At 39.8% G+C, this 113,627-nt stretch overlaps 1 protein-coding gene across 3 annotated transcripts; it reads right to left on the bottom strand.

The window, feature by feature from the left end:
• Positions 1-6,265: 6,265 nt before the first annotated feature.
• LOC127424156 (calsenilin-like) lies at positions 6,266-93,964 on the bottom strand. Of its 3 annotated transcripts, XM_051669104.1 has the most exons (9): positions 93,827-93,964; positions 61,570-61,744; positions 11,741-11,865; positions 10,701-10,770; positions 10,502-10,572; positions 9,459-9,566; positions 9,248-9,352; positions 9,106-9,168; positions 6,266-7,663 (listed from the first exon to the last, which is right to left on the bottom strand). In XM_051669104.1, the coding sequence occupies exons 1-9, from the start codon at positions 93,830-93,832 to the stop codon at positions 7,616-7,618; spliced, it is 771 nt and encodes a 256-aa protein (XP_051525064.1). In that variant the 5' UTR covers positions 93,833-93,964; the 3' UTR covers positions 6,266-7,615. The 3 variants fall into 3 exon arrangements, with proteins under 3 accessions (XP_051525064.1, XP_051525065.1, XP_051525067.1); XM_051669105.1 differs by lacking the exons at positions 61,570-61,744; positions 93,827-93,964 and adding an exon at positions 24,665-26,336; XM_051669107.1 differs by lacking the exons at positions 61,570-61,744; positions 93,827-93,964 and adding an exon at positions 17,627-18,138.
• Positions 93,965-113,627: the final 19,663 nt, after the last annotated feature.

Below are 113,627 nucleotides of genomic sequence, written 5' to 3'. Positions count from 1 at the left end.
AGGTGCATATGAATGGAGGTTTACATGGAGACAAGAAAGACTGCATCATCACAATCTTGGTAAAGAAAGAAGCAGATTTTATTACCGTCTCTTCAAAACAACAACACGCAGCAACAAGTGAATGATTTACTTACTCTTTTACTATAAATGCTGATGGTAGAAAATTATCAGACACTGGCACATAATTCTGGTTGTGTGATCACTAACTCTGGTATTACAACCTTCTAGTTATTTACTCTGCGGTCAATGCCAGCCGAACCTTCTCACATTCGCCCGAAATGCAGCCGCTGCTTACTTCCGGGTTGCAAAATAAGGTGAATAGGGGTGCTGAGTTTTAATGGTAAAAATGGCACGCCAAGTTTCTGCTCATCTGCCCCTAGCGGCCATCAGACTGTACTGCGTCCTTACTTAATTGACCTGCATTCACAAAGTCACTAATACCTTATGAAACAGGATCAATGATCAGAGCTGCCTTTCCATATGAAGAAATGCTGAAATTTTAAGTTTTACAATAAGGCATTACAACCAAATTACAATAATAATCATTGGTCCCAAAAAAAGCACACATACAATAAATAATAATTGACAATTATTATTATTATTTTTTTTTTAATAATTATATATATTATGCGGCGGTCACTACACGACTGTTATCTTAGCTTAACAGAGGGATATTGAAGAGACAAGACAAGTGATGTAATCTGTTATGTGTACTTCATTATACAGTCGTGTTCAACTGAGGTTTGCTGAGCTCTCAAAGCAGGGTTTAAGAGTGCAGACAGTGATTACATTTAAGATAAAGCTCAATGAATCCGCAAATATATACATGTGTTAATAGAGTTGAATAAATACACTAACTTGTGTTTAGTAGCTGCAGTTTAAAGAAAAGAAAAGAAAAGCCTCAGAGACTTATACTTTCTGAATGTTGTGGACAACGTGACAAAGCACTTCTTACAGAGTCCTCTCATGACGTTATCACTTCTTTATCACTCTATACTGCCCTCTGGTGGTGTTTATGGACAATGGTTGTTAAATGTGTCATAACAGTTTTTGCAGTAGTTAAAGGGATAGTCCACCCAAAAATTTAAATTCTCTCATTATTTACTCACCCCCAGGCCATCCCAGATGTGTATGACTTTCTTTCTTCTGCTGAACACAAACAAAGATTTTTAGAAGAATATTTCAGCTCTGTGGTCCATGCAATGCAAGTGAATGGTGGCCAGAACTTTGGAGCCCCAAAAAGCATGTAAAGGAGGCATACAAGTAATCCATATGACCCCAGTGCTTAAATTTATGTCTTCAGAAGCGATATTATAGGTGTAGGTGAGAACAGATCAATATTTAAGTCATTTTTCACTATAAATCTGCTCTTTCACTTCCACATTCTTCTTTTGTTTTTTGGTGATTTGCATTATTTGTACATAACGGCATCTAGTGGTCGGGGCTGGTCAAAGTGATTTATTCGATTTTTTTTTAGAAAGAAAGGATGGCATGAGGGTGAGTAAATGATGAGAGAATTTTCATTTTGGGGTGAACTATTCCTTTAAATTAGATCTATAATATGTGCTTGTTTGTGAGAGATATTCATATTGCTATCTATGTTTTACATATAGTTATGTTTTTGTCAGCGCAAGTTGGCTATTTGTTATTTAACAGACCTATATTTATGTGTATTTTCAGACACTTGAATACCAGTAACATGTAATTCTATGATCCCTGAATTCTTGGACACAGAGCTGTCTGACTCATCTGAGGTAAGTTGGAGGATGATGTAATTGTCTGATGATGTCACTTTCACATGATTCTCCGTCAGGTTTAGTAACAAAAGTGTGGAAAGGATGAAATGTTGGAAATATAAACATAATTGGATTGGGAGTAATGCAATAATGCTGTCAAAGCTGCTGTCTATAGTGGTACAATGATAATGCATAACTACTAATGCATAACTAGAATTTTGCTTATAAGTAAGGTGCCAAAAAGCTTTGTTGATGGCAATGCTCGTTGCAGGACATACAAGAATGTCATCTATAGTTTCTGTCATTAAGAGAGGACAGTATGGGCCTTTCACCTGCAAACCACCACTGACATTGTCTGAGTGATTTAAAATGAATTCAGTCCCATCAACATAATTATTTACCATATAGTACCTAAGTGTCATAAAATATCTTCATTAATCAGGTATATGTGTTAAACATCAATCATAATGCCCATGTGTTGGCAAGACAACACAACAGATGTGACACTGCTTGCGTCCTCTGCAACATCTGCACTCAGGCTATATTAGGCATTAATCAATGAATGTATTTCTGCTCAGAATATATGTACACAGGATATGACGTCACTTCTGGAAATAGCAGCAAGTGAGAAAGCAGACCTTAGGCTGAACAGATGGGGGAAATGATCCCAGTTAGCAATAGTGCTTTTATGATACATGAACTAGACTCAAAAGATTTGTTCACTGTGTCTTCTTATCTGTTTAAGAGCTCAATGGCCTTAATTAATAGATCACTGGGCAGTAATCTATGATGCTAATTGGTTGCATGTAGATTAGTGGGCTTGTGGGCTTTTGGTTCTAGATTTATGTCTTAAATGGACTGAAATGCATTTGAGAATTCCTTGTTCTTTTATGTAATTTACATTCATTCACAGGAAATGGAAAAAGATGCATCAGACTTACATAAGCACATTGTCAAGCCTGGCACTCATAGTGGTGCTTAAAACAGTGATATGAGTTGCCTCAAAGTTAAATAGAGATTAGCTTAAAGGACAAAACATTCTATGCTAAAATCTACAAATATTTAGGTCCTTTAAAAGAAGCCTGTTTTCTAATTCAGGGAATGCTGAATGTCTGATTAAATAGAAATTCCCCAATTTTCCTAGTAAAGCAGACCGAAGAGAGCTCATCATTAAAAACACCAACATTGTAACCACATACATGAATATAATAAAAAATGGTGCATGGAAAAGCAATTGTCGGCAGTCTGAGTGAGTTTGATTCGTACATTGATAGTTTGTTCGTCTTATTAATGTTATGATGCAGTGAGCACTGCTGCAGTTCATATAACAACACTCTCCCCTACAGAATGTGCATTTTTAGGGACAAGAAAACTGATTCCTTGTTAAATTAGAATGAAATCGTAGTTTTACTAACAAAATGCCTCATCTGTGATCATATTTTCAAAAGACATGGCCAGACATGCAGTCCACCAATAACGTTAGAGCGACAGCAGTAGGAAAGGCCATTAGCGACATCAAGCAATAAAGTCGCTGCACGTGTGTAAGGGGCTTAAAGCCCCGTTCACATTGCCAGTGGCATTGTGCGACAAAACAACACGATCCCATTCATTTTCAATGAGAGCAGAGCGACTCCCGGTGACACGAGCTGCAGTGGCCGTTGGTAACAGAGATCGCCGTGGCGAGAGGCAAGACAAAGTAGAGAAAATTTCAACTTTATGCAAATGATGAGTGACATTCGCAAGCGACTACCAATGAGTGAAGACAGAGGAGCTCACGTCACCCGTCTCTAGTGAGTGTGTGAGATATTTGAGTCGAGTGCAGGCAAGATGGAGAAGTTAAAAGTTTCTGTGAGCAATTTTACTGTTCTATCATTTGTCTGTAACCATATACATGGATATAGCCTCATAAAAATGATGCGTGGAAACTGTGTTGGCATTCCGAGTGAGTTTGATCCATATGTTGATAGATTGTTCATCTTGCTCATATGGTCATTGTCTCCTGTGCAAAATGTTCATTTTTAGAACTGAATCCTTGTCAAATTAGAATGATTTCTAAGTTATACCTGCAGTATAATCTGTAAACAGAATTTCCAAAGCTACTATGGCCAGACATGCAGTCCACCAATAACATTAATGCGACAGCAGTAGGAACGGCCACCAGCAACACAGATAGCAGAGTCTAGCAACATCAAGCGATAATGTCGTTTGCAGTGTGAATGGGCTTAAGAGTCATGCAACTGATTAAGCCAACGTTCATTGATTTCAACGACATTAAAACCCATTAAAACTGTAATATTTGATCCCAGTGCCATTAAAGCATAAAATCATGAATTCTATGATATTATGCTCTCATTCCAGAGCCCTGGCTTCAAAAATTATTATTATTATTTTTTTATATATTTTCCACCAGATGGCGCCATTTTCCCTCATGTTTAGCCCATGGAGCAAATACATGCTTTTCCCCTATTTTCTGTTTTCTGTATTATAGGGCACTGCAGGCCAGTTGAATAAATGATGCAGCTAAAATTGTGTGGGTGTGTTGGTATGGATGTCAGAGTGTGTTTTGCATGTGTGTATTGAGAAATGTGTGTGTGTGTGTGTGTGTGTGTGTGTGTGTGTGTGTGAGTGTGTGTGTGCACAAAAAAATTATAATCCATCAAAATCAGTGTTGTTGCTATTCACTGACATATCCCAGACTCCCCCTGAAAAAATCCCCTTAGCATTTAGCATATTCTTTTTTTTTTATTTTTATTTTTTTATAAAAAAACAACAGTGGCATTATACACTATATTGCCAAAAGTATTCGCTCACCCATCCAAATAATTGAATTCAGGTGTTCCAATCACTTCCATGGCCACAGGTGTATAAAATGAAGCACCTAGGCATGCAGACTGCTTCTACAAACATTTGTGAAAGAATGGGCCGCTCTCAGGAGCTCAGTGAATTCCAGCGTGGTACTGTGATAGGATGCCACCTGTGCAACAAGTCCAGTCGTGAAATTTCCTCACTACTAAATATTCCACAGTCAGCTGTCAGTGGTATTATAACAAAGTGGAAGCGATTGGGAATGACAGCAACTCAGCCACGAAGTGGTAGGCCACGTAAAATGACAGAGCGGGGTCAGCGGATGCTGAGGCTCATAGTGCGCAGAGGTCGCCAACTTTCTGCAGAGTCAATCGCTACAGACCTCCAAAAAGCTTCATGTGGCCTTCAGATTAGCTCAAGAACAGTGCGTAGAGAGCTTCATGGAATGGGTTTCCATGGCCAAGCAGCTGCATCCAAGCCATACATCACCAAGTGCAATGCAAAGCGTCGGATGCAGTGGTGTAAAGCATGCCGCCACTGGACTCTAGAGCAGTGGAGACGCGTTCTCTGGAGTGACGAATCACGCTTCTCCATCTGGCAATCTGATGGACGAGTCTGGGTTTGGTGGTTGCCAGGAGAATGGTACTTGTCTGCATTGTGCCAACTGTGAAGTTTGGTGGAGGGGGGATTATGGTGTGGGGTTGTTTTTCAGGAGCTGGGCTTGGCCCCTTAGTTCCAGTGAAAGGAACTCTGAATGCTTCAGCATACCAAGAGATTTTGGACAATTCCATGCTCCCAACTTTGTGGGAACAGTTTGGGGATGGCCCCTTCCTGTTCCAACATGACTGCACACCAGTGCACAAAGCAAGGTCCATAAAGACATGGATGAGCAAGTTTGGTGTGGAAGAACTTGACTGGCCTGCACAGAGTCCTGACCTCAACCCGACAGAGCACCTTTGGGATGAATTAGAGCGAAGACTGCGAGCCAGGCCGTCTCGTCCAACATCAGTGTCTGACCTCACAAATGCGCTTCTGGAAGAATGGTCAAAAATTCCCATAAACACACTCCTAAACCTTGTGGAAAGCCTTCCCAGTAGAGTTGAAGCTGTTATAGCTGCAAAGGGTGGGCCGACATCATATTAAAACCTATGGATTAAGAATGGGATGTCACTTAAATTCATATGCGTCTAAAGGCAGATGAGCGAATACTTTTGGCAATATAGTGTATAAACAAACTGGCATTTAAAGGGTTAAAATCCTGAAAATGAATGAATATTTGGTAGTTATGATCAGGACTGATGTTTGTTAAAAACTTAACTCATTGAAAGTGGAAAATAGTATTAATATATAATATTATTATGGCAGTTTTTTGACGTGGACATTTTTGTCCTCAAAGGACCTCTGATTAACTTTGTTTTATTAACGTACAAGGGTTAAACATTAACAATTCAATTTGATAACATTCTGTTATGCAATTGAAATGCATACATGTTAAAAATAGGCTAAATGTATATATATGTAAATGTGTGTGTGTGTGTGTGTGTATATATATATATATATATATATATATATATATATATATATATATATATATATATATATATATATATATATATATATATATATATATATATATATATATATATATATATATGTGTGTGTGTGTGTGTGTGTGTGTGTGTGTGTATGTGTGTGTGTGTGTGTGTGTGTGTGTGTAAGGATGAGGAAGTGAATTACCCATTTTGTATGCTTTATTACTGTGCTCCATGGAAGCATAAAGACCAGGGTTCCCACATATTATTACCAATAAATTTCCATGATTATCAGTCATTTGTTATTGATTGATAAAGATTGCACTCACAAAGAGCAATTTCTAGACAATGACATATTTCAGAGCTGAGCATAATGAGAAACATATATATTTCACTATTGGAATGTGTAATTTTTCATGACTTTTCCAAAATCCCAAGATGTAATTTTCCACCACAATTTCAAAATTCCTTGATATTTCCAGGATTACCATGACTGTGGGAACCCACAATGAAACATTACACTCTCACATATTTAAATCAGTCTGTTTCAAATATAACCTATATAACAAAATCTAAATCATTTTAATGAAATTTGTAAACCACATTATTAATAAACTGGGTATTTCAGTTTGTGCCCGAACCCTGCATTCCACTTGACACTGCTTGACAAATGCATTCCTTAAAATAAATCACACATACTTCAGTCAAATGTTAAAGCAGACCTCCTAAAATGCCTATATTTTAAATATAATTTCTGTGCAAGAATCAAATGTGACCAAACAAATCATCCTGGTCCAACTGATTTGTGCAATCCAGGACTGAGCAGAACTTATAAACACGGGTACACTGTTACTTCACGCATACAGTTTCTTTAGGTTGCTGACAGTCTTCAGTGAGACCTACAGGCTTACAAGGAAGAAAGTGTACAACGTTGTCAGTCTCCATGCAAGAAAATCACTAATATCTCACATGCTTCATGTCCACCCCTCCCTCCCCAACCCCAATCACATTTATTTTGTTGTTTTGGTGAATATAATATTTTTCACTGCTTGTGTAGTCTCTGATGTGCTTTAAATTGTCTTTAGTGTTAAAGATTACTTTGGGTCCCTTGAAATCCATAATTACTGTACAGTGGTATCTGGAATGTTGAGATCTAGTGTTGTCATTTCCCTCATTCAAAAGGCAGAAGAAAGCAGTCCAGGGTGGAATCCATTGGAATCCATAAAGCAGTGATACAATTGTTCATTCTGATCCAAAAGCTCCACCGCATGATTGCCACTGTTTAGCCACAAGAGGGATCCCAGCTGTTCTGTCTTGTATTTTTAAAGAAGTCCCACTGTGAAGTACAAACTGTGAGAACATACAGTAGCCTACTGTATGTGTTAGTCTATAAGATTCTACAGAGTGCAGCAGGCATGGGAGTAGTGCTACAGGACAGGGCAGAGAGTGACTGCTTTGCTATTTTGGTATATAGACATGGTTTAGAGTGCTGTTTGGGGACATTAAGGGTTTCTTTTAGTTTGAGATTGTTCCACTCACATTCTATATCACATTTTCAAAGAGCTGCATGGAGTTCATGATGTTCTCATCCTGCAGTGGAGAGAAAAGAAACAAGCAGTGTTTATGGAGTAGTTAACTAAAAGTAGCGACATTACTATATTAAATACATTTTCTGTAGTGTGACAGTAAATCAGCCATTCACAACAATGTAGCTTTTCCAGTAACCAGCTACATTTTCCAACGACTAGCGGTGTAGCATCACAAAACAGTACATTTGTCACATTGTGTTGTGAACACAGCAATGGAGCTCAAGGAGTAATCAAATATGCTCTCCTAAACCATCCTCTCTCTTTATGTAGCACCGAGCAGTCCAAATCATTTAAGTGATTTGTTCTTAATTGTTTTCAAAATTAATTTTCATATATCTTGCATTTTCTTTATCATTTTGATGTAAAACATGCCACTGAGTATGAAATGTGCTATGTACTGTAAATAAACTTGCTTTGCCTTGCCTTAGTGAATCGGTTCTTTCCAGGGCTGGATTGGTAATCTGGCATACCGGGCATTTTCCTATTGGGCCGACACACTTTGGGGCCAATCAGGGGCAGACTGGCCCTCAGGAGAACCGGGACTAAGCTAAAATGAGCCGCCGCGTTATGCAGAACGGGCCACAAAATGGCGCCGCGATATGTCGAAGGGGGCAGTGATATGCAGAAAAGGACAGTGACAAACTGTCATACATAGGCATTTATGTATTCATACATAGATGCCTCATTCGGCTGGTTTGGATACGTCAACTGCGGCGCCATCTTGGAACGGTCAACAAGGAGAGCTGTTTGAATCTGTTTGAATGCAAGTGAATGGAGGAGATGCCTTAGACCGAGCTCCTTGCTCAGACCGCTGCATAAACTGCTTTTGTGTGGAAACAGTATTGCAGTCCATAGGACTGCTAATAATGCACGTTAATGCACGTTAATGCACACACCCAGCGTTTCGTTTCAGAAGACATTAATTAATCCACTGGAGTCGTATGGATTACTTTTATGATGGCTATATGTGGTTTTTGGAGCTTCAAAAAGTCGACACCCATTCACTTGAATTTTATGGACCTACAGTACAGAGCTGAATTATTATTTCAAAAATCTTCGTTTGTGTTCTGCTAAAGAAAGTCATACACATCTGGGATGGCATTTTTGGGTGAACTATTCCTTTAAAATGAATCGGATTTGAGAGCTATGGTGGAAGGGAAGGTTTTCAATGAATAATAGCATACATTTCGGTCTGTTCCTCACATAAACCTAATTTGTAGCTTCGGAAGACTTGAAATATAATACACAAGTTGTATGAACTCCTTTTATGGTGCTCAAGTTCCAAAAAAAAAAAAAGAGAAAAGAAGAAAGAAAATCAAACCAGATTGGAATGACACAAGGGTGAGCAAATGATGAAAGAATTTTCTTTTTTGGGTGCACCATTGTTTTAATGCATTGGAATGATCTATGTCAGTAAATGGTAACAACTTAACAGTAACTTACTTTCTGACAGGTCTCAATAAACTCCTCAATAGTGACCACACCATCTCGATTCCTGTCCATTTTCTATAAGAGAGTTAGAGAATGTAAAATTGTGTAGACTGAGCATCTGTGTCCACATAAGAAATGCACATTCTGTTGATACCTGGAAGAACTTCTCCACATGTTCAGATGGAGTGTCATCTCTCACACTGGGGTAGGTATACCTGCCCATCATATCGTAGATTGACTTCATGATTAGCAGCATCTCCTACATGCACACAAATGCACGCCAATTATTACTATTTGAGTACACTTAAAAAAAGCACCAGTGTATGAATCTCTGGATCATTTGAGCACAAAGTTTCAGCGAGCACCTCTTTAGTGATGTATCCATCCTTGTTGATGTCGTAAAGGTTGAAAGCCCAGCTGAGCTTTTCAGTGACCGTTCCTCTCAGCAGCACTGACAGACCAATCACAAAGTCCTGTCACAGGGAGCAACAGGGTCAGAGTGGAGAGTGGATGGTGCAGATAGTGAAAAATTCCAAGTGCTCCTCGCTGCAGACTGTAGCGCAATGACGTAGTGGATCTAATCCCATGCGTGTTGGATTTTAGTGACGTAATGGATGTTTCAATGTGCATGCGTATTCACAATTTAATTGTTTGTTTTATGACTGTAGCGTACTTAACAGTCATTAATACAGTATATATTCATATAACACACACACATTTATATATATAAGGGCTGCACAATTGATACAAATAAAATTGTGCGATTATTTAACCGTGAAGGGCTACAACGATTTAATTAAATTAAAATATAAATCAAGCTGTTTGCTTAAAGTCTATGCATGCTGCTCTGTCCTGTCTGTATTGTGTATAAGCATTATTACAGTGTATTCAGAGTGGTTCTGTGCTCCAGATTCACTTTTATTTCACTTTTGCATACTTCCAAGTATGTTTGACCACTATATGTTAATGTACAAATACAAATACTTCACCCCATGGCATTTATGTACAGTGGAGGAGATTTTAACATGTGGAGCACATTATAGTGAGGAGTATATTGCTTAATTTAAATATTTGTTTTCTGTGGGTGAAGAGGAAAAACAAGGAAAAATAATTTGCGAAATCCATGGTTATGACCATTTTTAAAAGCTAAGCTATATTAAACAAATCCATGTAATATCTGTCTCTGTGTAATACTTTAATACAAAGAAATAATGTACTCAGTGTAACATATAAAAACCAAAACATCTACTATGTCACCAAAATCCACTACGCAGAGGATTAGATCCACTATGTCATCACGCTACAGTTTGCAGCGAGGACCCTCTCAGAAACTGAGGCAAAAAACAAACAAAAAAAAAAAAATAAAAAAATAAAATAAAAACTAATTTGAGTGGAAGAAACTTCTCACCTCAAAACGAATTGAGCCATTTCTGTCCAGGTCAAATGCATTAAACAGAAAATGGGCATATGTGGTGGCATCTGAAGAAATTATAAAAAACTAATCAGAAATGTAGAATGAGTATGGCTCCTTAATATTAGTTCCTAATCAGAGTTAATGGATAACACTGACAGTTTATGTGATAATCGTATTGCAGAGTCTAATTTACCCCCTTGGGGAAAGAACTGAGAGTAGATGGTCTTGAAAGTTTCCTCATCAACCAAACCACTTGGGCACTCCTGAAATGGAAAGAGAAGGATATCTCATTAAACATCTAATTAAGCAGATAATGGACTAATTCTCACTGTGCCACATAGGCAGCTCATGAATGCTTTAAATAAGTGCATTGTGCTAATTTGCTTTAAAGAGAAAATTCTGCCCTATAACACAATAGTATGTACCTGCTACTGATACAAAGTTTTAACTTGATCACTGAACCCCAACACTTTTCTTGAAAAGAGTACTTCACCCATTCTGGCATAAATTACTCAACCTTGTGTCGTTCCAAACCCGTGTGATGTTTTTTCTTATGCGGAACACAAAAGGAGCTTTAATGGATGTTATGGTACATCTTTTCAATAGAATGGCAGTTGATAGTGACTCACTTAAAGGTTAAAAAAAGCACCCAAAAGTATCATAGAATTAGTCCATTGTAGTCCAGGTTTTGTGAGAAACAACCCAAAATTTAAATACTCATGAATGTGCAATGAACATCAAGAACAACAACTTTGTTATTGTTTGTGGGTATCCATCTTAGTCATTTCAAGTTAAGTCTCTTTGTTCTAGTTTACTCACTTTGTAAAAAAATACTGCACTTGGGTTCTCACATCTCATTTTAATGTGCAGCAGAGAAAAATATAAATAATTTTAGGAGCCAAGGTTGATTTCCCAGAAGCATGTAAACACTGTGGCTCTGTGGTGCTTTCAAAACATTGCTCTGTTTGTTGGAGTGGCACAACATCAACTTCTGACTCAGCCAATGGCAGAATATCTTAGAGACAGAATATCTTAGAGACTTATCATAAAGACTTGGCTTCAGATACAGTACCAAACACACATTCAAAATATTAAGTACAGTTACATTAAGTAAAGCATATGGAGCCTGTGTATATTGGCCCACCAACAAAAATGTAAATACTTGACCAAATAAATACTGAAGTACCTCAACCCCAAACCCTAATCTCTCCTAGCCTTTTAACAGATGCTTACATTTTTGAAGCCCCTGTAGAGGGACTGCAGCTCCTTCTTGGTGAATTTGGTCTGAGCCTGCAGCTGTTCCAGACCCTCGGGCTGATGTCTCACCGTCGACAGCTCGAGGTCACTGTCACTACTCTCTATGGAGAAAGAGCAAAACAAGAGAGAAAGAAAGGGGGAAGCAGAGAGAGAGGGAGGGAGAGGAGGAAAGGGTGTGAGTGTATGGGATGGGGTGAGAGAGCATTATAAAGGGGGAGACAGTGGTTGCGAGGGGAGAGAGAAAAGAGGAAGAGGAGTGAAATCAAGAGAGAAACAGTGGAAGACGAGCAGGAAGAGGAAAAGAGAGAAAGTGTTACGATTCACTGTTGTCCGCCCTGTGTTTTGCCTCTGTCATCTGTTCCCTCCGGACTACACTTCCCATAATCCCTTGCTCTGATCACTTCCAGCTGTTCCCAATTGTTCTCACCTGTGTTCCATTCCCTCATTAGTCAGTGTGTATTTAATGCCCTGTTGTTTTCTTAGTCCTTGTGAGTTGTTATGTGTGTTTATCCAGTTCGTGCTCCGAGTTCTAGCCTGTTTGTACGTTTTGTTCTTGTTTCCTGGTTCCTAATTTTGCCCTGTTCTGTGTTTATCCAGTCTTGTATTTTGTTTTATTTATTCATCATTAAAGTTGCTGCACTTACATCCTGCTCCTGTGACCTCCCTCATTGTAACAGAACAACTCACCACCGAAATGGATCTAGCGGCTCCTTTCATTCAGCTGACCAGAGCAAACTACCCATCCAGGAATATCCCCATCTGTTTAGTATCCTTGCCAGATACACATAGTTTTCTGATTCCACCCTAAAATCCATGTATCAAATCGGACTCATTGCACACCAGTGGAGGGAGTTGCCGGCGACTGGAGATTACACGTGGGAGGAATATGTTGAGCTGGTATTAGAGACATTCACTTCAGCGGATCCTCCTCAATCTATCCTGGTTCTGGTTTACGAGTCCACTCCACACCACGTCACATCCACGTCACAGTGGGCTCCATGCCATGTCACAGCCATGCCTGAGTCTGCTCCATGCCTTGTCACAGCCATGCCTGAGTCTGCTCCATGCCATGTCACAGCCACGCCTGAGTCTGCACCATGCCATGTCACAGCCATGCCTGAGTCTGCTCCATGCCATGTCACAGCCACGCCTGAGTCTGCTCTACACCATCTCACAGCCACATCTGAGCCTGCTTAACGCCATGTCACAGCCACATCTGAGTCTGCTCCACGCCAAGTCACAGTCAAGTCTGAGTCTGCTTCACACCATGTCCCAGACAAGTCTGAGTTGTTCCATGCCATGTCATAGCCTTGCCTTCTGTGACTCCCTGCTCAAAACCTTTCTCGGCCCTTGTCTCCAAGTTGAACTCTCCACCACTGATGTCGGTGTGTAGGGTCATTAAGACCCTTCCTCACAGCTTGTCAGCACTCCTGCCTGCCACGGCCAATGAGCCAATGCCCACACCTGCCATGGACATCGAGCCAATGCCCACACCTGCCATGGCCAATGAGCCAACGCCCATGCCTGCCATGGCTAACAAGCCAACACCCACACCTGCCATGGCCAATGAGCTGGAAGCTTCGTCTGTCCCAGAGCCAGAGTTGCCAGCCTCGCCCATCCCAGAGCCTGTGTTGCCAGCCTCACCCGTTCCTGAGCCTGAATTGCCAGCCTCGCCCATCCCAGAGCCTGCGTTTCCAGCCTCATCCGTCCCAGAGTCTGCATTGCCAGCCTCATCCATCCCAGAGCCTGCCTACTTTTGCCACCCGGAGGAGGAGGAGGAGAAGAAAGGCTTCTGTCCCCGAGTCTCTGCCCATTCACACAACCACAGAGGTTGTTTCCAAGTCTCTGCCCATCTTCACAACCACAGAGGTCATCTCCGAGTCTCTGCCTATGCCCATGACCACAGAGGTTGTTTCCAAGTCTCTGCCAATGTTCACAACCACAGAGGTCACCTCCAAGTCCCTGCCCATGTTCACAACCACAGAGGTCATCTCTGAGTCTCTGCTCATGTACACGACCACGGAGGTAATTTCCAAATCTCTGCCCATGTACACGACCATGGAGGTTGTTTCCAAGTCTCTGCCCATGTTCACGACCATAGAGGTCGTCTCCGAGTCTCTGTCTACGTCCATGACCACAGAAGTCATCTCCGAGTCTCTGCCCATGTACACAACCACGGAGGTCATTTCCAAGTCTCTGCCTATGTTCACGACCACAGAGGTCGTCTCCAAGTCTCTGCCCATGTTCACGACCACAGAGGTTGTCTCCGAGTCTCTGTCTCCACCCACGACCACAGAGGTCGTCTCTGAGTCTCTGCCCATGTTCATGACCACAGAGGTTGTCTCTGAGTCTCTGCCTATGCCCAAGGCCACAGATGTCGTTCCCGAGTATCAGTCCATGCCCACGATCATGGAGGTCGTTCCCGAGTCTCTGTCCATGCTCACGACCGCAGAGGTCATTCCTGAGTCTCTGTCCATGCCCACAACCACAGAAGTCGTTCCAGAATCTCTGTCCATGCCCATGACCACAGAGGTCGCTCCCGAGACTCTGCTCATGTTCACGACCACTGAGGTCATTTCCCATTCATCCTGAACTCTTAGTCTCGAGCCTACCATGGCTCTGCCTTCTACAGCTCTGCTCCTCAAGCCTGCCATGGCTCTGCCTTCCATGGCTCCGCCCCTCAAGCCTGCCATGGCTCCGCTTTCCACAGCTTCGCCCCTTGAGTCTCCTATGGCTCCGCCTTCCACGGCTCCAGTCCCTAGACTGTGGTCATCTCCCAGGCCTCCTGATCCTGTTTCAGCCCTGTGGTCGCCAACCAGGCCTCCTGACCGTCCGCCTAGTTTGCTCTGGTCTTCTGGGTCTCCTGGCCATCCGTCTGATCTGCTCTGGTCTTCTGGGTCTCCTGGCCATCTGCCTGTTCTGATCTGGTCTTCTGGGTCTCATGGCCATCCACCTAATCTGCTCTGGTCTTCTGGGTCTCCTGGCCATCCGCCTGATCTGCTGTGGTCTCCGGGGTCTCCTGGCCATTCAGGCGAACGGTACACCCCCCCTTAGTCTCTCTGGTCTCCTGGCCATCTGCCTGTTCTGCTCTGGTCTTCTGGGTCTCATGGCTGTCTGCCTAATCTGCTCTGGTCTTCTGGGTTTCCTGGCCGTCCGCCTGATCTGCTCTGGTCTCCTGGGTCTTCTGGCCATCCGCCTGATCTGCTCTGGTCTCCTAACTGTCCGCCTGATCTGCTCTGGCTCCCTTGGTCTCCTGGCTGTCTGCCTGATCTGCTCTGGTTTTCTTGGTTCCCTGGTTGTCCGCCTGATCTGCCTTGGTTCCCTTAGTCCCTTGGTCGTCCGCCTGATCTGCCCTGGTTTCCTTTGTCCTCTGGTCATCCGCCTGATCTGCCCTTGTTCCCTTGGTCCCCTGGTCATCCGCCTGATCTGCCCTGGTTTCCTTGGTCCCCTGGTCATCTGCCTGATCTGCCCTGATTTCCTTGGTCCCCTGGTCGTCCGCCTGATCTACTCTGGTTTCCTTGGCCCCATGGTCGACCACCTGATCTGCCCTGGCTTCCTTGGTCCCCTGGTCGTCTGCCTGGTCTGCCCTGGTTTCCTTGGTCCCTTGGTCGTCTGCCTGATCTGATCTGGTCTCCTGGGTCCTTTTACCACCAGCTTGTTCTGCTCTGGACTCTTTGTTATCCGGCTCCATCTTGGCCCTGCCTCCCCTTCCTGCCCCCCTTGGGTGTTATGAGCCACTAAGGGGGGGGAGGGGGGTGTTATGTTACAATTCACTGTTGTCTGCCCTGTGTTTTGCCTCTGTCATCTGTTCCCCCCAGACTACACTTCCCATAATCCCCTGCTCTGATCACTTCCAGCTGTTCCAATTGTTCTCACTTGTGTTCCATTCCCTCATTAGTCAGTGTGTATTTAATGCCTTGTTGTTTGCGTAGTCCTTGTGAGTTGTTATGTGTGTTTATCCAGTACGTGCTCCAAGTTCTAGCCTGTTTTTTATGTTTTGTTCTTGTTTCCTGGTTCCTAGTTTTGCCCTGTTCTGCGTTTATCCAGTCTTGTATTTTGTTTTATTTATTCATCATTAAATTTGCTGCACTTAGATCCTGCTCCTGTGACCTCCCTCATTGTAACAGAAAGAGAGAACTTGAGGTTTGATAGACAGGCAGTGTTTGAACTGAAGGGGGCTGGGGGGTCCTGGACCCCTCATAAGAAAAACAAAATAACATGCTTTGCTGTTTATTATTTTTTTTTCCATCAGTGGTCTAAATTTGATTTTCCTTGGAAAGTTCTAAACCACAAACAGCTTAGAGCAGAGTTTACGGAATGGGATTTAGCTAATTTTGCCAGTAGTATTTAATGCATAATAAGGTATAAGTAAAGCTGTCTTTGAAAATGCCAAGTTTATCACTGCTTTGAAGTCAAATTAATCAAATATAAAATGAAACAAAATGAGACTTTGTTCCTGTTATACACCAATTGTCATATGGCAATTGCATGGTTTATTTATAAAAGGACAAAGTAGAATATGCCAGCCTGGGATTCGAACCCAGGACATTCAGGATCAGGAGTGGGAGCCCCCCAAGAGCCCTGATCCAATTCAAACACTGTAGAAAGTGTAACTTTTCCAATGTGATTGATTGCTGATGAAGTGTTTCCAGGTTTTCCATTTTCAAAGGAATGCCATTAGTTTAATAGGAACATTATTCTTACACAAATGCAATGATAAGTTGTGGATTTAATGATTTTTAGCTTTAAATTTGTTTCACTCTTAGCTCTGCCACTTTGGATATCAACTCGCATCAATCACAAAATTCAAGAAAGTACCCCATATAAAGAATAGAAGACAGAATAGAACAGAGGAAGAAATTAAACTAGACTAGTGTTTATACTCACCGTCTTTACACAAACAGAAAAAAAAGTGAGATAGGGAGGCAGGAGGAGGACAGAGATGGTCAGAGAGAGTGAGAGGAGAAAAAAGAGAAAAATAGTCAAAAAATGCAGAATCGCAAAATAGATTGATGGTCAGTGAAACGGTGATGTAGCAAGAGAAACAATGCCAAATCTCTGATGTTTTAAGGAACAAAAGAAATATAGCATTTAAAAACAAACACTTATCAAAAACTCTGTTGCTGCTTTTGTAGAAACAAAAAATAAATAAATGTGTTGACAGTTTGCACTTTATGGAAGTCTATGGGGAAAATGTACAATTGTCCCAGAGAGGTTCATTGTAAATGCATTTCGGTTAACACGTTGGACCCGCTTTATATTAGGTGGACTTAACTACTATGTACTTAACCATTTGATACAATGTACTTATTATGTACATACATGTTGTTGCATTGTAACTACATTTAAAGTACTTGCATTTAATTACATTTACTTTACCCCTAACCCAACCCTTACCCCAAAACCTAACTCTGACCCCTAATACTAACCCTAACCCTACACTTACTCCTATACCTACCCATACCTCAACCTCAGTAGCAGCAAATGTGGGCATTTTACAGAACAACATATAGTTACACAGTAAATACATAGTCTTGTACATAGTACATAGTAGTTAAGGCCACCTAATATAAAGTGTGACCAACACGTTTGTTTTTACAAACTTAGGCAGGAGTATCTTAGCAATCAATGCAACAGATGCTGTCAATAGAACTTAACTAACTTGTAATTAACCTGGAATATTCCTTTACGACATGCAAACATGAGATATACAAAATTAGCAATAAAATATAAAAATCAGGGATAAAGCTCATCCACGTCAAGTTTTCCTGAAATTACATATGCTAACTTTTGTTAATTCTCTCTCTCGCTCTCTTTCTTTCTTTCTTTCTTTCTTTCTTTCTTTCTTTCTTTCTTTCTCACCTGTTTCAGTTATGTCTATGAGTCCGAGTAGATGCATAAGTTTGAGAAACATAATGACTAGGCAGACGATGCCCACGGTCTGTAACCCCTCTGTGTCCCATCTCACACTCATTTTTACACTCTATCCCTCAACACTTTTTCAATACAAGTCTGAACACACTTGTTCCTCCAGATTTGTCCTCTTTTAATTAGCAGAATATACTGAAAATTCCACAAGGTTCATCAATTCTCCTGTTAATTAAGTATCTTGTAAAGCCAATTTGAAATGAAAGATCCTGTAAATCCTTTTAAGAAAAAAAAGAAAGAGAGAGAAAAAAAAAAGGGCAGATGTCCACTTTCGACAAGCATCTGTTAATTATTTCCCCCAAAGAGTCCATAAAATCTGGAAAAAGCAACTGAAAACTTTGCCTTAATGAAAAAGTACAATCTTGATGCCATCCTGTTTTAAGGATTGTGTCCAAAATCACTCTTGAATCCAAATAAGTGCTGGTAACCACTCTTCCCTCTCTCTGTTCTCATCATTTCTTTGCCTCAATTCTTCTCACATCTATTTAATATTTCACTCTGTCACAATTTTCAGAGGGAATTTAGAAAAAACTCCCACCTTGACTCACACTATAATTATATGAAACACACTCAGGAGACAAGTTTGATCCAATTAGATTCAAACAAAACCAGAACGTGAGTCTTGAACTTTGGCTTAAACACAACAACAGCTATGACATAAAGTATTTTCACACCTTGTTTCTATTTAAATGGGAGAGAACACAGAAGAGCATTACATTTTGTGAAACTGTGTATAGTACATTAATCTTTGTGCTCAGGACTATAGTTTGAATGAAAGCTACCAGACAAAAGCTGAACGATTTTATTGAGTTTGATTAGTCTATAATGGGCAGTCACAGTTTGAGGTTGTTGAAAAACAGTAGTTGTAGCTTATATACCACCTAGCTCACATGTGCACCAAAAGAAAAAAAAAAAAAAAAAAAAAGGTTAACCTAAAACATTTTGCTTTATATGTTTGCATCTAATAATTGGTTTGATTCAAGTCACTGAATCAACCTGACTATATTAGGTTACACTAGCAAAACTAATTTTAAGGGTTAAATCAGGCTGAAATAGTTCCTTAGGATAACAAATAATGCAGGTTACCACTTTTTACAGTGTATGTATATATATATATATATATATATATATATATATATATATATATATATATACACACACACACACACACACACACACACACATGCGCCCATGAGGTACCCTAAATTCTGCATCCCTTTACCATATGAATCAATGTCTGACAATGCCTTTGTAAAATGGCAATAATCTACAGAGACTACTCTTAATTTTTCCAAATACTAGCAGCATCGTTATTCAGTGCTCTAATGGGAAGTGTGACTTTTTTTTTTATTTTGTCATACATGACTTATGACAACCAAAACCTATAGCTTTAAAAGTAAAGAAGATGTTAAGAATTTAAGGAATTATCTGTTTTTCTCGTTAACAGGGCAAATGTGTTTTAGAGGTCAAAGGCAAATTAATCTTTAGTATTAGAGTTCACATACAGTCCAAATCGGTCTTCTTGATCACCCCACATATGGCCATCAATTTGGGAGACAAATATGGGGTTTTCTAAAGCCCTTATACAGCCATAACAGGAGCCAAATTACATTTTTACTAATTACTAATTTACTAATTCTCTTCACTGGCTAGAAGCTTAAACATGAAAACTATTCTAACCTTAAACAATTGAACAAATAGCAATAAAACATTTTAAAACAATAAAATTATAAATGATTTCTTGTATCATTAATTGATTTCAGGTTATATTGTAAAATACTGCAACTTTGTGATCCCTGCTCCCTAATCCCACCAAAGTTGCCACATTAAAGGGTTTACCCCTTTTTCAAATAATAGAGGGTAAAGACACAACTTCAACATCGACCACACCCTCTGTCTCCACATTTACAACTCAGATAACCATTTCCTATGCCTGAGTTTGATATCTTCTAAATCAACATCAACCTCTAGTGGTTAAGCTTCTGAAATGCACAGCAGTAGACTTGCAATGAACAATTAAAGACAAGGAAGCTGAATAAATATGGGCTGACAGATGACATTCCTATTATGTAACACTGTCACTGATTACATATTAGATTCACTACACCAGAAACCGTATCAGAAATACAGCTCCTCTCCTAAAAAACAGAGCTCAGGAACAGTCAGAGCTTTTAATATCATTAAGCTAATAATAGTATGCTGGTGACGTGATCTGTTGAGTGGTCTGGCTCTTGCGCCAGTACTGGATTAAGATTTGTGTAGATCATGTGTAGATTACATGGGGTACTCAGACTCTTCAGAATGATGAAGTGTTTTTTTGCATAACTGACTGTTATTAGAAAATGTGGTGTATAGTATTGTGGTGTGTACACTGCCCACCTGTAGTCTATGTGTGTTATGTTTATGTAATTAACATTTGGCCTGAGTTGCTGAGACGCTCAAAGTGACCAAAACAATTATTGCAATGTAAATGATAAAAATCTTCTCAATATTCGGAAGACTTAATCTAATCAATAACCATGAAATCAACATTGACACCATTTACTTTTTCTTTTATTGTAAACGATTCAACTGTGCAAGTAATTCTAAACAAAAAAGTTTGACTTTGTAACTTTTATCAAAATGTTATAAATACCTCTTCCTCTGGAAGAATTTTCTATCTTGGATGATGTCACCAATCCCTCTTACTTTTCAACTCCTCCCCACAATGGGCCATTTATATAGGGAACACTTTCATGGATCAATTATAGATGGATACAATCAATTCATGCCCTGTTTTACTCTTTTTTTTTTCTCGCTGAATATCGTGCTTCCATAACTTGTCACATTTAGGAAGTAAAATGGCTTGCGAACAACATTTCATGTTGTCTTTTAGTGGTTATGATCTCTTATTGGTCACTATAACTAATGAGTGACATCTTAAACATCATGACATTGAGTAAGAAATGAGTGCAGTCAGCATTTTGAGTGTCACAAGGCAGCTACAGTATGTGAAGAGTCACCAATTAACCTACAGTACAGTATGGTGTTAAAGGGATAGTTCACCCAAATATGAAAATTCTCTCATTATTTACTCACCCTCATGATATCCCAGGTGTTTGACTTTCTTTCTTCACCAGAACACATTTGAAGAAAAATAGAAAAATATCGGAGCTCAGTAGGTCCTTAAAATGCAAGTGAATGAAGATTTCTCTTTTGAAGCTCCAAAAATCACAGACAGTCAGCATAAACGTCATCGATATGACTCCAGCAGCTAAATAAATGTCTTCTAAAGTGATACGATCACTTTTGGTGCGAAAAAGATAAATATTTAAATACTTTTTAACTATAATCAAATGCTTCCGGTAAGCTTCACGAAACCCCCCCCCCCCCCCCAACCACACACACACACACACACACATTTTCACAGCACTCTTCACGCCTTGATAGCTTGAAGTAATTCTAGACAACAAAGGTAAGACATGACACGTCCATCAGACCACAGATCAACAGAACTGTGAAAAAATTCTCAAATCTCAAGCTTTCTCCCCTACAGGGTTAGTACACCTATGTGAAGGTGCTGAGTTTGAGCTTTATGTTCAGAAATGATTGGGCAGATATGACCAGAGACTTGTGATGGAGGGTGTCATTCTTAAATGGGTGGTGTGAAGGGAGTGGACAGTGCCCTTCAGGACTCAGTACAGAGACCAGCGGACCGTTTTTAGGTAGCCGTAAAGAAAACCTTCAATACAGCATTCATAATAAATGAAGGGTAATGTTAGACTGGGTTTTGATTCAAAGAGTACAAGAGAGAAAGAGTGAGAGAGCCAGAAAGAGAGAGAATGCAATATTTTCTCCCGGGTTTTTTCAGTTCAATTGCTACTCTCTATCTAGTTTCAGGAGCTTCATCGACTATGTCCCTCCACCAGCATACATCTCGTCCCCTGCCCACAACTTTCGAACCTTCTACCGGACTAAGCCCCTCACTCCTTCCCTTTTAGATTACGCTAAAACTCATGCAGAAAGGACTCGCCCAGTCCACGCACACTCCACCCTTTTTTCTCAAACACTCCAAAACAGACCACGCGGGGTGCGGTTGTAGCATAACGATATCTATAATTTTCAGCTCCTCCTGCCTCTACACCTCCACTGCATATATCTGCAAACTAGTTCACAATTCACATCTGACCCCTCAAATACGGCGATCCCCTCCCCTAGTCTCGGGGCACTCATTCAGAATTGGTGTGGCCACAACGGCTGCTCATCAAGGACTATCAGAACCCACAATCAAGATGCTCGGCCACTGATCTTCCTTATCCTACCAGAAATATATTCGACCCAACCCTCAAGTCATCACACATGCTCAACTCTCCATCAGCCATAATCTGGTGGCGGTCGGGGGCTCTCACTGCTCATCTACATCTTTTCCCACACTGTTATCAAATTCAAGCACGTCTATTGTCATGTAAGTATATCGCATAACCATATCCACCCTCCTCACCAGGGCTTCCACAATCCCAAGCATTGTTTTCCTTTGCATAGGTACTGCACAAGCCTAGCTCGCCCTCGTTGGAGGGCTCATAATCAACATGGGATATATTTCGACAAAGGGTATTGCATGACAACATCACCATTATCATAATGCTTTATGCATGTTGTTCACCTTTTGGCAAAGATAACCATCAAACAATGCCCGCCCTCATCAGAGGGCTCATAATCAACTTGGGATATCTTTCAACGAAGGGTATTGCAGGCAACGTCTCCCCATTATCATATGGCTTTACGCTACGTTGTTCATCTTTTGGCAAAGATAACCATCAAACAACATCCGCCCTCGTCAGAGGGTTAATAATCAAATGTTGTTTTCTTTCAACAAAGGGTATTGGACGCAACGTCACCACTTTCGTATGGCTTTATGGTACGTTGTTCATCTTTTGGCAAAGATATTCCAAACAACATCTGCCCTCATCGGAAGGGTTCATAATCCAGTGTTGTTTTCTTTCAACGAAGGGTATTGTACGCAACGTCGGCATTATTGTATGGCTTTACGCTACGTTGTTCATCTTTCGGCAAAGATATTCCAATCAATGCTGCCCTCATCGGAGGGTTCATAATCAAATGTTGTTTATCTTTCAACAAAAGATACTGCGCAACAATGTCGGCCTTACCATAGGGCCTCATATCATGTTGTTCATCTTTTGGCAAAGATTCTGCACAACCACAGGCTCATCGATAGAGGGCCCAAAATCAAACTTAACAAGGACAAAATCAAAAATCTAACTCAACAAGGACAGTCCTCCAGCAAGGACAAAAAAAAGCCCCCTATCATAAAAGCCATCAATAAACGCAAGCACGGCTTATCTTATTGCAAAGGTATTGCACAACCATGCCAGGGATAATGTGTTTTTCATGTAAAGTGTCAATTCTAGGTTTTCACATCTCCTTTTCTCTTCTCCAGATTGAACACCAAACACAAGAACTGGTTCGTAACCTGACCGGATCTTCTATTTTGGGGATAGTATTTTATTTCTCTCTTTTGGGCTAGGCTCCTTGCCCCGCCTTCTATCTCCGGCAGGATCTGACGGTTCCGAGTACAACTTCTTCGAACAGCCAGATGGGTCTAACGCCAAAGAGAGACATTACATTCCTGTTTCATATTCATCAAATAAATGTCATCTTAAACTTTACTCAAGTCTGCGAGTCTTCCTGATAGAAATGTAAGCACAGCATAGTTCTAGTGGGAAGACTCTCAGCTGTACATCATCGCACCATTAGCTAGGTAACTCCTAGCCAATCACGCATCAACCATTGCTTTATAAGTCTGCTTACAATCTATCACATTGCTGTTTCAGTGTGCCAACACGGCAACGGCAACTTCCACCACCCCACCGCCACAAGTTGAGTTCCGTCCTGCATGGGGGTAGGCTCCTTGCCCCCGCCTCCTATCTCTGGCAGGATCTGATGGTTCCGATGTCTCTTACGCCAAAGAGAGACATTATATTCCTGTTTCAAATTCATCAAATACATGTCATCTTAAACTTTACTCAAGTTTGCGAGTCTTCCTGATAGAACGACTGTTCAAATTAATTTGATGACTCACCTTAAAAACCTGACACAGCAAGGGAAATTATGAGTTTGTTAAAACTAAAGTGGAGGCTGCTTCAGCTAAAAAGGCACAATACTTTGACTAAAGATCATTCAAAAAATTGTATGTGAGCATTCAAAATATTTATGTGAGCCTGACAGGAAGGATATTCAGATTTAGCTAATGTAAGTTATGAATGTTAATGTGAGTTAATAAGGCACACTGTGTTTCAGTGTTTTTATAACTAGTGGCTCTGAAACAAGGAAAACATGAAGAGATAAAGAGAAAAAAGTTATTATTTAATTTCTTTCAAAGTTGTGTAATTAATAATCAATTATTTGAAACAAGGTAACATATAATAAGCAGAACCACCAAACTATATGCATCCGTATTGGCAGTTATTGTTCCAAATAACCGGATATGGGTATCGGTACACACATTCTGTACCGTGCATCCTTAATACATACAATCCCGGAGCTAGTTAAACTTTTTCACATGTTTCACAACAGGTAATTATATCTATGCAGAGCAGAAAAACAAACAGTACTTTAGTAGGCTATATTATTCAACTAATCATCCCCAAATCAAAGAATATCCTTCAAGGAAGATGACATTCAATACCCCTAAGTACAATTTTAGTTGAGAAAACTACAGTAAACTGGTGTCATACAGTAGGAACAATTACTGCATTGAGTATTGGTAAATATTGTAACTGTTAGTTGATTTCGTCACTCTTCATTTGCTTTAATACATCACAACATGTGAGAGGAACATGGTCAAACACCATCAGATTGGTTGACTCCATCATGGGGATGCACCTGACGCAACTCCAGTCCTGAGGGCCTCATTGGTCAAGCACATCACCATGACAACAAAGGGGAGGACCTCAGTTCTAGAATGTTCCTTACCTTCCAACGACATGGGTTCCAGAATGCCGAACTGCTTTAGAACAGCCACAAAAAGTACGATGACCACTCCAATTGCAAAAAGTTCCATTCCCTGAATACTCATGACTGCAATGATTTAAGGCTCTTGGCACAAGAACTTCAAGAATTAATGGAAGTGATCGTATTAATCTGTAAGTGAGGAGGGGCTCGCTAGTGCATACTAAGAAGGAACAAAGTCAAATCAGCCAATATAACATGGTAGCAGAAGTAGGGGCACTCGAAAGGAAAGTGGCAATTAATTTAATCAGTTCCTAAGATGAATATTAAAAGGGAAAATCAGGGGATATTTATGGCAGAACGTCAACCTAGCAGACCTCTGGGTGTATGGGAAAGGCAGTTCTGTCTAGTTACATTTATTTTAGTTATGCGAGTAGAAGTCAGTCTTTCCATGTTAGGTCATTCTTCTTGAGAGCCCCATCGCATAAATAAAGAGCTGGATTGCAGTTCTCTTACACAGACCAGATGTGTAAAAGCCATTCTTGGCCACAAATGTTATTTGCAAGAGTCAACAACAGACAAGAGCATTTTAAACTCTGCCGTGAAGAGCTACTGCAGCAATGCTGCAGCTTTCGCAGTATTCCAGGCTGTTGATCCACTGGTGTAAGTTGCGGTGTAACATAAGAGGCACAAGAGACAAGCCTAGAGAAATTCTTTCATTAGATCCATAGAAAAACAATTTGGAATTGCGACTTTGATGGACAAGAACATTGGACACACACACACACTTTCGAAATGATCATATTTCACAAGTCCTAAGTGGCTCTTAAATCTTGATCTTCTTGGTTTTGATTTGACACGGAAATTTGACACAAATGTACACCCTAGTGCCTCAAACTCAAATCATAGTCCATGAACCAGTCATTAGAGTAATATTCAGTTTAGTTATATGCTGGATCAGCATCTGGCACTTCCTTTGTAACTGCGACACTGAAGACTGGGAGAAGAGGGATCTGTCAAGGACAAGCTGGCATCTCGAATTCTGGGCAACCTGCTGAATATGACATTGACATCCAAAGCATTCAGAGGCCTCCTGTCTATTAAACCAGGTGAAAATCAGCAGTAATGCTACAAAGTACTTCTTGTGGCAGTGGAAAAAAACAGGAAAATCCTTCATAGCATGCATGGATGTAGAGGAGCAGTCATATCCACCTTTAACCAGGACGGGGCGTAAATCCACAGCAGGGAATCCTAAATATGTTCCTTTTTAGTTTTTGGCCTCCTTCAGAATCTTGTTAAATGGTCCATCAAGTTTGAAGTTACGTCTTGGGAGTGGTCCTGTGGATTTCTGAAAGGAGGGAGTAATGCAGATTGTCTTCTCCTCTGTCTTAGGGCTTCTGAAGCATCCTCATCTTTTCATTCGCTTTCCACAGAGTCAGCATCAAGTGCTTCTATCTCTTCCAACTTGTACTGTACAGTTCAGGTCTTTCTCCCTCCCTCTCTCACTCGCTTCTCTTGCCCTCTCTTGTCCCGTAATAATCTGCAGTGGGCAGTTTATCTTCACCTCTCTGTCCATCCCACCCCTCCTTCTGTCTTTTTTCCTCTCTGCTCATCTATGACCACTCCATCCTTTCTTTTATCCATTGCTTACTTTTTTAGTCTCACTACCACGGACTACAAAGTCAGACCCTGGAGAGAACTGGTCCTCTGTTGGTTCACTGACCACAATCTCTTTCTCTTTATCTCTCTCTCTTCCTGTCTTTCTGCCTGGGGACCTGGGGGAAAAGTCACATTTCCAAACAGGGCAGAAAGCAGGAGAGAGGGAGCGATACAAGGGGGATCACATTTCAGGTACGCCCTCCCCTACCGATTTCCCAGCCTCCATCCACCCACATATCTGTTCCATCTGAAACATTCTTTCCCTCTCTCCTCTGTCTCAAGTGAAAGGCCTCTGCAATGGGACAGCCAGAGGATAAGACATTAGTACAAAGAATACACTATTAGAAGAGTTGTGTTGAGTTGAGTTGAGTTGAGTTGAGTTGAGCGGAGTGGAGTGGAGTGGAGAGGAGAGGTGAGGAGAGGAGAGCTATAATAACTAAGTTAGATAAGGGGATCAATAAAGTCTTAATGGTAGCTTTATGTCAACAACACAAGCTGAGATCAAACGCTGTTTGTACTTCCAGTATCCATCTTGTTATCTCTGACCTCCCCTCCACTCTTTCACCAAATCATTAAGTTTTTCTTGTTAAAATAAGGCAAATAAACATGATAACAAATGCCAGAGCTGAAATTAGGGGCATAGAAAAAATTTTAAAGTGCGTGTGTGCATACTTAACTATACTTTAGGGACAGATTTGTCCCCATAAGTTAGCTAAATGTGATTTTTCTTTGAGTACATTTGGCATGTCCTCATTTGTAAAATCGACATATAATTAAGTAAATAATGTTTTTTGAAAATGTAATGAAAGGGGTGTGGGTTAGTTTATAGTAATTACAATCCACTGTATATAAAAACAATAGAGTCTCTATTTAGATAGCTAAGTAAACACAGAGTAGGCTGTAATACTAGTTTATTCAAAAGTCCTATAAATGTAATAAAAATTAATTAATATTGTTTTATAAAAAAATTTTTTTTTATAAAAAAATAGGATATTTGACAAGGCAAGGGGTTATCTTCACCTCTCTGTCCATCCCACCCCTCCTTCTGTCTTTTTTCCTCTCTGCTCATCTATGACCACTCCATCCTTTCTTTTATCCATTGCTTACTTTTTTAGTCTCACTACCACGGACTACAAAGTCAGACCCTGGAGAGAACTGGTCCTCTGTTGGTTCACTGACCACAATCTCTTTCTCTTTATCTCTCTCTCTTCCTGTCTTTCTGCCTGGGGACCTGGGGGAAAAGTCACATTTCCAAACAGGGCAGAAAGCAGGAGAGAGGGAGCGATACAAGGGGGATCACATTTCAGGTACGCCCTCCCCTACCGATTTCCCAGCCTCCATCCACCCACATATCTGTTCCATCTGAAACATTCTTTCCCTCTCTCCTCTGTCTCAAGTGAAAGGCCTCTGCAATGGGACAGCCAGAGGATAAGACATTAGTACAAAGAATACACTATTAGAAGAGTTGTGTTGAGTTGAGTTGAGTTGAGTTGAGTTGAGCGGAGTGGAGTGGAGTGGAGAGGAGAGGTGAGGAGAGGAGAGCTATAATAACTAAGTTAGATAAGGGGATCAATAAAGTCTTAATGGTAGCTTTATGTCAACAACACAAGCTGAGATCAAACGCTGTTTGTACTTCCAGTATCCATCTTGTTATCTCTGACCTCCCCTCCACTCTTTCACCAAATCATTAAGTTTTTCTTGTTAAAATAAGGCAAATAAACATGATAACAAATGCCAGAGCTGAAATTAGGGGCATAGGAAAAATTTTAAAGTGCGTGTGTGCATACTTAACTACACTTTAGGGACAGATTTGTCCCCATAAGTTAGCTAAATGTGATTTTTCTTTGAGTACATTTGGCATGTCCTCATTTGTAAAATCGACATATAATTAAGTAAATAATGTTTTTTGAAAATGTAATGAAAGGGGTGTGGGTTAGTTTATAGTAATTACAATCCACTGTATATAAAAACAATAGAGTCTCTATTTAGATAGCTAAGTAAACACAGAGTAGGCTGTAATACTAGTTTATTCAAAAGTCCTATAAATGTAATAAAAATTAATTAATATTGTTTTATAAAAAAAATTTTTTTTATAAAAAAATAGGATATTTGACAAGGCAAGGGGTTAGCAGTCAAAAAATAAATCTATACAAATATACTACACACGTTAATAACATTGCAATTTTCATCATAACCATGTCTCCAATGCCGCATTTTCAGTATTATAATGCGTGCTCTCTGTAAGCTACTCTATTTATGACTGGTGTCAGTAAAAGGGCTAGTTGTGTATAGGAATTAATGTTGAGCTTTTAGGAGGACGGGGCAGGTTCCAGTAATGCCATTAGAAGATGAGCACATCTTAATAGGGGCTAAAGCATGAAGCTTTTGCTGACAAGACATTATGGACTAACAGAACTCATTGAACATTAACAAAAGAATTAGAAATACAATGTTACCATCTGAGAGGATGGGGCAAATAGTCTGGAAACCCTTCTGATAAGAAAGAAAATATCAGTCAATAGCACAAATACATATTTTAAAGTAAATTCCTATTTAAATACAATTTTAAAGGGACAGTTCTTTCAAAAATAAAAATGTTATGTTTTTCCAAACCTGCATGACTTTCTTTCTTCTGTGGAACACAAAATGAGATGTTAGGGGGGGCCTGGGTAGCTCAGTGGTAAAAGACTCTGGCTACCACCCCTGGATTTCACTGGTTTGCTAGTTCAAATCCCAGGATATGCTCAAGCCAGGGCTCCTAAGCAACCAAATTGGCCCAGTTCCTAGGGAAGGTAGAGTCACATGGGGTAACCTCCTCATGGTCACTATAATGATTATCATCATGATGGCACCACAGATGGCTGCCTCAGTGTGGAGCTCCTCAGTTCTTTGGTTGTTTTTGTTTGTTTGTCCTGTGTTTAGTAATCTTTTTCCAGTCAGTTTTAACAGAGATGAACTGCTGAACATTCGACAGCATGTACCAGACAATCTTTTCCTGGTTTTCGAATATTCAGACGTTTTGCTTTGTTCAAGAGACACAGGTGAGGGAGACGAGCCGGTGCGCTGGTCAAACTCCGTCGGCACAGATTTCGAACAGCGCTGCCGAGTATTCACTTAGCGAATCTCCACTCTCTTTCTAACAAAATGGACGAATTACATCTCCTCACCCGCACAAAAATGTACTTTTCAACCTCTGCTGCTTTGTGCTTCACAGAAACCTGGCTGAGTGAAGCCATTCCGGACAACACGTTACATCTGCCGGGCTTTCAGCTGTTCAGAGCGGATCGCATCGCGGAGTTAACGGGGAAAACAAGAGGTGGTGGAACATGCATTTATATCAGTGAAAGTTGGTGTACAGATGTAACAACGTTAAAGAGGATGTGCTGTCCTAATTTGGAAGCACTCTTTATTAACTGTAAGCCTTTCTACTTGTTTATTCTGGTGAGTGTGTATATTGCACCAAACGCGTGTTTGAAAACAGCGCTGCAACAGCTGGCTGATCAAATCACAGACATGGAACAACAATACCCGGACTCAGTTATTATTATCCTTGGGGATTTTAACAAAACAAATCTCACACGTGAACTGCCCAAATACAAACAGCACATCACATGCCCCACCAGAGACAGGAACATACTGGATCACTGCTACACAACAATAAAGGATGCATATCACTCTGTTCCTAAAGCAGCTTTGGGACTCTCTGATCACTGTCTGGTTCATCTTCTTCCAAACTACAGGCAGAAATTAAAATCAACCAGGCCAGTAGTAAGGACTATAAAGAGATGGACCAATGAAACAGAGCGGGAACTACAAGCCTGCTTCGATTGCACGGATTGGAGTGTTTTTTAGGCTGCAGCCACAGACCTGGATGAGCTCACAGATACTGTTACATCATATATCAGTTTCTGTGAGGATATGTGCATTCCTACTAGGACTTATTTAAAGTTCAACAGTGACAAACTGTGGTTTACAGCAGAGCTCAGGCAGCTTCATCAGGCCAAAGAGGATGCTTACAGAGGTGGGGATAAAGTCTTGTACAATCAGGCCAGGAACACACTGAACAGGGAAATAAGAGTGGATAAAAAAGATACTCTGAGAAGCTGAAAAACAAGTTTTCAGCTAACGACCCTGTATCGGTGTGGAGTGGCATGAAACAACTCACAAATTACAGGACTCCTACCCCCAACCCTGTAGGGAACCAACAACTGGCTGACGACCTGAATGTGTTCTACTGCAGATTTGAAAGGCCCAATCTCACACCCCACACCCACTCTGACCTTCACTTCATACAAACACCAACACCTCCTGCAACCCCCCTCCTACTACTCAACCTGCACTTAAGATCTGTGAAGATGATGTGAGCTACGTCTTTTGGAAACAAAAGACGAGGAAGGCTTCAGGCCCAGATGGCGTCTCACCAGCGTGTCTTCGATCCTGTGCTAACCTGCTGGCCCCCATCTTCACACAGATCTTCAATAGATCACTGGAGCAGTGTGAAGTCCCATGCTGCTTCAAATGCTCAATCATTATTCCTGTCCCAAAGAAACCAAAAATCACAGGACCTAATGACTACAGACCTGTCGCCCTGAAGTCTGTGGTCATGAAATCATTTGAGAGACTGGTGTTGGCCCACCTGAAGAACATCACTGGACCCTTTCTAGATCCCCTTCAATTTGCTTATCGAGCAAAAAGGTCTGTGGATGATGCAGTCAACATAGGATTGCATCATATCCTTCAACATCTAGACAGACCAGGGACATATGCAAGGATCCTTTTTGTGGACTTCAGTTCAGCTTTCAACACCATCATCCCAGCTATACTCCAGAATAAATTACACCAACTCTCTGTTCCCATGTCTATCTGTCAGTGGATTACCAGCTTTCTGACGGACAGGCAGCAGCTTGTGAGACAGGGGAAATTCACTTCTAGCACCTGCACAATCAGCACTGGTGCCCCCCATGACTGCATCTCCAAGGACCCCTCTGTCAAGCTCCTGAAGTTTGCAGACGACACCACTGTCATTGGCCTCATCCGAGATGATGATGAGTCTGCATACAGAAGGGAGGTTGAACAGCTGGCTGTCTGGTGCAGTCAAAACAACCTTGAGTTGAACATGCTCTAAACGGTGGAGATCATTGTGGACTTTAGGAGAAACGTCCCAACACTGACCCCCCCCACCATTCTAAACAGCATTGTGGCAGCAGTGGAGTCATTCAGGTTCCTGGGCACTAAAATCTCACAGGACCTGAAGTGGGAGACCCACATTGACTCCATTGTGAAAAAGGCACGGCAGAGGTTGTACTTCCTTCGCCAGCTGAGGAAATTCAACCTGCCACAGGCGCTGCTGATACAGTTTTACTCAGCAGTCATTGAGTCTGTCCTCTGCACTTCAATAACTGTCTGGTTTGGTTCAGCTACGAAATCAGATATCAGAAGACTACAAAGGACAGTTCGGACTGCGGAGAGGATTATTGGTTGCCCCCTGCAGCCCCCCCCCCCCCTTCAAGAACTATACACTTCCAGAGTGAGGAAAAAGGCTTGAAATTCTGGACCCCATTCTGGACCCTACTCACCCTGCCCACTACCTTTTTGAACTGTTGCCTTCTGGCCGATGCTTCAGAGCTTTGAGCACCAGAACCGTCAGGCACAGGAACAGTTTTTTCCCTTAGGCTATCCATCTCATGAACAGTTAAACTGCCCCATTGAGCAATAATTATGTGCAATACACAGTTTAGTCTTTCTTATATTTATCCAACACATCCAACCTCTTCTGCCATTTCATTCCTCTGAAAAAAAAAATAAAAAAAAATATTTGCACTGTACATAACAGATTTGTATTTGCACTGTACATAACAGATTGTAGTAGATTTGCACTAACCATGTGTATGTGTGAATGTACAGTATGTATGTGTGTGTCTGTTCGTATGTGTATAATTCGTTTTTTTTTTAATTATTATTATTATCTATGTCTTGCTGCTGTTTTTGTATTGTTGTACACTGGAAGCTCCTGTCACCAAGACAAATTCCTTATATGTGTAAGCATACTTGGCAATAAAGCTGATTCTGAGTCTGATAATGTGGTTTGTCCTCGGTGGGGTGCGTGGTGAGTTGAGCGTGGATGCCGCGGTGGATGGCATGAAGTCTCCACACGCGCTATGTCTCCGTGGCAACGCACTCAACAAGCCACGTGATAAGATGCGCGGGTTGACAGTCTCAGATGCGGAGGCAAGTGAGCTTTTTTCGTCCTCCGCAACCCGGATTGAGGCGAATCACTACGCAACCATTAGGACTTAAAAGCACATTGGGAATTGGGCATTCCAAATTGGGAGAAAAAAAAAAAGAGATGTTAGGCAGAATGTTAGGGATTGACAGCCTCAGTCACCATTTGCTTTAAGTGTATGGAAAAAGGATGCAATGAAAGTGAGTCGTGTCTACTTTTGTGTTCCACAGAAAAAGTCAAAGGGGTTTTGGAACAGCATATGGATGAGTAAATGATGACAGAATTTAGATTTTTGGATGAACTATCCCTTTAACAATTCCTACTCCCCTTACATTTCATGTGTTCAAAGGCAGGTGTTCTTCCTGCGTATTGATCTGGTCCACTCCGATTACAAATGACACCATGTAGACTTATCCATCATTGCTGCAGTATCCATTCACAGTAAAAGACAACACAACATGCAGCATAATGACCATTACTATGAAGGTATAGTCTGGCAGAGCAATCCCTCTTTGTATACAAACACTGCAATCCCCCCTCTACATGTTCAGTAACTCGACACGCACAGAAATGAAAACTGATATAAGGCAGCTGGTCCTCTGTCTAATACATAAGCACTCTGAGGCCAGACATTGCCCTACTCTTGAACTCATCAGACTGAAGAGCTCTCTCTCTCTCTCTCTCTCTCTCTCTCTCTCTTTTAAATGAGGTTTGATGTATCAGGTTTTTATTGACAAAGGTCCTGCAACAAACTGACAACATAACATTTAGAACAACAACAAAAAATGAAAAAAGTTTATGAACCTGGGATAGACTCAAATTGATGGAAAAGACTGCAGAGAGGAAATTACTCTTGATAATTACTCTACTCAAATGATGCTTGATAAGCCGGGGTTCCATCCATTTTGCAGAGACAATTACAGATAACATAGAGTTAGCTTACATATCAAATACCAATCACCATCAGTGGTCTTGGTTTGTCTGGACACAATATTCAGAAAGGTGGTCGATCCATATGAGTTTTTCAATGACCGATTCTTAAAGGGGTAGTGCATCTAAAAATGAAAATACTGTCATCATTAACACACCCTCAGGTTGTTCCAAACCTGTATGACTTTCAGGTCTTTCTTTCACAGAACACAAAGAGAGATGTTAGGCAGTGTCCATACAATGAAAAGTCTATAAGTGTTTTTTCTTGCCAAAGAAACTGACGAGGGGTAAATCACAACCACTCATGACATGTAGCCAAAATATAAGATAAGAAAAATAAGACAGAGTCATTTTCATAAAAAGGACTGATTACTCAATCTGAAAATATCATAACATATCATATGTGCAAAACTGAACAACTTTAACGCCCTGATTTCCTGTACACAAAAGCCAAATGTAATTAATCTGACATTGTAGGTCAAATAGAGCCCTCTGTTGGACAATAAACATTAATGATAAAATCTTAAATGCTTTTGGGACATAACAACAAAAGAATTACATTATTGGTTTGATTAAATTACTGTCTATCTATCTATCTATCTATCTGTCTATCTATCTATCTATCGATCTCTTTCTGTCTGTCGGTCTACTCTACAAAGAGTGTTTGTCTTTACAGGTTTCAGGTTATTGTCTAAATTCATTGTAAAGTATACTGTATTTATAGGTACGGAAATGAGAAGAGAAAGTAAGAATAGCTCTGTGGTGTCTTTGGGGTGGTGTATTTTGTTTTACCCAAAGATGAAAAGACAATTGGAAGCCATTGATAGTAGCAAGGAGCATCTTCAACATTACTCACATTTCCAGCTCCAAGTGAGTAGATATTGATTCAGCATAAAAAAATGTAGCATTTAAAAGAAAAGAAAAAAGTTCTGGTCATGAAATATTTAATGCTGCAAGTATGTGTGTCTTTGTGCTTGCTTTGAAAAGCTTTATAGACTTGCTTCCTTATCATAGCATGGTATGTTGTAATCCAAAGTAACCAGGGCACTTAATCCAAAGCAGTTTTCTCAGAAATTGAAGATTTCTTCAATATCATGCAGTTACTGTACAGAAAAAAAAAAAAAAAAAAAAAATTCTAAACTATTACAGTTTTTCTAAATCGCTTCGGCTAAATTCTCAAATGAGATTTTTTTTTTTTTTTCAAAACAATAAGTTTAAATCTCTGAACAATTAGTTTCTTGTTCACACCAGATTTGAATTTCTTATTAATTTAAGTACATTGCACGTGTTTTGGCATGTGTGCAAAAGAGTAAGTACAATTTTCTACAATTTGCACAATAACTAAATGCACATGGCTTGCTCATCAAAACTGAAATTGTCATACTCTTCACAACTTCTAAACATTCTTTCATCATGTGAGCCATCACATGCAATATTATCCATTCAGTTATCAAAATCTGTCAGACATACATATATATTCCATAAATATCTATGACATGGAATGTTTGTGATGTCTGCTAAATTTCTGGCCAGACCAACAAGAGCGATAGGATGTCCACCAAGAAGATGGGAACAGTGCTTTACCTCCAGAACCAACCACCTGGGTTGAATCACACTTTGCTCTCAGCGATACGTATGTTCACATTCACTTACATTCTAGAAATCATTTTCAGCTCCAATTACAGTACTTCACATCTCCTCAGAACAGTCATTCTGCAGTTAGTGTTTTAGTGTTAGTGTTTCAAGTATTTTCAAATTCACAGTGTTTTGAAATAGCACTTCAGTGTGGTTAAGATGTTAAGCCTAATAAAGGCATGAGTTTGCAAGCATGTGCAGAAATTCTGATTAATTTAGTATTTATTCTTTTCTTTCAGAGTGGATCAATTATGTGCAATATTGCATCTGTGCTGTTTTTCTGATCGTGTTTTTGTATCATTGTCTTTATGGCTACTGCAAGAGATGCAGACAAACCTATCAAATAGGTAAAAGAAAATATCTAAAATTTTGCCCACACACACATGTAAATTCAATTATTAACTTCCATTTTACATAATGCAAATAATAGTAATTGCTCTTTTGCAACATCTCGAATCCAGATAGTGGCACGGAAAACACAATGGTAAGATAGAATAACAATCTTTAATGAAATTCATACAGTTAAATCTAGAAACTTTTTGGAATTGAGGGATTCATTGTGTGTTACAGTCAAGTGATAATCAGTTCTTGTTTTTAGGTTGAGTGCAACTCATCTTCAGCAGCACCCTTCCAAGAAAATGACAGTATTAGGATGAGCTCTGTCTACCAGAGTCTAAACCCCTCCACCACTGACAGACAGTCAATCTATGAGAGTCTCCAGCAAGGGAAGACTTAGTTTTCATCCATTTTGGATATCACCCAATCAAATATCTATGAGTTATGACTCATAAATCGGTATTTCCAAGATAAACCAAGATATTTTCTATTTGGGTGATTCTTTAAATTAGGGGAATTTTTTCTGTACCTTATAATACATAAAAAATTATTTAAAAAAGAATTCTACTTTTAAAGCATATAGTTTTTATTAGCTTCAAAATTGTATTGTGTTTTATTGTCTTTTCCCTAATTTGAGTGTTGAAAGTTTAACATTTCAATGTTTTACATTTATTTAGTATTTATGTGTACATTTTAGACAGGCCTGGTTCTACGGTGGTGCTTGAGGGTGCTAAGCACCCTCAAACGAATGTTGGAGCACCCTCAATTGAATGTGTGAGACAAATAATACTGTACATTTTCTTTAATCCCAGCAAATACATACTAAAAATCCCTGCATGAGTAATAATAAACGTGTAGTATTTTTCAAATCAGTGTCCTAATTTGCAGCACAGCATTCTGCTTTCACCGTACAAATAAGCCTTTAATTTGGTTACGACCTCCACTCGTGCTTACAGAATTCATAGCGGAATTATTGCACTCAATCCATCACCTGTTGCTTTCGATTTCTGCTCTGGGATAAAGCGGCCCATAACTGCTGGTCTAGGATCAGTTTCCCAAAGCCAAATCCAAACATTAACTATTGGTGAAACGTGAAAACTGACTCTAGATCAGTGGTTTGGATAACATCTTTCTTCTGACATCACTTGCTGCATTCATGTGCAGTGAAAACGTACTGTAGCTATTAATGCTTGGACGTGAAAAAAAAAAAAAACTTTTCTTGAACGAATGCAATGCATTTTGTGTTTGATTGCATTATACGAAAAAGCTGTTTTGGTAGCATTTAACATGATTTCATTTCAAATAATAAATAATTAAAAAAATATATTATTACGTCTCCACTTTATACAGAGCACCCCCACTATTTTCAGAAGCACCCTCAGCAATTTTGATCTGGGACTGGGCATGATTTTAGAGAACAATTGAGTTCACAGAAATGAAAAGTGACAGCAGAGCACATATTTAACAGTACAAGAGAAAGACCATTTTAAGATTACATTTTTTTTATAACTGTAAGAGCTGTAATAATGTAAAAATGCAATCATTTCAAGATTCAAGCAGAGTAGCTTTATTAGGTGATTATCAAACTGGAAATTGAAAATTTTGAAATTCATAAACAACCTATTTCTTTTTGTTTTTTGTGTTCAGAATGAATTGCTAGCTTAATGTCTAACTAACTTTTTGTGTTAGGAAGTTCAAGACGTTTTCCCCAAAAACAGAAAAATGTCAATACCACCACAATCAAATCCAAACCATCACACACTACTGTATATCAATATTCACTTAAAGGCTGATAAAGGTTATGATGAAACCCTCTCAGCACAATCCGAAACAACACTGGAGATATTTATGTCAAATGTAGTGCTGCACAACAGAACATAACAAATGTAAGATATTGCTTTGATGTAGCTCCTCACCTGCAGATAAGCATTGCGCTACATGAACCAGTGTGATTATTAAACCCCAAAAAGCTATGATTTAGTTAACTAAATATATAGTCTGTATGTGCTGCATGCTCCAGAGCGCGCTACTCTCTGTCATCTACACACACAGAGATCATGATGTTTTCAATGTGAACTACAGGCTACACACATTCCTTTAGAAGCGCACAGCACATGCAGATTATATATTTATTCAATTAAATTGCAGCTATTTGTGGTTAAAAATTCAGACTAGGATATATTGTGATTTAAATTTGATTATTGTTCATTTAAATATTCATTTTCATCCAAAATATGTCAAATTCTGTGACATTCCACACTCTATAGATAATGCCATATTTATGATGTTTTTTTTTTTTTTTTTTTTTTTTTTTTTTTTTTTTGCTTTGTGGAAATCATAGGGCCCTACATGTGGTAATCACGGTATAAGCGGACTCTGATGACTGAATTATGGAAAATTAATTAACATTCCAAGGTGTAAAGTCTGCATAACCTAACATCTTGGGGTTACAATACAAATTTGTGTATTTGAAACCTGTCCCGAGTCCCAGTCGTTATCATGTTTTTGTACATGTAACAAAATCATTATTTGTGACACAGTCAAACAGTTTAATATACTAAAACAAATCTAGGACAAATAATAAATTTCCAGGCCATTTAGTTTAAAGATTTTAAGTAGTCAAAAGTGCCCCTCATAGAAGAATCATCCATTGCACTTGCATTTCAGTCACATTTCTTGTATAATACAATTAATTTAAAGTTGTAAACCAACAATAAACACCTTCTTAAAACTGCCCAATGTAATTGCTGTCTTTTAGCTTGTTGCTTCACACCAAATTCAAGATGCAGGCTCTATATTTAAGTACAGCAGTTTTAAACGAGTAATGTGGCAAAGAGCAGATGGCAGACTCAGCTCGAAGACAGAGTGTGTTTTTGATGAGCACTGCATTACCTGAGTGATGATAGTGAGCGATGCTGTGCCGAAAATCAGACAGGAAGCTGGGTCGAGAGAAACGCCGACGTGCCTCTAAAGAAAGTGTAGCCATCATGCTTCCCATTATAGACTGCTACAAAAACCACACCAGCAACTCAATCACATTTAACTGAGATAATGCATTAATTCACATTAAAAAACAGGAACTACAGCTTTTCTACGTAACAGTTAGGAATATCTCTGAGAAGTGTCAAAGACCACATTGAGCAGTCTGTTTGGTGACTGTGGGTCAGTCTCTCAAAGATATACATGTGACACTTCAAAGACTTGATGACCTTTCACTTAAAACACAACACGCACCCTCTCTCCTCTGGCATCTGTTTGGAATATTTTTTTGTTTTCTCCCTCACCGAGATCACTCCACAGAGAAGGAAATATTAATACGTGTATGAATAAAACAGATGTGCAAGAGACCCCTGGGCTGAGCAAAGAACAAAGTGTCTTAAAAGAAAGTACATAGGCTTTATTGTTAGTGCCAGTTACAAAAGTAGGTTCAATTTAGGATACATGGATACATGCCAAGAACTTAAATTGAATCAACAGTGCCAAAATGACAATAAAAAGTGCAGTCAAATACAGCTGTAGTTGTTCAGTCAAGCAGATCTTAAAGGAACTCCTTTGAAATTGAATGGGTGAGTTTGCTGTTCTGATCGTGATCATGAGCTTGCTCCACCACTGACAGGCAGAAAAAAAAAAATTCTCAACTTGAAACACAAGACTGTATTTTGGACAGGGCCATGTTTGCGTTAAGATGATTTAGAGATGTTAGCAACTTTGCTCTTAAAAGAATAGTTCAACCAAAAATGAAAATTCTCTCATCATTTACTCACCCTCAAGCCATCCCAGATGTGTATGACTTTCTTTCTTCTGTAAAACACAAATGAAAATCTATAGAAGAATATCTCAGCTCTGTAGGTCAGTACAATGCTTAAATCTCCACCTTTGACCAGCCCTGACCAGTAAGTGGCGATATGCACAAAGAATGCGAATTGCCAAAAAACGAAAGAAGAATGTGAAAGTGAAAGAGGAGATTTATAGTAAAAAAAGAACTTAAATATTGATCTGTTTCTCACCTATTATATTGCTTCTGAAAACATTATTTTAAACATTGGAGTCTTATGGATTACTTTTATGCTGCCTTTATAAGGTTTTGGAGCTTGAAAGTTCTGTTCACCATTCAGTTGCATTGAAATAACAGAGCTGAAATATTCTTCCAAAAATCTGTGTTCTGCAGAAGAAAATCATACACATTTGGGATGACATGAGGGTGAGTAAATGATGAGTGAATTTTAATTTTTGGTTGATATTTCAAGATTAAAATCTCAGCTTCAATTTAAGGCAGCATGCTGAGGTAAGTTGTGGCTCTAATGATAACATGGGCTTTTCTGTGTAATGTGATGGTCATTTTCAGGGTGATTCTGTAACTGGGCTCATATGACATCAGTTTTATGTGTACATTTTTAAATCAGTGCAGCAATATATCAGTGCACTTTGTCCCGCGTCCCGCATGTCATGAGCAGTATTCACGCATTAACTGGAAACTATTGCAGCTACCTCGGGCTGATTAACTGTAAAAATCCATGTAAACATCCAAGTTAAGTGTAAATGCCTTTTGCTCTGCTATTTGTGTGATTGACAACTGGAGCGCGAGCAAACAGCATTGCGAGGTGCGCGAGGCGCGTGCATGAGAGATGTGCGGGCGCGAAGCGATCGTATGGCAAAGAGTGGCTTTGTCTGAAATCGTTCATTCGTTCACTCATTTACTCATTCACTATTTCCTATATAGTGAATGGCAGTGAGTGCACTATATCTCAGCAGTGAGTGAACGAAATGAGTGAATGAATTCGGATGCTGACGTATTCACCGAGTGTCAGAGCTCTGGGGCTGTCGCAGAAACAACATCATATGCACTTTTGAAATACTTGGGCCTTACTTGTTATTCTTATTAAATAATATATTAATACAATAAATCTTCATTTTGTTTGTCATTTTTAATATATATGTTAATATAAAGAGTAAACACATTTTAACAAATGTACATTATTGTATTTATTTGTTATACTTTAGTATCTTTAAACTCCAATACAAGCTGGGTAGCGTTTGTTAAAATTATCATAACCTACATGTTATAACCGAATATTTAAATCATCCACAGAATTATAATTTCCACTGTGTGCAGTATCCTGAGTTAAAATAATATCACATCAGTGAATTACTTAGTAAATAAAGAATTATTCAGCTTAATGGCAAAATTTATAAATATAAATAAAGAGTACATTTTTAAATGTATCTGTATGTTTTGCCTCTTTATGTTTTATTATGTTATTTTAATCAAGTAATTATTTGTCAAAAAGTAATATAATACATTCAGCATGAAGTAAAACATTGCAGGAGTGAAGGATGCAGTAAACTCCCAGCTCGTATGTCTTCCCCATGGTGCATTATGGGCAATTAACCATTGTCGAGTGTACATCAAATGTACACTTGAAATTAGAGTGCATTGTGAGTAATAATGAGTGAACAAAAGTAAGGAACGAGTGGCTCGCTCAGAATTCAGACACTCCTACAAAATGGCGGACACTCTAAATAGTGCACTATATAGTGGAAAGGGGGCAGTTTCAGACACAGCGTATGTTCTGCGACCGGGGTTGGTGCCCTGTGCTGGCTGCGTACTCTGTGTTTAGGGAGTGGTGGTACAGCTGTACAGAACTAATGATCTTAATTCTTTTGACAATGAAAACTGTAACTTCACTGAAAAAATAATCCATGCAGGTCTATAAAAGCTATGAAATAGTGAAAGTATGCATTAATAAAGCATGATTTTGCTTTGGTTTATATTTCAGCATTTTATATAATGTCCCTGTGGGTCATTTTCACGTTTTCACCGTAATATTTACTAGAAAGGTTTCCAAACCTCTTTTCTTATTGACAAATCCATCCAGATCTGACAAGAAAGGGATAGTTCACCCAAAAATTAAAATTATTTGAATAGCCTATCATTATTTACTCATCCTCATGTTATCCCAGATGTTTATGACTTTCTTTCATCTGCTGAACACAAATGAAGATTTTTAGAAGAATTTCTCAGCTCTTTTTGTCCATACAATGCAAGTGAATAGGTGCCAACATTTTAAAGCTAAAAAAAGCATCACATAATTCAGCATAAAAGTAATCCATAAGACTCCAGTTGTTACATCAATATCTTTAGAAGCGATATGATTTGAGAATGCGTGGATGAGAAACTGAGAAACAGATCACTTTCACATTCATCATCTTGTGTTTTTGGTGATTCACATTCTTCTCTGCATATCGCCCCCTGCTAGGCAGGGAGAACAATGTCCAGTAACAAATGGCAAATATTGATCTGTTTCTGACCCACACCTATCATATCATTTCTGAATATATGGATTTAACTAATGGAGTCTTATGGATTACTTTTATGGTGCCTGCATTTGCTTTTTGGAGCATATACTGTATATTCTGGCACCCATTCACTTGCATTGTGTGAACCTACAGAGCTGAAATATTCTTCTAAAAATCTTAATTTGTGTTCTGCAGAAGAAAGGAAGAAATACACATCTGGGATGGCATGAGAGTGAGTAAATTATGAGATAATTTTAATTTTTAGGTGAACTAACCCTTTAAAGAGATAGCTCAGCTGTAATTTAATATTCTGTCATCATTTCCCTACTCTCATGTTGTTCCAAACCCATGTGACCTTCTGCATTTTGTGGAACACAAAAGATGTTAGACAGAATGTTAGAGACTGACAGTCTCGGTCACCATTCACTTTCAAAATATGGAGAAAAAAAACAAACACATTCACTGAAAGTAAATGGTGACTCAGGCAAATATTCTGTCTAATATCTCCTTATTGTGTTGCATGGAAGAGAGAAAGTCATACAGGTTTGGAACAACATGGTGGTGAATGATGACAGAATTTCCATTAATAATAATAATAATTCTGTAATACAGTTGTGCTCAAAAGTTTGCATACCCTTGGAGAATTGGTAATATATGTATGTATCATTTTTAAAGAAAATATGAGTGAGCAGGCAAAACACATTTGTTTTATTTATTATGGGATTCATATTCAACTGTAGGTTATAACAGAATGACACAATCATAAAACAAAACATGGCAAAAATGAAAAAAATAAAATGACCCCTGTTCAAAAGTCTGCATATCCTTAGTTCTTAATACTGTGTATTGCCCCCTTTAGCATCAATGACAGCGTGCAGTCTTTTGTAATAGTTGTCTATGAGGCTTCAAATTCTTGCAGGTGGTATAGCTGCCCATTCGTCTTGGCAAAATGCCTCCAGGTCATGCAAAGTCTTTGATCGTCTTGCATAAACCGCACGTTTGAGATCTCCCCAGAGTGGCTCGATGATATTAAGGTCAGGAGACTGTGATGGCCACTCCAGATCCTTCACCTTTTTCTGCTGTAACGACTGGAGAGTCAACTTGGCCTTGTGCTTAGGGTCATTGTCGTACTGGAAAGTCCAAGAGCGTCCCATGCGCAGCTTTCGTGCAGAAGAATGCAAATTGTCTGCCAGTATTTTCTGATAACATGCTGCATTCATCTTGCCATCAATTTTCACAAGATTCCCCGTGCCTTTAGAGCTCACTCACCCCCAAAACATCAGTGACCCACCACCATGCTTCACAGTGGGGATGGTAATCTTTTCACTATAGGCATAGCTCTTATGGTTTTGACCATAAAGCTCTATTTTGGTCTCATCACTCCAAATTACAGTGTGCCAGAAGCTGTGAGGCATGTTAAGGTGTTGTCGGGCATATTGTAACCGGGAGTTTTTGTGGCATTGGCGCAGTAAAGGCTTCTTTCTGGCAACTCGACCATGCAGCTAATTTTTGTTCAAGTATCGTCACATTGTGCTCCTTGAAACAACCACACTGTCTTTTTCCAGAGCAGCCTGTATTTCTCCTGAGGTTACCTGTGGGTTTTTCTTTGTATCCCGAACAATTCTTCTGGCAGTTGTGGCTGAAATCTTCCTTGGTCTACCTGACTTTGAATTTTCCACTTCTTAATAAGTGTTTGAACAGTACTGACTGGCATTTTGAAGGCTTTGGATATCTTTGTATATCCTTTTCCATCTTTATAAAGTTCCATTACCTTGTTACGCAGGTCTTTTGACAGTTCTTTTCTGCTCCCCATGGCTCAGTATCTAGCCTGCTCAGTGCATCCACGCGACAGCTAACAAACTCAATGACTATTTATACACAGACACTAATTGCAATTTAAATAGCCACAGGTGTGGGAAATTAACCTTTAATTGCCATTTAAACCTGTGCGTGTCACCTTGTGTGTCTGTAACAAGGCCAAACATTCAAGGGTATGTAAACTTTTGATAAGGGCCATCTGGGTGATTTCTGTTATCATTATGATTTAAAAAGGAGTCAAATAATTATGTGATGATAAATGGCTTCATATGATCACTATCCTTAAATAAAAGACAGTTTTTTTGCATGATCAGTCATATTTTCAAAATCAATGCCAAAATGTCACAATTTCTGCCAGGGTATGCAAACTTTTGAGCACAACTGTACATGTTAAATGTGTATTATGTAATGGAATATAGGGGAGTTAACATCCATTATGTAATTTGTAAAAAAAGTAACAAGTTACTCACTACTTGAGTACTCTTTTAATTGGATACTTTCTTACTCTTACTTAAGTAATTATTTATGTTAGTACTTTTACTTCTACTAGAGTAATTTTTTTTTTTTTTAAGTAATTGTACTTTTACTTGAGTACAGTTTTTGGCTACTCTATACCCACCTCTGGTCCTGAAGCGAAACCAGATGAGAACCAATGGTTTAAGGTTACCAGGCTGCTAGAATGAGCACTTTTGAGAAAGAACTAGTCACAAAATTTTTATTTTGCCAAAGTTTAAGATATTAAGGAGTATTGTTAAGCAGATTATTAAGGTGATTATTTGAGTGAACAACCAATTTGTTGCATGCCATACCACAGAAAAAAAAAATAAATAAAATAAAAAAAAATAATAAAACAATTTCGACCACACTCTTCTATGTGCTAACAAATGTAAATTGTAGACCACTTGCACTAGTGCTAGCACCTGAAACAACCATCCATGTAATGGATGATCCTGTCCACTGTGAGGCGCTAGTGTATCAATGACTCAATATGAGGCTTTAACGACATTCACAAGTCTCTCTCTCTCCTCATTGTCCTCACTGGCTGACCTGGATGAAGGCCACTGAAATGTGAGAAGACAGATCGAGTCGATCTGACTATTTAAGGGACATATAAATGCTTACGTAGCAGACTTATGATCATATTCTGCTGCTTAACCTGCACCGTCCCTTCTGACACTGCAATTTCCTGTCCTATCCTCTCGACTTGGAAGCTGTCAAGAGAAAACAGTAGTTTAAGTAGAACAGTTTTCATAAATATTTTTCACCAGTATGTTCAAAACTCAGGACGATAGGTAGGAATGTCAAGAAGTGGCATCTCTCAGCAGTGCACAAAAAAGAGGACAAACTGAACATGACTGATTTAATTATTCATATGGAAGTGGAAGTCTTCGACTTGAGCACGCATCTGTCCTTTGACCGTCTGTGAGACAGAGCAACGTTTTGGTACTTAATTAAAGTTAAAGGGCTCTTGTTCACACACACACACACACACACACACACACACATGCACACACACATACACACACTTATAGTCACAGTGACAACATTACAGCATTACCGGCAGAGCTAGATTTACACTGAATTATTGCCCTATGGAAGAACAGACAGACAAATCACTTTATCAGCAGATGTTTGGAGAGAGCCAATTATAATGTGTTTTTGTCTCCAAAAAAACCTTAAATCTTTACTTTTGCAGTAAAGTCATACATTTAATGTTAAAGAAATAGAAAATAATAATAATAAAAAAAATAAAAAAAAAGTGAATGGAGAGACTGTGTAAAGCTGGATAGCAATTGCAGTACCTTGTTCAAAAGAGCCGGTAACCAAACCGAAGAAGCAGCTCAGCATGCTGGCCAACTCCCTCTGACACTCATCCTTACAGTCGTTCACTGCATCCATGACTTCTGTCTTCAGTAATGTCTCTTGAACAAACCGTCTCACTTTATTGTTGCCGACCCAACAGCCACTGTTGAACTAACTCACCTTGCTCTCTTTAGACTATCACCTGAACACTTAACACTTCAGAAAACGTCTTCTCTGAAAAACACTGACAGCTACTCTGAGAGCCTATCAAATTTCTTCCTCAAATTTTCTGTTAGCTCCCAAATTACAAAAGGTTTTAGCTTGAATTCATGCATGAATATTCATGATATCAGCAATACACTTCAGAACTGAGTTTCCTTTGGGTTGCTGGCAGCAGAGGCGGTTCTAGAGTGGTGGCCAGGGGGGGGCAGTAGTGATTGCAGGACCAACCTCCCACCCCCGGCAGTGATTTATCTAATTATCACACTTTATCCTTTTGCTTGTCAAAGAACAAACAAAACTATACAATCCTGGCTTCCAGAGCTGGAGTGTTTTCTGCACAGGGCACAAAAGACTCAATGTTACTGAATGTAGAACACACCTCTGATTTGTTATCTGGACAATACGACACCTCCTGATCCAGACGTGGATAGTAATCCAAACCGAACAGTGAGTGAGGTCCTCAGCTTAAATAAAACTGGTTAAAAAAAAAGCAAAGGATTATGACAGAGTTCTGTGTATAAGATATCCTGAAACGTGCCCAGAAACTATAGTCTGCTATGAGCAGTAGGAAGCAATGATCTCAGACTTGGTGTGTTAGAGAGCGAGAGAGGCAAAGAAAGAGGGAGAGAGAGAAGGATAAAGGGAATGTTAAGCAGAATGCGTAAGTTTCACATAGTTTTGAAAGTTTAGTTTTGAATTTTGTAGTTTTTAAATTTTTATTTATAACTTAACACTATTTTATTTTCAATTTAATTTACTTATTTATTTAATTTGGTTTTATTCTCATTCGTTTTTACTGTGATTGTTGCTAAATGTTAATCCGTTAACTGATTTAATTTAAATTTTATATACTTGATATAATTTAATACAATTTAATGATATCAATTATAATGTTTAATTTAACCCTTAAACGCATACCTTGGGTCTTTAGTGACCGGGGACCTCATTCCACATCCTGTACCTCATCCATTTTTTGGATCCAGTTATGCCCACACCTCTTTAGAATTCCTCAATCTTTCTCTTATAAACAGTGTAATGATAAATAAATAAATAAATAAATAAATAAATAAATAAATAAATAAATAATATACTTTTTTTATTTTTTATTTATAATGGCTTAAGATCCAAAAGTGTATGTTGTCATTAGAGACCATAGGTAAATATAATAGTGCTGTTGTTGTTTTTTTTGCACTTCCATAAATAATATTTTTATGATTATTTCATATTTCCACGTTTACTATCACAGAATATCTATTCTTTGTTTATTACAAGACACATGAGTACTATATCTCATACACATGACGACTACAATGATGTGAAAAAGTTTTTGTTTTTTTTTGCGCTTCCATAAATCATATTTTTATGATTATTTCATATTTATATAAGTTTACTATCACAGAATATCTATTTCTTTGTTTATTACAAGACACATGAGTACTATATCTCATACACATGACGACTACAATGATATAAAAGTATCCTGATTTCTTCTATTTTTGAGTATTTTTCATACTGAATAAAACAAAGGCAACCTGAGTAAACACAAAATACAGTTTTCAAATATATATATATAAATATATATAAATATATATATATTATTGAAGCAAAAAAGTTATCCAACACCTATATCACCCATGTTAAAATTAACTGCCCAGTTAAACTTAATAGCTGGTTGTGCCACCTTTAGCAGCAACAACTGCAACCAAACACTTCCGATAACTGGAAATCAGTCATTTACAACACTGTGGTGGAATTTTGGCCTACTCTTCTTTGCAGAACTGCTTTAGTTCAGCCACATTGCAGGGTTTTCGAGCAGGAACTGCCTGTTTAAGGTCCTGCCACAGCATTTCAATTGGGTTCAAGTCAGGACTTTAACTAGGTGCAACATCTGTGAATTATCAGTGTTCCATATGTGTGTATACATACTGTACATATTATACATGCTATTTGTCACGTAAGGTGGCGCTGATGTTTCAGTGATTGACTTAATTTACATTTGACATTGCTGTTTGATGAAGAAAGATGATAGTAATAAATCTTGTTCTAAATTTGTCCTGATTTGTTGCATCTGTAACGGTAGCCAGCTGGTACGTGATAGCTGTGCAGTGTGTAAACCTCACTCACCTGGCCTTAAGAGATGCATTATTATATATACTAAGGCTAGAGGCCATGGCATTTCTAGCCTCCTTGCTAGAGTGTCTGTCTCCCATGCTGGAAATACCAGTTCAAATCCTGCTTGAGCCAGGTAAAGTAGGACTGGTGACACATCATCTCTTTAAAATGAGAAAAATAAAACATCAAAATATTTCAGAATATAATCTATTCTATTATTTTCTAATTGTCTAGAAAATATTGTGAAAATTGTACACTATCTGGGCATTTTGTGATAAGTATACGTGCCTGTGTCTCTAAAGACCCGAGTAGTTAATACTGTTTGGTAAAATGCCCATGGATTTAAGGGTTAATATTTTAATATACTGTGTATCAAAAACTTAAATTAATTTGTTGTAATTATTATTTTAAGTACGTTTCTGAGTCATGATTTTAGTTTCATTTTTTCCAATTATTTATTAATTAATTCCTTTTTATTTTCATTTCAGTTACTGAAAATGCTTTCCTGTTGTTTTTGCAAACGATAACACTGGGACGTAAAGTCACAAGAAATCAGATAATCTCTTGTCTTGTAGTGGAGACATCATCCAAGTCCTCTGTTTCTCTCAGTATAATGTCACCGGCCTGATTCTGAGACAATTCTCATCCTACGTCTCATGTTTCACTCTTCCTATACCCCTCTCTGATTTCCCATTTGCAAGACAATCTCTGATTTCTCCATCCTGCCCACAGTTCCACTTTCTTTTAATGGTAGCATGAACTCAGTGTCGCATCCTCTCTGTCTCTCCACTCTCTTCTTTCAAAGCCCTTATCAATGATTTTCTTTGTTCTTTCAGCATTCCTGATTCAAATGAAGGAAGTGCAGCATAGTGATAAATGCATATTAAGTATAATAACAGCTACAAACATCCCACCAGGATTTCGTGGCACTTTTTCCTGAATTTGCTGCGGCTTTTCTCAAATTTTGCAATGCAATTTGTGGTATTTTTTTGTGTTGTTTTGCACTGAAAACTCACAAATCATCATTATATACCTCTGTAATTAAGTTAATTACATTGTAAATGTAATTATACATAAAGATTTTAGTGCCCAATAATTTTCTATGCAGTTAGCAAGCAAAAAAAATTTTTTTGGTTCATGTTTTTCATGTCTTATTCTGAAATTTCTAGTTCCTGTTTCATGTCATGTGTTCCCTAGTCATGTGATTCCTGTTTCCCTCCATGTTCATGTGTCTTGTTTTCATTGGGTTATTGTCTTGTTATCTTGTTATCAGTTCTGTCTATTCATTGGTTCCCTTATCATTGTTTTACCCCTTGTCCATGTATTTAAACCCTTATGTTTTCCATTGTCCTTTGTCAGGTATTGTGTTTGGTAATGTTGTTATGTCAAGTCAAGTTTATGTCAAGTCTAGTCAAGTTCATGTTTATGTTTATGTTTCACATTTGTAGTTAGGGTTTTTGGATTTCTCTTTTGTTAATAAAATTGCACTTGGGTTCTTCACTTCATCGTCATTGTCTTTGTCATTGCCAGCACCAGCGCTTCGTTACAGAATACATGACCTAACCATGAACCCAGCAATCCAACTCCTATGCCTACGTCAGGGGAATCGTCCCCTGGAGGATTATGTGGAGGACTTCTGAGCTCTGACCTGCTGGGTGGACTTTAATAAGGTCGCCCTCAAAGGGCCGGAGTCCCACGTCATGATCGACGAGCCGGAGTCCCACGTCATGGCCGCCGAGCCGGAGTCCCACGTCATGGCCGCCGAACCGGAGTCCCACGTCATGGCTGCCGAGCCGGAGTTCCACGTTATGACAGCCGAGCCTGAGTTCCTCATCATGGTCGCTGAGCTAGCGCCATCTTTTGCCCCGAATCCTCTGCCTGCTCCATGCCATGTCACAGCAACACTTCAGCCTGTTCCATGCCGTGTCACAGCAACACCTCAGCTTGTTCCATGCCATGTCACAGCAATGCCTCAGCCTGTTCCATGCCATGTCACAGCAATTCCTCAGCCTGCTCCATGCCATGTCACAGCCACGCCTGAGCCTGCTCCATGCCATGTCACAGCCACGCCTGAGCCTGCTCCATGCCATGTCATAGCCACGCCTGAGCCTGCTCCATGCCACCTCACAGCCATGCCTGAGTCTGTTCCACGCCATGTCATAGCCACATCTGAGCTATTGGACCTGGAGATGGTTCCCGCCCATGTACCCACCCTATGGATGTTTCCTCAAGATCAGACAAGGGGAACTTCCAACCCTCCGAATTTGCCTAGACCCTCTGAGCCCTGGACTCTGCCTTGGTTCTCCGAGCCCTCAGTCTCACCTTGGCTCTATGTCCCTTTAGCTCCACCGTGGTCCTTCGGCCAATCAGCTTCTCCGGGGTCCCTCGTCCCTCCAGCTCCACCTTGGTCAGTACTCTCCTATCCCACATCTTTGCTTCATCAATCCTTCCCTAAGGCTCTGCCTTGGTCCTCCATTCCACCAGCTCCGCCTCTGTCCTCCGATCCCCCAGCTCCACCTCGGTCCTCCAAGCCTTGGGCGCTACCTCGGTTCTCCGAACCTCCAGCTCCACCTTGGTCCTCGAGTCGTCGGCTACTCTCTTGGCACCAAGTTCCATGGTGTCGCCCCTCGAGTCTCTCAAGGCTCCACCTTCCACAGATGTTGCCTGATCCCATGCTCCACGCCTTGTCTTGCCAAACCACGCTTTTAGACCCCCCCCCCCCAGCTCCCTACAGAACTTTGAGTTTATGCCATGTTTTATGTGTTAGTTAATGCTTTGGGGCGTCGGGAGCCGCCCCTTAGTGGGGGGGATGTGTAATGTGTATTTTGTTGGTTCATTTTTTTCATGTCTTATTTTGAAATTTATAGTTCCTTTTTCATGTCATATGTTCCCTAGTCATGTGATTCCTATTTCCCTCCATGTTCATGTGTCTTGTTTTCATTGGGTTATTGTCTTGTTATCTTGTTATCAGTTCTCACTGTTCATTGGTTCCCTTGTCATTGTTATAGCATGTTTTTAAGCCCTCATGTTTTCCATTGTCCTTTGTCAGGTATTGTGTTTGGTAACATTGTTAAGTCAAGTTCATGTCAAGTCAGGTTTATGTCAAGTCAAGTTTAAATCAAGTCTAGTCAACTTTATGTTTCACATTTGTAGTTAAGGTTTTTGAGTTTCACTTGTTAATAAAATTGCACTTGGATTCTTCACTTCATCGTCTTTGTCATTGCCAGCACCAGCGCTTCGTTACAAATACAAATGAGGATTCAATCATTGGGACTGTTACAATTATTAAATCGTCTAATATTGAAATCTGAAATACATACACAAACAAATACAATTAGAGTTCATATATTTGAACATTTATGTACAAATTTAAATTCCACAAATGTTTTGGATTTTTTTTTATTTTTTATGAAAATGGCAATTTTTGTCATATTTTGAAATATATGTTGCATATATGAATATATGTGATATTTTTTTTTTTATTTTAGTAAAAAACATTTATGAACATTTATTATCAGCATATAAGCATATAACTATTTTCAGATTCGTAGCCTACTGTATTAAGCACTTCAAATTCAAATCACATTTTACTGCACAACTAATGGGGATTTGAAGTGAATGTTAGGGATTCTTTGTATAAACACAGGTTTTTGTGTCTCATTCGCAGCACTCAGGGTGAAGATTAAACACGAGCTGTGATGTATGTGTGCTGTCTGCGGTCCCGTGAAAGTTTAGAAGGATTTTGATAGTGAATGTGGAGGAGATGCTACACTGTTACTATGGAGATGATGCAATAGCTGCTGTGCATTTGGATATATTGTATGGCGTCATTTTTATATCACCAGAACTTGAATTTGATAAAGCCTCCGAATTCATGATCTTGAAAAAAGATTGGGTGTAATTTGATGTTATCGAAAATTTTTGCTGTTAATTTTAAATATTTGAAAATATTTTGTGTGAATTCACCTTTAAAATATTCAGGTTGTGAAATACAAGTTTTTATTATTCAGGTGGTGGATTTCAGGTCGTGAAATTCAGGTCTAAATATTCAGGTTGTTGAATACGGGTTGAGAAATTCAGGTGGCAAAATTCGAGGATGACATCAGAGAATGCAAGGAAGAGCAAACAAATGTCGATGTAAATCATCTCTCTCTTGGAGAATCGCAAAGTGATGGAAACAGCTCAAAAAAGTCATTTTAAACAATTGTGACAACAACACTGTGAAAACACAAAAAGGGATACTTATTATAATATTTCATTAATGTGTTTTGAAGAAAAGATCAACTTAATCAGTAAATTGGATCCTTCACCTAACAGCAAGTTTCATCAAGAACCTTATTTCATAATGATATAGGCAAATGACATTTACCAGTGGAAACGAATAATCAAACTACCTCTTTTTAACTGCAAGTCTGCAAAAAAATAAGGGTCGTTAGCTGAAAACTTGTTTTTCAGCTTCTCAGAGTATCTTCTTTTAGCCACACTGATTTCCTTGTTCAGTGTGTTCCTGGCCTAATTGTACAAGACTTTATCCCCACCCCTGTAAGCATCCAATTTGGCCTGATGAAGCTGCCTGAGCTCTGCTGTAAACCACGGTTTGTCATTGTTGAACTTTAAATAAGTCCTAGTAGGAATGCACATATCCTCACAGAAACTGATATATGATGTAACAGTATCTGTGAGCTCATCCAGGTCTGTGGCTGCATCCTCAAAAACACTCCAATCCGTGCAATCGAAGCAGGCTTGTAGTTCATGCTCTGCTTCATTGGTCCATCTCTTTACAGTCCTTACTACTGGCTTGGTTGATTTTAATTTCTGCCTGTAGTTTGGAAGAAGATGAACCAGACAGTGATCAGAGAGTCCCAAAGCTGCTCTAGGGACAGAGCGATATGCATCCTTTATTGTTGTGAACAGTAATTCATGTATAAGTTCATAACACCCAGACTATGGTATGTCATGATTTTAACACTTTATAATATGTGTCAATTTAAAGTATATTTTTTATGTGTCTATACTAATGTTGATCAATAAACAACACATAAGATTATGAAGCAGACTTTATTCACACCGCCAGACTACAATGTAAACATTAGTCATAAACACTGCCTCAGTTGCTTTCACTTTTTGTGTGTTCTTCATGAGCAAAAAGCAGCTCTTACATTCATTTGGACGTGATCATCACAGACGTTTTGTATTTTAATCAGACCACAAAACAACACAAAAACATTTGAAAGTTCTGAATGAGAGATGGTGATGTACCGCTGAGATTGGCCAGTATTATGGATCAACTGGGGATCGTGTTATCTGGTCATGTATGCGTGCACGTTAATAATTTTAATTGCCTTTTCAGCAGATTCGTTCAATGTAAATTGCCAAGGAGCAAAGAAAGACATTTTGCACATTATTAAAAATGTAGGCTATATATATTTACTACTATATACTGTATGTATAATATACTGTATATATTCATTTTTTCATTTAAAATGACTTTTGAGCTGTTTCCATCACTTTGCGATTGTCCAAGAGAGAGATGGATTACACTAATGTTCGTTTGCTCTTCCTTGCATTCCCGGATGTCATCCTAGAATTTTGATGCCTGAATTTCTCAACCTGTATTGAACAACCTGAATACTGAGACCTGAATTTCATGACCTGAAATCCACACCGTGAATAATAAAAAATTGAATTTCACAACCTGATTTTTTTTTAGGTGTATTCACACAAAATATTTTCAAATATGACAAATTAACAGCAAAATATTTCGATAACATGAAATTACACCCTGTCTTTTTTCAAGATCGTGAATTCGGAGGATTTTTCAAATTCAAGTTCTGGTGATATTAAAATGACACTATAATGTTGCAGCTTCTTCAAGCTTTTCAAACATGTATACTTCCACTGTCAAATATGAAGGAAAGTGATGGGATTCCCTCAGAATTATGTTTTTTGTGGAAAATTTGCGGAAATTTTACAAAATTGCAAGCTGCCGCAAATAATACAGAGATTGGTTGAATTTGCAAGAATTCTAGCGATCGCAAGATCGCAAAATCCTGGAGGGACTGTATAACATGGATAAAAGCATTCTTCTCACAAAAGTCTTCTTATGTTATATGTACAGTGTTATGAGTAACAAACTCGATGCCTGTGTTTCATATGAGCTACTGCATTAGACCTGGTTGTTTCCCTATTTGACCACTAGATGGCAGCAGCTTAGCACGGATTTCCTACTTGGATATTATCATAGGGAGGTCCATGTCAGGGAATTTAAGAACAGTCCTAGTGCAGGTAGTCAAAGAATTGCGAGAAAAGATATTTTAAAATATTTGAACATCTCTGAATTATTGCCTTTAACAATTATAACAATTCATTATCAGTTACTTCTTGGAGAGCATAGCAAAAGCCATTCACGTTTTGTGAGGGCACAGATAAACAAAATGAAGCAAAACAATGAAGAGTAAACGTAGTGATATCCAGTTCACTTCACTGAACTGAATGTTTTATCAAGACAGGGCTGAAAAACACTAGCTTAAAAATTTGTGGTTGACACTGAGGTATACATAATGTACAAAACAGCTTCCTCCGAAACCTCCTAAACTACACACACCCTAATGTCACTCATCAATATCAGCTCAGGCTTACAATGGATGTCTTAATAGAAATAGTTTACCCAAAAATAAAAATACTTTTATTATTTACTCACCCTCATGTTGTTCCAAACCCGACTTTCTTTCCTACTTGGAACAATAAATAAGATATTCTGAAGAATCTGCCAGCTGCTCTTTTCCATACAATGAAAGCATATTGTGACCATAGGCTGTCCAGCTCCCCAAAAAACAAAAACAAACAAACAGTAAAAGTACTATAAAAGTGGTGTAAATCACAGAAAATCTTGCCCTCCATCGTAGCTTTCAAATATAATTCAAATTTCTGCATATTCAAACTTGACGTGCCATTTTTGTATACAAGATGCCTAAGAACCAATGAAGCACCACTAATATCAAACCTGGCATGACGTGAAATTCACACGACAAGAGGGTGAGTAAATTACGAAGAATTAATTTTGCGTTGCACTATCCCTTTAAATAAGCAGGTATCTAAATTGCTGTAGCATTATTACCCTATGAAAGCAAGACCACTTTTTGCCATTCAGAGCCAACAGTGATACAGTGATTAAAAGCAAACAAAGTTGAAACAAGCAGCTGAATACTTTCAAGAGGTTTGGCTGCAACCTATCTGCTTTGATAGCATCTCATTAAGGAGCCTCAGAGCATAAGCTTACGGGAAGAGAGTGGCAACACAGATCGATCAAAATCGAATCAACCTTAATCCATTCCCTGTGCCATGTCACTGAACAACAAAGAAACTTCTTTTGAGGTCTGTTTGATCAATATCGCCCTCCCGGGGGCAAGACCCAAGAGCTGGAGTTACATGCACCGTGGGGTCTCATTTATACATGAAGCTGTTGTTATTTTGTGAGAAGAGGTTGTCATGTATGTCAATGACATGTGTTCTGTACTTGTAAGTGCAAGAATAGACATACTTCTGAAGAGTACTTAGTCACATGTTACAGCAGACATGTAACATACATCTTATCAGATCCCTGAAGGAGACGTGCTGCAAATTTAATCCAGTCACAGTTACCACAAACACTCACATCTGTACTCAAATTCATCTCTAAGTATGTAAAATTATGTGATCAAATTAGCAGTGATGGTGTCACCAGATCTTCTGATATTTGCCCTGTTAAAAAGACCAGCAGTGCTGGTCACCAACATACAGTATGTTGTGTTTTGGATGCTGGTGTGCAGGTTTTCTCAGCTGGCTTCTTGACTAGGTTTACCAGAACGACTTCCTTGGTCAACCATAAGATCCTAAACTGGTCCTCCAGCTAGACCAGCACAAATAGGCTGTGCAAGCGCATAAATTCACACAATTCTTTTCTGTGTTTAGGCTTACAGTACATTTTAAAATAAGCTACTTTCCCTCCTCTACATTTTACAAGCATATGTCTCTCAGACGGTAATTTAATTTATGTTTCCATCCTGCACAGCTTCAGTTTTATTTCTCCTTCAACACCAACTCTTACCAAGACTCAAAATGTTTCAACAAGTGATGAATACCAGTTGTTTCCCAAGCATTTCCCAAATTAGAATCACCCTTAAAGTAAATTGAACTTATCCAGCAATGGAATAATGTGTTTTGAGGGGTCACATGGCCATGGTTGACACTTTGTTTACAAATACCTCCTTAAAGGAATAGTTCACCCCAAAACAAAAATTCTATCATCATTTACTCACCCCCATGCCATCCTAGATGTGTATGACTTTCTTCTGCAGAACAAAAACAGAGATTTTTAGAAGAATATTTCAGCTCTGTAGGTCCATTCAATGCAAGTGAAAAGGTACCAAAATTTTGATGCTCAAAAAAGCACATAAAGGCAGCATAAAAGTAATCCATTTTATTTTCCAGTGGTTAAATCTACAGTATATCTTCAGAAGCATTATGATAGGTGTGGGTGAGAAATGGATCAATATTTAAGTCCTTTTTTACTATAAATTCTCCTCCCTGTCCAGAAGTTGGCTATATGCATAAATAATGCAAGTTTCCAAAAACTAAAGGAGAAGAATGTGAAAGTAAAAGTGGAGATTGCTTGTAAAAAAGGACTGAAACAATGATCTGTTTCTCACCCACGCTTATCATATCACTTCTGAAGATATGGATTTAACCACTGAAGTTGTATGGATTACTGATATGCTGCCTTTATGTACTTTTGGAGCTTAAAAATTTTGGTATCCATTAACTAGCATTGTGTGAACCTACAGAGCTGAAATATTCTTCTAAAACTCTTTGTTTGTGTTCAGCAGAAGAAAGTCATACACATCTTGGATGGCACAAGGGTGAATAAATGTTGAGATAATTTTCATTTTGGGTGAACTACTGTATTCCTTTAATGGTGTTAGTGTAGTGAATAAGAATCTGGGCACGTAGATTCGAACCCTGATAGGGGTGATATACTGTATATAGGTTACCTCACAATATGTTCCAGTACATGTGCAATGCATAAATACAATGCAATACATGTCATGATTCAATACATCACAATGCACCACAGTATCATTACAGGATCCTGACTGAAACTGCCCCAAATGTGTGAAAGAGACTGATTCTGCTCTGAATAAATCAGTTCCTTATCTGTCACTCACTCGACATTGTGTCGATGTAGTGACACTAGGGGTCACTCTTGGGAGCCCGAGACACCTCTGGTCTTTGATAAAAGGCCAATGAAAATTGGCGAGTGGTATTTGCATGCCACTCCCCCAGACATACGGGTATAAAAGGAGCTGGTATGCAACCACTCATTCAGACTTTCTCTTCGTAGCCGAACGGTCATGCTCACTGAGCTGAATTCTCACGACTGTTCATTCACCTCTGCTGGATCTGATGGTGCATTTCAGCGGCTTCTCCCTCTTCTGCACTGGTGCACTGCAGAGAACGCCCCTGGGTGCTTCGGCAGAAAAAAGAGAGTATATTTTCCTGAAAGAGTATATTTCTCTAAAAGAGCGGCACACACAGAACGTCTTTTTAAAGACACGTCTTTTTAAAGATGCCTTTCCGACTGTGTGTTATTCCTGGTTGCAGTCGTTACCTCTCAACTTCATATGGTCACGATCACTGTCTTTCGTGTCTGGGCGCGAGGCAGCACACGGAGGCAGCATTCGTGGATGGTTCATGTTCTCACTGCAAGAACATGACCATGGCAATGTTGCGGTCGCGGCTTGCTTTCGTAAGAAAATCCCCCCGCGGACCTCCCATTCCCCAGCACGCCCGTCTGCCCCGATCAGGCTTCCGGATGAGTCCGCCGGCTCGTCTCACGGCGAGTTCAACCTCTTGTTCGGAGCCCGCGAAGCTGATGAGCTCTCGAGCACAGCATCAGAGAGCGGGCTTGTCCAGTCGGACGCAGAAGCCTCAGCTGGGCTCCCCACTTCTGGGACGATTGCCCAGTCACAGGCTGATGCAGAGATGACGAACATGCTTTCCCGGCGGCCGCGAGCGTTGGGCTAGAGTGGAACCATCCGCTCTCCCCTGAACCCTTGTGGCTCGATGATTGGTTCCTGGGCTCATGGCACAGCTCAAAACAGCCGCGCCCTGCTCCAGTGCCTTTCTTCCCGGAAATGCACGAGTAGCTGACAAAATCATGGGAGGCACCTTTTACTGCCCGGTCCCGATTTCTCAGTTCCCCCACCCTCACAACCCTCGATAGCGGGGTGGCCAGGGGTTATAAGGCGATTCCCCCGGTGGATAAGGCGCTCGCGGTGCACCTATGCCCGCAGAGTGCCGCCACCTGGCGCAGATGCCCAAAGCTCCCGTCCAAGCCCTGTAGGTTCACGTCGTCCCTGACGGCCAAAGCCTACAGCACTGCTGGACAACCAAGCCAAAGCACTAAAAGAACTGCATGAGGGAAGTTTCGCCCCAGATCTGATGCAGGAACTGCACTCAGTGACCGACCTCGCTCTCCGAGCGATGAAGGTCACAGTCTCTTGGGCGGACAATGTCCACATTAGTGGTCCAGGAGAGCCACCTTTGGCTCAACCTGGTCGAGATGGGTGAGGCCGACAAGACACGGTTCCTTGCTGCCTCCATCTCCCAGGCTGGCCTATTCGGCGACACCGTCGAGGACTTTGCCCAGCAGTTCTCAATGGTGAAGCAGCAGACGGAGGCTGTCCGGCATATCCTGCCCCGGCATGGCTCAAGATCTCACACCCTGTCTGCTCGTCGCCAAGGGCATCCCCCTGAGGTGACTGCATGGCTCCACCGCAGCCCGCCCCTTTGGCCGGGCCCCGGCGTGGAGCCCACCGCAGGACGTAGATGCCACCCGTCTCACGGCCGGCTGCCAAGAACCCACGAAGGTCGTCAAAGCGCCCCTGAGACAGGCGACCCAGGGTCAACGAAACCCACTGCATTGGAGCTGGTAGTAAGACCACTCCATCCCCCGGTGGAGGGCTGGGTGGAGAATCTTTTGTTGCCTTTTCATTTGATTTCTCCGCATGCCCAAGTGGCTGTGGTACCCAACAGTTCAGCAAAAGAGCGGTTTCCACCTTCCTTGGGTCACATACCCGGTGTGCACGGTCGTCATCATGACCACCGTCCACCTTTTTTCCCTTGCAGGATTGGCGCTCCAGCAGCGGTCTCCCCGCCCCTGCACGCCCAGCTGTGGCACACATCCACCCCCGATGTGACAGTCTCCACGGGTTGCGAGGACAGGCCTCTTCCTCCCCCGTCCCAGGCTGGGGGTGGTCACAAGGAGCCAGGTAAGTGCTTCGTGTCCCTAGACTCAGCACGGCTACGACATGGTGTGGCATCTCAAGCTCCGCCCCACCGCGAGGCCCCACCTGCCGGTACGTCCAATGATGTTGTCCCTTTTGTCCCCCTCGTGCGGAACTTTGATGTGTGGCTTGCGCTTTCCAATCCGTCGCGATGCCTGGTCCGGACCGTCCGACTCGGCTACACGATTCAGTTCGCCAGGCATCCGCCCAGGTTCAGCGGTATCCACTTCACCTTGGTGAAGGACAAAAACGCTGCAACCTGCGCGCGGAGATTGCCACCCTCCTACGGAAGGGTGCGATAGAAGGCGTTCAAACAGAAAACAGCGGTTCCACTGAAACTCTTTCAGAGACTCCTAGGGCATATGGCATCCTCAGCGGTGGCCACCCTGCTCGGGTTGATGCATATGAGACCGCTTCAGCACTGGCTTCAGACTCGAGTCCCGAGATGGGCATGGCACCGTGGGACACATCACGTGGCCATCATGCCGGTCTGTCACCGTCTCTTCAGCCCTTGGACCGAACTCGCGTTGTGGTCACGACAGACGCCTCCAAAATGGGCTGGGGCACTGTTTGCAACGGGCACGCAGCCGCTGGCTTATGGACGGGCCCACGGCTGCGTTGGCACATCAACTGCCTCAAGTTGTTGGCAATTCTGCTTGCCCTGCGGAAGTTCCGGCCATTGATCCAGGGTAAGCACGTGTTAGTTCGGACAGACAACACTACAACGGAAGCATATGTCAACCGCCAAGGCGGTCTGTGCTCTCGTTGTATGTCACAACTTGCCTGCCATCTCCTCCTCTGGAGTCAGCAGCAAGGAAGCGCTGTCTCCAAGCAGAGGATCGCCCACTGGCTCATTGATGCCATAGCTATGGCATATCACGCCCAGGACGTGCCGCCCCAGGTAGGGCTACGAGCCCATTCTACCAGGGGTGTAGCGGCCTCCTGGGTCCTGGCCAGGGGTGCCTCTCTAACAGACATTTGCAGAGCAGTGGGCTGGGCAACACCCAACACCTTTGCAAGGTCCTACAACCTCCGGGTGGAACCGGTATTGTCCCAGGTAGTGGCACGCAATACAAGCGGATAAGCCCAGGATAGCCGGCCGGGTGTATCGCTTACACATATCGCCTTTCACCTCCTCTGAGCTGAAGACCTGTGCCATTATTTCCCAGTAGTGTTCACAAACTATGTTCCCTGGTTGACTTCCTCTGAGCCCTGTTCTGGGGTAGGTGCTCTGCATGTGGCGGTTCCCTGTAAGGTAACCCCATGCGATGTATATCTTCTGCTAATTCATTTCCATGTTGGCAAACTGCGTCTTCCTTGGGCAGAGCCCCCTCTGGGTATCCGGTATATCCTGCCCCGGCGCGGCTCAAGATACCGCACCCCGTCTGCTCGTCGCCAAGGGTATCCTTTGTAGTAACTCCTCTCCCGTTGGGTAGGATCTACCATGAGACTTCTCCACATGGTCGGCAAGACCATGTGACATATTTTCCACTTAAATATCCCGCGAGGTGTGGTCTCTGTGGTGTCCTCCCCTTGGGAGGGACACCCCCCGATGGATAATCCCCCTTGTTTTTTAGGGAGTGGAAAAAAAGAAGGGGAAAAGAAGCCACGACTGGGCTAACCTGTCTCTATCTTTGGGTAGTCGACTTGTCCCCAAAGGGCCGTTTGACACTCATAACTATGTTGGGGGAGGTTACGTGTCGGCCTGGTGTGCTGGCTAAGAGGCACACAGTTGTCTGCCCATCACACGCCGGCAGTTCACGTAACACAGTTCAGCCAGTTGCGGCATTTTGTATAGGGACTCCTAGTGTCACTACATCGACACAACGTCGAGTGAGTGACAGATAGGAAACATCCTGATGGAGGGAACAAGACGTTGTGTCCCTCCTGCCACAACGCTGAACTACCCGCTGAAATGGCCGGACCTTGTCTCAGCTCCTCAGCATAAAACCTGAATGAGTGGCTGCATACCAGCTCCTTTTATACCCGTATGTCCGGGGGAGTGGCATGCAAATACCACTCGCCAATTTTTATTGGCCTTTTATCAAAGACCAGAGGTGTCTCAGGCTCCCAAGAGTGACCCCTAGTGTCACTACATCGACACAACGTCTCATTCCCTCCATCAGGGAACGGAGGTTACGCAAGTATCCAGGACGTTTAGTCCACTACAGCACCTCAAATAAGCAGATCTGGTCACAAAAATAAGTGATTTCAGAGTTTGCGCTTATTTCAAAAACCTGTTTCTTCATTAATTGAACTGAAGGAAATATGAATGCACTTATAAATAAAACATATTGATACAAGGATCTAAAGCATTGATGCCATAATGCGAGAAAATGAATCATAGTATTTCAATATATGATTATCAAAACTGCCCTTGATCTACAGTAAAAGCTCCCGGGCTGCTCTAGGGGAACAACACAATTAATTATGTAGACATGTCTGCTACATATGAAAAAACCTTGTAAATGAAGAACCAGTTTTGTTTTTGGGCATCCGATCTGTGGGACTTTCCTTTGAGTTTCTAAAACCTCTGTTCCTGTGCTCTCTCCTCCTCCTCTATGTCTTACCTTGCTCTTTGGGTTTAGTGCTGGCGATGATCCATTTGACCAGGCAGCACCTCATGAGGGCTTTCCGTGTAAAGCGTGGCCTTTGCCATTTGCCGCTCTCCTTCTGTCGGCCTGTGCCAGACTCCACCCCATTGGCCTCACCCAGCAGACTGCCATCCACCACCTTGCCATCCTCCTGGAAGAGAGTGAGAGTGAGAGTCAGTTTAACTCTTCTCACTCAGCTAATGCTATCTTGCTATATGTTTATGCTCAAACTAATTCTCCAACTTTTGCTTTGTGCATCATTCTGAGTAAACTCTAGAGACTGTTGTGTGTGAAAATCCCAGGAGATCAGCAGTTACAGAAATAATTAAACCAGCCCGCCTGGGACCAAAAGTCATTATGACACGGTCGAAATCACTGAGATCAAATGTTTTCCCCATTTTGATGGTTGATGTGAACATTAACTGAAGCTCCTGACCCGTATCTGAATGATTTTATGCATTGCACTGCTGCCACACCATTGGCTGATTAGATAATCGCATAAGTAGGTGTCCAGGAGTACCTAATAAAGTGGTCGGTGTATATATATATATATATATATATATATATATATATATATATATATATATATATATATATATATATATGTATAAATAATACAGGTTATATTGCTTTGATCAGAGGATAGTTTTGTCATGGCATCACTTACACTTGGGTGACATTAACTAGCAATTTCCAGCAAATTTTCTAGTTACCACCATCAACACTTGGTACAAATGCCTTAACCAATCCAGCATCCAGCAATCCTTTATAAAAAGCTTGATATCACAAATATTATGAGAAGATTTATCTAATACTAATACTAATCTATCTATCTATCTATCTATCTATCTATCTATCTATCTATCTATCTATCTATCTATCTATCTGTCTATAAGTAGCTTTTCATGTTGTTGTGTTGGAGAAGTAAATAAATGTCATTACGTCAGCCAGTGAATCTAAAATTAGCTTGCATAGCCTCCGGGTTGTTTATCTGAGAAAAAAATAAGCCATGTCCTTCCTTAGTAGAAATATAACAAATGATCATGAAGGAATATACACCTATATATTTTCACTCAGCTTCATATATGTATTGATGATAAAAACAACCATATGGAAATATTCCATATCAGCCTTTACATCTAAACTTATCCTGCAAATGTGCAGAGATGAAGAGCCACACTGACAGCATCACATCACTAGCAGCCTATGACATTATCCATTATGCCACAAGATAATCTGTCAATATGCATACTATCAGTCATTGTCACAGTGTTTTTCAATTTATTAGCTGTATCTAGACACTTGTCCAAAAGTGTGAAAAAGAGTTTGTTAAGACTGGTAAGAATTATTCATATACTGTATACTATGGATGTAATTTATTTAAGAATGAAATAAATGTTGAAGAGGGATGTGACCTAAGAATTTTGGGAAAGACACCTGGAGACCAGAGATTAAACCATAAAGAACTATTCTTTAAATCAAGCAGAATGTTTTTTTTCAATATGTTAACAAATGCAATTAATTTAAAATGTTTAATGCGTTATTATTTTTTAACACAGTTAACACATTTACCAATTTGACATTAGATTCTGACATTTTGTTCAGCTCCGTGCGAGATGTAATCAATGGATGGAATGGGGTGGAAACTTTGCTGTGTGTCAGGGGACATTACACTGACATACACGCCACAAACAGAGATTTTGTGTCAATGATCAAGTAATGTAGAATGGACCTTTTAAGCAAAATTGTTTTGTACAAAACAAACCCAGATGGTATTTGTGATAAATCAAGCATAGCATCAGTGCAGGCAGGCCATGTTAGTCAGCTTGCAATCAGCTGACGCTCAGCTTATCATAACATCTACCAGTACAATTCAGACTCCAATCACAGTGATCCTTTATAAGTCTTCTCTTCATTAAGTCTCTCAGCTGCCTTTGCATTGCATGGATGCAAGCTGTTTAACACCCTCCTCCATCCCCAGCTCCACTTCTTTTATGACAGCTTTGCCTTTTAGTTTTCTTCAAATCTGTCTTGTTGTTCTGTGCTCTCAGATTACATTCGATAGCCAGCTGGAATTCCTGTTTTCAATGTGTATTGCACCTTGTTCTTGATTTACCAACTGATATACAATAATTGAAGTCCTGTTAAGTGTCTATTTAATATATTATACAAATGAACATTTTGTACTGTCAGAAAAGTTGTATAATGTTGTAACCATTCTGCTGGATCTGTTCTGTTACCCCATGGGGGTTTTATTCGCTGATCTCCCTGGAGTTTGCCCAGAACAGAATCATACCACCAACACCAAGAGATGCTTAAATTGTGTACAATCAATAAAGTATTCAAGTTAGTATTCATTTGACAGGAGTGGTCCTGACTGAAGCTGAATTTACACGACCCGCTGGAGTAAAGCAGTATTTCACCAGCATCGTGTTGTGTGTCCGTCTTACAAGATAAATTGAATGAATTATCATTACGAGGACAGTGCCGGCACAAGAAAGCACTTTTCATGTGGAGTTCAAAGTGGCGCAAATCGTGTAAACTCGTCTTCACGATTGCTGTGGCAAAGTTTAATGTTACTTGAATCGGTGCTATTTTAGTACATTTCTGTCTTTATACTGTGGAATGCTTTGTTTGGAAAATATTAATAAAACATTATTGTTAAATATTGTTTTGTTTTCTTTCTTAAAAGGAAATAAATGCCTTTTGACAAGTAAAGTATAGAGTCAAAATTCAGCACTTTCTGTATCTGAGATTAATTGCGATTAACTATGGAAAATCATGTGACTATTCCAGTTATGTATTTTAATCGACTGACAGCACTAAATCTATTTTTTTCAGTTCTATTCTGTTCTATGCTACTCTATCAGTTCTATTCTGATCTATTGTATTGTATTCTAATCTATTCTATTTTAATCTGCTCTGATCTGTTCTATTCTATGATACTCTGTCAGTTATTTTCTGATCTATTCTATTCTGTTCTATCAGTTCTGTTCAGTTCTGTTTTATAGTACTCTGTCAGTTCTATTCTGATATATTCTATTCTGATCTATTCTATCATAGAACAGATCAGAGCGACCCGTTCTTTTCTATCAGTTTTATTATATTATATTATATTATATTATATTATATTATATTATATTATATTATATTATATGCTACTCTGTTAGTTCTATTCTATTATTTGCTATTCTATCAATTTTATTCTGATTGATTCTATTCTATTCCATCAGTTTTATTCTAATGTTTATTATAAATTTTATTCTGATTTATTCTATTCTATTCTATCAGTCCTATTCTGATATCAGTTTTATTCTGATCTATTCTAGCCTGTTCTGTTCTATTCTATCAGTTCTGTTCTGTTCTATTTTATGCACAATGTCAGTTATATTCTGAATTATTGTATTCTGATCAGTTCTATTTTATTATGCTCTGGTCTGTTCTATTATATCAGTTTTATTATATTATATTATATTATATTATATTATATTATATTATATTATATTGTATTATATTATACTCTGTCAGTTCTATTCTTATTTATTATATTCTATGCTATTCTATCAGTTCTATTCTAATGTATTTTATCAGTTCTATTCTGCACTTTTTATTCTATTCCATCAGTTCTATTCTATTCTATTCTATTCTATTCTATTCTATTTTATTCTATCACTCCTGTGTCATCTATTCTATTCTATTCTGATCATTTCTATTTTTAACTATTCTATTTTAAATATGGAAAAATGGAAAGAACAAATAATGAGCAAACTAAGCAAGATAATTGAAAATGTGAGAGAGTGAAAGATCTGGAAAATTTTAACTGAGTAATCCTCAATGATAAGAGAAAGACATCATAATGGCTGAAAGCCAGTGTCTTTAATATGATGAATGGCAGTTTTTGACAATCAACACATTTCCAGTTTCTATTCTAAATCCACCACAGCTGTAGATCCCTTAAGATATTGATTATTTAATAGTACTTTATCATTCCCATATTTAAATATCGCATTATGGCTCTAATGCCTTGTTTACTAAAGGAATCCCCCTGACTCGTCCTGTACTTTACCTCTTCCTGCTCAGCAGAGCTCCGTTCATACATCTTGTTCAACACTCAATTATTCAGAATCCAACTGTATAAAAACCCCATCAATAAAAGATCGGCACAGGAGTGGAGAGAGAGCGAGAGAGTGCAGGAAATGGTAGCACAAAAGCCTCTTTTACATGCACACAAAAAAGCATGGCAGGTAGAGGTTGGAGAGCCACCTCACTCTTCATAAACTCACAAAGGAGCCCGTCATCAGTCTGAGAGGGCTTTTATAGAGATAAACACACACATTGATTTGGCTCTAAAGGAGAGGTTGGTTTAGGCTATGCTGTAAATGCTGAGCAGCATGAGCCGGGTCGAAACACAATTGCTAGAAGCAGAGCTAAATATCAGGTGAGAGAGGGACTGTCAGGAAAAATGACATATCAGTCAGTCGCTGCGGTAAGACAGTGGAAAGGGGGTCGCTCAGTCCTGACAGTGAGCTTAATCGGCTAAATTAAAAATGGAAGAGCCACAGTTCCCACTGAATAAAGTCTATGAAGTCAGAATTAAAAGTGTCTTACAGATTAACGACTGGGTGTCTGACATAAATGGTAAATTGGGTATTAGAATAAATTAGAATAAAGAGGCACATTTTCATCATTTTTGTTCTGCTGAATTAACACATAATTCGATTTAAACGTTTCCCTTCCCGTGAGATAGCCAGTCTTACAGAAGAAATTTGAAGGTGTGCACACACTGATATTAGTTTATTTTCTCTTTGTTCTGCCTAAAAATATTTTGATTTTTTTGTGCATAGCTTTGTATTTGTTAAACTGATAGTTCACCCAAAAAATAAAAATTCTCTCATCATTTCCTCACCCTCATGCCATCCCAGATGTGTATGACTTTCTTTTTTCTGCTGAACTCAAATGAAGATTTTAGAAGAATTTCTCAGCTCTTTTTGCCTATACAATGCAAGTAAATGAGTGCCAAAATTTTGAAGCTCCAAAAATCACATAATTCAGCATAAAATATATATATAGTTTGTTTTTTGTTTTTTTTACTATCAATTCTCCTCCCTGCTTAGTTAATCTCCAATTTAACTTTCACTTTAAAATTCTTCTTCTTGTGTTTTTGGTGAATCACATTCTTCATGCATAACACCCCCTACTGGGCCAGGAGCACAATTTCAAGCAAAAAAAGACTGTTTCTCACCTACACCTATCATATCAGTTCCGTCAGATATGGATTAAAACACTGTAGTCATATGGATTACTTTTATGATGCCTTTATGTGCTTTTTGGAACATAAACATTTTGGCACCCATTTACTTGCACTGTATGGACCAACAGAGCTTAAATATTCTTCTACAAATCTCTATTTGTGTTCAGCAGAAGAAAGAAAGATTTTACTTTAAACATTATACTGGATAATAGTTTTTAAATAGGCCCAACCATTATCAAAAAAATAAATAAAAATAAATAAATAAAAAGGCCCAACGAGTTTGGCTAGCTTCTGCTGAGTATGAATTTGCACAACAATACTGTAAAGTTTTTTGGAATACAGCAAAAGATATAGGAAGCATTTTTGTCCTCCCTTTTAAATGTTGATTAGCATATTTATTTTGCTGTACAGTACACACAGTTACAGTATTTGGAACTGCATTAAATTTTTTATTTACTGTATTTTCCCTTCTGTACATGACTGTACCACAACAGACACACCATGCTTATTACACAATGCATTGGCAACGTTGTGCTACTACACAGTTATGCCAATAAAGCTTATTTACATTTCAAATCAGCCAAACTGTAAACAGATCGAACACATAAATAATGTGTGGGCCATTCAGAGCTTTTTGCAGCCTCATCTGCCCAGCATCAGTGTGTTCTTTCTTTCCCAACCCTTCCCATGATGCCTCAGTCATGGGATAATTGTAGTAGTACTTGCCAATGATAATCTCTCTCTCTATCCTTCTAACTGACCCAACACTGCGTGACTGGCTCTCCATCTCCCTCTCTCTCTCTATCTCTCTCTCTCTCTCACACACACACACAACACACACACACACACACACACACACACACACACACACACACACACACAAACTTGTTTTTATCGTGGGGACTCTCCATAGACTTCCATGCATTTTATGGATTTTATACAGCCGTAACGATTATTTCTATCCTCTAACCATACCCCTAAACCTAACCCTCACAGAAACCTTTTTGCATTTTTACATTTTCAACAAAAAAAAAACATAGTTTAGTATGTTTAATAGGCCATTTCCCTTGTGGGGACCCCTGGCTGGTCATTATGTTTATACTACATTTGGTCCCCACAATGTAGTATAAACACACACACACACACACACACACACACACACACACAGTTTAGTTTGTACAAACAGTCATGCTGTTATGCAAAGATATGCGTCAGGGTGCATGTTTGCACACAAGAACACACACGGTTTAATTCCACACTGATTATTGTTCTAGCAACGTTTAACGGCTCTGATGTGCTTCCGAAGACACCTGGAATACTGACGGAATGTGGAACACCCTCTGTGTAAATGAGGGATAAGATGAAAGAGACCGGGAGAGGATGAGCAATGTTTGTTTTCCATAAAGGACAGGAATGAAGGATGAGAAATACAGAAGGAGAGGAAGCAAATAGAGTAGTGTAAACGGTCTGATCAACAACACCCACCATGCCAAGCTAAAAATAGAAGAAGAAGAAGAGAGAGAGAGAGAGAGAGAGAGAGAGAGAGAGAGAGAGAGAGAGCGAGAGAGGGAGAGAGAGAGAGAGGGAGAGAGAGAGGAAGCAGAAACATACTGGACTGGATTTTATTCTTCTATACACTGACGCCAATTAGAATAATGAGCACAGAAATACAATAAAGGAAAGGGAAAATGGAGCGGAGGAGTGAGAAAAATGGAGAGAGGAAATGACAGGGAGAATGGAGGGTTATTTGGAGATATAGAGATTATATGAAACCACTTTGGAAAGCGAAAAATTTGCATAGCTATTTCTGTGAACTTCACTGGTAAGGCAGAGAAAGAAAGAGACAGACGAGACTTTTAAAGGTCTTTTTATTTGACCAATTATTAAAAACCTCATTTAGCATTAAACATAATACATACACACACACACACACACACACACACACACACACACACACACATATATATATATATATGAGAGAGAGAGAGAGAGAGAGAGAGAGAGTGGGAAAGAGAGATTCAATAATGATTAAAGTTGGAGGTCTGAAATGACTCCACAAATTCATCAAAAGATTAATTTAATGCAAATGCTGAAGTAAACAACATGGAAATGTGAAGTTCACAATGTACTTTTATCTTATTTCAAAGTCTTATTTTGAGAACATTAATCCTTGTTTCTCTCAAGACGATAACGGACATTAAACGCATTTTAATGTTTGCCATTCCTGTGACTTTAGCTATTTGTTCATTCTTACCTCCATGCTGAGAACAAAATGTGCTGATCACCTTCTTACACACTTATACACAAACAAAAAGAACGAGAGACTGAAAGACAGACTAATAGAAAACACAAACACATACACACATTATTAGTGTTGTTTACTAAAGCCCTGGTCATACTAAGCTTTGAGCATGCATAATTATTTAGTACATCACAACGGACCAGGATATGATGTCAGATATAAGGGCTTCTGGTTTTAATAAATCACAAATCAGTGTGTGACGATCTTATTGGTCACGTCTTCTCATCCAGACTGATCCCAAAGTGAAATCGGAAACAGTAGGTTGATTTTTCTTTAGCAAAAATCAGTCTGTGCTTTCCGAAATGTGAAACACTGCCCCCAGTGGCCAAAGCGGTAACTGTTGTTGAGTGAATGGGCACGTGTGAGTTCCATTTTCCGGGTGAAATATCCACAGAGGGGCACCCAAAGCGAGTTGTGAAGCAAGTTGTTTTCAGCTGTACAGGCTGTAATACAGTGAAAAGGAGTCGAACACACATTTTATAAACTGAACCCCCCAACTATAACCCCAAACCTAAACCTAAAATGGAGTAAACATGTAATGTTATGCAACATCCAAATCGCATTTTTCACTGATCGTGCGAAAGCGATTACTTCCTGCAAAATTTCTTCGCATGAGCTTGCATTTGAATGGGAGTGAATGGAACGCGAGGTGCAATGTGAAACCCCTTAAAGGGATAGTTCACCCAAAAATTTAAATTCTCTCATTATTTACTCACCCTCATGATATCCCATGTGTGTATGTCTTTCTTTCTTCACCAGAACATATTTGAAGAAAAATTTAAAAATATCCTATCTCAGTAGGTCCTTAAAATTCCAAAAATCACAGTCAGTCAGCATAAACGTCATCGATATGAATTCAGTGGTTAAAATAATGTCTTCTAAAGCAACATGATCACTTTTGGTTTGCAACAAAGATGAATATTGAATCCAACGCTTCACGAGAGGGTGGAGTCCAAGCGGTCTCTCGTGTGATGTATTCGCGCTGCCATGGATACAGATGAAATCTCACATTCTCCACTCGGTTGAGAAATCCAGGATGAGCACACAAACACACCATTGTGAATAAAGAAACAGATCAATACAGATATAAACCAAAACCAACCAAGATACACTACAGCGTTCCTTCTTCTCCCTTGTAAACAGCGCTGCTGTTCCGGCTGTGACGCACTTGTGTCGGTTCTCGTGTGTTTCAAATGTCAATGCGATTATGTCACATGCGCTTACCACTGCTCACTGGAAGTATGATTCAGAGTTAAAAAAAGTACTTAAATATTTATCTTTTTTGCACCAAAAGTGATCGTGTCACTGTGGAGGTGGGGGTGTGGTGGAGCGTTCATCCGGAGAGAGAGAAAATGGTAAGGGTGCACACACCTGAGTGCTATATGTCTAACACCTGTTTCTGATTGCAGCAAGCAATGGGAGTGATATAAGGAGGAACCACGCCAGAGATTAAAGACTGACCTTTTTGAGTTGAAGTCCCGTTTTCCGTTTCCTCCTTTACCCCACAAAAAAAAAAAAACTTTGTTAAACTGGTGCCGAGACCCGGGAATTTGGTGGAAATATACATCGGCATGGAGTCCTCTCCGCTGGAGGAAGCCGTCCAACTGGCTGAGGACCATATGTCAGCATATCTGAGGATGGAGCCCTCCCACTCTCTCTCCCCTCCCTCTTGTTTTCCCTCTTCTCTTCTCTCTCACTCTGTCCCTGTCATACAGTCCATCCCGGTACCCCGTAGGCGAGGAAAGGTACCACCAAAGCCGGCTCCCCATTCCAGGGGGTTTTCCTGCTGCTGGTGACCCCGATGTCTCTTCGCTCTCCCCCTTAGGGGGTTGAACCCGCTGTTGCAAGTGCAGGTGTAACGCCTGGGCCGGCCGGTTGGAGTCATGGGGAACCCGGGCATTTCTGGGACTAATGCCCCGCGATGAAGTTGGGAACATTGGTCCAGGTCCCCGACATTCTTCGAGCTGCCCTCCGATCGAGCCGGAGGGTTCAGAATACATGTGAGTATCAGTGGAAGTACATATCAAGCTTTGGTGGATACTGGCTGTAATCAGACCACTATTCAACAATGTTTGGTTCAAGATGAGGCTTTGGGCACAAATAAAAGGGTGAAAGTGAGGTGTGTGCATGGGGATATTCACAATTATCCTGTAGTGATACTCATTATTAAATTTTGGGAGCAAAAGAATAGAGTGGAGCCTGCGGTTAGTTCCCGCCTCACCCATCCCCTAATTTTCTGGATTAATTGGCCAAAATTTTAGACTATTAAAAGGGAATATGTGTGGATGGGCCCTGCGAGAAAATTATTAGATGTGAGATGTGCGATGCGCTGGCTGGGTAAGTGGAGCCAGGGCTGTCTACATCAGCTCCATGTCAGGATGATGTAAGGGAGGGGGAAGTCTCGGCTTCCCCAGCCCTTAGAGGGTTCCCGTTAGGGGATTTGGAGTAATCGTGAGACGAAACCCTTAGACGCCTTCGACCAAGTGAAAGTTTTTGATGGTCAACGTCTTCAGACAGACACTGCGCTCTCATATCCGTGTTTTTCTATTATAAATTACCAGTTGTATCGAGTGACGCAGGACACTCAGACAAAAGAAGATACAACCCATACTGAAGAGCCGTTAGGAAATGCTATTCCAGATGGCTCATCATAATCCGATGGCAGGTCATTTAGGGTGAAAAAACATTAAACCATCTAATGGCCTATTTCTATTGGCCGGGCATTCATGGGGATGCTCGCAAGTGGTGTGCAGCATGCCGTGAATGTCAGCTGGTGAATCTGCCGGCCACACCAAGAGCGCCTTTGCGCCCAATTCCTTTGGTCGAGGTCTGCTTTGAAAGAATTTGTATGGACCTCATCGGCCATTAGAGCAGACAGCACACGGCCATCACTTTTTGTTGGTTCTGGTGGACTGCGCAATACAATATCCGGAAGCAGTGCCCCTGCGTAACATCTCAGCACTTAGTGTTGCGGAGGCACTCTTCAGAATAATCTCCCGAGTGGGGATTCCGAAAGTAATCCTCACTGATCAAGGCACTAATTTTATGTCACGAACACTATGTGAACTGTATGAATTATTGGGTATTAAATCGATTCACACAAGTGTTTACCTCCCACAAACAGATAGGTTGGTGGAATGATTTAATAAAACCCTGAAGAGTATGATTCGTAAGTTCGTACACGAGGATGCTATAAACGGGGATATTTGTAGTTCAAGAGGTCCCACAAGCCTCCACAGAGTTTTCTCCATTCGAGCTACTGTATGGGCATTGGCCACGTGGTGTGCTTGACATCATGCGGGAAGCTTGGGAGGAGGGACCTTCAAACAGCAAAAATTAAATTCAGTACGTTCTTGATCTTAGAGCAAAACTCCACACTTTGGGTCAACTAACACAGGAGAATTTGCTCCAAGCTCAGGAACGTCAAAGCTGACTGTATTACAGGGGCACTTGCCTCTGCCTGGTCGTACAAACCTCATACAGCACCACAACAAAACTACGACTGGGGTAGTGGTACGTAGCATCCCTACTGGCTTCCCAAGCACAAAAAAAAGTAGTTCGGGAAGAATTAGATGCAATGCTCGATATGGGGGTAATAGAAGAATCCCACAGTGATTGGTCCAGCCTGGCCGTTTCAGTCCCTTAGAGCGATGGGTCGGTTTGGTTCTGCGTGGATTACAGAAAAGTAAATGTAGTGTCTAAATTTGATGCATATCCAATGCCTCATATCAATGAACTGCTCGATCGGTTGGGCACAGCTCCCTTTTATTCGATGCTGGATTTGACAAAGGGTTATTGGCAGATCCCCTTAACACTGATATCCTGCGAAAAACTGCCTTCTCCACACAGTTTGGCTTACAGCAATTCATGACACTTCCGTCCGGTTTGTTCAGGGCCCGGCTATGTTTCAGCACCTTATGGACCGAGTTCTCAGACCACACTCAGCTTACGTCACTGCCTATTTGGATGACATACATCATCATATACAGTCACGATTGGCAGCAACATATGCTTCATCTGAGGGCTGTTCTGAGGTCGCTGCGATGTGCGGGACTCACGGCAAACCCCAAGAAGTGTGCAATTGGATGGGTGGAAGTACGATATCTGGGGTTCCACTTGGGTCACGGACAGGTGCGCACCCTAATTGATAAGACTGCAGTGACTGCGGCTTGCCCGAGACCCAAGACCAAAAAGGAGGTGAGACAGTTCCTGGGGCTTGCTGGCTATTATAGAAGGTTTGTGCCTAATTATTCAGATGTCACCAGCCCACTGACTGATCTCACAAATAGGGAACTCCAGATGGCTCCCTGGCCTGAGTCAGGCAGTGGGGGTATGTGGAGGTGGGGGCATGGTGGAGCATTCGTCCAGAGAGAGAGAAAGCAGTAAGGGTGCACACACCTGAGCGCTATATGCCTAAGACCTGTTTCTGATTGCAGTGAGCAATGGGGAGAGCGATATAAGGAGGAACCACGCCAGAGACTGAGAAAGAGTGTTGCACAAAGCTGTCTGTGTGTTAAATGCTGGAAAGCTGTTTTGAGTTATTATTAAAGACTGACCTTTTTGAGTTGAAGTCACATTTCCTCTTTCCTCCTTTACCCCACAAATGAACCTCATTACAGTCTCTTTAGAAGACATTAATTTAACAGCTGTTGTCGTATGGATGACGTTTATGCTGACTGTCTGTGATTTTTGAAGCTTCAAAAGATAAATCTCCATTCACTTGCATTTTATGGACCTACTGAGCTAATATATGTTTCTATTTTTCTTCAAATGTGTTCTGGTGAAGAAAGTCATACACACCTGGGATATCATGAGGGTGAGTAAACAATGAGAGAATTTAAATTTTTCAGTGAACTATCCCTTTAAGGCATCATTAGTAGTGCTTGCTAAAATTACTATTGTTCACACAATGTGTGCTACAGATATGAATTATATCTCAAATTTTCAATTATCTTGTTGAGAAGTGAGCTATAACTTTTCTAAGAGATAGACAAGCCTGACGGGTGATAAAATGGGGGCAAAAATTCCATAGGTTGAAGGAGGGATGCAAGTCATACACTACATGGCCAAAAGTATGTGGGGCTAGGTCCTCATTTCCCAAAATTCCCAAAATTCTAGAGGATTGTGTGGTTCAAACTTTGTGGTTACAGTTTGGGGATGGCTCATTTCTGTTCCAGCAGGACCTCTGTGGACAAAATGACCAAACCTGAACCGCACTGAACACCTTTGGGATGAATTGGAATGCAGACTGTGAGCCAGACCACATCACCTAACTTCTGACCCCACTGATGGTCTTGTGTTTAAATGGGAGCAAATCCCGCAGCCATGTTACAACATGTAGTGCAAACCCTTCCCAGATAAGTGGAAGCTGTTAGGGAGGACAAACTCCCTATTAATGACATTTGGTTTGAAATTAAATGCTCAACAAGCACAAACGGGCGTGGTATCTGGGTGTCCACAAACTTCTGGCCATATGGTGTGTCTTGGGACTAAAATTGCATAGAAACTTTATGGTGGGCCCTTCTGACTTGGAGCAGTAAAACAAAACACCTAGCAAACACTCAGAACATCCTAGTAACCATAACAATGTGCTTAAAAATGCCCTAGCATTCACCATCCCTAGCATTGTTTAGCACAGGCAAACACCATTCAACATTTTCTTTAGAAAATGTATAAAAACTAGTTCCCTATCTGTCACTCACTCGACATTGTGTCGATGTAGTGACACTAGGGGTCACTCTTGGGAGCCCGAGACACCTCTGGTCTTTGATAAAAGGCCAATGAAAATTGGCAAGTGGTATTTGCATGCCACTCCCCCGAACATACGGGTATAAAAGGAGCTGGTATGCAACCACTCATTCAGATTTTTTCTCTTTGGAGCCGAACAGTCATGCTCACTGAGCTGAATTCCCACGACTGTTCATTCACCTCTGTTGGATCTGATGGCGCATTTCAGTGCCTTCTCCCTCCTCTGCACTGGTGCACTGCAGAGAATGCCCCTGGGCACTTCGGCAGAAATAAAAGAGTATATTTCTCTAAAAGAGTATATATCTCTAAAAGAGCGGCACACACGGAACATCTTTTTAAAGACGCCTTTCCTTTGTGTGTTATTCCTGGTTGTGCTCATTATCTCTCGCCTTCTGACGGTCACGATCACTGTCTTTCGTGTCTGGGCACTGCTCACATGGAGACAACGTTCGTGGATGGGTCATGTACTCATTGCGAGAACATGTCCACGGCAACTATGCGGTCGTGGCTTACCTTCGTAAGAAAGCAAGCCACCCCAGAGGCTCCCCGCCTCAGTCATTCTACCCACGGGTACGAGGCCAGTGCGGCTAGCACTGGGGGCGATTTGGGGACCCCAATGGGACCACCTCTGGCGGGTTTCCCCCCACGGACCTCCCATTCCCCAGCATGCTCGTCTGCCCTGATCGGGCTTCCGGATGAGTCCGCCGGCTCGTCTCACGGCGAGTTTGACCTCTTATTCGGAGCCCGCGAAAGTGATGAGCTCTCGAGCGCAGCATCAGAGAGCGGGCTCATCCAGTCGGATGCGGAAGCCTCAGCTGGGCTCCTCCCTTCGGGTGCGGTCGCCCAGTCACAGACTGACGCGGAGATGATGACATGCTTTTCTGGGCAGCCACGAGCGTTGGGCTAGAGTGGAACCCTCCACTCTCCCCTGAACCCTCGCGGCTCGATGATTGGTTCCCGGGCTCGCGGCGCCGCTCAAAGCCATGCCCCCGCCCCCATTCCTTTTTTCCCGGAAGTGCATGAAGAGGTGACAAGGTCGTGGGAGGTACTTTTTACTGCCCGGTCCTGATCTTTCAGCTTCCCCGCCTTCACTACCCTCGATGGTGGGGCGGCCAAGAGCTATTCAGCAATCCCCCTGGTGGATAAGGCACTCGCGGTGCACCTATGCCCGCAGAGCACCGCCACCTGGCGCGGGCGCCCAAGGCTCCCATCCAAGGCCTGTAGATTTACGTCATCTCTGAAGGCCAAGGCCTACAGTGCCGCTGGACAAGCCACCTCTGCCCTGCACGCCAAGGCTCTCCTGCAAGTCTGCCAAGGCACTAAAGTAACTGCACGAGGGTAGTTCCACCCCGGGAATGATGCAGGAGCTGTGCTCTGTGACCGACCTCGGTCTCTGGGCGACGAAGGTCACAGCGCGGTCTCTCGGGCGGGCGATGTCCACCTTGGTGGTCCAGGAGCCCCACCTTTGGCTCAACCTGGTCGAGATGGGAGAGGCCGACAAGGCACAGTTCCTTGCTGCCCCCATTTCCCAAGTTGGCCAGTCCGGCGACACCGAGGACTTTGCCCAGCAGTTCTCAGTGGTGAAGCAGCAGACGGCAAATCCTGCTCCGGCGCGGCTCAAGATCCTGCACCCCATCTGCTCGTTGCCAAGGGTGTCCCCCTGTGGTGACTGCACCGGCTCCGCCGCAGCCCACCCCTGCGGCACGGCCCCGGCGTGGAGCTCACTGCAGGAAGCAGACACCACCCATCTCGTGGCCGCCAAGAACCCGCAAAAGGCTTCGAAGCGCCCCTGAGATGGGCGACCCAGGGATGACGAAACCCGCTGCTCTGGAGCTGGTAAGCAGACCACTCCATCCCCCGGTCGAGGGCCGGGAGGAGAATCTTTTGTTACCTTTGCATTTAATTGCGCTGCATGCCCAAGTGGCTGCAGTACCCAAGAGTTCAGCAAGAGCAGTTTCCTTGTTCCCTGGGTCACATATCCAGTGTGCACGGCTGCCACCACTCTATTTGGCAGGTTTGGCGCTCCAGCGGCGGTCTCCCTGCCCCTGAGTGCCCAGCTGTGGCACAAATCCATCCCTGATGTGACAGTCTCCACGGGTCATGAGGACAGGCCTCTTCCTCCCCCATCCCAGGCTGTTCCAGGGGTGGTCACAAGGAGCCAGGTAAGTACTTCGATGTCCCTGAACTCAGCACGGCCACGACACGGTGTGGCACCTCAGGCTCCGCCCCACCGCGAGGCCCCACCCGCTGGTACGTCTGACGAGATTGTCCCTCCGGCCGAGATGAAGAAGGGGTTTTACAGCCCCTACTTCATTGTACCGAAAAATGGTGGTGGGTTGCGGCCAATCTTGGACCTGCGAGTACTGAACCAGGCTTTACACAGACTCCCGTCCTAGATGCTGACGCAAAGATGCACTCTAGCGAGCATCCGGCATCAAGATTGGTTCACGGCAGTAGACCTGAAGGACGCGTACTTCCACGTCTCGATTCTACCTTGACACACACCCTTCCTGCGGTTTGCATTCGAGGGTTGGGCGTATCAGTACAAGGTCCTCCCTTTCGGTCTGTCCTTGTTCCCTCACGTCTTCACGAAGGTCGCAGAGGCAGCCCTTGTCCCGCTAAGGGAAGTGGGCATTCGCATTCTCAACTATCCCGATGGTTGGCTAATCCAAGCTCACTCTCAGGATGTGTTGTGTGCACACAGGGACCTGGTGCTCTCGCACCTCAGCTAACTAGGGCTTCGGGTCAGCTGGGAAAAGAGCTAGCTCCTCCCGGTTCAGAGCATCTCTTTTCTCAGTTTGGAGTTGGACTCAGTCTCGTTGACGGCACGCCTCACGAAGGAGCACACACAGTCAGTGCTGACCTGTTTGAAGGCGTTCAAACAGAAAACAGCAGTTCCACTGAAATTTTTTCAGAGGCTCCTGGGGCATATGGCATCCTCAGTGGTGGCCACTCCGCTCGGGTTGATGTATATGAGACTGCTTCATCACTGGCTTCAGACTCGAGTCCCGAGATGGGCATGGCGCCACGGGACACATCGCATGGACATCACGCCGGTCATCATCACTGCCTCTTCAGCCCTTGGACCGACCTCATGTTTCTACGGGCAGGCATTCCCCTAGAGCAGGTCTCCAGGCACGTCATGGTCACGACAGACACCTCCAAGATGGACTGGGGTGCTGTTTTCAATGGGCATGCAGCCGCCGCCTTGTGGACGGGCCCGTGGCTGCGTTGGCCCATCAACTTCCTCGAGTTGCTGGCAATTTTGCTCGCCCTAAGGAGGTTCCGGCCATTGATCAAAGGCAAGCACGTGTAAGTTCGGACAGACAACACGGCAACGGTAGCATATGTCAACCGCCAAGGCGGTCTGCGCTCTCGTTGTATGTCACAACTCGCCTGCGTCTCCTCCTCTGGAGTCAGCAGCACCTCAAGTCACTGCGAGCCACTCACATCCTGGGCGACCTCAACATTGCAGCGGACGTGCTGTCACGGCAGGTTACCCTCAGGGGAGAGTGGAGACTCCACCCTCAGGTGGTCCAGCTGATCTGGTGTCGATTCGGACAGGCACAGGTAGACCTGTTCGCCTCCCAAGAATCCTCCCACTGCCTGCTCTGGAACGCCCTGACCGAGGCATCTCTCGGTATAGACACACTGGCACACAGCTGGCCCCCTGGACTGCTCAAATATGCGTTTCCCCCAGTGAGCCTACTTGCACAGACACTGTGCAAGGTCAGGGAGGACGAGGAGCAGGTCGTCCTGGTAGCACCCTACTGGCCCACCCAGACGTGGTCCTCGGACCTCACGCTCCTTGCAACAGCCCCCCCCTGTATGCCTTTAAGTGGCATCTGTTCGCTAAGTGGTGTTCTTCCTGACGGGAAGACCCCCAGAGATGCGCAGTCAGATTAGTGCTTTCCTTCCTGCAGGAGAGGTTGGAAGGGTGGCTGTCCCCTTCCACCTCGAAGGTGTATGTAGCCGCTATAGCAGCACACCATGACACAGTTGACGGAAAGTCCTTAGGGAAGCACGACCTGATCATCAGGTTCCTGAGAGGTGCCAGGAGACTGAACCCCTCCAGACCGCTCCTTGTTCCCTCATGGGACCTCTCTGTAGTTCTTCAGGGTCCACAGAGAGCCTTCTTTGAGCCTTTGCAGTCAGCTGAGCTTAAGGCACTCTCCTTGAAGACTACCCTCCTGACTGCACTCACTTCCATCAAGAGGGTAGGAGACCTGCAAGCGTTCTCTGTCAGCTAAATGTGCCTGGAGTTCGGTCCAGGCTACTCTCACGTGATCTTGAGACCCCGACCGGGCTATGTGCCCAAGGTTCCCGTGACCCCTTTTAGGGACCAGGTGGTGAACCTGTGAGCGCTGCCCCAGGAGGAGACAGACCCAGCCCTGACGTTGCTGTATCCGGTGCGTGCTTTACGCATCTATTTGGATCGCACCCAGAGCTTTAGGATCTCTGAGCAGCTTTTTGTCTGCTTTGGTGCACAGCGGAAAGGAAACGCTGTCTCCAAGCAAAGGATCGCTCACTGGCTCATTGACGCCATAGCTATGGCATATCACGCCCAGGACGTGCCGCCTCCGGTAGGACTACGAGCCCATTCTACCAGGGGTGTAACGGCCTTCTGGGCCCTGGCCAGGGGTGCCTCTCAAACAGACATTTGCAGAGTAGCGGGCTGGGCAACACCCAACACCTTTGCAAGGTTCTACAACCTCCGGGTGGAACCGGTTTCATCCCGGGTAGTGGCACGCAATACAAGCGGATAAGCCTAGGATAGCTGGCCGGGTGTATCACTTGCACATAGTACCTTTAACCTCCTCTGAGCTGAAGACGTGTGCCATTAACTCCCAGTAGTGTTCACAAACTATGTTCCCTGGTTGACTTCCTCTGAGACCTGTGGCAGTCGAGTTTTCGGAGAGACTCGCTGCCAGTCCAGTACACATGCTAACTAAAAGCGCTGTTCTGGGGTAGGTGCTCCGCATGTGGCGGTTCCCTGTAGGCAACCCCATGTGATGTATATCTTCCGCTAATTTGTTTCCCTGTTGGCAAACTGCATCTTCCTTGGGCAGAGGCCCCTCTGCCACAGTCTCCATGTTTGTAGTAACTCCTCCCCCGTTGGGTAGGACCTACCATGAGACTTCTCCACATGATCGGCAAGACCATGTGACGTATTTTCCACTTAAATATCCCCCCTTTCTCTGGGCGAGGTGTGGTCTCCGCAGTGTCCTCCCCTTGGGAGGGACACCCCCCGACCTGACCTGGTCGGCCCAGTCGGATAATCCCCCTTTTTTTTTTGGGAGTGGAAAAAAGAAGGGGAAAAGAGGCCACGACTGGGCTAGCCTGTCTCTATCTTTTGGGTAGTCGACTTGTCCACAAAGGGCCGTTCGACACTTATAACTATGTTGGGGGAGGATACGTGTTGGCCTGGTGCGCTGGATATGAGTCACACAGTTGTCTGCCCATCACACACTGCCAGTTCACGTTCACGTTCAAGTTAAGCCAGTTGCGGTATTTTGTATAGGGACCCCTAGTGTCACTACATCGACACAACGTCGAGTGAGTGACAGATAGGGAACGTCATGGTTACTTGCGTAACCTCCGTTCCCTGATGGAGGGAATGAGACGTTGTGTCCCTCCTGCCACAACGCTGAACTACCCGCTGAAATGGCCGGACCTTGTCTCGGCTTCTCAGCATAAAACCTGAATGTGTGGTTGCATACCAGCTCCTTTTATACCCGTATGTTGGGGGGAGTGGCATGCAAATACCACTCGCCAATTTTCATTGGCCTTTTATCAAAGACCAGAGGTGTCTTGGGGTCCCAAGAGTGACCCCTAGTGTCACTACATCGACACAGTGTCTCGCTCCTTCCATCAGGAACGGAGGTTACACAAGTAACCATGACATTCTCCTCTACACTTTTACTCAGCTCACAGCATCCCAGTCACTGCTCCATTTAACAAATTTACAAATAAAGCATGTTCTTGTTTAGCATTTAATGCAAAATAACCAGCAAGGCTTTATAATTAAAGCCTGAGAGGCTCTTGAAATTGAAGGGCAGCGAAGAGCTTTACTTTAGATTGGGTGTCCAGTCAACATTAAAAAACATCCTCAACCATCTCACGACCACCATGGAATATTAACATACTGCTGGAAAGGAATATTATGCATACTGCTTACTGAATACTGCACACTGTCTATTGTACTGCCTCCTATTTAAAAAGAAAATAGTATGTGGAGCAGTACACATTATGTAATGATAAATTGTAGTATGCTACATTGTTTTACACATGACCTCACAACTTTGCATGTTTAATTCAGTGGCATTCAGTTATCATCTCAGAAATAAAAGTGATTTTATTTATTGAGTCAAAAAAAGAAGATTAAGAGTAAAAATGTCAAAATTCTCGGCTGATATTACTTCCGGTGAAGGTCATCCAGGTATTCAATGCATAAAGAAAATTTGCATATGGTGGACACTGTACTGCATGCTACATACTGTAAGCATAGAATGGTAGTACGCTATTCCAAACATAACCACACATCTCAAAACCCAAGACTCATTCACACAATGCTCTTTAACCTCCCGATGTAACCAGTGCTTAGTATTGATCACAAATAGATTAAATACTGAGTAAGGCTGCATAATTAATGAGAGCAGAGCCACACGTGTTCTGGAGAGGTAGATCCAAACGCTAGATAGGACCATGTGCTCCATTAAAACACCATCAAACATGTATAAAGCTCTCTGTCCTTGAGTCTGCCTCTCCAAGCAGAAATACAGATACGACTAAGATGAGCATAAGAAAGATTTCTCTTTCCATACAGCATGTTTCCCTTGCCTGCAGTTACAGTGAATTATAAAACGGATAGTTTCGGTCCTGAATGCTAACTGGTCAATACAACAGTCCAGCTAAGCTAAATTACATAATACAGTACAGCTATAATGCAAAACATACAGTATATACACACATAAGTTATAGTCCCTGACATATATCTTATGTTTTATCTTATATATGTTATCTTTTATAAATAAATATTACAGTTATTTCCATGCCATTTTTTGGCAATACTCACAATACACTGCAGTATGGCCTCTTGTAACCTCTTGCACTTGTATCATCAAACATACTGTGTAAGGTGTTATATCGAATGTAATCATGCAGTACTAACATGACGTCTTAGCATGTGGATTTACAGGTTGTGACATCTGGTGCCCTCCATCCTTGTTTCTGGAGAGGAGATGCCAACCATCTGTAGTAACCATGTGTCAGTTTGCTTCATTTTGTAAAAAACTAAAGACGGAGGGAGGAGAGAAGAGAATGTGGGAGGGAAGATGAAGTGATAGCTCTATCCCGCCAGGCGTTATCAGTCAATGTAGCTCATGAGATGAGGTCGACTTTTATGTTCCATCTTAATGCACCACGGCCCCTCAACTCAAGATCAGCCTTAGGCTATAGTCTTCAAAGAGCTGTTGTGACTTCCACCTTAATCACTGGGAAAGGGTGAGACAGATTGAGAGAGAGAAAGAGAGAGAGAGAGAGAGAGGTAGAGAGGAAGCAATGTTGCTGGATGAATCAATTATTCAGTGAAAGTCAAGGGCTTTCTGGTGTACAGTAAGTGCTTCTTCAGGTCATGCATGAGGTGATCTGGATCCCACACAAACACACATGTGCAACTCAACAACAATCGGTTCCTCGTACTGTTATACAAGGGCCTGTCCCTCAGTTCACCTATTTTTAAAGGATGAGTAATGTCATATCCTTTGATAACATGATGGGCATAGAGGTTTTTTTTGTTGTTGTCGTTTGATTATGCTGTGTTCTATCCAACTTGCAAAGTCAGAATTTCCAAATGCCTGCATGTACAATAGAATGCCACAGCTGGACATCTCATAATCTCATAAAAATCTACAGTACCGATTTAGACGAAATGTGGGTGTATGATGTGATGTTAGTGCTGTAGCACCCAGTGATTTGCACACATTCACTTTTAAGCAAATAACATGCAATACTGAGTTAATGTTCCTACATTGTATTACAATAATGACATGTTTAGTGACCATTTGCAAAGTCCGATGTGTAAATCATGGTAAATGCTCTTCTCTGTTGTTAATCATATAACTGCAAAACAAACAGTAGTTTTGAATAGAATAGTTAGTCCTCCGCAATTTGTTGCTAGGAGACTTATTTTTTGACGATTGAGCACCTGTAATGCTATCGAGGGGATTGCCATTTTGTTTCTTTAAATGTCAACTTCTGCGCACCAGGCAATGGAAGTCTCTTCATGTTTGGAGGTTGTACATATCCAGAGGGAATATCCAGCATCAGACTTACTGATGCTTTTGATACAGCATCAGTATCAAATTCCCTTTAAGGCAAATTGGTTCACTTTGTGAGCATCTTGCTAAAGCCCCAAGGCAGCTTGTTTTAAGGCATGTATTTATAAGTACAGCTATTTAAATGAGGAAAGACAGAAATCTCCAAAACTGTTTGCCAAGCTTACTTTTCAATTACACATCCATTAGGGATGGTAATAATAAAGAATTTAACTATTCCAGTTTTCTTTTGACAATGTTGGCCTCAGTGGTTCAATTAACAAACATTTTAGTACTTTTGAGGAAAAGATATTTAGGAAAAAGAAATATTATTGGATTTCTAGATTTTTGCAAATGGTGTGTTTACTTTAATTGAGATATATTATTAATTCATTAGTTTCTTTAAAATATCACTAATTACATCAAAACTCTGTGAATCTTTAACTACACATTGTCATATCAACAACCATCAAGTAAAATTCTTTGTTCATTTCATGTCAGACATGACAAACTGAATGGCTTGCAGTTCAGAATGTTTTTGATTCACTAAAAAGGACCGCCTGATAAATGTAACTCGTTTGTTGAGTCGTTTGTTTGTTTGTTTGTTTTGCGGTGTAGATTCAAAAGACTCATAAGTCATTTGTTCGAAATTCTGACTACACTGGTGATGCTGTATCTTTCGCATTGTGGATTAAAAAGAACTGTCTCGGAGTCATTCATTCAGTAATCAGACTACACTGACTGCGCTGTAGGTTTTGCGCTGCTGATTCAAAAGAGTTGTTGGAGTGCCGTTGAGTGGTAGCACAGGACACACTGTCAGAGCATTCAGTTGGTGGAAGAATGCACATTTGATAACCGTTAATTGGACTAAAAGTCTTGAAAATCACTGGGTTCTTGCATTTTGTATTACTTTTTTAATTCTCGGTACCCAATCCTAACATCATATCATCAATAAAATATGATACCATATCATACATTTTGTTTCTTTAGCTAAAAACACTGTACATAAAACAAATTCAGGCTAGTCCAGCTAATGCACATTCTGGAGTAAAAAAGACCAGGCAATGCATTTATTTAAAATGTGATTGGCTCCTTTAACTAAAAGGCTTGGCTTCCTTTCCTTCCTTGGCTTCCATATTGAGTGATATGATTTCTCCTATTAACATTTTCATTGAGTAGCCTATCTCTTCCTTACACAGAAAAAAAGAGAGACAACGAAGGAGTTTATTTTTAGCTGAGACCACCGTGTGCACATTCTCCCCTGAGACAGAGAGACGAAAGAAAGACCCTGCAATCAGCTCACACACCTGCTGCTCCTAGAGAAAAATCTATTTTAAAGTATTGCATTATTTTACATTAAATATATATATATATATATTAATGGCAAGAATCTGTATTTTTTGTTACATTTTTCAAATTAATATTTTTTTGGGGAAAAAGAAACACCACTCAGAGCAAGTGTGTTAGAAGATAAATCATACTGCACGATTAGGTCAACAAACACTCAATTATTTCTAGTCGACCAAAATGCCTAGTCCATAATTTACTTCATTTTTAAGGATGTCCGTATAGATCCTGCATACAACTACACTGCAAAATGTTTGTGTAATGATAAACACATTGGAATCATGGTACGCTATCCCCTTGTTTTATTGATGTGTCAATGCTCTATACTACGTCTATAGCTCCATGATGAGGTCAAGCAAGAAACTCCTTGTTGCACAAAGCACCAAAGTCCAATGAAGATAAATGAGAAGCAAGTGAGTAAAACATAAAAAATGCAATATATCACAGTTTTGCATCGTGTTACATAATATTAGTGAATTACAACCCATAAATTGTTATAATATCATATACACAAAATTATCTACATAGACAAATTCAAAGCAACACACACTCAAAGTAAAATGTAAACTCTACATCTTCTGCTCTGTTTATCTATCCATTTTTCTCTTTTTAATTTCTCCTGATACCTGCTCAAACCCCATCTGCCTTTCCCATTCAATATCTTTTCCTGTCAATCTCTGCCTTCCCATGCTCGATACCTGTCCTCCCACGCCTGATGTCTGATACCATATCTCTCCATCTCTCCTTCATTCCCCTCCTTGCCTCTCTCCACTCATTTCTTTCTCTGTTCCCCTTTGTATTGTGCTTTTCCTAAAAACAACCTCTCTGCCTCTTTTTCTGTATATAATTTCTCCAGTTCCTCTTGCTCTCACTGGTTCTCTCTGTACTTGGGATCAGTTACCACTTGAGAGTAGGGTTGCTCTGATACCAAAATTCTGGCTTCGGTACGATACCAGACCTGGTGCCTCGGTATCGATACAAACTCGATACTTAGTCAACAAATAATAATAAATAAAAAAATCTGATTTTTGATGAAATTACACAGAAAATTACTTGACTAAAAGAACTGCATAATTATTAACAAATTTTCTGGATTCCATGTTAAATGTTTTAATTAAATGTTATGATCAAATTGTGTTTAATCAAATACGTAATATACAGTTTAATCCAATGAAAATATAATAATTTTCAACAATAAAAAGCCAATAATAATAATTAAACACTAATAATAATAATAATAATAATAATAATAATAATATATATATATATATATTATTTTGGGTAAAAAAAAAAAAAGTTTTTAAAAAGAAAGATGCACAACAGAGCTTTACAGTATTAATGACAACATTAAATAAAAACAATCTGATTACCTGAGGCAAAAGGCTGCCATGGCTGAATCACAACCTGATGATATTTAGTACACTTGCTTTTGTGACATTGCTTACAGATAATAATCTAATAATATTACCATTTAATATTATATTATTGTTATTATAAGTATTATTGTGACTACTCTGAATATTACACTTTTATACAGTAGTACTATTTTTCTGTCGTAATGTCTTCAATTTCATGCATCCGGTTGAATAAAGCTCTTATGTTAGCGGGACTTTTATTTTGAAAGACCTTTGAAGTTCTTCCTGTTTGTGAAGGGTTTGTTATATCAAGCTTTCCGCGACTCACGAGCTGAAATCTCCAAGCTGCAATGGTGAAAATGGTAATTTGAGAGTTCACAGTCGATTATACACTAAACACACTGCTCTGCAGCTCTTCAGATGGATGCTATTGGACACACTGAATGAAAATCGTGTGTGTTGCGTTTGTGTACGTGCCTGCTTGTGTGTGTGTGAAGGAGATGACAGAGCAGGACAGAGCCTCTCATTCGTTCTGTGGCGCGCAATGCATGTGACTATATTATTTCATTAAATGACATCCTTCTGCTATTTAATGATCACACTTGACCATATCGAGACTTTTTTATTATTATTTTCAAATGGTCTTTGATTTCATCTCAAAACTCTCACATTACATTACATTTTGCTAAAGGCAGCATACTTTAATATGGTACCAAAATGAACAACAAGATGATATCGTACCATTTTTAATTTTTTGATGTCGCAATATTTTGTTAGTACTGTGCAACCCTATTTGAGAGCGACACTGTTTCTCTTGACATCAAAAGCAGAATGTGCATGTTGCCTTGTTGCATCCAGTCTCTCTTATATAATCCCTCTGATCTACCACACACGCACCCTTCTGTCAATCATCCTAACCATTCCGCCTCAGGTCTGTCCAACCAATAACAGGCATAAACATAAACAAACGCAGACGCAAAACCTCTTTTCTGGGATTAGTATTAAAGAGAGAGATCTTAAGCAGAAATGCACTTTGATAGGTAGAAACACTTTCCAGAATGCCCTGAACAATCAGATGTGAGCGCTGCGGGGAAAACAACTCAATATGTGTGCAATTTGATCCCAAACTCCCCTGTTATACAGAGAGAATTGTTGCATAAGCCTACATTTCAATTACATATGCTAAATCACCAATAAAATGAGAAAAATGGCATCATACATTTTGCTTCTGAAAAACTGTATTTTTCAGACTAGTTCCCAGAATTCCCAGGAACAATTAGATGTGGGTGGAAAAACAACTTAGAATCTTGCCATTTTGATCCTGTACTCCGTTGTTATATAGTGAAACAGTTCTCTCAACCTGTGAAATCCCCTTACGAAACAGTTACTCTGTTGATTTGCGAGTCAATTTTGATCTGCCCCTGCCCTTTAGGATTAGACAAATTCATCGACACAAAAAGCCTATAAATCCTGTGTGTGGAGTTTAAAATCTCAAAAGATCTGATCCTGACTGATCGCAGAGATTGATTGGAGTAAGATATGTCTGGCATTGTTTTGCTGGCCTAAATGAAAGGTTGTAGAGAGGTGGAGTGAGGAAAAGGTAAAGAGAGTGTATGCTTCTCGGTGCTTTATGGAGCTGGTGCATCTGTGAGTGGGTGGATGGCAGCTCCATATGCACGTCTGGGTAGGGTGGCAGGTCTGCTAGGGGAGCACTTCTATTTATTACAGTGCATGCATGTGTGCGTGCGTGTGTGTTTGTGTTGTTGGGCTCTGCAGGAAACAGTGGGGGGCACTGAAAGCAATTGTTCTGGTCAGTGTGCCTTGTTTGCATGCACAAATGTCTCTAAGCGTTTATCAGGCCTAAACAATTTCATCCATTTGTGTATCCAAGTAAACATCCAACATGTGTGGCTTGTTGAGGAGAGGTGTACTATTACTTTTCTAAGCAAATCGATCTCACGATTTTTGCTCGGCAGATGTTACAATGGACAGAAAAATCCCATAGACATAAACTGAAGGAGGGACCGAAGCCATTTCTAGGCATCAGAAAGACATAAAAACTTGGGGGTATGCTCTTTTGACTTGGGCCAGTAAGCAACCACCTAACAACCACCAAGCAATGCCCTAGCAACCTTCTATAATGCCCTAGCAACATTCCATAATACCCTAGCAACTACATAACAATTAAGGTTGGGAACTGAGAACCAGTTCTTATTCAGAACCGATTCCATTTTTTAAGAAATACATAATGATTTCCATCACTTTCGGGTTCTGATGTTAACAGTTCCCGAACATGCATTTTTCCATCAAGTACTCTGACAGTGTTTCCTGCTACCATTTAGTTGCATTTCCACACCACTATTGTACCTGAAGTGCAAAACATACAGTGATCACTCAGTGTAGTCTGATTCCTGAACAAATGACTCTTATGAACCGGTTCTTTTGAATCTAATACACAAAACACATAGAGCAACCAATGAAGCCTTGTTTCTGAATAAAGGACTCTTATGAGTCTGTTCTTTTGAATGCACATTGCATAAACATACATCGCTTTCTCCCGAACGAATAACTCCTATTTGCCGGTTCTACTCGTGAATCAAAAACATACTGATCCGCAAGTTGATTTTGTCATGTCTTGACTTGAAATTAAACAAAGCACTTAGAGTAATGGCTGAATGGTTGTTGATATGACAATGTGCAGTTAAAGATACACATCATGAGTTTGTTGTAATTAGTGGTATTTTATAAACTTAATGAATGAATAAAATGTCCTACTTAAAAAGTCTGTCTTGTCACATTTGCAAGAATCTGTTCTGCATAATTATGAAATGATCTTATCATTTGGTAACAGACTGCTGAGGGCAGTAAATCCAATAAAAATTGTATTTCTCATTTTCCTCAAATAATGCTAAAAGGATCATAAAAAGGAACCATTAAGGAGCCTGAACTGTTAAGAGGAACTGAAATTGGAAAAGTTAAAACATAATCGTTAAATTCAATAAGATTCCCATCCCTAATTGCTACACAGTAAAAAAAACCAAAAACATTAAGAACACCTTTGCAACTGCATACCAGTGCCTGGGAAACCACTTGCAACACCTTAGCAGTGACTTTTGCACAGGCAAGCACCACTCACATTTTCCTCATAAAATACTGTTCATATTTGATCATTCACAAATATGTCTGAGCACACATACTTACATGTTTACATGTAAATTCCAAAGTGCATGTCCCATGAAGAACAGAATGTCTTCATATAAATGCCTGAGCATGAATACAAAATACACGTGTGGACATCCCTTTGATCTCTATGCATGTTTGATGCAAAGCAAACGGCAACTTTCTGAGGGGAACCGTTTATTGAATGCAACACTAAAATAAACTGTTTCAATAATGCTTTTGGCTTGCTTTCTCAGCCAGCTATACATGCAGGTCTGTAGATAATGGGTCTACAGGGACAGGTTAGAGTCAATGGAGAACATGCACCATTTCTCATTTGCTGCAAACAGCCGGCAGGTCAGTCCTCCTACACTGAAAGACTCCACACAGAGGATTAAGCTCAGGGAGAGATTTGTCATTGGCGCATTGCATTCACCCCAGCCATTGGATATCAGCAGTAACTTGAAGATATGAGGCATTTGCTTTGTTTGAGCAACATACAGTAGCATATTTATCATAATTAGTAACACATGGTTGGTAAAGCCTTACTCATAGTCCTCCAGGCCTTATGCCATGTCTGTCACGAAACATCAAGCTTAGACCATCTGGGGTGGGTAAAGGAGGTTGGGGACATTTGATAATATTCATTTGTTAAATAATTGAGTATCAAGGGCATTACATTTACAAAATGCAAGCACTGAATATAAAATAAGCAAGCACATTATTGTCCTTTAAGGATGGGTTGCATATTAAGTCCTTACCTGATATATTGTACCTCACTTGCTCAAATACATTAGCATTAATCCATCCAACAAGCCTACATGGAAACTATGCTTAGTACTCTGTCTTCTTTCTCCCAATTTATGTTTCTCAATTAATTCAGTGCTTCATGTATCACTGTTTCAGGTTTTAGGGTCACACTTGCTTAAAATTCAGAACCACAGCCTAATCAAAACTCAGAGAAGCGAGGCCAAACAGTACGCTGTAGTTAGCCAATTCCATTATGGGTGAAGTAGGCTGAAGGAGAGTTCCCTTTCAGTTTATGAGCCTAAATCAAAGGACAAGAACATGAAACTGAGTCAATGACTTTAACTCTACTCACAAATACAGTTCTGCTCATTCATTTACATACTGTACCCCTTGCAGAATCCGCAAGATCATTTAAAAAAAGCTTTTTTTACGTAGTACTGCCCTTATTTTACATAACAAAAATTTCAATATATTTCAATAAGATAATATAATAACTGAATTTACACAAAATTTACTGTTCAAAGGTTTACAAAGTTTCTTGGATCTGACTGTAATAACTCAAGCGTCAATTACCTTCGCCTTTTGTGATGCTATGTCCTGGGCAGTAAGCTGTCCACTTTTCGTGACAAAAAGCCTCCAGGACCAGGTACTGTACGTTCATTGCAACTCTTAAAATGAGGGACTCATACAGAACTATTGTAAAAGTGATTTATGCAAAAGAGACAACACACTACAGTATATTTCTGAGAACCAAGCATGTGTAAACTTCTAAAAAGGTCATTTGAGTATATTTGTAAGGGATAATGTACAGTCAGCGAGTCAGCCAGTTGTTATCGCAAAATAAACCCTGACAGCGTGAACTGGTTTCCGACGTGAAGCGAAGCTCATTGTGTATCTTATTACAAGACTACTTGCCAAATAAATAAATAATTGCACATGAAACATTGTTATCATTGTTTTATTAGCTTATTTGTAGAGAACTCACAGTGCAGGTGCAGGAAAGGTGGCTTGCAATACCCGGATGAGCGGTCTGATATGTGGATGTGCGGTTGTTACTGAGAAATATCAGACAGCTAGATGGCGGCATTGACCAATCAGAAGTATTCCAGAAAGCCGTGTAATATATATATACATTATCGGTCAAAAGTTTTGAAACACTAGACTGAAATGTTTCTCATGATCTTAAAAATATTTTGATCTGAAGGCGTATGCTTAAATGTTTGAAATTAGTTTTGTAGACAAAAATATAACTGTGCCACCATATTAATTTATTTCATTATAAAACTAAAATTTAATAAAAAAAAAAATTTAAAAAAGGTTTTTGAAATTGATGACTTGGACCAAATAATAAAGAAAAGCAGCCAATAAGTGCCCAACATAGATGGGAACTCCTTTAATACTGTTTAAAAAGCATCCCAGGATGATACCTCAAGAAGTTGGTTGAGAAAATGTCAAGAGTACATGTCTGCAAATTCTAGGCAAAGGGTGACTATTTTGAAGATGCTAAAATATAACACAGTTTTGATTTATTTTGGATTTTGTTTAGTCACAACATAATTCCCATAGTTCCATTTATGTTATTCCATAGTTTTGATGACTTTACTATTATTCTAAATGTGAAAAAAAAAACAAAAACAAAAAAAAAAACAACAACAACATTATAATAAAGAATGAGTAAGTGTTTCAAAACATTATATATATATATATATATATATATATATATATATATATATATATATCGGCCCGAGACAGCTGGGATAGGTTCCATTACTCCCTGCGACCATCCGTTGCATAAACGGCTATAGAAAATGTCTGGATATTTACTGTATATAATTTTTTTTTAAATGCTACACATCTTGTAGATTTGACAAGGTATACGTAAACTTATAAGAAAAATTGGGCATGTAAATTTAGAAATTGCATATCAGACTATTAGTTTATTTTGAATTCTCCAAAAACAATGAAGGACATGCCAATACAAGACAGTGTGTAAGCCATTCTTTCTCACTCTTACTTCCAAGCAAACACCTGTGGTCAGGATGCAGATGTGTACTTTGTACCATCTGCCTCATGACCACATGTGCTTGCTTGTAAACACAGGGCAAAAGACTGACCTCACACTGAACACTTTCAATCATGCTCATCTGAGGGAAAATTAGCTCTGACGGTGCCGATAGTGCCAGCTCCGGTTCACCGCAGCTGTGTTTTATTCTATGTCTCTTTCTAAGCATTTCCTTCCCCTTTCACTTTACCAGTAGTGTGGGTTACACACTGCCCCAAATTATTTATTATTCAGCTTCTCACTTATCTGAACCCTATTGAGACCAGACCACTATTTGATTGTGTATGTGTGAGGGGACAATGAATTACCCTTAATGAAAGAATTTAATCTATACCAGCTGATTTGGTGTGAATAGATGAAAAGTGGTGCTTGGTTTCCATAGTCTGAAACTGAGGACACCATGGCCATGACATCCACTTTAAAGAAATCTATGAACATAAAATAAAGAGGTTTTGATTATCAAGAACCTTTGTGGCATTCCTAATATAAATTTGGCAGTGCCACAGAGACATAACAAGTTTACACTCTACTTGAGAAATAAAACCATGAATGGCTTAGTTGTTTCTGAATAAATACAGTATATTAGATAAAAAATAAATTTAAAAGACAAGGCATTACATTTCTAAACAATGGCTGGAGTCGGTTTCCCACTTAATTCCATTTTCCAGCTCAATCTGAAATCTGAAATCTGACTGTACAGGGGAACCAAGCATAAAATGATAAACAGTGGTGTTCGGTGAAAATGGCCTAATGCAGCACAAAATTGCAAACTACCTGATGAATCACAGTTGGTGTGCATTAAATTATATTTTCCCATTTATGAACCCTCCAGAAACAATAGAGCTATCTCAAAACATAAAAAAAGTGCTGTGCTCATTATTAACAGAGCACAATGAGCACATCTATGCTAGTTATTACATTTTAGATTAAAGCTCTGAGGAAGTGCACTGGACTGCTCCCTGGGGTACAACCACTCATTTATCAAACTGAGGACAGGATTTAATGCTCGCAATTATTTCACAGCTGACATTATACATTTCAAGCCTTTTCATGTGAGGGATTCTCACAGTTAGATGCCATCACATAGCACAAGGTCTAAAACTCATCAGCTTCAATCGAACTGACGCAAACATGAGTCAACAGCATTACATGTAAGCCATCCTTGTCATATTTAGCCTATTATCATTACAAATTGACTCAATTGTCACAGAATGTTCAATATGGTTCCCAAAACTAAGAGGAGATGAAAAAATCATATTTTGGAATAAGCCTCTTATCTTCAGAGGCTCGCGCGCAATCCTCTCCAGATGTAGGCTCCCTCATTCGACCTAGTCGTTTCGCAACTTTTCATCCCTCTATCACTGTGTTATTTTCATCTTCACTTAAAGAGCTTGCCATTTCTTTTTTCTTTGTTTCTTTTTTTTTTCTTTCTTTTTTTCACCCACGAGTATAACAGCAGACTAAATTCCAGGGGCACTTAGTGGCTTTAAAGAGCACAACAGAAACATCACTATTCCATAGAGGTCTTCAAGTGCAGGGAGACAGTCATCACTGCCCGAACTGTAATGATATATTATACATACTAATGCATTTGACACATCATATACTGCATGGCACATTAAAAAATTAGGCGGAGTAACACCGCGACCTGTCGTGCTCTTGAAGACGCGCGCATTATCGCGACAGAAATTATGTAACCTCATCACAACACAGTCTCATATACTGTACAGTCGCGTGCGAATGGTGATATAGAAAACTGTAATAAAGATAACAGAGATAATACATGCCAGCAGATTTGGTATAGCGTTATGAGTTTATTATTTTTCGTCTTAAATGCAATAGTTTGTCATGATTCCACCGGTGCCGCTTGATCCCACAGCGTTTATTTTCTTATTTAGAAAAAGTCAGTCGTTAAGAATAAAGGTGATATGAACGATTACTCACCTGCATTGTGTCTCGTGATGAATCCTACTCAATCGCTAAGAAGAAATTAATTTTTTTCCACTCACTACAGGGAGCACCAGGTTTCAACGCGCAGATCTGTCAAGTGGAATGCGAGGGAATGCCAAAACTCCGATCCTGTTCTCTCCTATCCTGTGTGTGTGTGTGTGTGTGTGTGTGTGTGTGTATGGGAAGGGGGGGGGGGGGGATAGTTTAGGGGACATTTTTTAGAGGACATTTTTTTGGTTACAAACTGGTAATTACAAGGGTAATATGCTATAAATGTGGTTTATGAGGACATTTCTAGTGTCCCCATAATTCAAATCGCTTAAAAAACATGCACAAAATGCAGAAAGTTTTTTGTGAGGGTTAGGTTTAGGGGTAGGGTTAGGGTTAGGGGATAGACTCTATAGTTCGTACAGAATAAAAATCATAATGTCTATGGAGAGTCCTCATAAGGATAGCCGCACCAACATGTGTGTGTGTGTGTGTGTGTGTGTGTGTGTGTGTGAGAGAGAGAGAGAGATGGAGAGCCAGAGTCACACAGTGTCAATTAGAGGGATAAAGAGAGAGATTATCATTGGCAAGTAGTACTACGATTATCCCACGACTGAGGCATCATGGGAAGGGTTGGGAAAGAAAGAACACAGAGCATTATCACAACACCACTGGATTTCATAATTATCAACTTCACCCATTAAATTATAAAAATTTAAATCAATAGAAATTCTTGATTTCACCATGTTTTTAAACACTGGTACAACCTCTTGTCCTGCTTTCTGTTCCATCCTATTTCTTCTGGTGATATAAACAGCATATCCCACAATAGCTTGTCCCACAATAAAATTATTTAACTGACATTTCCATTTTTGTTTTTGACTAAAACCAAACCCAAATATAAAACCTTGCTTTGTGAAGCAAAAATTAAAAACACTTAAAAGATCAAACCGGTTACAACACGTGAAACAATGAAAAACAGTTTCTCATTCTAAGCAGAAAGGACATTTGTCAAAGTGGGATTTAAAACTGATACAAAAGCATTCACAGCAATAGCACCATGAAGAATTCTCCATTGAAGATCAGCAATCTTTTTCTTAAAAGGTGGATTATAGAGTACTCTCCACACTGGTTTAATTTTATTTTCAATCACCAATTTATCTCTCCATACTGTGTCTCATTTATTATGTAAACTATTTTTACTTACAAATTTTCCAATATTTTTATATAACACTTTTCCTTCTATTGAACAAAAACCCATTTGTTCTGTAGCTCCCAGATTTAAAAGAGGACTATACTGGTCTAAAACAGGTCTCAGTGTCTGGAAACAAATCTCCATTATCAGGGATTAGAATCCCTGTACCAAACTCTTCTAAGAGTGCGTTCTCTTCAATGGTTAAAATCACAGCAAGTTTATCAAGAAACTTCTTAGCAAAATGTATTGATCTAATTCCCAAAAGGGAATTTCTGTATTTTGTAAATTATAACCTGATTCACTTATGATACATTTTAACTGAAAATGTTCTTAGCACATAATTCATCTGTCAAGCCAAAAATATAATCTCCAGAGACATCAAACCGAGCTCCAAACACAATTGGTTCTTCAAGAAGCCAATAAAGAGAAGTTGCCAGCTCCATCCACTGATGTTTAAAAAGACCCTACACTTTAAATAAACTTTTATAAAAGCAAGGAATTCCAGTATAATCCAACTTCTTATAGTCCATTAAAAACAACATCCAGTCCCATGTTGCTAACTTGTTTTTTAAATACTTTGTGCCAGTGGCCTCCATACAAGTGTATGAGGTCCCATTAAAAATGTATGTATGTATTGTAGTCTGTAGGTAGCTCCTCTGCTAGCATTAACTAGACCTTGCCTCCTTCTTTAGACAAAAAAAAAAAAAGAATGCTTTGGGGAATCCAGTGATGTTTATCCCAAAAAAAGTCCACCAATTCTCTCTGAATATTCATGAGAAGTCTGGTATGTGTTCTATACAAGCAAGTCTATGCCATATAGAGGATGCCACAAGATTATTAATTATAAGAACACGCCCCCATATGACATTTGAGGGAGAAGCCATTTCCATTTTTCTAAATGTCCTTTAACTTCTTCAAACAGTCCTACACAATTTTTCTTTTTGAATTCTTAAACTCCAAGATATTTTAGTCCACCACTTTTCCAAGACAGTCCTCCAGGTAGACTCGGAAGATCACCATTCCAGTTTCCCACCATTTAAGGCTTCACTTTCCCCCCAATTAACTTTAGCTGAAGAAATATTTCTCTAATTTTTCTAACTTCTTGACATCATTATTTTTATTAATAAAAACAATTACATCATCAGGATAAGCGGAGAGATACAAGCAGGGTTGTGAGGGTTACTTTTGAAATGTATTCCACTACAGATTACAGAATACATGCTGTAAAATGTAATTTGTAATGTATTCTGTTGATTACTCAAGGTCAGTAACGTATTCTAAATACTTTGGATTACTTCTTCAGCACTGGTGGATTTTTTCACTTGTTTTGACTATAAAAACTCTGCCAGTACAGTAAGACAAAATACATGTTAAAAATACATTCTCTGAAAAACCTAAATATCTTATGCAGTGTTGTTTCTAAAACAAGATCAATCTAATTGATCTGGTTTTAAGGATTTTTAGATATTTTTACAGGAAAACAATACAAAAATTATTACCAAGAATACGATTTCTGCCCTAAGATCAAAGGTCTTACTAGAAAAAAGAAATTATGATCCAACATGAATTTTCTTGATAAAAAAATATGATCGTGCCTGGTAACACATGCATGTAAAATGGCTAGAAATAGCATTTTATCTAAGCGTAAAGATGACAATTTACACAAGGTTTATTTGTATTTCTCGTGCTCCAAACTTACTTCAAACGTACTTCTCTGTCTGCTCGTATGAATGTAACACATCATATGAAAGTGTTTCACTGCTGTTCAAATGCACTTTGGATCGCATCATACATATGTATAAATGTTTCCATCTGAAAGGACTAAATATTAAATGAAACAAATGACAATAAAATGCAAAGTAATCTCTTCAGTAATCAAAATACTTTTTGAATGTAACTGTATTCTAATTACCAATGATTTAAATTGTTACTGTAGAGGAATACAGTTACTTATATTTTGTATTTTAAATATGTATTCCCATTACATGTATTGCGTTACTCCCCAACCCTAGATACAAGGAATCGTTACAACCAGGTAAAGTTAACCCTTTTAATTGAGCACGAAGTTTATGAAACAAAGGCTCTATGGCTAGAGAATACAACATGCCAGACATGGCATATCCTTGCTTGACTCCCCTCTGAACTTTAAAGGGAGCACTTAAACAGCCATTAATCTTGAGGACACTCTCAATGCTAAAATACATAGCCTTAACCTTTTATATAAATTCAGGACTGTCGCTGTCCTTTTTAGCATATCGCTGCCCCTTCGGCATATCGCAACGCCGTTTTGTGGCCCGTTCTGCATAACGCGGCGGCTTATTTCAGCTTATCGCGGCCGATTCGGCCTGTTTCGCGGCTGGCCCGGTTCTCCCGATGGCCAGTCCGCCCCTGATCGGCCCCAAAGTGCGTCGGCCCACCAGGAAAATGCCTGGTATGCCAGATTACCAATCCAGCCCTGGATCTGAATAAAAACCAACAGCACGGTTACGTATATCAGCAGGCTCAGTAAGCTCTTGCCCTGTAGCAAAGTATAATGAGTGGATAAATATACTTTGTCCATTTTTCATTTCTAAATGAAAGAAAAATTTAGAAGGAGCATCCATTTGAGTAATATTTTGAAAACTTGAGTGAACTAGTGCTTGCTCTTTAACACCCAACAGGTCAGCCATAACAGCTTTTTATTTTCTTTTGTCACATCAAAGTGTTTCTTATCTATAGAGGATCCTATTAAATCCTTTAAATCCACTATATCAATCTCTAATCTCTTCACTGACTGAGCTATATCCCTTGTAACATTCAGAGTGTATTTTTGAAAAAAGTATTTAATTAAAACCTTCCCACAATCCCACCACTGCTGAAATGAATTATAAAAGTGTTTTTGTTGTTTAAAATTATTCCCCCCAAAAAGTAAAATTCTCTAAAGTTATTATTATTTAACAGGGATGTGTTAAAAAGCCAATAGGCACTTGTAGATTTTACTGACTTAACGATCACACTACACAGAACTGAGCTGTGACCAGAGAAACCCACTGGAATAATTTTACAAAACTTAAAAAGATTAAGCTGATGTTGTAACCCATAAAATCTATTGAGTCATGCCAAATAGATAAGATGATTTCTTTTATGAACCCAAGTGTACTGTCTAGAACTTTGATGTATGCTTCTCCATACATCACATAAATCATAAGTTTTTTATTAATTGTATAAGAGCTCTTTGAGAAGCAACATGTGGTTCTAAATGATTCCTATCTAACTTATCATTTACAGTACAAATAAAATCTCCACCTAAAAACACCAAATCATCTATATTCAAATCTTTTAATATATATATATATATATATATATATATATATATATATATATATATATATATATATATATATATATATATATATATATATGTTCTTTCCACTCCCTTTGTAGGTGCATAAATATTCTTAAAAAAACATTGTGAATTTCTCAAACTTAGCTTTAATCTTTAATCTAAAACACCCAACTACAACTTCCTCTATCTCACAAGAAGCAGGTAAAGAATTCTTAGAAAATGAAACAGCTTCACCTCCACTCATGGAAGACTTATGACTTAAAAATCTGTCCACCCCATTCTCTCTTCCAATCTGCCTCATTTTTATCATCACTGTGTGTTTCTTGTAGGGACATTACATTGATATGCTTTCGATTAATACATTCATATAATATCATTCTTTTATGACTGTCTCTAGCACCATTTAGAGTCCTAATTTTAAACTCATTCATATAGGTTTTAGAGACCATGAAAATGATATTAACAGTTAACGATACAATAAATAAATTAAAATTGAATATTTTCATCATCTTTTATTATTTTTTTCCTTCGTTTGTTCACAGTTTTTCTGAGATGGTAAACCTCCACATCCTGAAAAGCCCCCTCTGTCATCAGATATCTCACATCATTAACAAACTGTTCAAAGTCCTTTAGTTTCCTGCAGAAACTTACTGATCTCTTCAGCTTTATATATACTGACTGAATTTTCATTTTGTGAACAAGTAGACAAGTTTGAACACTGAGACATATTTGAATCAGAGGAATTTTCATCACTCTCTGAATTCATATTTTCTATTTCACCAGCACTTTTTCTGACTTTAGAGGATTTGCCACCACTCTTTTTCTTTCTCTTAACGGGTATTTTGAAAGCTGATTCTGTTTCCATCTCGAACTCATCATCCTTTCTCGATTCCTCAACGTTTGTCACTATAAGACCACTTTGAATATCTTTGACCTGCTCATTTGATTCTGAAAGCACATTAGTTTTCCCAAATTCAGTTACAATCTCTGACACAGTTTCCCCGACAACAGGTTCACTAGCAGCAACCGTGACTGTCGTCAGCCCATCCTCAATGGCTTCAACAGCAGATGTGCCATCAGTAGCATCCCTTTCTCCGGCCACAACAGCTGCGATTTCAGCCGGAGGCAGATCAGGTTCAGATTGTTCCGCGCTTGCACCCTCCATTTTGTCTGGACATGTGCGAACAAGATGACCAATTTTACCACAACTAAAACATTTAATTGCAGTATCAGAAACAAACACTGTATAATCAAAGCCATCAATTTTAATCTTGAAAACCAGGTTAATTTCATCAACTCCATTCTTCAGAACCATAAACACTTGTCTTCTAAAAGACACTAGATGTTTTACTAGCGGCGATTTACACCCAAGAGGGATTGTTTTGATAGTACAAACTAATCTACCATAGCGTGACAGTTCTAGAGCAAGAACTTCATCTTTAACAAAGGGAGGGACGTTAGACAATATGATCTTTTTGGAAGGGCTGCTCAGAGGAGACACAGGTGTATGTGAGCCTTTTAGAATAACACTACTTTGAACACCCCTCATTTGCTTTTTCGACAGAATTCAGAAAAAGCATGATTGCATTGTTCATACGCGAGGCTGACAAATTTCCATGTCCAACAATCTCCCCCACTGCTAGACAGCACTCTTCCACACTAACTCTAGTATCTATTCTCACTACATGACACTGTGTTAGAGTTTGACAGCTCATTGTGTTCAAAACTGTCGTGCTTCCCAGCAAAATGCTTGATGCAGACGTTAATAACAATCTAACCCAATAAACATATATAAAACACACACACACAAAATAAAGTTTTAAGCACTCGTTGAAGCCACAGACGGCTACCGCTGGTACTCACACTCACCACACTCCACCCACTCATTCCCAGCATGCACTCAGAGAGAGAGAGAGAGAGAGAGAGAGAGAGAGATTACATGAAATGTGTCTGGTCCTATCATTTTGTAGACATTTGCTATCATGGCAGACTAAGAAGCGCACACACCTCAATAGTATGTCAAAAACCGTAAAGTGTCAATAACATGACCTCTAAAAAGGGAATGGTATCTCACCCTCTGAACTAAGAAAAATATTCACGGCCATTATTATCAAGAACACATAGACTACGGCCTTCCAACTTCTTTTCTTTTTACCTCTTCATGGACACCAAATCTGACCTATGTTCCTTTTAACTCATTTTACATTGGATTATACTGGCGGATCTAGAATTTTTTTATTGGGTGGCATGCAGACTATGAGGGGTGGCAACACCAAAGCAAGCGCCCATGCCTAGTTCTTATGGATTAAGGTACTAAGCTTCATTGCAATAAGTACTAGTTCATTATTGGAGTCATTATCCAATCACAAATGTCCATGAATTTGCGATACAACTGCATTTCCACAGGACCCACATTGTAACCATTTTGCTGATTTATCAACATTAAAAAAGGATAAATTTTTTGCATAATAAAAATGAAGTAACAAAATTGATATCTCCAGAGCACCAAGACATTGTCTATTAAACAAGTCAACAAATCCTAAATGTTCCTTAGCTTGACATTTAGAACCAGCAATCTTGACTAAACTTCACTACCTTTGTTAATTGTACCCAAGGATGGAAAATGCATGCATATCCCATGTTATTCTGCTAATAAAGTCCTGAAGGCCTATCACCTTTGTAACAGCTGGAATAATCCATTTGATTAACACAAAGTTAGGTGTAAATAAAAATAAACTGTACAGAAAATTGTACTGTGGGGGGCAGTGCTGCAAAACTCATGAATATTAATTAGGTTATGCGCAATAAAAGATTCTTTTAAATTACCTGTTTTGATCAACAGTCATTCTTAATGAATATTTCACATAATATGGTAATTTCATCTCTACATTTGCAACTATAAGTCTTGGGATTTTGTTAGTCAGTAGATTGATTCATAGATCAGCATTTTGCTTAAGAACACAACTGATTGATCTAGTAGTAACTTTTTGCCTTTAGTTTTTAGAGGTCTTGGATTCTAATTCACCCAAATATACCTTTTTATTTAATAAAACAAGATTGCATCTGTACATGAGTGGATGTTTAAAAATTAAATGCAATAAAAGATGCGAGAGGGGAGATGAGAGTAAGGGAAACACAGACACATTTATTGACAGTTCTGTATATGTAAAAACATCAAACTCCGAAATTCAGACAGCAACAATCACAAACTCTCTGCTCCAATATGCGCCTGAGCACCCTTGAACGAGATGACGCAGCTCACAAACAACCGTCTCCCATAGCACAACCCAGCCATGAAACACTCAGTTTATATAGGAGAAAACGAACTGCACACCGGTGCGCCCCATCAACAATCAGCTCACCTGGTTACCACACATATACACCTGAGAGTAATTAAGGGAGAGGGAGAGAAAGAGAAAGACAACACACACACACACACACACACACACACACTACATACAAACAATATGGTCGAGAAGGCCATCATAAGGGGTGACACAGAAAAGAGTGTGAGCTGCGTCAAAACTGCTGACGCTAAATGACACTGATAACAGGCGCAACGAATACTTATCATAACATTCAAAAGAGCACATTACAGCGCCGGATCGCCAGTCAAAACACACACAGATGAAATAGGAACTCCTACTCAAGAACTGGAGATGTTTCATCTGGATTATACACATAACTGATGACAGCTATTTCAAAAAGTGGTGAGAACATGTCTCGCCCACCTCAACCCATAACTGTCAGCAATGTATCTAATACTCATTCAATGAATACTTGAAAACAACTGAGAAATTCATCTTTTACCCCTTTTTTTCCATGTATTTGGCAATGTGGTCATTGTTGTCATAAGCTCATCAGCCCTCGAGAACCCAAACACTGTACACGCGCTGCAATAGTAGGTAGGCAATTGGTCGATACTGTGATTGGCTGCTGCTGTAAACAATCACGGGATTGGCTGTAATCAATCAATGGCTCTGTAGTCATTTGTGCGTTTGGTGAGAGTTTAGGCAGTTTGACATGAATAAACCCTTACACAATGTCAAAATCAATGATAATATACTTAAATTTATATTTGATACATTTGGATACTTATGTTGGGGTGGCAGATAGGGTGGCAATGCTTTTTCTTAGGGTGGCATTTGCCACCCCATGTCACATCGGTAGATCTGCACCTGGTTCACTATAAAAAAATCATGAGATCAAATGTGATTAATTATTTTAAACTTTTTCAGTCCTTATCTAGCAACAAGCATTTTTTTTTTAAACTATTGGCTACAAAATACACATTTGAGATATGGCCTCAAGGACTATATATATATATATATATATATATATATATATATATATATATATATATATATATATATATATATATATAAAGTATATATATAAGAAAAACATTAAAATATTACAATTATGCTGTACAATATATTTTATTTTTAAATAAATTCCTGCTTAATTCCTGAATGTTTCACGTACCCATGTTTGTCGATGAATCAAAGAGGATCAAAGAAAGAGAAAGAGGCCGTTCATACTGAGCATGTCCTTGACGCAGAGCAACGAACCAACACAGGTGCCTTGAGACACGTTTTTAACCATTTAAGTTCTTTTTAATGTGTCTCAGTGTCTAAAAAAATGCAGCACTCTTGCATGAGATGCTGAAAAACAGCGAGACGCTTCACAGTGGTCAAAGAAGACTGTCTAGGTTAAGGCATAAACTTACAGTTGGGCTTGCTAATGTCTAAATAAAAGGAGGCCTCTGGTCTCCACATCAGTGTACCGCCACATTATGTTTTGCTAACCTTGTAGGCTCCCCATTGGTAGAGGGTTTTTTTTTTTACAGAACAATCCTTTATATTTTAACCAAAATATGATCAAAATATCAAATCAAGTCATTTTTATTTGTATAGCGCTTTTCACAACACACATTGAAAATCATGCCTTAGTCCATCCTATGACCAAGATGATGCTGGCAGAGGTCTGAGAGGTGTGCCTTGCAGTCCGTCTGGAAACTTGTGGCATTTCATTTCTGGTGAAGTCCATCCTAAGTCCGAGGGGCAGGCATTCCTAGTGAAGTGTCCCTTGTTGTACAGTTGGGGTTGGCAACAGTTCATCCTCTGTGAAGTCCATGATAATTGATTGAAGTGATGCAGATTGGGTCATCAAACCGCCCTTCGATGTCTGGTTGGCACAGGCTGCAGTTAGTAGTCATCGCTCAGTGACACATAGAGGTCAACAGGCTGGATTTTTGTGATCATAGTGAACATGATGGATTATTGCGTGATAGTAGGTCACTTAAATACTGAGGGGATAGACCATTCAAACCTTTGTTAGTAATAAGCAGAATTTTAAAAATGTATACAGAACTTAACAGGTAGCCAGTGTAGTGATGATAAAAGTGGGCTGATATGATCATATTTCTAAGTTCTAGTCAGCAATCTAGCTGCTGCATTTGAACCAACTGAAGCTCATTTTTTGAACCTGTCGGACATCCTCCCAGTAAAGCTTTAAAATAATCTAGACTTGAGGTCATGAACACATGAATAAGCTTAATAACTTGAAGAATGTTTTTAACAAACTTTGGAAATGTGATTTTCAAAGGACATATTGCTATCTAAACTGTAGAGGGCAATGTAACGGTAAATCCATCGAGAGACTACGTATATTCTAGCATCTTATTCCAGCAGTTTAACTTGTATAAAACCCAGAAAATTCCTTTAAGTAACCCCTGGGGTGCATGTAGCCTACCCCTGGTTGGGGATCACTGGTATAGTATAGCACAGAAGTAGGAAAGGAAAGGAAAAGGGAAAGGGAAAGGGAAAAAATCATAATTTAAAGTCTTCAGGAAATTCCTACATGCAGTTACCTAATGACTCAATGAATCAATTTACGCTGCATCCACTAATAGCATGTCTGGACACTTTTAAGAGTGAGACTGCAGATCTGAATGCAGCCTTGCATACGCTCTCAGCTCTCTGTGATGTTAAATGTGCTCTGTCCTCCGAGACGTCACATGCACTCTCAGCCCCTGTGACGTCACTTGCACTCTCTGCCAAAGAACTGGAAAAATATTGCAGTCAGGTCATGCTTGCAGGTGGAACAGCAGTCAGTCCCAGTGGGTTAGACACTTAGACATGTTAACTATCTTGCAAGATGAAACTACTCACAAAGCACGTTTGATATGAGAAATAGCATAAATCAGAGACAAACGAAATAACTAAAGTCCATCTATTGTATTTAGTAGTACATTTTTGGAGAACACTGCTTTGTACTCCTTAGATGAGATCTTTATGGTTATCTGGCAAAGACAAAAGAACAATTAAAAAGAGCACCTCCATGATAAATATAGAGGATATGGCAGTCCTCACATACATTTTTATATTGTCCACTAATATAACAGGCTGCTTGAGTGAAAGCTGTAAAACGCCATTATCCCTACCATAGCGATGATTTCGCAGAAGGTAAAAAGGTCTATTAATTTTAATAATTATTGATGATGTCCCGTGCTTTATCCACAAATGTAAACCAGCAACCATCACCTGCAGCAAATTTTCATCATTTTGTTTATTTATATTTTATTTTACTGAAGTGCATGAATAATGCAACAATGTCAACCCAGTAATCTCTGTCATGCTAGTATTATATGCCAGTGCCATATTCTGATTATATCAAATGAGAACTACGACCTTTTAGTCTAGGAGAGCCAGGAATGACTTCTTAAACCAGAACATTGCAACTACAATTTGTCAAATAAGCAAAGGCCATGGGGCTTCTACACTAATTAATCAACCTCTGTCTCTGTCACACACACACACACACACACACACACACACACACGTGCATGCACAAAATAAACAGACACAAAAGGCAAAATGCTCAATATTGCGCAGGGCATTTACTGTAGCTCCAAGGGCACTTTTCTGTATACACTGCACTTTAGTTAAAATGCAATAAATCAAAACATAAAAATTTGCAAATACTCACAATGGTAAAGTTCACAGTGCCTTAAAGTGTGCACACATATTGGTTAAACATTAATTTACTCTTATGCACTAAAGTGACACATTTATATGCAAATGAAATGTCACTGTTGAGTTCGATATGCCATTAACTTCAGCACCTGATGTTCAGTTAATACTCTGGATGTCTGCAATAGGAAAAGCACAAAGGCTTTCAATTTTGTGAATGAGGAAAAGCAAAAGATGATTACAGCTACTGTAAATAATGTGGGTGTGGAGAGTCTAGATGGATTATGTGGTGTTGTCATAGATCAAGGAAATTTCATTGGTAGTGGGGGTGGTGATAACTTAAAGATCACATTTTTCATGGGTGTTGATGGATGTAAAATTCTCATCTGCCATTAAGGAGATTGCTATGAGCAAGGCATTTAACCTAACGTTTTATTTCATTTTTCTTGCCATTAGTGCCTTACAAGTTGCTTTTGTGACGTTTTTTAATAAGACTACACATATGCTACTGTTTAACAGTTTGGAAACACTGAAATGTTTATGTCTGGGAAAGAAAATTATAATTGTATTGACTGTGATACTTTAAACTGATCAATAATCAGAGACATTTATAATTTTAAAAGGGACAGTTTCTACTTACATGAATATTGTATTCTTCAAACCTTCTGTTCATCCATTAATCCTCCACTTACAGCAATGACACCTAGGCATTCTAGCAGTCAGTTTACTGACTCTCACGCTTTCTGCATCACTTCCCATAATTGGCTTGAAGGGCACTTCTCACAGATTTTCCAACCAAGCTTTCCAGTTTAACAGCTTAATATCTTAAACTTTAATTAATCCATCCATAATATTAATTTCTTTTAGTTACCAATTCATTTTAGGAATCTCTTCAATTTGTATTAATATTTTAAGATCCTTTGCACATTCTACTCTCTTCTTCTTTGCCAGTTTCAGATGTGTATTTTTCTTTGAAAGTCTAAAATGACAGCATCCCAGAGTCTTTTGTTCACTGTTGCAGAGAAACTGGTGTTTGAAATGCAAAGTTCGTTGAAGCTACCAGTTTAGAACCTGTGAGCAGGAGTCTGTTTCTCAGACTAGAGACACCGATGTAGCCTACTTGTGTTCTTAATGTAGTGCATCTGGGTGTCATGGGATGAGTCAGGAATGAGGACCCAAATCACAGGAATGAGTGAAAATAAGATTTTATTACATAAAAGAACACAAACAGGAAAACAAACTCACATGTAAGAAAAACTGAAAAGCAAAACAATAACAAACTTTAAACTGAAATACAAAAATGACAAACCAGACTGGAGACACACCAACTGAACATGAAAAACAAAACAATCCAACAAACACAAGAGGAAACAGAGCACAATATATACAGGTAGGGCACATGAGGAAACAGGTGAAAACAATGAACATAACAAGGAATAAACGAGGGAGAGTGATGAGGGTAACAAGGAGGCAGGGTTGGGGAAGCACATGGCAGACAAACACAAAGCCAAGTGCTAACACACAAGACTAAAACAGACAGAAGTGCACATGGTGATGAAGAACCAAACACAGCAATGTGCATTCCGAGACAAAGAGCATGAGTGTCCGGATCCCGACTGAGAACAGAACTGAACTAGACTGAAGAGTTAGGACCCAGACACCATGCCCTGAACATGAAAACAAACACAGAACATGTGTGTCAGGATCCTGTCACCCCAATAAACATGACTGACTAAGTGACAGGATCCTGACACTGGGCTGTCCACTTCCCTCTCTATTCTGATTAAATCTAGCTGGATTTTTCCTTTTAAGACAGTAGTGAATGGAACAGCATTCATTTATCAGAAGAACAACACTACCATTCAAAAAAAAAAAAAAAAAAAAAAACTTTTGAATGGTAGTGTATGAAGACAAGACTAAACAGACAATAATAACCAAGTTAACCTCAACACAGCAAAGTGTGTTTTTTTGTTGTTTTGTGTGTGACATTTTTACCATTTTAACTCCATCCATCCATCCCATGTGGGTTTATGGGTAGTGCTGGAGCCTTTCCCAGCTGTCTCAGGTCAAAGGCAGGGAACACCATGGACAGGTGGCCAGTCCATCACAGGGCAACACACACAGGCATATACATTCACACACCTACAGGCAATTTAGAGTCTCAAATTAACCTAACATGCATGTCTTTTGGACTGTGGGGGAAACCAGTGTACCCTGAGGAAACCCACACGAACATGGGGAGAACATGCAAACTTCACACAGAAAGGCCCAGCTGAGCCAGGACTTGAACCCATGAAATTCTTGCTGTAAGGTGACAGTGCTACCCACTGAGCCGCCACCCCATTTTAACTGAACTACACAAAACAGTGTCATTTTGACCAAATGACAAAGTTAATCTTAAAATATGACCAGCCAGTTAGAAATCAAGGAGCAAATCAGGTAAAAAAAAAAAAACAAAAAAATCAATGGGCATAACAAACCCAGAGACCTTGTGACCGTCTTTAAAAAGATGCAGGCTACTTGGGTATTCCACATCTGGGCACATAGAATCACTTAAGCTTCTAAATGAATGTGAGTCCTGTGAGAGGAATCAGAGCAGTGCAGAAATGATTAGAGCCAAACATCCTCAAGTCCCACAGTAGGGTACAATGGGGCTGAAGTCTCTGCAGGTTAAAAAGCTCCATTGATTTTATTTTCTCCCAAAACTCTAAATAGCATCAAAAACCACCAAAGCACTTTCCTAAACAACTGTTTGTCACTATGCACTGCAAAATGTACCTGTTCCATGAGATCTTTGTGTGTGGTGTCTATAGGTTGATTTTGAGGCAATTTTATAAATTTGTTTTAATTCTTTTAAATGTTGCATATTTATGTAGCTAATAAAAATCCCTAAAATTAACACATTTCTTTTGAGACAAAATACTTATTTTTCATTTTCAGTTTTGTTTAAGGTCAGTAAATCAAACATGTTTTCAATAACTGTCTGTTAAGTGAAAGGATAGTATTTGGGGTAAAAAGCATTTGCATTAGTTGACAAATTGTGCCCAATAACTATCGCCCCGGTATCTACATGATATCACTTTAAACCCCCTTGGGGCCTTTTACCCCAAGTGAGGGAGCCTTTTACCCCACACTAGGGGTAAAAGGCTCCCTAACCACTTTATTTTTTAAAAAACTGAATTTTAATTGAAACAACCTTCCATTATTATTTCTTATCACACAAATTATGTTGCTCTATCAATTTTCAATAAAAATAAATAGTTTTTTTGGACCTTGATACATTTTGTGACCAGAAAAAAGTTTCAAAATTTCCTTAGAGGGTGCCGTTAGCCCCATTGTATCCTACACATACAGAATGAACAAGTCTGGAGAACACAAACTGAAACATAACCATTGATGAAGTGTAGACCGAAATGACAGACCACATGGCAAGCTATGTTGACAGAAGGAAAGTAATTATGCTGAATTGAAAAATGACACATGTACTGTGACAAGTACAAGATGCTTTATCACTTTGTTTTCTCAGACAATCTGCTTCAAGACAGTCCATCTGCATGTTTGCCTGTTTGATGCAATACAAATGTTGCAGGGTAGAAATACTCATAAATAGGAAATATTCGCATTTTATGATTCCTATTTATCATCAGTGGTAGTTTAAGTGGTAGTTCAAACCATTCAGAAAAGTCCAGCTTAAAGCAACATAAATGTCCATGGTGGTTAAGTCTGGTTTACACCCGTAAGTGCTAGTTTGGTGCTTGTTTAGCTGGTACACCAACATAGTTGTTCAATAGGAAAAATCCTGCTCAACCAGCATGGTTTTTCTGGTGATGCTGGCTAACCAAGAAAGTCTTGCTGGTTAAGCTGATTAAGCAGCCTGATGGGGAGACAACAACATATAGCATCCCTAAATTTAACATATTATTTGAATCTTAATTATAGAATGTATATCTTAGTTTTCCTTGTCACAAGATCACTTACAATCATCATAACAAAACCTTGAAAATGTTCGGCCAATCCCACCAGTCCAAAAAGATGCATTTGTTTTTGCAAATCCCACTGACATGCAAGGATACATATAGCTATGCAGCCATTGTACAGTGTTAATATAGCGTTAGTCTGTGCAGCTGTCTTGTCCTACACAATGCTGTCTCACTGCCCTTTATGCTGTTTAATGAGTTGGCTGGAACGACTGAGTGAGCATTAGCTCTCTCTCTCTCTCTCTCTCTCTCTCTCTCTCTCTCTCTCTCTCTCTTTCTCCCTCAACCATGTTCCTCTTCTACTGACTGAATGAACATTGCCAATTAAACTTTTCCTCTAGGCAAACCTTCTACCTCGGGGGCTGTGAGCACAGTCCTCATGGTGACCCTCTGAAATGAAATGAAATCATAATCTCTAAAAATAACCTGCCATAACTATCTCACTATTCCTAATCTTCTAGCTGTTTCCTTGCAATACTCTGAAACGAGGTTTAAATATGTTTCCTTCTGTGCTGCATGTTGTTGACATGTCAGTGTTTGTCGTGAGTAAAATGAAACATAGCAAGTGCTGTTGTCTTCTCACTAAGCGGCTTTGTAAATAGAGTAATTGAAGATAGAGGGAGAGACAGAATGGCATGGAGGGGTTCGTTGTTTCTCATTAGGGGAATGTAATTGTTTATAGCCTGGAAGGTATTTTCAATATTTCTGTGATGATAAATCCTTAATAGTGAGAGAGCTGTGATGATTTTAAAAGCACTATTCTGTCAAATGACAGAATGTTAACATTATGTTATAGTTAACGCAAACTAACAATAATCAATACTTTTAAAGTGTTTATTAATCATGATTAATTATTATTTTAACATAGACTAATACATTTTTTAACATTAAAAGCTATATATTAACATTAGATAATTTATTATGAACTAACATGAACTCATTGGGTCGATGACAAATGAGGTTGTCTGAGATGATAAAAAGTCATCTTTTAAAAATCTAGTTTAAAACATGTGTCAAATTCTTAGAAATGTAACCTTTGTGTTCATGTTAGTTTCATACATTTTTGAAAAGCATTTATGGGATTTTTCTTTAAAAAATGTCAGGTGGTGTAACCATCAAGTAAAAGCTGTTTGAATATAGTATTTATTTCATGTTTTCAAGCATATTAGAAATTATACTTGAAACTGTATTTCGAGTCATGTAAATCAAGAAGTTTCCTTGGGGTTACTCCATTTGAGCTGAACAAAATGTTGCTTTTCATAAAAATGTACAAATATCAGATTTTTTAAAAGCTTCACACACAGTCAAGATGGTCTAACGTAAATTCTTTATTTTATGGTTTTCTTGTTACATGACAACAAAATGGTTACCTGGATGTTGGTTACTCCTTCTGATGTTGATTTCATGTACAAAAGTTGTACTGTATATATAAACAATATGCATGCAAGCTTGATTTTAGTGTGATAAAATTGCTTATTAACATTTTCTGTGAAGATCCGTAAATTTTGGAAGTTCGGTTCTCTGGTTTGTGTGCAGCAGTATAATGTTTTCTGTTGTTATATATCTCTGTGATGGCCCAATAGTACCAAACAAGCATGTTTTCGCTTGAATGCCCCATCTTGCAAGCAGCGTAACTGCTGTTCTTGTGCATTCTCATCAGTCAAGCAATGATCGGTCAAGATTTTCACTAAATAATACATTCGATTTCAGTTTGTTTCTCACCAAACCTCCTCGAATGCCTTCAGTACAACGGATGAGTCACACTGAATAATGTATTAGACTTCTGAATTATACTTTTGCATCCTTTTGAAGCTTGAAGTGGTGGCCACCATAAACTGCCATTGTATGATATTGAGCAGAATTTATTTTTTATTTTTTTAATTTCTCTATTTTTGTGCCAGCAATGAAAGGAAATCATACTGGTTTAGAACAAGACGAGGGTGAATAAATAATGAATACATTTTGATTTTTGGCTGAACTGTCCCTTTACTATAACTTGTATTGTATGTGGAATATTCCTTTATTTAGCTTTTAATTTAATTTGTTTAGTTTTTTTCCTGTCTCTGGACGGTATACCAATTTTGGAGCCATTTTTGCTTGAACCCCCAGAAAAAATAAAAATAAAATAAGAAATGTATCAAAATGACTCTAATAAAGTAGTCTTGTATCATATCATATTAATATGATCATTAATATTAATCATTACTATATAAATAATTAATATTAAAATATATTTTTGAATAACTTAATACTGTAGATCCACATAGAAAATGCACGTCATTGACCTATTTATAAATTACACTGTAACATTTTTAGTGTGAGTTTACAGTAAATTCCTGGCTTCTAGTTGACTATTTCATTTCTACAATTTATTACAACTAAAAGACAACTATATACTGTGAATTTACATTGAACAGGTCCAGGAAATTTATGTAATGTAGCAGCGCTGTGTTGTAGATTCACAATTATCAAATGTATATTTTTTAACCTGCAATGTTTGTTAATTGTCACCTTTGTTGAGTTGTGTATGCTAAGTTTTGATATCTGTTTGTATCTGGATGCCAACTTTACTAAAAGTTTACGTGCAATAACAGATCAGTCGTATCACAGCTTGACATTGCATGAATCACTATCTCATTGTTTCATTCCAAAAAATGTTTTCTTCTTAGAAATGCACCTTATAGTGTAGACTATACACCTTAATCAGACTTAGTCGATATCTAAATTAAGCTAATTTTCTCCCTGCATGACGGTGCAAATAATGTCCTTACAACACATTTACACCAGCTAGGAGAAAATGTTTTAAATTTGAGTCAAAGTTCCCATTCAAAGGGAACACTACACACCATAATGGTGACTTCAAACGAAACACAATTATCCCACAATGCAGTGTGATATTATTTCTTTTTTTTTTTTTTTTTACAGTAATTTGTTGTGTTATAGCAGAAAATGGCATAGCCTGCATTGATTTGACAGTAAAATTCTGAAAGCAGTATTTTATTGTTAGAAATTACTGTTAAATATTGTAATATCCTGGCAATTTTTTACAGTGAAACCTCAAACAAAATTAATAAATGTTGAACTAATTATTGTTCATTGTTAGTTATATGATTATTACATGATACCAAATGTATTAACTAATGATAACATATAGATCCTTACTGTGAAGTGTTATCACATTGTAAATTTGTTCTTTTGATTTGCTAGTTTACTGCAATTAATCAAAAGCAGATGTAATTAATGAGATGCTATAGTATGTCCATGATCTGTTGTCCTACTGGGGCCAATAATCATCACTGTGCATGATCCTATTGCCTGAATAATGTGAGGCTTTAAAATTTATCCAAATCATCCATGTGTTGAGTTACAAGATTGCGAGGTTTGCAAAATGAAATAGCAACATTGTGTTCTTCAACAAATTAAACTCCCAATCAGAGGAAAAACTCTCTTGCTACTGTAATATAATAAAGACAATGACTACATACAGTAGATATCTCACAACTAGTCTAACATGGCTTATTTTCAGCAGAAATAGCATTTTATGTTTCAGTGAATGAAATGTAACTAAATGCAGGTACTGTGTCTAATTTTAGATGCATTCAAAATAGCTGACTTTTCACTGCCACAATTTGCATTAGAGGTCAACCGATAATGGATTTTACCGATACCGATAACTAAGTTGGGCAGAACCTGCTGATAACCGATTAATCAACCGATAGTTTTAAAATTTATACTGAATGAAAAAATAACACTCAAAGTAAAACAGTGCTGAATGTTATTAAATAAACAGTACTGACTGAACCATGAAAATGTATTGTACTTTTTTAAATATAAATATATAAATATATTTGAACTAATATTCAAATTTTAAAGTCAGCTGATTTTTAAATTGACGTTTTCCTTAGTCCACAAGAGGGCACAATAAATACATAAACCATTCAGCACAATTATATTATTGCATAGAACATTCCTATCCTGGCTATTAAAAAAAGAGCATTTCATTTTCAACTAATGTGCATTAAAATAAAGTTTTAGTCTGTCTATGTTCTCAAATAATAAGTCAAAAGTAAAATGAGGGGGGAAACGCTTCAACAGACAGTTCACATGGTGTTACACTTGCACTGATTCCTAATACTCCAGACTCAAGCTTCATAATAACAGAGAAATACCATATTGTGTTTTATTCAGTGCAGTTGTATGTAGAGTAGCAATATTCACAGAAAGCAGTGGTATTCGGCTGAATTTGGTGGTGAAGCGGCTCAGACTATGAGCCCAGACCAGGGGCTGTTCAAACAGACAGAACACAACAGACTGGAACTGAACGCGAGGATCTTGA

Source organism: Myxocyprinus asiaticus, chromosome 33 (assembly GCF_019703515.2).
Source record: "Myxocyprinus asiaticus isolate MX2 ecotype Aquarium Trade chromosome 33, UBuf_Myxa_2, whole genome shotgun sequence".
NCBI lineage: Eukaryota > Metazoa > Chordata > Actinopteri > Cypriniformes > Catostomidae > Myxocyprinus > Myxocyprinus asiaticus.
The sequence above is the reverse complement of the archived record's forward strand: the minus strand, read 5'-3'. Positions and strand labels throughout refer to the sequence as shown.

Coding starts and splice junctions, on each gene's coding strand:
- LOC127424156 (XM_051669104.1), bottom strand. Junction 11,866..61,569: donor CACTAAACCCAAAGAGCAAG/GTAAGACATAGA, acceptor CTTTCTCCATAG/AGAGTAGTGACAGTGACCTC. Junction 10,573..10,700: donor TCAGTTCTTTCCCCAAGGGG/GTAAATTAGACT, acceptor TAATTTCTTCAG/ATGCCACCACATATGCCCAT.